Source organism: Muntiacus reevesi, chromosome 1, assembly GCF_963930625.1.
Source record: "Muntiacus reevesi chromosome 1, mMunRee1.1, whole genome shotgun sequence".
In the NCBI taxonomy this organism is placed as follows: Eukaryota; Metazoa; Chordata; class Mammalia; order Artiodactyla; family Cervidae; genus Muntiacus; species Muntiacus reevesi.
In genome coordinates, this window is record NC_089249.1 from 126,448,113 (window position 1) to 126,592,291 (window position 144,179).

At 38.3% G+C, this 144,179-nt stretch overlaps 1 protein-coding gene and 1 pseudogene across 2 annotated transcripts; one reads left to right on the plus strand and one right to left on the minus strand.

The window, feature by feature from the left end:
- Positions 1-3,435: 3,435 nt before the first annotated feature.
- On the plus strand, positions 3,436-6,406 carry LOC136163677 (sentrin-specific protease 8-like; annotated as a pseudogene).
- Positions 6,407-7,175: 769 nt separating this feature from the next.
- PTGFR (prostaglandin F receptor) lies at positions 7,176-63,308 on the minus strand. Of its 2 annotated transcripts, none has more exons than XM_065910414.1 (3): positions 63,177-63,308; positions 60,867-61,734; positions 7,176-11,059 (listed from the first exon to the last, which is right to left on the minus strand). In XM_065910414.1, the coding sequence occupies exons 2-3, from the start codon at positions 61,662-61,664 to the stop codon at positions 10,769-10,771; spliced, it is 1,089 nt and encodes a 362-aa protein (XP_065766486.1). In that variant the 5' UTR covers positions 61,665-61,734; positions 63,177-63,308; the 3' UTR covers positions 7,176-10,768. The 2 variants fall into 2 exon arrangements, with proteins under 2 accessions (XP_065766486.1, XP_065766494.1); XM_065910422.1 differs by lacking the exon at positions 63,177-63,308 and adding an exon at positions 62,611-62,704.
- Between the last annotated feature and the right edge of the window lie 80,871 nt (positions 63,309-144,179).

A 144,179-nucleotide genomic window follows, 5' to 3' on the forward strand; every position in this document is an offset into this window, starting at 1 on the left:
TGGGGAATTCATCTTTCAGTGTCCTATCTTTTTGCCTTTTCATACCATTTATGGGGTTCTCAAGGCAAGAATACTGAAGTGGTTTTCCATTCCCTTTTCCAGTGGACCATGTTTTGTCAGAACTCTCCACCAAGACCCATCCATTGGGTGGCCCTACACAGCATGGCTCATAGCTTCATTGAGTTAGACAAGGCTGTTGTCCATGTGATCAGATTGGTTAGTTTTCTGTGATTGTGGTTTTCATTTTGTCTGCCCTCTGAGAAGGGCAAGAGAAGGATAAGAGGCTTATGGAAGTTTCCTGATGGAAGAGACTGACTGAGGGGGAAACTGGGTCTTGTTCTGATGGGCGGGGCCATGCTCAGTAAATCTTTAATCCAATTTTCTGCTGATGGCTGTGTTCCCTCCCTGTTGTTTGACCTGAGGCCAAACTGTGGTAGAGGTAATGAAGGTAATGGTGACCTCCTTCAAAAGGTCCCATGCAGGCACTGCTACACTCAGTGCCTCCAGCCTGCAGCAGGCCACCACCCACCCACGCCTCCACTGGACACTCCTGGACACTCACGGGCAAGTCTGGGTCAGTCTCTTCTGGGGTCACTGCTCTTTTCTCTTGGGTCCTGGGACATACTAGATTTGTTTGTGCCCCCCAAGAGTCTGTTTCCTCAGTCCTGTGTAAGTTCCGGCAGCTCTCTGGTGGGGTTAATGGCGACCTCCTCCAAGAGGGCTGATGCCATAGCCAGGTCTGCTGCACCCAGAGCCCCTGCCCCTTCAGCAGTGCACTGCTGACCTGCACGTCAACAGGAGACGCTCACACACAGCTCTGGCCCAGACTCTGCGGGGTCTCTGGGTCCTGGGGTGCACAAGGTTCGCTTGAGCCCTCTAAGCATCTGTGGCAAGTGTGGGTTTTGATTCTAAATGTGATTTCACCCCTCCTACCATCTTGCTGGGACTTCTCCTTTGCCCTTGGATGTGGGCTATCTTTCCTTGGTGGGATCCAACATTCTCCTGTCTATGGCTGTCCAGCAGCCAGTTGTAGTTTTGGAGTTCTCACAGGAGAAGATGAGTGCACATCCTTCCGCTCGGCCATCTTGCCACATCTTGTTAGAAATGTAAAATTGGTGGTTCCTCCCAAGACCTACTGAATAAGTCAGTGGAATAGAGTCCAGCAATCTGATTCAGCAAGACGTTCAGGTTAAAAGGGTTTTCCAGGTGGCACAGTGGTAAAGAATCCACCTGCAATGCAGGAGGCCTGAATGCAGCCTCCATCCCTGTGTCAGAAAGATCCCCTGGAAAAGGAAATGGCAGCCCACACTAGTACTCTTGCCTAAGAAATCCCATGGGCAGAGGAGCCTGGCGGGTTATGGGGTCTCAAAAGAGTCAGACATAACATATCAATTAAACAACTGCAAGGTTAAATCAGATCCCCAGGATGGGCCCTAATCCAATATTACAATATTATCCTCATCAGAAGAGGATACTAGACACAGACAGAAGACCATGTGAAGATAAAGGAAACAGACAGGGAGATAGGCTTCATTAGAAATCAACTCTACTGACACCTTGGTCTCAAACTTCCAGCCTCCAGAAATGTGAGGAAATGCATTTCTGTTGTTTAAGCCACCTAGTCTGTGGTGCTTTATTACAGCCCCAGCAAAATAATATACCTCCTAATTAACCCACCTAACCACCTGGAAACTACTCACGGTCATGGAAGACATATGGCAAACAGGAAAAATGGTATTACATAAATATTCTTTACTCAAAAAACAATTCAAATGCTGAGTCCTCCTAGTGATAGTGGCATTGTGTAATACTAAGGGTACTATTGCTTTTATTATTGTGTGGTCTAGACCACTGTTTCCCATTCTGAGTTAATAATAGAGGCCAGGTGAGCTAAGTGCAATATTTCAAAAAGCCTAGTGGAAATCTATCCAAGATAAGACTTCAAAAATATAACTTAGAAAAAAAATTCCAAAATTACTCTCATGATATGGGATCTATTGGTTATATATCTGGAATTTAGAAAGAAAAGTTAGAGGCCCATTTCACATGACATACAAACATACATTCCATGAAAACTACACAGTTTAAAGATTAAAAACAAAACTCAAATTGTAGAAAATGACATAAGGGGATATAGTTATAATCTTTGAGGACAGAAAGTCTTTCTAAACAAGAAACAAAAGAAGGAACCCATTAAAGGTTAGTTCTGCCTAAGTGAAAATGTAAAATTCTTATGTGCTGAAAGACACCTTCAATGCAGAAGAAAGTGACAGCCTGATAGAAAAGTATTTGTAGCAAACATAGAAAAGTATCAATACCTGCTGTGGACACAATCATGTCTCCCTCGCACCAAATTCCTGCCTGTAAGCCCTGTCTCCCAATGTAATGGTATTTAGAGATGGGGCCTTTGGGAGGTAATTTAGTCTTTATTTTTTAATTAACTTTCACTGGAGTACAGTTGCTTTAAAATGTTGTTAGTTTCTACCGTACAGCAAAGTGAGTCACCTATAATATACATGTATCCCCTCTTTTTTAATTTCCTTCCCATTTAGGCCACACAGAGCACTGAGATTCCTGTGCTATGATGACAGGTTATCATCTGATGAGGTCCTGAGGGCGAGGTTTTCATAAGGGAATTAGTACCCTTAGAAAAAGAGAACGGACAATTCGCTTCCTCTCTCTGCCAAGTGAGGACACAGCATATAGGATATAGCAAGAAGGTGCTTAGAAGGAGAGCCCTTGCCAGTTAATTGTCTAACACCTTAATCTTGGTTTTCCTGCCTCCAGAACAGGGAGAAATAAATTTCAATTGTTTAAGCCATCTAGTCTATGGTACTTTGTTAGAGAAGCCCAAGCTGACAAAGATAATATCCTTAATATACACAGTCTTCCTGCAAGTCAAGAAGAAAAAATGAGCATATTAAATATGGATAAAGGTCAGGGACAGGAAATTTACAGAGGAAGCGCAAATGACTCATAAACGTATAAAAAGTTGCTCATCTTCATTAGCAATGGAAAATGCAAGTAACCTCAAGGATGACTTAAATATAATTTATTTTTTGCCAATCAAATTGGTGACAATACAAAGATTGCTGGAATACACAATACCTGATGTCACGAATAGGGCATCTTCTCTTAAAAGAGGATGGGGGTACACATTGCACAATTTAGCAATGCATATGAACATTGAAAATGAGCAGGTCTTAAGTTAGCGATTTCATGAAACACATATACACAAAAACATAAAGGTGTGCATATCAAAATAACATCATTTTTAAAAGGGAAATAACTGAAAACAAAAACAACTTTCCCTCAAATAGGAAAATTGTTAATTTAAATTATAGCACATTTATATTATGTAACACATTTATAAGTGTGTATACACATTTATTTATATTATTTATATTATGTAATGCTATTTAACTGTTAGCAGTATTCTGAATATATTGACATGGACTACAGGAGATCCAACCAGTCAATCCTAAAGGAAGTCAATCCTGAATATTCACTGGAAGGACTGATCCTGAAGCTGAAGCTCCAATACTTTGGCCATTTAATGCAAAGAGCTGACTCATTCAAAATGAACCTGATACTGGCAAAGATTAAGGCAGGAGAAGAGGATGACAGAGAATGAGATGGTTGGATGGCATCACGGACTCAAAGGACATGAGTTTGAGCAAGCTCCAGAAGACAGTGCAGGATAGCGAAGCCTGGCATCCTGCAGTCCGTGGGGTTGCAAAGAGTTGGCCACGACTGAACAACTGAATGACAAATTGAAATTAAAAAGTGCAGAACACAGCAGCATGTCTTATATGATCTCATTTGTTAAAACTAAAATGATGTAGGTGTGTACTAGTGTAAAATTGTCTCCTTTAACATGGGAAAGGTAGCAACATAACAACAGGTGCAATTTGCTAATTTGGAGTTTTACCAATCAGACATTAAAAATAACTCAGATGAAATTAAATATGAAACCCAAGATTGAGTTTACAACCTAAGTAGAAAAGTAAAGTGCACTTCAAATCCAAAATACAGTTCCTTCAGATTTCAGTAATTCTACGTTTCCTTTTTATGACAAATATGCCTATAAAACCAATGCATAATTTTCCTTTTCCAACCAGTACAGAGCTACTTGGAGGCTGGTAGGGGTGGTGAGGCCTGAAGCAGCTTTTGTTTTTCTGAGCAGCCCTGGTCAGTACAAAATGGACCCGATAGTCTTGAGTCACATGGACAGTCTCCTGCAGCAGTCATCTCACTACTGGATCCTCCAAACTGGCTCAATGACCACATTATTGGGTTTCCTTTGAGTACCTTGCCAACAGTCAATTTCATGACTGCTCTGACCATGTCTGCTTCATCAGCCCCGAAGTTACTCAGTTCATCAACTGGCTGTCAACCCAGCAGAGATCACCATGTTCCTTGAACCCTTAGATCTCCCCAACAAGAGAGTTGTATTTTTAGGCATCAATGATAATTCCAACCACACAGTTGGGGGAACCCACTGGAGCTCGTTGGTTTATCTGCAAGGTAAAAATGGCTTTTTTCATTATGATTCTTATGGTAGCAACTCATTCCATGCAAAGCAGGTAGCAGAAAAACTAGAGGCTTTCTTAGGCAGAAAAGGAAACAAACTAGCCTTTGTGGAAGAGAAAGCCCCTGCTCAACAAAAACAGCTGTGACTGTGGGATGTAGGTGATATGTAACACTGAGGCCTTGTGTCAGAACTCCTTTAGACAACAGCCAGAATCACTATTGCAGCTAAATCACTCCTACAAACATCACAAAGAAGAGAGAAGAATGGACATATCTCACTGCCAGACTCTCTAAAAATTAGCTGTTGAAATATATTTGACTTTTGAAGTCTCTTTTGCCTGTCCCCATGTATTGGAGGGCTGCAGTCTCAGTGCCTGAGGGAAGATGCCCGGGAGAGAAAAGTTTAGAATGTTTACCTTCCCCTGAGAGAATGTTGTCCTCTGCACTATCCTAATGGAAAGTTTCACTTTAACCCTAACTTCAGAGCAAAATGTTCTGTGAAGACGTCTTCACAACATGCACCAAAACTGATTAATTCCCTTTTGGGCTCCCTCATTCACACTGGTTTATTACAAAGAAAAAAGACTGATCTGTAAAACAAATTAAGAATACGTTACATCTAGAAGCAAGAAGAAAATCAAAGAGCAACCAAAAACCAAAAACCACAGCCCACATATTTCAAGAGATCAACTGGCTAGAAGCAGATTAAGACCTAAAATAATTCAAACTCAAAGTATATCAGTAACGGTTCTATGACATCTCTTCCACTCAACAAGCAAAGGCTTTCCCAGGCATAACCTTTGCCAATACTTGATAAAGGTGATGTTAGCCCATAGCTGCAAATCTGATTCCTGGAGCACTTTAAGTGTGTTGAAATAAATGTCTGTGGTGGACCTCTTGTTTTGCTTCTGAAACTTACTTTAAGTTGGTTTATTTTTGAGATATAAAAAAGAAAAAGTGACCTTTCTCAACTCTTTCACTTAATTCAAAATGCAGACAATGTAATTTTTGAAATGTGGAACCAAAAGTAAAAAAGAAATGCTATTCCTTCTAAATTTAAAAAAAAAAAAAAAGATGCGTAATTTCACTATTTTTTCCACAATCTAGATGAGTAACTAAAAATTATACTTTAGTAAATATGAAACTTTTGATCATATAAAAATCTTCCAACTGTTAATACTTTTTCATAATTGCATATCATATCTTTATCATATTACTTTCAGTTGATATTTTTGCAGGGTGGGAAGACAATTCTGCCAGAAATTCTTTACAATAACTTCCTACAGAATCTTTGAATAAAACATTCAGTATACATAAACTTATATCTCAAGATTCCTAAGACTTCAATTTTACCAGGTTTCTGATTCATTTCATATACTGTCATGTTTGGGTTCAAAATGAAGCGACTTGGTGAAAAAGAAAAGAAATATAGTTTAATCTTATTCTAGTGCTATTATCCTACTTTGGATTTTCTAACAGTTTGATAAAATTCAACAGCAAAGAGTATATTAAGGTATCAAGATATTCTAAAAGTGAAAGTGAAGTTGCTAAGTCGTGTCCGACTCTTTGCAACCCCATGGACTGTAGCCTAATAGGCTCCTCTGTCCATGGGATTTTCCAGGCAAGAATACTGGAGTGGGTTGCCATTTCTAAAGAGACTGAAAATGCAAAGGTAAAAGTAAATTTCAAACATCTTCATTTATTAGAAAAACAACTATTTCAGACAATGTCGCAACTAGGCTATTCTTGGGCATTGTACAGAATGTTTTACTCCCTGCATTTTTAAAAACCAAGCTTTTCACTTTTTATTCTATGGTGTCATCTAAAATTTCTATTAATTGCAAAATGCTTGTGGAATATATATGGCATTCATTCTGCTTTATCTTTGTAGATTACAAGATTCTTAAATAAATGAGACCTAAATATTAGGGATGTTTCTAAATACATTAAAAAAAAAAATTTTAAACCTGGTTCCAGTTTGAATGCTCCTAGGAAGTCAATAATGAAAAAAAAAAAAAAACCCAATTACCTAATATGGAAATCACTACTGCTATCCACCAATTTTTCTCATCCATCCTTTGTGATATTTCATAGTATTACACTTACCTGCCCTGCTTGAAGTTAGTGGGGCAATTTTACTTGCTTTGGCCAGAGATGCGTGAGCAAAAGTAATATGTGTCACCTAAAGGTGGAAGCTCTTAGAGCCAGTGCCTGATTCATCGGGCTGTTTTTCCCTTTAGCACCACAAACAGCAACATCTGAGATTACTGCTGCTTCATCCCAAGGTCTCTGAGGGCTCACAGTGAGCAGAGCTCCCCTTCTGAGTGGACAGTATCCACGGGTGAGATCCAAAGCTTCCTGGATTTATGGCGCTGAGATTTGGGGGTTGTTTGTTATTACACGTATACTTGTGCCACTGTGTTTTGGAAATGATCAAATTCCCATCGGAATTATAACCTACCTACGTAAGATGAGGCACAGGAAAAAGAAAGAAGGCAGATGTCACAGAGGAGTGGACAGGAAAGGGATAGAAAAAAGAAAATAAGCTGAAATCCTTAGTTTAGGTTTCAGGAACCTAAACCTGAAAGCTCAAGTTCCAGAGTTCCAAACTGTATATGATCTTCCTAAAAATAACCAGTCTTGATAAACACCAAAAGTTTATTTTTTAGAAATCATTTGTTTGAGGTTTTAAACAAGTCAAAGCACTAAAATGACATGAGTTGCATACTGATGGAAGACACAAAATATACATATCACTATTTACTCTCTTATACAATCCAACAAGTATGAAGAGCATAAAATACATTTATTCACATAACACATTTCATCAACTGTTAAAATATGTCAATGACAAGTTGAAGTCCAACAATATTATTTACCAGGCAGTAGAATATTCTGACTCCCAGTGAAGCAGGAAAATGTACACTCCCATCCTTTATAGTCTCACCTTAGAAAATTAGTTTTGAACAATAATGGTAATATATATGTGAAGCTTGCACTAAGTTTCACAAAAAGTTCACTTCATTTACTAAATGATTTTACTTGGACTCTGAACTCAGGTTGGGCACAAAACCAAAGCAGGTTTACCATTTTCATACTGAAAATGATCAAACAAGATCTTTTGTTTTACAAGACAGACATATCTATGTATACGTGCGTATGTGTTAACTTAGTATTTTTCACTTCAGCAACAACAGATAATTAGAAGCAACTTTCTGCTTTTATAAAAAAAAATGTTTAAAGAACATATTTCTATCATCTAGTTAAACCCATCAGTAAAAAGTCTGATATTTTGGGATATACTTAAAGCTCATTATGAAACAGCGCTCTCTCTCTGTACACCTAAACACGTCTGCCGGGGGTTTTTAGTCTCATTTTCTTAAAGTTCACTAACATTAGAAAAAGCCTGCTTTTTTCAAGTAATCTGCCTAGAAAAACATAATCCCCCAGAAATAATGTAATCAAATTATATATGAAGTTGCCTAGATACTATTTTATCCAATGAGAAGGGAAATTCAGTTACTCTGATGGTCTAATGATAAATTTTAAAGTAGACTGTAAAGCTTTAAATGTGGCAAGCTTGCTGAACACTACTTCCAGTCATTTGAACAAATATCTTTCCCCTTTGAACAAATATATGAAAGTTATTGGTAGATGCTCCACTTTATTATTCATTATATAATAAATTGTCAAACCACATGGAAATACATATAATAACAGAAATAAAATTGCAAAGTCAGATATGCATATTGTTGTACTCATTTCATTTCATTTTCTGTGGACAAAAAGCCTAACACAATGTAAGCACACACATTCTTTGACTATTTTTTTTCCCCATTTTTGGTGTTTATTTCTTGAGTTTAACAGCATCATGAAAGCAATCTAGTTGTTCTAAACCTAAGCTCAGATAATAGAGATAACCCTTCCAGGATATGCAGAGAATGACTGCCCTGCCACTCCCCAAAATCTTGCATGCTAAGCTCATGCACTCCCATACACGGCCATGTCACAATATCTCCTCAACACAGACACACATGGCCAGAGCGACATCATAGCAAGAGAGAAACAATTCTGTCATTTGTCTTCTCAAGGAAAAGAGGCCTAAAACTGAGGTTTTCTTCTCCATATATCTCCTAGATTAGGTTCTATGGAACCGTTCACTGCAGCATCCCAACCAGCCTGAGGAGAAAGGATGGAACTCTGATTCCTTCTACCTCAGCTCACAGAACACCAACACTCTCTCAAGGAACTGCAGGAAATACGTATCTCCTCTAAACCATCTATAAATTCTTTTAGTCTTTAAGTGCTCCTAAAACATGTGAGAACATTTATGTAATATAACAGCAATCACAAATTGCAACGGCTTTTTAAAAAGTATATACACTGGAGATAGATAGATACATATATCTTAAAATAACCAACATGCAGTTGTCAGCTTAAACTAAAAGTACACAAAACCTTTGCACTTCCATGCTCATTTGCACCAACATATCCTTTCCAGTAGTTCAATTTGGCAAGTATCAAGCATCTACTATGTGCTCTATATATGTGAATGACCTAACTTGGTGTGATTCATCATTTACTGGTCATAAACTAAGAATACCATATACCAGTGTGTATATGCATGTTGCTCTACTTTAAATTCATTGGGGAAAAAAACAGTTGTCTTTAAAGCTTCACTCAGGCTGTTTGCTTGAACAAACATTCTTCTAGTGTATTCATTACATTAAGCATACATTCTTTTAATGTATTCATTAGAATTTACCAACATTCACCAAAGTAAACAAGAACAAGAACTTTTAAACTACCAGTCAAAAGCAAAAATTTGTAAAAATAGTAATTTAAGTCTAATTTATCTGTACAGATTTCCTAGAGAATCGAGTCAGTTTCACAAAGAAGATTAATATTAAAACAGACCCCAACTAATGAAAAAACTAGTTTTTTATAGAAATGCATTTCCCGACTATAAAGCAGAACTAGCTACCCTATGCTCTGACAGACTCGGGACATTTTGAATGATTACTAAAATTCTTCAAGTTCAATTACACAAACAAGCAAAGAAAAAATTTAAAGTATTATTAGGAAATTTGGAAAGAGATTTTTATCTTTTGGGTAATCATTATAAGGGTCTCAAAATGTCTGGCTAATTGCCAAACTTCCCCTTGACACTGGTAGTACAGGCTTTGGAAGATGCCATCTTACAGATTTAAGGAATTCTTCTCAACTGAAATTTCTGATGTCCTTGGTGTGTGTGAGAGGATGTGTGTGTGTACAAGTGAGAAGAAACTGCAGATGGTCTTGAATATTTTCCTCTAGAGGTTGTGTTTCTTTTGTTCCCTAACACGGAAATGACACTGTGTCAATGGTGCTCAGGTAAAGCACCTTTACCAATGTTCCGTGCACCCATCACTTGGGGTTTAACTTCTGCTTGTTTGCATCATCCATGGCTGAGCTCCTTAGGAACTGCTACAGTGCAAGTCACCTCTACACTTGCTCACACAGACTTTGCTTCTCTACAAATTACTGACTATACATGAGCATTTTCAGAGGAAATGGTGATTACTTGAAAACTGTGCAAATCTATGAGTTAACATTGTTTGAAGAATATCTTCAAACAAAAACTGACCTTCATGTCAATAAATGCAAGCAGTCATATCTGTCAAATATGACAAAGAAAAGTTCATTCTAAACAGGCTCACAAGATCAGGCAACCTGACAGCCAACCACATATGTGGAAGTCATTATAAGAAGCCACAATCAATCCCCTGTGACATGACAACGCATGTATTAACTGAGGCTATGTAATGAGGAGTAAAACAGACCAGATCAAAAGAGGTGCCCCATTTCACTGTGCCTGGTCTACATAAAGCAGTGACCCCCTAATTAGCCATTTCACTGTGCAGATAGTAGACCAAATGCATGCTTCAGGCGTCAAGAGAGTCATTCATTTCAAAGGCAACAATAGCACAGATAAGGCCCAAACTGCTTTCAGTTTGACTCCTATAGCATTATTTTATCACATTTACCTCCAGTTGACAAAAGCATGTTAAAATATGTAATTATACAGCTAATTTAACAAATTTAAAAGCCAAGTCTGACAAAAGTGCCCCCGTACTATCTGGGTAAGGGCTGATTTTTCCAGTTAGACTTTCTCTATTTATACAATTAACTGAAATATTGCCAACACTTTTTTAAATTTGGTCCTAGACCTACACTGATTTACCATCCTATTCAACTAGGTGCTTGTTTGCTGAGTTACTTTCTCTGTAACTGGTAAATCAGAAATAGCAGCAACCTTTAAGGAATTTTTAATGGAGCTAAGCTCCCAAACATGCAAGCTGATGACATGTACTCCACAACAGCGTCTGGTACACACATAGAGATTCCTAAGGACAGCCTTGCGGAGAAGAATATACACCCAAGGATCTAAGATTTGATTCCACGTTGCCATTCGAAGAGTAAAAAGGGTTCTTTCACAGGAATCCTTAAAATCTTGTATATTCATTCCAATGCTGGCCATTGTCACCTGCAAAACAAACAAAATAGAGAAATCAGTTGATAAGACATTTCCTCAGTCCTACAGTTTTTTAACTTAACAAACTGCTACATGGTATTTATTTCACTTTCCACAAAGTGATGTTATTTTGCAAAACACTGAGAAAAAGAAATGATAGTAGAATAGCAGAAACATTGACATAGACATCTAAATCCTTTGAATTCAAACTGATGCCAGAACTACGAAAATGACAACTTATACGGCAAGTCAAATGCACACAAACAGAATGACCAAAGAGCAAACACTGATCCTGGTAACTGACCTTTTCTTACCTCTGGGAATAGAACATTCAAAGCCAACATATTTGCAAATTTCAATGAAAAACTAAAGTTTATGTATGCAAATAGATTAAAGTATAGATAAGCTAAAGTTTATATAAACTATAGATAAGAGTTTTAAATTTTTATTTAGAACAGCTATACATTGTCACTAAGTCATGTCTGACTCTTTGCGACCCCGTGAACTGTAGCCCTCAAGGCTTCTCTATCCATGAGATTTCCCAGGCAAGAAAACTGAAGTGGGTTGCCATTTCCTTCTCCAGGGGATCTTCCCAACCCAGAGATCCTATCCATGTCTCTTGCATTGGCAGGCGAATTCTTTACCACTGAGGCACCAGGGAAGCCCTAGCTATAGATTAGAACTGGTCTAAGCACTGAGCCTAGCTTTAACTTCTCAATGAACATTTGCAGAACAAACAAGATGTCTTTGAAAACACCTTGGATATAAAAACAAATAAATAAATGAACAAAAGGTAAAACTGAAAACTTAAGGGGGATTACACTATTATGTCAGCAGGATTAAGAGACAATGTAAAAGCCTAAAACCCAAATGAAAAAAAAAAAAAAAATCAAGTCTTCTTGGTCTTCTTGATGGGTCATTATCAAGAATAAAATGTTTCAATTTGGCTGGTGATACTCATGGTTGAAGGAGAAATGTCCCTTACCAAAACCCTCATTGTCTACACAACAAAATACAAACTCCTTAATTGCCTTCTTGATGACGCATCTGAAATCCATCTCTATAACCTCATCTCTCCTGCCAACACCCTATGTTCCAATCACAGTAAAGGCCTCAACTGTCCCAGATCCACCATGCCCTTCTGAGCTTTGGCTTGTATGACTCTCATTTTGAACCTCTACTCACCATTTCTCTACCTGACAAACTCCTATCCATCTTTCAAACCCCATGTAATAATGGGCTCACCTCCACGAAACTTTTCCCAACTTCACTGAGATGAATTAGCAAGTTGTGCTGTCCCAGCACCCTGTCCCTACTCAGCTGTGTCACATGCCACACTGCATGATAATGATGCATTATTTACTTGCAAATCTATGATCATCTCTTCTTTTTATTTTTATTTCTAATATCTGGTACAAAGCTGGCACCTAAGATGTTCTCAGTCAATGGTAAAATGAGCAAAATTATATTAGTTTCTATTCATTGAGGCTGTTTCTAGAAGAACAGCATCTAGTCATCAGAGAAACATCTGCTCATCCATCACAATGGTCTGATATTTTGAGGCCTGGAATGTTTCTAAAAGTAAAGGATTCCAAGGCAGTTTGTTGCCACTAAAAGGAACAAGATCTTGCAGTCCATGCAGATCCTTTGGGAAATGATTCTTTCCTTTATGGTTCCTCTTGTAGGGGAAAAAATGGTCAAAGAGCAGGTCTAAAGATTCTCTAGCTAATAAAATCAACCAAGTTTCACTGCACAGATAATTAATCTTCAGACAACAGTATCTGGGTTAGGTCCAGACTCTTCTATCACTTCTCCCCAAGTTAGCTAACAGGATTGAAGAAATAAGCCTATATGATATATCAGCCCTGTTTCTCTTAAAAGAAAGAAGGGCCAAGGCCCAATTGGCAATTGACTTGAGATACTCTCATTTTATGTTTTTTCTTTACTTATCAAATATTTGTTGATTTGCTATGTGCCAGGCAATGTGCTAGGCTCTGAGGACACAGTGGCAAAAGAAGCAGGTATTGCCTGTCCTTATGGAACTTACAATCTATTTGCTTCGCCTTTTTTTTTTTTTTCCTGGACGGGGGTTGGGGAGGAGTGGGTTCAAGAATGAAAGAAGCAATAGTTCTCATGCCTGATAAATATTAAGTGAATGCATTTCCTGTTAATGACTACGTGTGTTCCTAGAGATCTCAAAGCCCAGCAAAGACACTGCTCTCAAAGTAGCTGGGAACAAAGATGCTTGGTGCACTTGGATGAAACAGCGGGCCTAGTTTAGAAACATGCAAGCTTAAAATGTTCAGTTACATGACATGCACTTCTCTGACTCTCCTCCGTCCCTTTCAAACACCAATATGGTCACCAGCCATGAAAAAACATTGAGGGCAGCCGGTACCCAGGGTTTTTTCCAGAATACCAGGGTAGTGGCCAGACACTCCTCACTCTCCCCTTCCCATGACCCCAGCCCCAGCCTGGAAACAAGGTGTTTGGGAGAACCACCAACCAGTTACCCACCAATAAAGATGTGGGTGGAGTATTTATGTAAAAGAAAGATCATTAGTATATTGTTGACAATAGTATATTATTGAAAATTCAGGACAACCCACGTATGCAACAAATCATAAATTATGGTAATTTCATGTAGTAGAAGATATGTAAGCATTTATGTTTGTGATTCAGTCTTATTTTAATATTTATTTTTATTTATTTATTTGGCTGGACTGCGTCTTAGTTGCAGCATACAGGACCTTTTCTTTTTAGTTGTGCTATGCAGGATCCCTTTAGTTGCTAACTCTTAGCTGTGGCATGTAGGATCTAGTTTCCCAATCAAGGATCGAACCCAGGACCCCTGTATTAGGAGCTCATAGTCTTAGTCACTGAGCCACCAGGTAAGTTCTCAATTTTAATTTTTTAAGGCAAGTTACCACACTATATTGACTGTCTGATCCCGATTTTGAAAAACTTTATGTAATTTTGTGCTCACATAGAAAAAAAGCTAGTGTATTTCAATGGGTTTTCTCAGTTAACTCTAGATAGTAGAATTGCAGAGGACTTTGATTTTCTCCTATGCTTTGTCTCTAATTCACTACTTTGTTCGATTATGAATTGCTTCATAATCTGTAATTTTTTCCTCAAGTAATCTGTTGAAATATACAAGCATATCTTGTTGTATTGTGCATACCTTTATTGTGCTTTGCAGATGCTGTATTTTCTTTTTTTTTTTTCCTACAAATTGAAGGTTTATGGAACCTCGTGTTGTCAGATGATGGTCAGCATTTTTAGCAATAAAGTACTTTTAATTAAGGTATGTATATACATTGTTTTTTTAAAACATAATGCTATTGCAAAGTTAAGAGCTTCCAATATAGTGTAAAACATAATTGTGTTTGCCCTGGGAATCTAAAATTTCATGACTTACTCTATTGTGATATTCACTTTACTGTGGTGGTCTAAAACCAAACTCATGATATCTCCAAGGTTGTTGTTGTGGTGGTTTTAGTCGCTAAGTCATGTCCAACTCTTGGCAACCCATGGACTGTAGACCACCAAGGTACTAAGTCCATGAGATTTCAGGCAAGAATACTAGAGTGGGTTGCCATTTCCTTCTCCAGGGGATCTTCCCAACCCAAGGACTGAATCTGCATCTTTTGCACTGGCAGGCAGATTCTATACTGAGCCATCAGGGAAGCCCTTGATCCCCAAAGTAGGCCTGTACTATTGCACTAAAGTCTCAGAACTAATGTTGATCATTTACGAATGTTTATGTTTATGTGAGTGGGGTACTAGAGAATTGCTGGGGAATTTCAGCCCTGATAAGCCTGATAGAAGGTTGGGAGTTGGGGTAAGAGCAGGAATGTCTACAATTTTCCCCAGGCTCCATCAACAGTCACCTCACAAACCTTGAAAGCATTCTCCTCTGGCTGGCTCACTGGAACTTGGATTCCAGAGAGTTGTGCATAGATTCTCATCACTCACGCAGTCTTTCATCTAGTTTCTAAGAGCTACTTGACACGTAACTATGCTGTGTTATTTTCTAAAATATATTCCTTTAGAGCTTGGCAGGTTAGTCAGTCATCTTTGTTAATGATTATAACTCTAACTGAGAACTGAAAAGGCCAAGTGTTTAGATACTCTTTGGAAAAACAAATGAATTAACTTGATACTTCTCAAGACACTCAACATTAAGACAATAGAGAAAAAATGAAATCAAAGAAGCATGTGGGCCAGAATGTTTGTGTTCATTGCTAGTTGCAAAGAGCAAAACAGACAGATGATACAATAAGATCTCCACTTATTTGGGCCACATAATACAATTAACTGTTAAGGTGACTTCATATTTCCTAGAATTAACATCTAAAAAGATGACCTTTTCATCTTAGGGGATGGGAATGCAAGGGTAGGAAGAGACACCTGGAGTAACAGGCAAGTTCCGACTTTGAATACAAAAGGAAGCAGGGCAAGGGTTAACAGAGCTTTGCCAAGAGCAAACACTGGTCATAGCAAACTCCCTCTTCCAACAACACAAGAGATGAATCTAGATATGGACATCACCAAATGGTCAATACCAAAATCAGACTGATTATATTCTTTGCAGTCAAAGATGGAAAAGCTCTATACAGTCAGCAAAAACAAGACCAGGACCTAACTGTGGCTTAGATCATCAGCTCTTTATTGCAAAATTCAGACTCAAATTGAAGAAAGTAGTAAAAACCCTAGACCATTCAGGTACGACCTAAATCAAATCTCATGATTATACAGTAGTGACAAATAGATTAAAGGGATTAGATCGAATAGAGTGCCTGAAGAACTATGGATAATTATTCATAACATTGTACAGGAGGTGATGACCAAAACCATTCCCAAGAAAAAGAAATGCAAAAAGGCAAAATGGTTGTCTGAGGAGGCCTTACAAATAGCTAAGAAAAGAATAGCAGCAAAAGGCAATGCAGAAATGGAAAGATACACCCATCTGGATGCAGAGTTCTAAAAAATAGCAAGGAAAGATAAGAAAGCCATCTTAAGAGAACAATGCAAAGAAACAGAGGAAAGCAATACAATGGGAAAAACTAGAGATACTTCAAGGAAATTAGAGATAACAAGGGACCATTTCATGCACAGATGGGCACAACAAAGGACAGAAATGGCAGAGATCTAACAGAAGCAGAAGAGATAAAGAAGAGGTGACAAGAATACACAGCAGAACTGTACAAAAAAATAAAGGTCTTAATGACCCAGATAACCATCATGGTGTGGTCACTCACCTAGAGCCATACATCCTGGAGTGTGAAGTCAAGTGGGCCTTAGGAAGCATCACTACAAACAAAGCTAGTGGAGGTGATGGAATTCCAGCTGAGCTATTTCAAATCTTAAAAGATCATGCTGTTAAAGTCTTGTACTCGATATGCCAACAGATTTGGAAAACTCAGCAGTGGCCACAGGACTGGAAAAGGTCAATTTTCAATATAATCCCAAAGAAGGGCAATGCCACAGAATGTTCAAACTACCATACTATTGCACGCATTTCACATGCTAGCAAGGTAATGCTCAATATCCTTCAAGTTAGGCTTGAAGTACATGAACTGAGAACTTTCAGATGTTCAAGCTGGATTTAGAAAAGGCAGAGGAACCAGAGATCAAATTGCCAACATCCGTTGGATCATAGAAAAAGAAAGAGATTTCCAGAAAAACATCTACTTCTGCTTCATTGACTACACTAAAGCCTTTGACTGTACGGATCACAACAAACTGTGGAAAATTCTTAAGGAGATGAGAATACCAGATCACCTGACCTGCCTCCTGAGAAACCTGTATGCAGGTCAAGAAGCAACAATTAAAATCAGACCAGGAACAATGGACTGGTTAAAAACTGGGAGAGGAGTATGTCAAGGCTGTATATTATCACCATGACTATTTAACCTATAAGAACAGTACATCACGCAAGTTATTGTCCCTTATAACATTGTTACCCAAAGACTGATCTTTACATTTGGCACTTAAATAACCACAGAGATGAGGGCTAACTCTGTTATGCAATTACAATCCAGTCTTACCATATGATGACAAAGGTCCATTTGGAAGTTTTACCAAAGAACCACTTCCTTATACCTCCATGTTTAAGAAGTTCAATCATTGTTTTAATTTAGATAACTAGTGATAAAGAGTGATGCATAGATGAGGGATTTTTAAATGTCATAGTACCTACAAAAATTCAAAAATTAAAAATTTAATTTTCATTTAATTTCATTTATATTGCCATAATGGCAATTTTTAAAAGGTACATAATCACTGAGTATAATCACTGAATCTGTCTCACTAGAACAGGTAACTTTTAAAGTTAAATATACTTATGGTGATTTAACTATAGCATTTATGCTTAAAATAGAATATTTTATCTCTACAGCAGTGACTACAAGAACCTTGAGAAAAAAAACTTAACTCTAGTTAAAAAAAAACTTAACTCCTACATAATATTTTTAAAAAGTAACAAATTGAAATGTAGAAGCTCTAGCAGGATATATCTTTCAACTATGAACTTTTTCCATATCTAAATTTTATAAATTCTACATTGTTGAATATAGAAGATAATATTTCAATAATTTCCTATTTATTGATTACTCATTAAAATTAAGACAATATTTGTACTTGGTGAATGATGCAGAGATAAGTAAAAGAGAAATATTACAGTGTTGGGAGAAACAGACAAAAACATATATTATTTCTTACAACACAACTCTACAACATCTGTGAAATGTTGCCTACCTCCAAAGTATACATTTATGCTGCATGATACAAACACTTGTACAAATAATCTTTTTTCTGTTTGATTTGTTGATAGATTAATCAATGGTCCAATCAACAGTGCATTTTTGTCTCTGTCTACAGACTCTGACAGTTACAAAGAAATGAGAAAAATGTGCATACTGCATTAAGACAGCTCCCCCCTAGAATGGGACTGTCCTAAATTATACTATTTTACATGCATCTTTGCTCCTTCCTGACAGCTGAGGAAATGAGGTACAAAGCAAAGAGCAGGAAAAATTTTCAGCTGAACAGTATGTAGAGAAGAAAAAAGTGTAACACTTGAAAAACAAAACTATTAATCTTTCCAGACAAGGGTAATTTATAGAACACATGTATTATCATTTTGTATTCCAGTATCTTCTGCCAGACCTGTACTTTTTTTGAGTCTGCTTAGAAGGAAAATTTATGACAGAATTTCTAGGAATAATTGTCCACATAGGCCCCTGCTGCTAGTCTTTACCCCTGCAAAAGTTGTAATTTTCTGACACTTTTCAAAGGAATAAAATATAGTCATCCAAGAATACCAAACATAAAAAAATTTCTCAATAAAATGTTTACTTTTATATATATACATATACGTGCATGCTAAATTGCTTTAGTCATGTCCAATTCTTTGCAACCCCATGGGCCCATAGCTTGCCAGGCTCCTCTTCCATGGGATTTTCCAGGCAAGACTACTGGAGTGGGTTGCCAAGCCCTCCTCCAGAGGATCTTCCCAACCCAGGGATCAAACCTGTGTCTCCGGCACCTCCTGCATTGGCAGGTGGGTTCTTTACCACGAGTGCCACCTGGGAAGCCCATATATATATATACATAGATATATATCACATGTGATCATTTCTCTAAGGAAGGCTATTGTTGTTTAGTTGCTCAGTCATGTCTGACTATATGATCCCAGGGACTGCAGCACACCAGGCTTCCCTGTCCATCACCCTCTCCTGGAGCTCGCTCAAATTCACGTCTATTGAGTCGGTGATGCCATCCAACCATCTCATCATCCAATCAACCTCTGTCATCCCCTTCTCCTCTTGCCTTCATTCTTTCCCAGCATCAGGGTCTTTTCTAATGAACTGACTCTTCACATCAGATGCCCAAAGTAATGAAGCTTCAGCATCAGTCCTTTCAATGACTATTCAGGGATGATTTCCTTTAGGATGAACTGGTTGGATCTCCTTGCAGTCCAAGGGACTCTCAAGAGTCACATGGACATTTTTCATAAAGTAATGTCTCTGCTTTTTAATACACTGTCTAGGCTTGTTATAGCTTTTCTTCCAAGGAGCAAGAATATTTTAATTTCATGGCTGCAGTCACCATCTGCAGTGATTTTGGAGCCCCCCAAAAAACTAGAGTCTGTCACTGTTTCCATTGTTTCCCCATCTTTATGCCATGAAGTGATGAGCTTCCCTGGTAGTTCAGCTGGTAAAGAATCCGCCTGCAATGCAGGAGACCCCAGTTCAATTCCTGGGTCAGAAAGAACCCCTGGAGGAGGGCATAGCAATCCACTCCAGTATTCTTGCCTGGAGAATCCTCATGGACAGAGGAGCCTGGCGGGCTACAGGCGGTGGGGTCCCAAGAGTCTGACATGACTGAGCGACTAAGCACAGTACATCTTAGGAGAAGGAAGGCTATGGATATGTGCTATGCTTAGTTGCTCAGTCGTGTCTGACTCTGCGACCCCATAGACTGTAGCCTGCCAGGTTCCTCTGTCCATGGGCTTTTTCAGACAAGAATACTGGCGTGGGCTGCCCTTTCCTTCTCCAGGGGATCTTCCCAACCCAGGAATCAAACCCGGGTCTCCTGCACTACAAGCAGATTCTTCACCCACTGAGCCATCCAGGAAAAAAAAACATAAGAAATGTGAAACAAAATAAATCAAAAGATATGTTCCATGAACCAAACAGAGATTGTACTGAGTTACAATGAGAGCAACTTACTCACAACTGAATAACACACTCTACAGTTAAAATAAAATGTATTACCAACTGCAGACTCTACCATAGAACTGGACCAGCATCAAAACACATGCCAGGACCCAGTCATAGGAACAGGTCATACTGGTAGTTATGGGATACTAATTCTCAGGAAAGACAGACAGCCTGCTGTAAGCTAGAGCAACATGCTATAGAACCTAAAGCAAGAGATATGGCCATGAATAATAACAACAAAAATCAGAACTGAGGATTGCCCTGGACTAGGAAAGCTCTTTTACATAGTAGGTCAAATAATCTTCATAATGACCCTATGACTGTGTACTAATGTCATCTACACTTTGCAGATAAGAGAACTGTGGTTCAATAAGATACGGGACCAGTCCATGTGAAGTGCTGGGCTTGAATGAAAGCATACTCAGGGCCTGTCCTTCTAATTACTACACTAGACTGCCTGGGGGCCCTGCAATTTACTTGCTCAATATTCTTGCCAAACTTCAGGAGAGTAAAGAAAGCTTCTTAGGGAGAGGGAGACACTGGGAGAGACTCTCACCTGAGGGAACAGAGCTCTCACCACACCCAGGCCTAGGGAAGGAGGCCCCTGGAATCTATCGCTCCAGCCAATGTTTCCACCCACCTTGAGGAAGTGGTGGGGATGGAAGGAGAAACAGGTTCAGGATTGAAGTCCTGCTCCAGCTGTAAACATACCTGAAAAAGCCCTTCTCTTTTTTCATTTCAGAGTAACACAGATATATCCAACTTGCCACTGAAAGAGGTCAAGAATGAGCTCCTCTGTCCATGGGATTTTCCAGGCAAGAGTACTGGAGTGGGTTGCCATTTCCTTCTCCAGGGGATCTTCCTGACCCAGGGATCGAACCCGGGTCTCCCACGTTGTAGACAGACGCTTTACCATCTAAGCCACCAGGAAAGTCCTCAAGAATAAGGCAGAAGCTACAAAACAAGGTTTAGGATTGATGTCTCTGAGTCAGAGGGGTCTGAAGAGCTATGTTAATGTTTTTGTGACCCAAATTCAGTCATGAGTAAATGATTATGTGCTTCTGCGATCTCTACAGCTAAGATCCATGTTCATGTTTCAGATAGAATTTAACTGATCCTGAGAGTGGGAAAAAACAAAATGTGTTCCACTTATTATATACACATGGAACTGTCTCCATCACTTCACCTGAAAAGAAAAAAATCACAAAATCTTAGACAACACAGGAAAGTCTCCTTTATCTAGTCCAGTCTTCTCCACAGAGCAGAAATTCCTTAATTAACCTAAACTCCTTCTCTATACGATACACAGGAGAACAGGGAAAAGTCTCCCATAGCTTAGGTAAGAAAGACAAGAAACAGGCAATTTCAAGAACAGAAGTTCAGAGATTTAAGCAGAAAGCAGGCCTGGCAACCCCAGATCCAAGTCAAGGATACAAGGTGAAAATCAACAGATGCAAAAGAAAGCTGATGTGGACGTGTGTTTCAAGGATTACCTCAGATCTTTGAGGAGAAGGCAGTGGCAACCCACTCCAATACTCTTGCCTGGAAAATCCCATGGACAGAGGGGCCTGGTGGGCTGCAGTCCATGGGGTTGGGAAGAGTCGGACACAACTGAGCGACTTCACTTTCACTTTTCACTTGCATGCATTGGAGAAGGAAATGGCAACCCACTCCAGTGTTCTTGCCTGGAGAATCCCAGGGATGGGGGAGCCTGGTGGGCTGCCGTCTATGGGGTCGCACAGAGTCAGACACGACTGAAGCGACTTAGCAGCAGCAGCAGATCTTTGAGACCATTAATTTCTAGTCTGCCCAGAAGTGTCTATTTACTTAAAGAGACCTAGTTAAAGTGAGTTCTAAATACTTAAAATTTTTAAGGTTAGAAATCAAACATCTTCTCAGAAACCTTTCCTGTCCTTAGGGAAGGGTCATAATCTCAGGTCAAAACTGAGAATGATTTGGGAGGGTGAAGAGGAGAGATATAGATCAGAGATTTCTGACTGGCCAGATTCCAGAAGGACTAAGGAGCTTGGGAGGAGGGGAAATGGGCGCATCAAGGTGCTAGAACACAGACCTCTCTGTCTTACAGGTTAAAAAGCTTGTGTTGATTATCATAGTAAGTGAAATAAGTCAGACAGAGAAAGAGAAATCTCATATGATGTCACATGTGGAGTCTAAAATAATGATACAAATGAACTTATTTATAAAACAGAAATAGAATCAGACATAGAAAACAAACTTAGTTACTAAAGGGGAAAGGGGGAGAGTTAAATTGGGAATTTGGGATTAACAGATACATACCACTATACATAAAATAGACAAACAACAGGGACCTACTGTATAGCACAGAGAACTAAATTCAAAACCTCATAATAACCTTTAATGGAAAAGAATTTGAAGGAGAACATATATATATGTTATATACATATATATATATACACACACATATATAATTATATGTGTTATACATGTGATATATATGTGTTATACACACACATATATATACACACATATACTTTTCTGTACCCTTAAAATACTGTAAATCACTATACATCAATTTAAATAAAAGCCAACAAACAAGCAACAAAAAAGAAACACTGCATATCTATAAAAGTACTGTAAAAAAAAAGGTGTAGGACACTCGACATATCCTAATGGGGCAGTCTCCATGGTACATTGCTAAGGATAAGGAAAGCAAGGTGCAGGCCAAGGAGTTCAGCTTGGTGCTCTGTGATGACCTAGAGGAGTGGGATGGGGTGGTGGGAGGGAGGCTCAAGAGGAAGGGGATATATGTATACATAGAGCTGTTCACACTATGTACAGCAGAAATTAACACAGCATTGTAAAGCAATTACACTCCAGTTTAAAAAAAATTAAGAATCAAGGTTGCAGAAAAGTATTACATTTTGTATGAAGGAGAAAAAAGTTTATACATATAAATTTATGTTTGCATGCATATTCATAATATGTCTTTGGAAGAACAAATAAACCAATATCAGTGGTTGCCTGTCAGGGATAGGACAAGAGTGAAACAGACTTACCTTTTTAAAGCTTTTGAATTTTGAACCAAATCAAAACATAATGTAAACAGTACTTCAAATGGAGACAAATAAAACTGAAACCCCCCCAAAAAAAAACTTTTCTAAAACCCTGATAAAATAATTATCTTACTTAAGATAAAAAAATTGCATAATCTTTAAAAATTGGGAATCACTATACTGTACACCTGTAACATATAATATTGAACATCAACAACTTTGAAAAGATTTTTAAATTATATCATTCCTTGAATAAGACTGTAGTGTTTGCTACCATTAAAAAAAAAAAAAAAAACAGCTTGTGCTATGCACCTTCTACATAATACATTGTTAGATTCAACCACTGTTAAATCAAACTCACTGGTAATCACTTAGGTTGATTTAATTTCAGAGAAGCCACCTAGCACCACTGGAGTGGTACTAAGCCATGGGATATTCCCTTCTTTCACTGTCTGACACTTCCAGTCACAGCAGTGGAGCAGGAAGACGAGATCTGCTGGGGCAGCTTGGGCATAGTAGGAATAATGGAATTCTTTTACTCCACTCTGTCTTCAATGAAGGGCAGAAAGGAAAAGGAAAATTCATATTGGCACTTGATATATATTGACAAAACTCCCAAGGAGTTTTGAGACTATTCTTATAGTCTCAAATAGTCAATAGGGACTATTTTTCTGATACTACAGATAAGAAAACCAAATCACGAAAACATTAATTTGCCTAAGTTTACTCTGCTGGTAAATAGCAGAGGCAGGATTTAAATCCAAGTCTACCTGGCTTCAAAGCCCATGACCTTTCACTGTACCCTTCCCAGTAATGAGACCAGTAGTAGTATATTATGTTCACAAACAAGATGATAAAAAGAAAATAAATAACATTTAGTGAATACTTATTATGTTCCAGGCAGTGTTTTAATACTTTATTATCATCTTTAAGCCTGTTAACAATCCTTTGAGGAAAGAAGTATTATTCCTATATCAAGATAAAGAGACTGAGGCACGGAGAAGTTAGGTAACTTGCCTCAGGTCATGCAACTAAAACATGGTTGAGTCAGGATTTGGGAAACTGGAGATGACGAGGAACGATTCATGTACTAGTCTCCCTGGCATTGGTATGTCTCATTTTTAAATCTCTAGGTTTCTATTTCTGTCTGCCTATGTCTAGTTGTCTTTCTAGTTGATTCTAGCACTCTCTCATCCAGTATTCCTATTAATAGACTTTTACTAGTACCATTTATTTAAATCAGGAACATATGCTTATAAATGCATTGCTCCAAATCTCTTGTGCCCAAAATAACACACGCAATGGACAGGTAAGTCATGTGAGTTGAGTACCACACAATTGAGGTGCTCTTCAGAAGGATGGTTGTCCAAAAGATGCAAGAGCAGAGGAGAGCTATGCACTCAGAAAGGAAAGGTATTTTTTAGCATTAACTGAGAGATGTAAAGTGATACAATAGACAAAGCTCTGCTGTGCGCTGTGCTTGGTCGCTGTCGTGTCTGACTCCTTGTGACCCCGTGGACTGTAGCCCACTAGGCTCCTCTGTCCATGGGGATTCTCCAGGCACCAGTACTGGGGGGGGGGTTGCCATGCCCTCCTCCAGGGGATCTTTCCAACCCAGGAATCAAAGCTCAGAATCTTTTTATTTTCCTTTTTCATATCTATCCCATGATGAATAGCATGATTATTATTTCATTAGTCTCTTTCTTCTCATCCTTTTGACTGGTCTTCAAATACCCTTTTGGATCTTTTTTTTTTTCAATTTACTTTTTTAAAATCCACACTTCTAAATTGTCATCCTTAGTCGATTATTTCCATTCTTTGGCAATAATGAAAATTAAAAAATAGTAGGCAAAAATTTCAGGCCTTAGAAAAAGAAAACATCTGTATGAAAATACATGTTTCTTTATATGTCCTACCTGCTATAAAAGTGATAGGAAGTATTTTACTTTGAACTATGCTATAGCAATACTGTAAACTCTGGCTTTTTCTAGCTATGACTATCTATCTCAAACCCATAATTAGACTTAAAAAAAAAATGGTTATGCTCTAAACATTAGCAGTGATAGATACATAAGGTATTTTCATCCTAAGAAATGTTTACCTTAAATGTCATGATTAAAGTAATTATTAGCAAGCCACCTATGACTTAAATTAGGGAAAACAACTAGTCTGAAATCAATTGTAGTATTGGAGGAACAAAAGACTACTTTGTTTGACTGCTGGCAACATTGTTTTAATAGCAAAAGCAGACTGTAGCAGTAAGGTGTTTCAGAGTGGATGTTAGGGTGTTTCAGTAAAACATCCACTCTGAAACACAATGTTTTTCCAAAGGGAAATTTACAACAAGCAAAGTTGGTTTGTTACCACAGAAGTTTGGAAAGATTTTCTGAAGCCTCTTTTAGGCTCTAGCACAATAATTTATTATGTAGCAGGAATTTTTAATGAAATGAATGTACCTTCAAAGAGAAAATATATCCACCATTTTTAAGAGAAAACTGGTCATTGAAAAACCCACAAACCAACTGCAAAGGCTCTCAACAACTTTATGGGTATGTTTGTCACATACTCTTTATAGATGAACAAATTGGGACACATAACACATAACTAGGTAGTCTGGGTCAGGATTATAACAAATGTCTATTTAACTAGAAAACATAAGTATAGTTCAAAATGAAATCAACATATGTCTCTGCTCAAGAGAAAGAAAACAGATCTTGCAGATTTTATCCAGTCAATTTAGTTAAAAATAATTCTGTTTCATGACAGCACTTGAGTCACGTGCCTGTCTTGAGTCTGGTTGTTTAGTCACAAAGATAAGTTAAAAATGAATTATCAATAATTTACTGATAAATGATTAACAATAATATTAATCATTGAGGTTATTTTTTACTTTCTGATCTTAATTATCTAGAGTTACATAATCACACTTTTAATTTTTCTTCAGGATATCTAAGTAGCAAACTGAAATTCATCTTCCTTAGTTGTAAGTCAGTGTATACACTAGCATTCTTTTGACAACAGGCTACTGGCCTAAATCCAATAAAATTCACTCTCTTCCATGTGATTTTCAACACTTAGCCACAAAGCTCTGTTCCAAATCCATTTCCTCTATGAAACAATCCAGTGCAATCCTTATACCCCACATGGTTCTTTCCCTTGATACTTTGTTCTGTATTACCCAATCATCAACCATTTCACAAGCATGGCCCCACTAAACCATAAACTCTGCAAAGAAAAAGACTGTCTGGCTTGTAAATCTTCATCCTTAGTGCCCTGCTCGGTGTGCAATACATAATAGTGAAAGAAGCTCAGTCGTGTCCGACTCTTTGCGACCTCATAGGCTATACAGTTCATGGAATTCTCCAGGCCAGAATGCTGGAGTGAGTAGCCTTTCCCTTCTCCAGGGGATCTTCCCAACCCAGGGATCAAACCCAGGTCTCCCACATTGCAGATGGATTCTTTACCAGCTGAGTCACAAGGGAAGCTCAATAAACACCAAATGGAGGAATGAATGAGAAGAAATTTCATGGTCCATGGAAGCCACACAAACCACGACTCCTACTTTACACTGCACTGGGCACATAGCGCTGCCTAGTTGTTAACTGGCATACAACCTTCACAGTAATGCCGAAAACCATCCCAGTTGGCTTCAATGGTTGCATCAGCGTCATAAATAAATGAGTAGCCAACATTCATCAACTTTATGATACTGTTATGTTCAACATCCAATAGAAGGCAAAGTTAATGAGTTGTAGCATTTGAGAAGAGGGGATCTTTTAAAATTTATTTTATTTTATTTATTTTTGTCAAGAGACTAAGTGAAGTGGTAAACTTGGATCTTGAAAGTCTAGCATAAATATGTCACTGATGTGTCTCTTTGGCATGATTTTAGGAAATGCAATTACAATGACATTTTGCATTCCATTAATCATTATTTCCCTAAGACTTTAGAAAAGCTGTCATTTACTGGTGTATTAGCATCATCATCATCAAAATTTTACAATAAAACTTTTGTTAGTTTAAAATACAGTTAAGACTCAGAGGCCAGCAATCATTGTCTAAAAATTAAACCATTTTACTACAATATGAAAAATTATTGCTATTCACTGGTAAAAAGATTTAACCTTTTATCCCACAGCTTTCTCAAAAGTCATAAAAAATCTAACTTATAAATAAAAATATTTATTTTTTGTGCAGTATATACAGTTTTTAGGTTGAGTTGATAATCTTTCTGAAAATAAAATAAATAAAGTACTGACTGCAAGATCTCTGTCTTTTATAAGCATTTTATCTTACCTAAAAATTCATAGCTGATACGAATTGTATGGCTTGTGGGAACGTATAAGAAGACTTTGAGAATTTGCCAAAGCAGTCTACTAGAAAGGAAACATCAATCATGCTATCTGCTATTTGATGAACTTTTGTTCATCCTTAACAAGGGTTACACAGCCTTGGGAAATTTGCCTTTTATGAAGCAGATTGAATCCTCTACCTATTTTGTGGATAAGTAATGGTTGTCTCCACAAGTCACACAAATGCATTCTCTTCCTTTTAATGAGTGACTGAAACCCACCCATTAAAAACCTCCTTGACTCACTACTGACCATACTTTTGCTCTACCAGACTCTTCACTCCTATTACTATCACAAATCAGTGTCTGTCATGGCTATTTCTTGCCACGCAGTAACAAAGGTGGTGATCTCATTCTTTTCATTTGTCCCAAATGAGAATCTATGTTTTAAGGGTATGCAGAAATGCCAGTGACCCAGCTTCAATCTGATAAAATTACTGGTGTTCTTGTCCTGCCCCTCTATGTTCAGGAGGACCTATAGTTGAAACTGTTTGGGACCGTGGATGTCCGTGGCAAACTGGGTATTAGCGCGATTCACTAACAACACACATTTCGATCATTCCTCACGACAAATGATGTCAAACAAAGCAAAAGGCAAGAGCACTAGGACACATCTAGCAGGATTCAGTCCTCTCACTTAAAATGTGTGGACATGTGTCATGCCTATAATGGAGGTGCAGGAAAGTTCCTGCCTTATCTACTCTCGGTGTGGACTTACACTTGCTACATCAACCCTGCACTTCAGCAGTCTCTCAGGGAAATGCATTGGTTGTCTTCAATTTTTTATCACCACATAGGACACCACTTTGAAATAAAGATCTAGCAGTAAATTTTTAGTTTCAGGGAATAACATATTCTGTATAGTTCTTGCAGTATTGGGCAGGACCTGGAATTTTTGTTTGTTTTTTGCTCTTAAAGGCATATTGCAAATCTAATAAAAATAAGCATCAGTAATAGATTTAAATCAACTAGAGTACTCCTTGGTGCAAGCATTATATAAACATTCATTGATATTATACAAGTCTATCACTAATTTTTTGGTTTTAGAAAAGGCAGAGGAACCAGAGATCAAATTGCCAACATCTGCTGGATCATCGAAAAAACAAGAGAGTTGCCAGGAGAAATATCAATAACCTCTGATATGCAGATGACACCACCCTTATGGCAGAAAGTGAAGAGGAACTAAAAAGCCTCTTGATGAAGGTGAAAGAGGAGAGTGAAAAAGTTGGCTTAAAGCTCAACATTCAGAAAACTAAGATCATAGCATCTGGTCCCATCACCTCATGGCAAATAGATGGGGAGACAGTGGAAACAGTGTCCGATTTTATTTTGGGGGGCTCCAAAATCACTGCAGATGGTGATTGCAACCATGAAATTAAAAGACTCTTACTCCTTGGAAGGAAAGTCATGACCAACCTAGATAGCATATTAAAAAGCAGAGATATTACTTTGCCAACAAAGGTCTGTCTAGTCAAGGCTATGGTTTTTCCAGTGGTCATGTATGGATGTGAGAGTTGGACTGTGAAGAAAGCTGAGTGCTGAAAAACTGATGCTTTTGAACTGTGGTGTTGGAGAAGTCGCTTGAGAGTCCCTTGAACTGCAAGGAGATCCAACCAGTCCATCCTAAAGGAGATCAGTCCTGGGTGTTCATTGGAAGGACTGATGTTGAAGTTGAAACTCTAATACTTTTGCCACCTCATTCGAAGAGTTGACTCATTTGAAAAGACCCTGACGCTGGGAGGGATTGGGGGCAGGAAGAGACGGGGACGACACAAGATGAGATGGCTGGATGGCATCACCGACTCGATGGACATGAATTTGAGTAAACTCCAGGGGTTGATGATGGACAGAGAGGCCTGGCGTGCTGCAATTCAAGGGGTCGCAAACAGTCGGACATGACTGAGAGACTTAACTGAACTGGTCACTAATTTTAGAAGATTGCTTATAATTTATAACTAGTGAATTGAAACAGCTTCAAAGATTTCCAAGCAGCAAACAAAATATTGTGATACCACCCTTGGTCCTGTAGTATAATAAAGAATTTGGGTGGCCATTGTCCCCTGGTTCCTGGGCAGTAGCCTCTAAGCCCTTGAAATTTCCCAAATGATAAATGTGTCTATTATTCATGGTGGGCCCCTGGAATCAGGCCTGAGTTTATGCTAATGAGGTGACTCATGGTGGTCCCTTAAATAATTTCAGGATGGGGACAGGCCATGCTGGAAAGACCATTCACGTAATTAGTGGTTTGGAGCTTTGAACCACATGAGATCACCCTGATCTCCTGGAGGCCGAGAGTAATTCAGTAATTCAATCAATCATGACTAGGCAATGAAACCTAATTAAAAACTCTGGACACTGAAAGCTTGGGTGAGCTTTTCTGGTTGATGCTGCACATTGATGTTTTGGGAGGTCAAAACATCTTGAAGACATGTAAACTTGATATTGTGGGACCCTCCCAGATCTTGCCCAAGGGTCTTGGGTCTCTTCCTTTGGCTAGACTGATTTGTATACCTACTCTACAACAAAACACTGAAGATAATGCTTTCCTGAGTTCTATGAGTCACTCTAGAGAATTATCAAACCTGAGGAGGTAGGAGGAATGTCTGAATTTATTTCCAGTTGGTCAGAAATGCAGGTGGCCTGAGAATCTCCAAGCTTGCAGTTAGTGTTTAAAGTGAGGGCAGTCCTATAGGAGACTGTGCCCTTAATCCATAAAATCTGAAATAACTGTGACCAGTTAGCATCAGAATTGTATTACAGGTCCCTTGTTAGATCTTTGCAGATATACATGTGAAAAGGTTAAGAAAGACTGGAAATATTATAAAAGTCCTGAACTGCTTTAGTTTCGGCATCCTGATATTGATCTTACACATGATGGAATTTGTGATCAAGATACCATTTTCATACCTTTAAAAGGCAGTCAGAGGATATATGTGAACTAAGTCATGGTGGATACCATAGGCATTATGCTCGTTCGGGTTGAGGCACTCAGTCATGTCCAACTCTGTAGCCCCATGGACTGTAGCCTGCCAGACTCCTCTATCCATGGGATTTTTCAGGCAAGAATACTGGAGGGGGTTGCCATTTCCTACTCCAGGGGACCTTCCTGTCCTGGGATCGAACCAGCATCTCCTGCATCATCAGGTGGATTCTTTAGCACTGACCACCTGGGAATCCCACCCTAGGCATAATCACTAGCAAAAAAATTCTTGCATTTGTTCAAAGTATAGAGTTTTAGATAAAGTTATTATGATTCCTTTCTGATTGGCATAAGATAAATACTTTATTAGAAAAGTATAAAGGATGGAATCAGAAAAAACCTTAAAAATCATATACCTTGGCTGTTTGTTTCACAGGGAATAAAATAACTAAGGAAAAGGACATTAAGTGATTTGCTCAATAGCTATTTAACATCGGAGCTGGGACTAGATCTGTAACATCTCAAATCACACTGTGATGTCCAAACTCCTTGTGGTGAAACATGTTCAGTTACCAAGGCAGATAAATTGTAGTCTAGTTGTTTTGCCAGTGAGAGAGAGCGAAAAATAGCTATGTGGGATACAATCACATGCTTTGTCTTTCTTCTGTTGATCATTAAAGTAGCACTTTTCATATTTTCTTTACATTTCAGCTGACTTACCAAACAAAAGAGGTAGCCAATGCAGAAAACCACTCATTTTATAAGCATTTATAAAGCATCCATTATAAATCATATATTATAAATCTGTACTAGGTACTTAGAGATGTCAAGATTAATTATTAAGCCCCTCTTTTCTAGTGAGGAGAACTTGATCCTTCATTAAAAAATAAACACAGTTGTATAAGTCCCATGGTGACAGCCATGAGAAAGCACAGAGAAGAAGGCTGGGGATATCACGGGTGGGTCTTCTCTGACCAACTAAGGAATTCGGCCATTATTCTGTAAGCCTGACAAGCCATTAAATGGTTTTAAGCAAAACAAAACAAACAACAACAACAAAAAAAAACGGAGGATAAAAACAAAATCTTCCCTATTGCATATTTCCCTAATGCACACACGGGATATGACTGCCAACTTGCTTGACGCTCTCAATAGAAATGTTTTCTCATCTTGCTGCTTTTCTTTCCACATAGCTCAACAACCTCAGTGGTTTTGCTAAAACTATGAAGAAAGCCAGGTACACTCTAATTTAGTATTTGTTCAATCTCTATCATGCTGCTGCTGTTGCTGCTAAATCAGTTCAGTCACTGATCCCATAGACGGCAGCCCACCAGGCTCCCCCGTGCCTGGGATTCTCCAGGCAAGAACACTGGAGCGGGTTGCCATTTCCTTCTCCAACACATGAAAGTGAAAAGTGAAAGTGAAGTCGCTCAGTCGTGTCCGACTCAGCAACCCCATGGACTGCAGCCCACCAGGCTCCTCTGTCCATGGGATTTTCCAGGCAAGAGTACTGGGGTGGGGTGCCATCGCCTTCTCCGAATCTCTATCATAGAAGTCTTATAATAAAGAAGGTAGAACCAGTTCCTTGTCTGAACAGTTAAAACTCAGTTCTGCAATTCCTGGCTCAAGTGAGAATCATGATGGAATCTGAACCAGGCAGGCAGGAAAGGAATCAGGTACGCGCCTGAGTGTGCCTTCCAGAGCCCCTGCACGCCTGTGGCCCACCGCGTCTCCAAGGCACCGCCCAGGGAGAAACCACGTCAGAGATTTCTGGTCGCAGAACACCTTCCAACACACAGCTCTCCGTTCCATAAGGAACGTGGGAGGCGTGCTGCTGTTCGCAGAATCCTTGGGTAGCTCCTCAGGATTCCAGGGACGAAGAATAATACAGTCCATCAAAACAAACACACAAGTATAAATTATTTACACAAAAAATTAATTCAGTCTTGGTTTAGAGGCCTAGCAGTTAAGGCTATCAGTTTATGATCCAGAGCTAAAGCCAAACTGAGGGACATCCTAAAACTAATGAGAAAAACTCTTCAAAAGTGTCAAATCCATAAAAGACAAGGAAAGACCATGAAATTGTCACAGAGACAAAGGAGACATGACCAAGGAGTCACATCAGTGTAATACTGGATCTCAGATTGGACCTGGAACAGAAAATGGTCTTAAGTAGACTCCAAATAGAGTTTATATTTAAGTTAATTATATCATACCAATGTGATTTTCTTAGTTTTGATAATTATTCTATGGTAAAGCAAGATGTTAACATTAGGGGAAGCAAGGTGAAGGATTTATTTGCAACTATTAGTAAATCTATATATATTTTTTAAAACAAAAGCTTATATGGTTTTTGGGGTTTTGGGGGGGTCTTTTTGCAGTTGTTCTGTTTGGGGAGGTTTTAGCTCCTTGTTGTTGTTGTTGTTTAGTTTTTAAAGGAATATACGTTTATGGAAAAAACCACTACAATATTGTAAAGTAATTAGCCTCCAACTAATATGAATAAATGGGGGAAAAACAGGAATATAGGTTTTAGAGTCAAAGTCTTGGGTTTAAAACTTAGTTCTATTTCTTACTAGCAATGTAGCCTTGGGCAACATCCTTAATCTCCTTTAATCTCTACACTTTACTTTCATTATCAGTAAAATGGGAATGAGCTTCCCCAATGGTTCAGAAGGTAAAGAATCTGACTGTTATGCAGGAGACCAGGAGAGGTGAGTTTCGTGGTAGGGTTGGGAAGATCTGCTGGGGAAGAAAATGGCAACCCACTCCAGTATTCTTGCCTGGGAACTCCCATGGACAGAGGAACCTGGTGGGCTACAATACATAGGGTTGCAAAGGGTCAGATATAACCAAGAATGCAATCTGACATTTGAAAATGGGAATAATAAAAACATATTTCTAAGTGAATAAGGTTAAATAAGGTATTTAAACACAGTATTGTGTCAGGTACATAAATTCCTACAAAGTTATATCTAGTATTTACTAATGAACATTACCATAATTATTAAATTTACCATTATCATTGTTGTTATATTATTAAGATTTTCTGGTTCTGGAGTCACTTCAAGAACTAATAAATAAATGGGCAGTGGTATTATAGATAGCATATATTTACTCTCTTGCTCATTCCACAGGAGTCAGAAGGAGTAAACGGGTTCCAGTATCTTCCGGGCTAAATTAATTAATCAAGCCTAGGGTATATAACATTGCTGAGTGTGGTGTGAGAGGTGTGGAGGCTGAAGTGGACAAGTACATGGATGGAGGCAACTTCACCAGCCTATAACAAATGCCCTCATCAATTTATATAATTCTCTTTCAATGAACAGATGATTATCCTCAATAAGCTACTACACCGGCTGCCTGAAAGGTACCATCAAGATTAAGAAATCCATGAATTGTTGTAAACTGTCAGTTACAACCATATCTTTCTGTTCCAAAGAGCTGATGAGATTTTGTCTTCAGAAATCTGGTATTGATATTTTTGCTGAATTGGAGGCCACTTTTAGAAATACTAGGAGTACAGTTCCCAAGAGTTAAGAGTGTATCAGGACAGCATTTGAATAAATGAGTGACTGAGTACTTTAAAAACCTTCTGGACCCATTCTTTAAACAATGAAACATAGACAGTCCCTGATTTACAAACTTTTGAAATATCACTCATTTATCAGTTACTTTTTAGAGTACAGAATACAGCTCACATAACAATGCAGAATCAAATTTAAAATATTTTGCACTGACACAAAATATTAACTAAAATAAAATTCTGTTGCAATATTAGTAATCCTTACACACACACAAAGTTATTTTGTAAATTGAACTTTATATCATAACAAAGGGCTTCCCTGATTGCTCAGTTAGTAAAGAATCCACCTACAAGGCAGGAGACCCCGGTTCAATTCCTGGGTCGGGAAGATTCGCTGGAGAAGGGACAGACTACCCACTCCTGTGTTCTTGGGCTTCCCTTGTGGCTCAGCTGGTAGAGATTCCACCTGCAATATGGGAGACCTGGGTTCCATCCCTGGGTTCTGACCCTTAGAGTCCCGATATTCTAGTTAATCCTAACACACTTATATTGTCCTTCACATTCTCCTTTTCCCCAGATGCTATTCTCCAAAGTAGAATTTTTATTCCTGACCACCTCCCCATGAGCTCTGAATTGAACTGTTTCTCCTCTTTCGACTGCTTCAGGGTACTGGCCACCTTGGATTCAGGCTCTAAAGATATAACTCCCTAATTTTACAACTTTTTAAAGATGTAAGTGAGACTTCTGGTAGAAAGGAGAGGGAAGTCTACAAACCAGTTTAATCTGTCTGTAGGACAATTTGGCAAAATATATCATATGTCTTTATAAGATATTTTCCCTTGAAACTATCAATTTTATGTCTACAAATTTATTCTAAGGGAGTAAATAGGAAGAGTGTGCAAAAATCCACAGGAGTCTCACCTCAGTGTTGTTTGTAAACAGAAAGCAACCTCTAGAAAAACAGAAGCAACCTCTAATAAGCAGTAATTTGTAAAATAGGTTATAGAATAGCTACAAAATGGGACAGTGTGCAGCCATTAAAATGATGTTGCCTAAGAATGCTTACAGAAAAGACAAAATATTTACATTGTAGTTAAAATAAAGAAAATTACAAAATAGTAGCATTTTAGTTTGATTACAATAGTAATGACAATAGCTGAAATTTACCGCATAATTACTACATGCCTTCTGAAATAGGTACTACTAATAATCCCATTTTAATTACAAGGAAAAAGAGACAAAATAAAATTAATCAACTTGCCCAAGGTCAAACGGTTAGCAAAGACAATCTGACTCCCAAAATCACACATATAATACAGCCTCTCTAATACATGTGTATATGCTTTGAGAAAAGCATGGAAGAATTTAACAGAAAGATAACAGTACTTAACAGAGGTTGGGTATGTACCTGCCATAAGCAGAATTTCTAGACTGACCCCTAAAGATATTCCAACCCAATCCAATGTAATGAGATGTGCCTCCCATGATTATGCTATATTATAATAAGGTACATGGACCTTAACACAGTGAGATTGTCCAGGTGGACCTAATCTAATCACAAGAGCTCCGCTAAAAGCATAGAACTTTCTTCAGCAGGTAGGAAGGAGTCAGCGAGATCCCAAGGATTCAGTGTACAATTTCTGCTTTATTGATGGAGGGGACCACATGAGAAGAGAGGTCAGCTGCCTCTAAGACCAGAGAGCAGCCCCCAGCTGACAGCCAGGAAATAGGAACCTCAAATCTATGGCTGTAAGGAACTGGGCTCTGACAACAACCAGAATCAGTTTGGCAGAGGATTCTTTCCCCAGGCCTCTAGGCTGGAGCCCAACCTCACTCTTACTTTGATGTCATTCTCAGGGCAGAAAACCCAGGTGAATTCACCCAGACTTCTGATCTCCAGAACTGCGACGTAACAATGTTGGCAATTTCACACTGCTAGGAAGGACTTATGTTGAAGCTGAAACTCCAATACTTTGGCCACCTGATGTGAAGACCTGACTCATTTGAAAAGATCCTGATGCTGGGAAAGACTGAAGGCAGGAGGAGAAGGGGACGACAGAGGATGAGATGGTTGGATGGCATCACTGACTCGATGGACATGAGATTGAGTAAACTCCGGGAGTTGGTGATAGACAGGGCAGCCTGGCGTGCTGTTGTCCATGGGGTCGCAAAGAGTCGGACACGACTGAAGTGACTGAACTGAGCTGAATTCATTTCAGTTCAGTCACTCAGTCGTATCTGATTCAGTCCATGGACTGCAGCAAATGAATCAGTTCTTCTTTTTAAGCCACTCGGCTAAGTTTGTGTGAAATTGTTATCTAGTAATAGAAAACTAGAGTACTCACAAGGGACTTAGAATTAGGAAACAATAAAATTTATATATTAAAAACCTACAACAGCATTATACTTGAAGGAGAAAATCAAGTACAGACACTTTTTAAGATCTGGAACAAGGTAAGGGCATCTGTTTTTACTACCATTGCCTGAGTATTGTAATTCCTGGCCAATGCTAGGAATTATAGCCAAAGCTCATTTTTTAAATGAGGTATATAAGAATTAGAAAAGAAGAGCTCAAACTTTGTCATCTTGAAATGATTAGAATCAATAAGTGATTGGAAGCAATAAGTTTATCAAAGTTGCTGAATACATGACCAAGTCAGAAAGATAGAAAACTTTTCTCTACACTGACATTACCAACCAAAAAATATAAGAGAAAACTCATTCAAAAGAGCATAGAAATTATAAACTATCTAGGAATTTACTTAAACAAGAAATAAACATGCCCAATAAATGCCCTTACATTTTTTACCTCTCCTTTTCCATATTTTCCAAAATTTATTTAATGGACACATATGGCTTTGCTAATAAAAATATACCATATCAATGGCGATACTCAAAATATTTAGAACATTGGTACCAATCAGAATGGCATGGGCAATAAAGAAGTCGCTCAGAAAAAAAAAAAAAAAGAAGAAGAAGAAGTCGCTCAGCCATTCAGGTATTTGACAGGTAAAGAAGAGCCTCACAACCTCTAATTGTTAATTATTGTATTTCTGTCCCTGAATTGGCTGGGAAGAACAAACTTCAGCCTTACACTTTATTTGAAAATTTTCTCTCAATTAATTATTTTTTCCTGTACTCACAAAGAAAGAGAGGACAATTAAATCAATAAGGCAAGCTGGCTTACTTTAAAAACACATGAAAGAAACAAACAAAAAAAACACAACTGGCATAGAAGGGAAAAGGCTATGTTTACATGGTTTCACATGGGATGGAGAATGAAAGAGTAATAAAGCAAAACTAGGGAATTCCCTGGCGGTCCAGTGATCAGAACTCAGTGCTTTCACTGTAGTGACCTGGGTTCAACCCCTGGTCAGGGAATTAAGATCCCACAGGTTTCATGGCTCAACAAAAAAAAAAAAAGTAAAATCAGCCCATGTGGCCTGCACATGATGGGCAGGCTGAGCATCTTATCCTGCCTGAGGGAACAGAGTAGAAAACGTATGGCTCAGATTACATGTCCCCCAGGAACTCAGTCATTCAGAAATGCAAACAGGAGGGCCTTGCCGTTACTTGCCTTCAAATTATGAAATGACCAGATTTAAAAATCCTTGGAGCTTGATTTTCAGACTTCGGAGAAAGCAAAAAGACAGTAATTAAAGCATGTGAGCATATTAAGTAAGTACTTTTATGAAATCCACCAGAGTGGTAAGTGTAACAAAAAGTAACTTAAGAGGTCAAATTGGTTTTTTTCTTTTAATCACAATGCTGGTATCCCCAACAGATAGCTTGTTTCTCTTAATTCAGAATTGTTTTAGAATGTCAACACATGACTTCTAAAAACATGCCATCTCAGAATTTTGCACTTACTCCTTTCCATCTTTGGAGAGTTTTCAAAATATTATTCGTGCAACTAGTTCACTATCAAACATCAATGGTGCCTAACAATAGTTGGCCTTGCACAAAGTCATAAAATATTTAAAACTGAGAAAATGCACATATCCACTTTACAAAACAGAAACAGACTCACAAACTTAGAGAATGAATTTATGGTTACCAGAGGGGAAGGGATAGATTGGGAGTTTGGGGTTAACATGTACACACTGCTATATTTAAAACAGATAATCAATGAGGTCAAATTGTTTTCATTTTACAAAAACATTCAAGGAGCATCAGAGAGAAACACCTTCTGTTTACTTTAACCACAATTGATCCCAAACAGAAGGCAGTTAGTTTGCTGTCAAATTGCACTAATTCATTATCACTCAGAAAGGTCTAGTAAGTCTGAAAATGATCACCAAATGTATCAAGACTGTTCTTCCCTTAGGAGACTGTCATCAAATGCTCCGGAAATTTCGTCCTTGCACTACCATAAAATTGTGGTTCCATGCCACTCCCTTCTTTCCAGTATATAAATTCCCTGTTATTTTTTCCATCAAGCTGCCAGTTTTCTGGTATTATTTGTGAAACCAGAAAGCCAAGACCTCCCTCTGTGGTTATATAGAAGATATTGTATTCCTAAGAGGTTTTGCAAATAGTACCACAAAAATTGTCTTGCTTAAAAGAAAATATTTCCCAGAAATAAACAAGAGGAGATAAACATATGTAATCAACAAGAAATCAGGCTTTGCATTCAGGTAAGTGTTTTGATAAAGGACTGAACTACCCTTCAGATTCCTCTGCTTGGGTTAACCAGTGAAAGATACAAGATCCAAAACCCTGACTTGCACAGGTCCAAAATCCCAAAAGGTAAAACGGTGTCAGGTTGGCACCTTCGAGAAGAACTGACCTTATTAAATGCATTCATATTAAGAAGCACATCATGAAAAGAAAGGACGTAGTACAAACTGAAAATGACATTTACAACAAGTTTATGGAAAAGAAATCAGTGTGGGGAAAAGATGAGATCATTTAACCCAAGGAAGAAAAGAAAACAAAAAGTTTATAAATCAGTGATTGAATCATAAAACAAGATTTGCAATTCTAGACGAGAACTCAATCTCATGGTTGGTAGTTAAGAGCCTGCTTCACTAAACCTAAAGACCACCAGAGACCACATAAGCCTGAACTCAAGGGAGCTTTAGTCAAGAACTCTCTACCCTCCACTGCTAAGTGTAGACTAAATACAGATGAAGGTTCCAGCAAAGTTGCTCCCCGGAAGGTCATGGGCACTTGTTCACAGGGTACTTCTATAATACAGTCAGTTCTGCTCATGCCTCCCCAAAGAAACCACAAATTCCTTTGAAGTTAGGATCCCATTTTATTCATGTTTATATACCCACGAAGCACATGTGCAAATGCCCATGGTACACACTTAGTGACAGTTCTTCAAATTACTATTTAGCTTTACTAGAGTATATGGAATAATGGTCCTAATAATAAACAAAACAACCACACGGCGCCTCTCACTGGATGCTTACCAGGTATCACGTGAGGATTCACAGGATACTTAATCAGTGATATAGTCAGTACTGTCATCCATATTTTACAGAAACTAAAACTGAAGCCCACAAAGATCCTCAATAATTTGCCAAAGGAGATGTGGCTAGTCATAGGTGGGGAATGAATGCTGATCCTTTGTTCCTAGCAACTGAAGCTGAAGAATAGTTAAGCACTTTGACTTAGAAGGCACAGTCTCTATACAAGTCAGAATTTGCTGAGGCTTTTTACGGGAGGGCTTGTTCTTTTCCTCTGCCCTTAAATACTTTAAGCCCCTGTAGAAAAAGTCTATAAAATAAAATGCCCCGTGATGCTTCACACAATTTAAACAGTGGGAACTATAGTAATAAAATAAATAGTTAAATTTTTTAAAAGTGTTTCTTATTCCAGAATCAAAGCCTGAAAACCCCAAACAAGGGATCTGTAAATGCTTGGCTCATGGTCCATCTGACATGGAATATACACTCTCCTAGAAATACATGTACATACTCATTCTTCACACTGTAGTCACAGACACAGTAATGGTTGAATGTTTCTCTTTTGTAGTCAAATAATTAGTAGGGCATTTCAAAACTGATGTCTCTAGAGTAAAGAAACAGAAAATCACTTGTAATGAAAGCATGGAGTTATGTAATTTGTGTGTATGTGTGTAGCTGTGTCAAAAAAAAAAAAAACTCATAATAAAGGGAATCAAAAAAGAGTCAAACAACCTCATCTCAAAAGCAATACAAGATGGATAATTGCATATTTTCAACCAAACAAATGATCATCAAAATGCCCTTTGGTAAGTCAGTAGAGAACACATACTGAGATTATTGACCAAGTAGAACAGATAAGATATAACTAACTGTTTTTCTTTAAAATTTTTGCCACACAATATAATTGCACATTAAGCCTTAAGAATTGTTTTCAAAGTATTTCCTTTGTTACTCACAAGCTAAATCGTGATTTATTATTTGCCTTATCTCCCAACATAAGTTCTAGAAAAGCATTGTATTCATTACACATATTTCAAGTGAAATTTTTCAAACAACTTTCTGCTCTGTTGTAATCCATCCTGCTCTGTTGTAATCCATCCTCTATGTTGTAGCCAAAGTTATCTTTTATTTTTTTTTTTTTAATATTATTTTATTAGTTGGAGGCCAATCACTTTACAACATTTCAGTGGGTTTTGTCATACATTGACATGAATCAGCCATATAGTTACACGTATTCCCCATCCCGATCCCCCCTCCCACCTCCCTCCCCACCCGACTCCTCAGGGTCCTCCCAGTGCACCAGGCCCGAGCACCTGACTCATGCATCCCACCTGGGCTGGTGGTCCGTTTCACCATAGATAATATACATGCTGTTCTTTCAAAACATCCCACGCTCACGTTCTCCCCCAGAGTTCAAAAGTCTGTTCTGTACTTCTGTGTCTCTTTTTCTGTTTTGCATATAGGGTTATCGCCACCATCTATCTAAATTCCGTATATATGTGTTAGTACACTGTAATGTTCTTTATCTTTCTGGCTTACTTCACTCTGTATAATGGGCTCCAGTTTCATCCATCTCATTAGAACTGATTCAAAGGAATTCTTTTTAACATCTGAGTAATATTCCATGGTGTATATGTACCACAGCTTCCTTATCCATTCATCTGCTGATGGGCATCTAGGTTGCTTCCATGTCCTGGCTATTATAAACAGTGCTGCGATGAACATTGGGGTGCACGTGTCTCTTTCAGATCTGGATTCCTCAGTGTGTATGCCCAGAAGTGGTATTGCTGGGTCATATGGCAGTTCTATTTCCAGTTTTTTAAGAAATCTCCACACTGTTTTCCATAACAGCTGTACTAGTTTGCATTCCCACCAACAGTGTAAGAGGGTTCCCTTTTCTCCACACCCTCTCCAGCATTTATTGCTTGTAGACTTTTGGATAGCAGCCATCCTGACTGGCGTGTAATACTAAACAGACATTTCTCCAAAGAAGACATACAGATGGCTAACAAACACATGAAAAGATGCTCCACATCACTCATCATCAGAGAAATGCAAAGTTATCTTTTAAAATCATACATCAGATCATATCTTTATCTTGTTAAGAAAGCATTTCAACCAAATTTAATCCCAACTCAGTGACCAAAAACATCCTCGACAATCAAAGGTCCTGACAATCTGACCCTCGCCTTCCTCTCCATCCTCAAATCCTACCACCCTACCTGTGCACCCCTTGTTTCAGTTAGTGGTCTTTGCCCTGTTTCTCATTACAAGGAGCTCATCCTCAATGCTAACTTTTTGCGCCGTTTGTTCCCACTACCCGACCACCCTGCCAGTATATCTTCCTGTGGTGGGCTCCTTTCTGTCATCCAGAGTTAGCCTCATCATGAGGCCTTCCCTGACCACCCAACATAAAAGGGCCCCAGACCCACCCTGAGTAACAGCACTTAACATGTATACAAAGTTATTCTGTTAATTTCCTTGGTTACTTCTCTCTCTCTCTGTCTCTCTCTCTCTCTGTCTCTCTCTCTCCAATCAGTGCCTACCCCTGGCAACCACCACCGTTAGACAAATGGAACCTCCATGAAAGAGGAAATATTGCTGTCTTGTCTAGCATCATGGGCTTCCCTGGTAGCTCAGCTGGTAAAGAATCCTCCTTCAATGCGGGAGATCTGAGTTCAGTCCCTGGGTTGAGAAGATCCCCTGGAGAAGGGGAAGTCTATTCACTCCAGTATCCTAGCCTGGAGAATTCCATGGACTGTATGTATAGTTCATGGAGTCATAAAGAGTAGGACACTCACCATCTAGCACCATAGTCCTAGAATACAGAACAATGCCTGACACATGGAAGGTCCTAAGAAAAATATTTATTGAATAAATGAACATTTCTAAACATATTATATTTATGGATGCATTTTAGTTGTTTTTAATAGTGAATTTTCACTAAGGCCCTATCTTCAACTGCCTAAAAATCAAAGATGATGGCTTCCTCCAACTGCAAATATGACTGACTATGACTGACTGCAAAACATTTGGAATAAACAGGCTGTTCAGTGAGAGATGAACACATTTTCAACATAAAAGTTTGTTTTGTAGTAATCAAAATTCTGAAACTGGCTCCTCATGGCACCCTCTGGTTTTAATCAAGCCTCACTGGTCCCTCCAAACATTCAGCAAGGACAGTCTCCTCTGGTTTCAACTTTCAATGGTGGAAGAGCAGAGAAAAACACTTCTCAATGGGTAAAAAAAAAAAAAAATATGTACCTTATCTAGGCTACTTTTGATATTTAACACCAACTAACAGAGCTGTCATTATTATTTTAAATTTACCCAGATAAATGAGGACCCATTTAGGTTAAGGATAGCAGAAAAAGCTAGAAGACTAAGGACATAGTCAGTGCTCTGGAAGGGAGAAGAGAAGCAAATTCTTTTTTCCAATTACTGAAGGCAGACTTGTTAGCATACTTGTTCAAAGACTTACTCCCAGTCAGGCCTATGTCAGGATAAGAGTGGAGTACAAAAATAATCCTCCTTTTAGTCCTGTTCACCTTTTTCTACAAATCACAACCTGCTCAGTGTCTTTCAGCTGTCTTCATGTCAGAGCTCTCATCTGTGAATCTTGACTTAAATCTGAAGATATTTTAACTAAAATTTGCATTGTAACATATAGCCAGTGATGCTGCTCATGATGCTAAATGCAAATAACATCCAGTCTTATATGATTGGATTCTTTGGGGAAACCTTCTGAACATAGAGAATTATAGTTTCCTTGTATGAGGAAATATATAACTGAAAAGGCAATAGGGATTCAGTGCACTAACATCTGTAATGGCTGCTGCCATGAAATTAAAAGACACTTGCTCCTTGGAAGGAAAGAGATGACAAAACTAGATAGCATATTAAACAGTAAAGACACCACTTTGCCAACAAAGGTCCATATAGTCAAAGCTATGGTTTTTTCTCAATGGTCATGTACGGATGTGAGAGTTGGACCATAAAGAAGGCTGAGCGCTGAAGAATTGATGCTTTCGAATTGTGATGCTGGAGAAAACTCTTGAGAGTCCTTTGGCCTACAGGAAGATCACACTAGTCAATCCTAAAAGAAATTAACCCTGAATATTCATTGGAAGGACTGAAGCTGAAGCTCCAATACTTTGGCCACCTGATGCAAAGAACCGACTACTGGAAAAGACTCTGATTCTCGGAAACATTGAAAGCAAAATGAGACGGGGGTGGCAGAGGATGGGATGGTTAGAAAGACTCAATGATCACAAATCTGAGCAAACTCTAGGAGATACTGGAGGACAGAGGAGCCTGGCGTGCTGCAGTCCACGGGGTTGCAAAGAGTCAGACACGACTTACTGGCTGAACAACAGCAACAAACATTTGTAAAGTGCTAAGAGTGTTGTCTGGCATATGTCAGGAGCTATATATGAAGAGTTTTAATTAATTAATTTTTACATTACAAAACAAAATTTCTAGGCAAAAGCTTTACATTTAAAATGATCACAACAATTACAGTTTCTAGTTATATTTCATGGAGAAGGAAATGGCAACCCACTCCAGTATTCTTGCCTAGAAAATCACAGACAGGGGAGCCTGGCTGGCTATAGTCCATAGGGTCACAAAGAGTCTAACATGACTGAGCGACTAACACTTTCACTTCAAAACTAACATTTAAAAATAAAATCCTGATGTGACATCATATGAATTTAATAACCACCATTATAAGGATGCTGTTTCATTCACTAATTTCATTTGTGATGAAAAGATTCTAAGAGATGAGCTTCATTTTCCTTGAACCTCTGTAAGTAGTATACCATGCACAGCAGGATAAATAAAGTAGAAAAATATGGCCTTGACTATGTCATCAGGGGTTCCTTGTTTGTTTGCGAGATTAGACAGTTATAAGACAAGTAGTGCAAATTTACAACTATATAGAAATTTGATGCTATACTTTCCCCATAGGAAGAGAGATAAATATGGGCTATAATAATCAGAATAGGTCATGAAGAAAATTATTACAGATATGAAAAACAAATCAAGACTTCCAGAACTGTAATTCTCTAATAAAAAGAAAATCAGATTTGCATCAGTGTAACATGTTATAACAACATATTCTCCTACAGAGATGATCTTTAGCCAACAGCTGCATATACATTTGATTATACTTCATGCTAAACCACGCAATTTGGAAGTTTTAGTTATGAAATTCAGATTTTCTTTAACAAATTTTGGAAGGAAAATTACATTACTTAATCAACATTTGTATATGAGCATTCTGATTTTGGGCTTCCCTGATAGCTCAGTTGGTATACAACCCGCTTGCAATGTAGGAGACCCGGTTCGATTCCTGGGTCAGGAAGATCCGCTGGAGAAGGGATAGGCTACCCACTCCTGTATTGCTGGGCTTCCCTTGTGGCTCAGCTGGTAAAGAATCCGCCTACAATGTGGGAGACCTAGGTTTAATCCCTGGGTAGGGAAGATCCCCTGGAGAAAGGTTGATTTTAATTATAAAAACATACTCACCTGTTCTTAAAGTCATGCTAGCACATTAATTTCTCCCTCCCCTCCTCAAGCTGGGGGATAGGTCTGTCTCTGAACAGGGAGGCCTAAGACCGAACTTCTCCCTCTACCCACCTCAAAGAAGGCTCTTGTTTCCCACAGATCCCAATGGCCTTCGTGGACAGGAAAAATGAGGCTAATTCCAAAATACAGACCTTCATCCTTCAAACTGAAACATTTCCGTTTTGGCTGTGGGGGAGGGTGATGGGGCATTGGACCAAGAGGCCCCTCAGGACTCATTAGGTTCTATTACTTTGCTGAGGACATGAATAAACAGGGCATCCTTCAGAAATCACTTTGATGCATGAATCTCAATTGCTTGTTTGCTTGTCTCATTATCCTGTTTAGCATATAAATAATCTCTGGGCGATTTGAACTGATGTGTATTTGAGTTTTCAGCGGCTATGTAAAACAAAGCAAGAAGTCCAAGAGAAAGGTGACACCAATGCCATGGTTAAGCTTAAATCAATTCATACTCGAAGCAGATATTCAAGACAAGGGCACTGATACAGGTAAACCAGGTTATTCATTCATCTTAACAGTCAAATATAAAATGGCTTGCTAAATCAACCATGAAATCCACATCAATATAAAACCATAGAAATAAGCAGAGTAGCTTTTGCATTCCTACCATTTATCTTAGACAGACCTAAAGCGGGCAATCAGGAGAAGGTCAATAGCACACAATGGAAATTACACCTCGACAGACAGACTACTGTCTTCTCTACCATTCAGGAGAGATTTTAGCAAGTAGTTCTGGCATCCATAACCACACATCAGCCTGCTACGAGCTGAGAGAGATGTACCAAAAACGCGAAGATCTCCTCTAAATGTCATGCGTTTTAAACTGCCTAGTTTTTTGGTTTGTTTGTTTTTGACTGAAAACTGCAATTCTTTACGTTGTTCAGTTGCTAAGTCATGTCCAGCTCTTTGCAACCATATGGACTGTAGCTCACTAGGCTCCTCTGTCCATGGAATTCTCCAGGCGAGAATACTGGAGTGGGTAGCTATTCCGTTCTCCAGCAGACCTTCCCAACCCAGGGATCAAATCTGGGTGTCCCACTTGACAGGTTGATTGTTTACCATCTGAGCCTCCAAGAAAGACCCAAGGTCCACTGTGGTCTGCAGCAAATTCGTGGGATCAGGCAGAACTGACCTACTTTCTACACTGGAAATTAGCCATGCTTTTCCCTTCACTGACCTGCTCCCCTTCTGATTTAAATTCATACTCCCCAAATTAGCAGAACTAAAGTATCCACCAGACTACAGACCACAGAAAACATGAAAATTTACTCCCCATGTTGTATTATTTTCAAGATCAGAATTCTAGCACCCAACCAAGAGTTATTGGAGGCATGACAGAAAGAGAAAGAAAACTTCTTATTCTGCTTGAATGTTATGATGATGCTATATTCCATTAATAAGAATGGCAAGAAAAGATTCTTAGACTATTCCAGTAATAGTAAATGCACAAACAAAATCCAAAAGAGTCAAAAAGTCTATTGCTGTCATTGCACTCACAAAGCTCACCTTCAGTATAAGATAAAGAATTTAAAGCAAAACGATTTTAAAGGGAGAGGGAAGATTGCTTTATATTTATAAAAGGAATAATTTAAACAAAGATATAACAGACATGAATTAACCCCTGATGACATTACATTGAAATCTAAATCTTTGAAATAAAGTGAAAACCATTAGAAATACACACTAACAAAACACAAATATAATGAAATCTAAGTTCTCATACATATTATTTGACAGAGCAATTAGAAAGAGACATAAGAAAATAAGATTCTATAATGATTTAATAGCTGTATATTGAACTTTGTAACTTAAATAATAGTATAAATTCTTTTCAAATGCCCATGGATATTTATAAAACCTGATAATAAGAGCTTAACTAACTTGAAAACAGTAAGATTTATAAGTTGATATAAGACATTTTTAAACTATTAAACAATCCTCTGCGAAGACTAACTTAAAAAGAAAAATTTCAAATTTCATACAAAGTATTCATAAAATAAACACATATATAAATGTATATATCCATATTCATATATATAATATATATATTAGTAGAGAAGAATCTTAATAAGCAAATTCTCAAAACAAAAATTTGCTACTAAATTTATACTCTCAAAAAATTGATTAAATTATACTAAAATGCACCAATATTGAATCAAAAAAAGTATGAACCTCAAACCAATAGACAGAAAAAAACTAAAACTTTAAGAAAATAAAACTGAAATGATTCCATATCATCACAAAACAGCTGATATCCAAGTTATTTCAATTATTCCAGAACACAGAAAAAAATTTTCCTACTCTTGCTCAAAACTAACATAATTCTAGTATTAAAAGCAAAAGAATAAAACAAATGAAAATTATGGACCAATAAAACTTTTATAAACATAAAAACATGCATGAAAGAACTTTCCAAAAATATATGCAAATACCAACATGCACATGAAAAAAGTGCTCAACATCATTAGTCGTTGTGTGTGTTAGTCGCTCTGACGTGTCCAACTCTTTGTGACCCCATGGACTCTCGCCCACCAGACTCCTCTGTCCATGGAATTCTCCAGCAAGAATGCTGAGGTGGGTAGCCATTCCCTTCTCCAGGGGATCTTCCCAACCCAGGGACTGAACCCAGGCCTCCCGCATTGTGCTACCCAGGAAGCCCTTCATTAGCCTTTAAGGAAATGCAAATCAAAACTAGAAATGATTTACCACATCAACTAGACATAATACATAATACAAAATGTTTTAATAAAATAAGTGTTGGCAAAAATGTGGAGGTACTAGAACCCTCATACATTGTTGACAGGAAAGTAAAATGGTCCACCATGTGGAAAAGAGTTTAGTGGGTCCTCAAAAACTTAAACATAGAATTACCATATGACCTAGCAATTCCACTCCTAAGTATAAACTCTAATGAACTGAAAATAAACGTTTAAACAAAAATTTGTACACAAATGTTCATAGCAGCTCTATTCCCAACAACCATAAGATGGAAACAATCCAAATGTCCATCAGCTAATGAACTGATAAACAAAATGTGGTCCATTTACCTGAATGAATATTATTCAACCAAAAAATGGAATAATGCATTGATACATACCATTACATGGAAGAACTGTGAAAAAGTTATGGTAAGTGAAAGAAGCCAGATCCTAAAGGTATAAGCTTCCATTCACATAAAGTACCAAGAAGAGGCAGATTCATAAAGACAGAAGAGAGTGGTGGTTGCCAGGCATCACAGAGCGTGGGGAAGGGGAAAATGACTGCTTAGTGGGCACTGGGGTGTTTTTTGGAGGGAAATTAAAATTCTCTGGACAAGACACGGATAATGGTTGCAGAACACTGTGAATGTACTAAATGTCACTGAATTGCATCTTTTAAAGTCAAAATAGTGAATTTTATACTATATGAATACTGTCACAGTAAAAACAAAAAATAAATGTATCAAGATTGGTGCTTTCTTATATAATGATATGAAAAATAAAATAAAATAATAAAAAGATTTTATTATGATGATAGGAAAACATTTTAAAATCTTAGGATAAAAATGATGTGAAGCACTGTTATGAAGAAACTACAAAATTATTATTCAAAACATGACTATGATCGTGAAAGGAAATATTCTCATACTGCAATTGATAAACTGAACACAAGTGTAAATAAAATGTGAAGAAAAGTTAAAGTTAGGTCAATAAGATGAAATAAAGGGTACTGAAAGATTCAAACACATTTAAGAATTTCATATATAATAAAGGTAAAAATTTAAAACAGTTGCAGAAAGATGATTTAATAAATGATTTGGGATAACAAGCTAACCATTTAAAATGAAAAAAATGTCAGGCTATTAACCTGCAAATTAAATCAACGTAAATTTTAAATGTATTTTTAAAAAAGGACAAAAAAATGAAAAAGCAAAAGTGATAGGAGAAATAAATACCAATATCATCTTAGCCAGAGAAAGTATTTAACATGAAACAGAAAGCAGTAACTACAAAAAAATTATTGACTCATTCACTACTTATAATGAAAATACTAAATTAAAAAGCTAACAATGAACATGGAAAAACAACGACTTTTGTAACAACTGATTTTATAATTATTTTTTACATATTAGCATTATCTAATATTTGTCATCCAAAGACTTCCTGAAAATCATTTACAGATAACCATACCTTCACAAAAGAAAGGAGATAATGTCCAACAACATAAGAAAAAAGCTCACTCTGTTAAACAAGGCACTTAGCTAGTATGTAGTCTGTTTCTGATGAGTAAAAGGATGCACCCAGTATACTGACAGTGTTTATCTCTGGGTAATGAGATTTAAACGATGTTTTTAAATTTTAATTTGTACTTTACTTTCTTACAATAAAATTTTATGGTTGAGGAAAACCTTGCCTTTTTCAGAGTAGCTTGAGGGAATATGACACACAAAAGTCAATATTCCTCAATAAGAAGGAAATAAAGGGAGGTCTTTTCTTTTCAGTGGAGTTCCTACGACAGGAGAGCATCTCTCCACCCTCACACCCAATGAGCCAGTTTTCTGCTGCCTTCACTGCCTCTTCCCTGCTCCTCTCCCCATCCCGTATTCTGTCTCTCTGTCATTCATATGGTTTTTATTTTCCTTGTTTTCTGGTCCTCCGTCATGAACATAAATGCAGGAAGCAAAATAAGGAAAGATGCAACCACAGTAATAACAAAAACAGTTACTGGTGCTGCTGCTGGAAGTGAAAGTCACTCAGTCATGTCTGACTCTTTGTGACCCCATGGACTATACAGTCCATGGAATTCTCCAGGCCAGAATATTCGAGTGGGTAACCTTTCCCTTCTCCAGAGGATCTTCCCAACCCGGGATCAAACCCAGGTCTCCCGCATTGCAGGAGGATTCTTTACCAGCTGCTGCTATTTAATACTAATGCACCTTTGGTCCTAGAGGTTCCTCCACTATTGCTAAAGCAATTAACCCTCTGCTGTGCTCCCAGGCAGGGCCAGAGAAATACATATAGTTACATTTATGTCATATTAAACAAAGAAAGAGAAGGAAAAGTAGGATGTACATAAGAGAGATTGGAGGAGCAAGTACAAAGCTCACAGGTAAACTGAAGGAGAAAGAAAGCATGATTTCTAGAATTTAGCTCAGGAGTATTTTCCCAGGTCATGTCTTTATCTCCATGCTTTACTCTTCACCTAGAGAGATACCCAGCCTTTTGCTCAACAAAAAGCTGCTGAAAGAATAAATCAGTGAATAAGTTAACAAGTAGATTGAAGTATAAATGATTTAATTTCCTTCATTTATATTTATTAATATTCACAGCAACTTGCTTTTAAGTCCTTGCTAACATTTTCTTAACCTAACTTCTTGGAAAGAGTTAATGGCTTTTGTAATGCTTTCACCAACATTTATTTCTCTTCTATATCCTGAGTCACTTTCCTTCTCAAAAGATAATCTAAAAATACTAATTTGAATCATTAAATTTTTATTATCTGATTCAATTTTTCTGCTAGTCATATTTTACTTAAAAAATCACCTAGCTTTTAATATTAATTTATTACAAACTGATGTACCCTAATCTTGTTCAAGCCTGTTCCAAATACTAGAGAGTCTATTTGTACACTTTTATATCTCTAGTAAGTATATACATTATTATCTCTTTTCTCCTGGTTTTACATTACAATTTACATCACTTGACTTTGGATCACAGTTTTTCCAGTAATTTTTCTTTGTAAATGATATGCTATAGATATTTATAAGTTACCAAAACAGTCTCATCCACTACATTCATAACAGAATACCTGCTATTCTTTTTTGCCATCGTTTTTTTTTTTTTTTCTTCATGCAAAAGCATTTATTTGGTTATCCATTTTAAATACAGCAGAGGGATAGTTAGGGAGTCCAAACTTGACTGCACCTGCTATTGTATCTGCTATTTTATTCTAACATAAAGTATAATCAAATATCTTCTCATCTCAATTTTCTATATATGTCCTCCATTTTCCTTTTCTATAAATACTATTAATTAAGGCAATAGATATCACTACCAATGAGATCACAGAGATTTTTATTCTGCATTTAGAATACTGCCTGGCACCTGGTAGTGCTCAATAGACATTTGTCAAATAAATAAACAAATAATTCCTTGTGGACCACCAATTTGGGGGTAACAGCTTACTGCTATAGCACCCTTATTCATTTAACAACTAATTAAAACGTGCCTTTGATCATCTTGTTGACAAATGATCTTTTGTTGGCTTTTACTGGTCGGCAGCATTAATATTTAACAGTAACAGCAACGATAATGATAACACCATAGTAATTAAAGCATATGGTATTTACTCTGTCAGGCACTATATTAACTCGGTGGTGGTTTAGTTGATAAGTCGTGTCCAACTCTTGCAACCCCATGGACTGCAGGCTCTTCTGTCCATGGTATTTGCCAGGGAAGCATAGTGGAGTGGGTTGCCATTTCCTTCCCCAGAGGATCTTCCAGACCCAGGTTCTGAACCGATGGACCCATGTCACTTGCTTTGCAGGAGGATTATTTTACCGTGGAGTCACCAGAGAAGCCCAATTATTTTAACTCACATCTATTAATTTACTTAGTCCTCAAAAACAACTCAATGAAGTGATACTATTACTCTAACTATTTTACATATGAAGAAACTGAGGCACAGAGTGGTTAAGGACACATAGAAAGTGGAAGAAATAGGACTTGAACCCAGACTCTTAACCACTACATGATAATGACTCTCCAAGACCTAGCATTTTAATTCTTAGGGTGTATCTTTTACTCCAACTAAGTTATAAGCTCTTCAAGGAATGAGCTTAATCTTCTACCTCCTGAAATCAGTCACCGCCCCAAGAGTAGTGCCTTATATGTAACAGGCTCAATAATTTTTTGCTAATTTTAGCACTGACCAATAATGCATAAGTCAATATCTAATAAATTATACTATAATAATAAAAATTTGAATTCATATAAGATGGGAAAGATTAGCATGAAACATCTTTACTTCTGGTAAGGCAGTGAAATGAGGCACAAGAATCTGAACCGTTGGATGAAACTGTCCAGGAACATTATCTGTAGCTATGAGCTCCCTCTGTTCCTTTCTAATGTAACCAAACCTTCTCAACAGAGGAAACATGGAAAACATCTGAACTAAACACAGATGATTATTTCTAATTGAGATGGTGTGTGGTAATGACAGCAAATGATTTTTGAGGATTTGGGGATTGTGTTGAGCGTACTATGTGCCAATCACCATGTTATGCGACTGTAAGCAGGGCCGATCATACCTACTGACAGTACTTGTCAGTAACTACTATTATCATAATCAGTTCACAGAGGTACAAAATTGGCTTAGAGTAACTACAGGTCAGCGCTAAGAGGTGGTGGGGTTGGGACCTGGCCTGTGCTTAAGTAACCAGAGTATTCTAAAAGGAAGGTTTGACTGGGGATTATGCACCAAAATCTAAAATCATGGAACAACAGATTGGTTCCCAACTGGGAAAGGAGTACGTCAAAGCTGTATATTGTCACCTTGATCATTTAACTTATACGCAGAGTACATCATGCGAAATGCCAGGCTGGACAAAGCACAAGCTGGAATCAAGGTTGCCGAGAAAAATATCAATAATCTCAGCTATGCAGATGGCACCACCCTTATGGCAGAAAGTGAAGAAGAACTAAAGAGCCACTTGATGAAAGTGAAAGAGGAGAGTGAAAAAGTTGGCTTAAAACTCAACATTCAGAAAACTAAGATCATGGCATCTGGTCCCATCACTTCATGGCAAAAAATGGGGAAATAATGGAAACAATGAGAGACTTTATGACTTTTTTGGGGGCTCCAAAATCACTGCAGATGGTGATTGCGGCCATGAAATTAAAAGATGCTTGTTCCTTAGAAGAAAAGCTACGACCAACCTAGACAGCATATTAAAAAGCAGAGACAATTACTTTGCCAACAAAAGTCCATCTGGTCAAAGCTATGGTATTTCCAATAGTCATGTATGGATGTGAGAGTTGGACTATAAAGAAAGCTGAGTGCTGAAGAATTGATGCTTTTGAACTGCAGTGTTGGAGAAGACTCTTGAGAGTCCCTTGAACTGCAAAGAGATCCAACCATTCAATCCTAAAGGAAATCAGACCTGAATAATCATTGGAAGGACTGATGCTGAAGCTGAAATTCCAATACTTTGGCCACCTTATGGGAAGAACTTACGCATTGGAAAAGACCCTGATGTTGGGAAAGATTGAGGGCAGGAGGAGAAGGGGATGACAGAAGATGAGATGGTTGGATGGCATCACCGACGTGATGGACAGGAGTTTGCGCAAGCTCTGGGAGATGGGGATGGACAGGGAAGCCTGGAATGCTGCAGTCCATGGGGTCACAAAGAGTCAGACACAACTGAGTAACTGAACTGAACTGACTAAAATCTAAAATGATTCCTTTTACATAATCCAGTTGTCTCTGTCTCCTCTGCCATCACACCTAGCCACATTTCACTTTGGCATTTCACTGTCTGAATTTAATTTGGGGGTTCAATAGCTTAGCAGGAGTGAGAAAAACCACCACCTCCCCACCTCTGAATAAAACCACAATTGTACCAACTCCTCTGGGGCATCACCATCCTGATACCCAGCACTGACAAATTTACCCAAACTTTGAAAGGTAATATTTGCAAATATCAAAAGGCAAATTTCTCCTATTGAATGAAATTCTCTCTGAACACAGTTAAATGACATTGATAGACCTGGTAAAATCTGGTGCGGCTACAAATGCCTTCCAAAGCAAATATAAATGAAATGCCTTTTATACACCTCCTGTAAGGATAAGACTAGGCAAATAAAATTAAAACTGGCAACCCAAAGAGATTCAGGGCACATCAACATCTTGAATTGTGCTTCAAATGTTGGGGCTTAACTTAAAACTCCAAAGCAGATTGAGGCAGAAGACTTTCAGATCCATGATGGTATAAATTTAATCCACATGTGTCTGATTCATTTACACTTGAAGCAGTCAAGTAATGTTTTGTAAGTGCCGTCTCAATGTCTATGACATCTCTGGGCATTTTTATGTCTTTCTCCTTAAAAAACAGGAAATCATGCTTTGGCAAGAGTAAATAAACTTAAAATACCAAAGTATTACAGACCACCAAGCACAACGAAATCAACAGACTTTTGTGTAAATTCTCAATCCAGCAGTGTCTTTTTTTTAATTAGCTTGACTTTTGCTGGTCCAATTTTACACCATTCATTTCCATGAAGGGAGATGTTATACTCAAATATGAGTTCAATTCCAAGAGCCTATAGACAGCTCAATAGATTTACCAAATCACACTGTAAAGCTATGTGTAATATACTTTATATTGAGATAACGTGTGAATAAATGGACTTCTAGAAGAGGGCCCTAAGCCAGATTCTGTGGGAAACAGACTTTGAGACAGTGATCTACATGCAGAAATTTTTCTGAAGGGTGGGAGGCAATGAGGAAAGCAGGATTTGGCAGAAGGAGGCGCAGAGCTGGAATGCAGTTACAAGCTCTGAAGTGCACAGAAATGTCCCACAGGAGGCAAGGGTGTGCTTTAGGTCCCCACACCCACCCATCACTGTACACAGAATGTACACAGAATGTACACAGAATGACCAAAGAGAAGGGCCACAGCCATAGACAAGGCGGCACCCTTTGGCTGAGGGTAATTTCCCTGAGGGGAAAACTCACCCCATAGGGGATCCAAGTGGAATACCAGTGTCTACTAAACAAGGCCTTTGGGATTTTCTGAGAATTAATCCTCTGTGAATATAAGACCTACTCAGTCTTTTAGTCTGATTAGCAATACAAATTGAGCCATATATTCACTCAATGAGCTAGCAAAGGCTTGAGGTAAGCAAACTCATTTTATAGGGAAATTTCAACATTTACTATGGAGTTTTAATTTATGACAATGTATGACCAGTGTCTGTAGGTCTTACTCAAAGAAATTTTCTCCTCCTGTGTCCTGAGATAATCCCCTCAAAGATAAAACACCAATAAAAAACACATCTTGGAGAAAAAAATTCTGCACGTAGAGAAGAAGGCAGTGCTAAAGATAATAATGGGGCAAAAGTAACTTGAAGAAGTTGTATCACCTAGCTTTCTCCCTTTGCCGTCGATAATTCACATTTGATACCTGGTTCCTTTTCATTCATTCATTCAATAAACATTGGTTATGACCTACTTCTTGTAGAAACTAAAACATAAGCCAGCAAATAGCTCTTAAACGCCAAGAACCACTAAGACTAACAGAGGAAACTGACACGTAAACAACATAACAAAATAATATCAATCCCAGTTTATCTATGAACTTCTTTCAGATTGCTGATGAAATTCCTAAATTCTAGCACCAGATTCAAATTGTAGAATGTTCAGGATTCTCCAGGATGCAATTCTAATACTCCTGGAAAACCTCTGAACACACTTTCACCTCTCAGATCTCTCCAATCCAAATCCCAATCCACAGTTTTGAAGTATACCCAAGGCCAACCAGTCAAGTCCTGACCTCATGAACAGACTGAGTCCAAAGTGGAAATGAGAACCACTACCCACTGAGCCCTCATTTACATTAGATTCATTTAGAAAATACTTATTGGGCCCAACTCTGTGCCAGCCATTGGTCTTAGAATTGAGGACACAGCAATAAACAAGGTTCCTTCCTTCAAGGAGCTTACATGCTAGAGTCAGAAGCCAACAACCACCAAGTAAGCAGATAAGTGTATCCCATATTATCTGATACTGCTAAATGCTATGAGAGAAAATAAAGCAGAGGCATGGAATAGAGAAGAGAAGGGTTACTTTCTAAGACAGCCTGGTTAGACAATATGATATTTAAGAGAGGAGTCAGGGAAGAGCCACACGGAAGTCAGGAGGAGAGTACTCCAGGCAAGAGAACACCAAGGCTTCAGGCTCGGGATGTGTTCCCAAATGTCCTGTCCAATGGAACTGTTCCTCTGCCAGCTCCTGTCACTGACTTCACACCACATACTTCATGTCCACCCAAACACAAGAGCAGCCTGAATACCCATCATAGAAACTACATTTAACTATCTCTAAAATGTGCCTTATCTTCTGGATATGAATTTTGAGTTGTGTCTGAGTTGTTAAAAAATTTCATAAAAGTGGGGTTTCCCCAGTGGTCCAGCGGTCAAGAATCCACCTGCCAGTGCAGGGTATGTGGGTTAGATCCCCAGTCCTGGAAGATTCCACATGCTGAGAGGCAACTAAGCCTGTGAGCCACAAGTACTGAGCCTGTGTTCTGGAGCCCACGCTCTGCAACAAGAGAAGCCACCACAACAAGAAGCCCACACACCGCAACTAGAGAGTAGCTCCTGCTCTCCACCACTAGAGAAAGCTTGCATGTAGCAACAAAGATCTAGTGCAGTCAAAAATAATACACAAATAATTTTTAAAAGAATTTCATAAAAGTGGAACCCCAAGTATTTTCAGTCCTTTCTCCAAACATCATCATTGCAGCTTCCACAATCTAAACCAGGGAGCACTCCCACTTCACAAGGGAAACCAGCTAAAACAATTATCAACAATATCACCTCTAAATTAGTAGCAATGCAAGAAAGCCAAAAAGATCTGACATAAAGCTATAAAACAATCCAGTTTGTTTTTAATTTTAAAATGAAGCTCATTCAAAGTCCTTTATTTGGTACAGTGAGATCCAATGATGGATTGGTTAATTAATTTTTTTTAGTTTGGGAAATAATTCAAGCAGGTACACATTATGTATGCATATATTTATACATTTCCACATTTTCACTTGAAATATGTAAACGTACATCCATTCACCATCTTTTTGCTGTAGAGCCAGGTAGAGAGGACACATACACAGATTGTCATTATACAGTTTTTACACATGATAATGAGGGCCAGCCTCTCAAAGAAAGCAATCTTTACTAATAGTCAAAATGTTCTATTCTGTTGTGTTGTTCCACTATTTGCCACTAGCCCTGTAAGATCTGGTCTTTATGACGCCAATACCTTTAGCAATTCAGTAGAATTCAATTAGCCATTCAGTTATTTGATTTATATCTGACAAACATCTTAGTGACCAAATGTTTAACTACATGACTAGAAATACTAGCAGAAGAGTAAAAACCTTAGAAAAATTAAATCAAACTCTATGTATGAAACAAAACACATTTCTTGGGAAAATTCACCTATATAAGTTATCATTTTGCTCTTCATATACTTTCCAATTCAAATTGATCCTCCCAGTAAAAGACTGCTAAAGTTGAACTTTAGCAGTGTGTCATAACTCGACAGTTGCTCACTTACGGAACAGATTAAAAATTACCATTTGGTTTCAATATCTGCTTAATTAATTTACCTACAGAACTCAGAACCCACATTCTGGTAAATCATTTCCCATCTCTTGACATTCATACTACTTAAGTTACAGTCAACCAGTCAACAAGTATTTATTGCTCTGCCAAACTAGTGAAATAAGTATAGGAATAATAAGTTCTTTTTAGGATTACATAGTCTAGAAATGGAATGTTAAAAGACTCACTACCTGAAGAAAGACAAAAGTAAAGAATATTAAGGAAATGTTACTTAGAAGTGCTGGTAAGTGTCTTCATTTTCCACATCACTCTAGAAACATCAGAAAAAATATCTTCAAGGTCTATTTATTAGGAAAAAGTGGTTCACCTAAGATGCATGCAAGACAATTTTATAATGGCCATTTGACTCTCAAAGATTTTTGTATTAACTTGTTGCTAAATGGAATTATAAGTTAGTCAGTACCTATTGCATTTCCCTGTGTTTTTCAGTTGGGATTGTAATTAAATGAATTTATGTGAATTAACAATGTTTAAAACTATAAAATTCAGATATTGAAAATTTTTAGACATTAACAAGTTATACTTTAAGCTAACATTATGATTATGTTTCTAAGTATCAATTCCTGAAAATAAACATATACAGACACACACATACACATATAATCCTCCTTTTGTGGGGAAAAAAATAGGGAATTTTTAGGGCAGTGAAACTATTCTGTATGATACTGTGATGGTGGATACATATTAACATACATTTGTTAAAACCCACAGGCTGGACAGCACAAGGAGAACCCTAATATAAACTGCAGACTTTATAATGTACTCATATTGGCTCATCAATTGTAACAAATGAACTACATCAATGCAAGATGTTTATAATAAGGATTACTGGGTGTGAATGGATGGAGACATGAAGGAGATATTTTCTGTAAACCTACAACTACTCAAGAAAAAAAAAATCTATTAAAAGAGATTTCTAACAAACATCATGATCATCTTACCTTTGTATTAAACTCAATCATCAAAATTAATAAAGTATCCCCTTTTTCATCAGCCACAAGTTTTAAAAGTTTTAGACATCATGCCAGAACTATTGATAAGTTTTGATGCAGTAAATCCTGCCAATCCCAGACACCAGCACCTGCATTACTCACTTCTTCCTTTCAGTTTATGCATGCACCGGTACCCTTATTCCAGTTTGAGGCTTGAAAAATGACAGTGAGCACAGGTCAAAGACTGTCTGCAGATGCTCGTTCAAATAACAAATTCAACATTTCATTCTTATCAGGATGAGAGAAGGCACAGTGTAGAGTAGGGCATTGACCTGGAAGATGTCACAATTACAGTGCATCTGTGGGAATTTAGAAGTTCAGTTTCAGAGATATGTTTTAAACATTTAGAAGCCTCTAAAATGTAGGGTGCAGAATGATGGCTCAGTCATTAACACCTATGCAGTTCCTCCTGGGCATTCAGAGGATAAAGGAAAAATGGTTCTACAGGGAAATCAGTGTTGGGTGTTATTTTGGCATTCCCAAGCCTGGGTTTTTCATTCAGGTTCCATTTAGAACTGTCTGAGGGCCTTAACAAAACAAGTGAGGCACTTGTTATAAGTCACAAGTTATAAATCCTTTAGCCAGAACTTGCCATGAAGACCCAAGACTTCACAAGAGAAAGAAACTAGGAATGCAAAGAATGCTTGAAACAACTTAAAACATCAATTCAGCATGGGCTCTCTGTGGTAGACCTACTACCCATCTGATGCAGAAACAATTTTCCACACTAAAAAGCACTTTAGAAGTAATGATGCATTGGGGTCATAAGTGTAGCAATAATTCACAGTTAAATAGAACACAGACCTCAGAAAATGCTTCATAAAAATAAAATTATATTTCCACTAGGATATATATTAAGATATTAACTAAATTGTAATATCTATTTTAGCAGTAAAGAAAACCAAAACTTCAGGAAAAGAAATTAGAGAAAAACATAAATTCAAAATATTCCTGGTGAGGATGAAGCTTTGTTACCTTCTATTGCCTGACAGTAGTTAACCTAAAACTCCTATTTCTCAAAGTCAAAAGCCAAAACTAAGTAGAATTTTAAGGGTGACTTGAAAAAAAAAAAAAAAGCAAAAACCAAAACACCAGTGATTAGCCCAGGGTTACCTGTGTCTCATTAAGTTCACTACTTCATGGTTTTCAGGAAGTTTCATTTTTACATTTTCTTTAAATATTTTCAGCTACCTCTTTTCTCCCTTTCTTAGCATTCATTCCCTTTCCAACCCTCAAATCAGTCATTTTTACTCAGACTCACTTTTTATTTTAAAAAGCTACTCTAGTTCAAGTTTAAAAGAAAAGGAGAATTATTCTAAGGGAATTCCCCTTGTCAAGTAGCATAAATTAAACTCTCCAAGAATGAACACTGAAGGGATTCCAAGTGTTGACAGAACTTTTTCAGCTATTCACATTCAAACAACTAAACTATGAGCTCAGATGAGACCCCAGGTGGGGTTCACCTAAGACCTCCTAAATTAACAATAAGCAAGCTTCGACATGTTGACTTGCCATTGACAGATGTAGCCTATCCTCCGCTAGACTGGGCACCTCAGACCAATTCCAGAATACTGTGTAAAAAATACTTAAATGATACAATTCCAGTAGCTAAATTCAAATTGTAAGGAAGTAAGAGGTATAGAAATAAAGAAATATTTTAAAAGCAAGAAATCCTTTTGCAGAATAAAATTGACTACCATGGGATCTATCTGCAGCAGCAACTCTCAAGACTTCTGTTCACCAGGACCATCAGGATTGTTTATTAAAGCTCTCCTGGCCACAATTCTTAGACAATGAACCCACAGGGGCCTAGAAAAACAGCATTAAAACAAGCAAGAACAAGCATTTGCATATCACTATGCAAGGTACAACCGACCATGACCTTTGTGTTAAGGCTACCTTTGTCTTAACACTTTTGCCTCACCTCTACCTGAGTATCAGCTGTATTACTAGCTTTGAATACCAATCTCTTTCCCCCTTGGTAAACAGAAAAAGGAATGGAAATAATCTTTACTGCCATCAGGAGCTACATACACAAGGATGTTTTCTCTTTCATTGTGTGTTATCACCTTTTCCATCATAAACTGTTGCACAGAGTTATGGCCATACTTATCAATCACAAGTATTTTTTGTCTTCTATTTAGAAAGTCATATAAATGATTTATGTTTGTTGCTAATTCTTTAACCTTAGCATTCATTTCCAAATAAAGATACCAAGATGTTAAATATAGCTGCTGGAAAAAGAGGCAATGAAATGATAAGAGAAGATTCCTTGGCTCTCATATCCCTCCCTGCATTACTATCATTCTCGGTTAATGAACTAGAGATTTCTTTACCTGATCTACCCATTCTTTACCTGATCTACCCCTTGAGGTCACCTGCACTATCCAACTATCTCAACTCATCACTTCCCTTTGCAAACTGAGATCTGGTCATTGTGTGTTGGAAGAAGCCAATCTATAAATCACAAGCCCATGTGATTTTCTATCAAGACTTACTGGAGTCCATTCCAATATTGTTTTATAGTCATTTTTTCACATTTTAGAAACTAATCATATTCAGTATATTAAAACTGTCATTTCTGCAAAAATTACTTTATACCACACTGCAGTAGGTAACACTATGGTTAGAATTGTTCAGTGAGAATATTTCTTTTATTTCCAGGCTTGTGGGAAAATAACCATGTGTCATAGTTAGCTTAATTCTAAGCCAGAGATGAGAACTAAAATAAGTTCTGAATAGGAGTAAATTCCAGCACTCAAAAGATGAAACAGCATTGCCCATCAAGACTAACATCTTTGAAAAAGACAACAAACCATGTATTGAATATGGATTAACTGAAAAAAGCAAAACATTGTCAAAACCATAGATCCTTACCAGAAAGGGACTCCAACAAACGCAGGAAACACACATTATACCCAGAAGCTGGATGACCATTTCAAAGTGATGAGACCTGCCTTGTCTGTGCTGCTGACTTCTAAACTTAACTTTCAAAAGTGAAATTCCCGTGATGGCATTGCAAACAAATGAAACACCCAGGGCTAGGAGCCCCAGAAAAGCAAAAAGTAAAAGATAAAACCTATCTTCCCAGTCTTTGATTTGATCTGTTTTGTAGAAACACCAGGTCCTCGAAGCTTGAATTTTATAGTCACGATGCCCAAGGATGGGCAGCAAAGCTACAAAAATAGCAAAAAAGCACACCCCACTCAACATCATTTTAACATGTTTGGTTGTAATTTTTGTAGAGTGAAATATTGGTTTGGTGACTCCAATACATCGCTCAATGGCCATCAGACTGCCTAGAAAAAGTGGGCACAGACCAGAGAACACCATGCAGATACCAAAAATACTGCAAAGGATATTTGACTTGTCAAAGTAGATCCAGTCTTTATCAGAAGCATACACAAAGACCGCTATAGTTCCATTGATGAGGTGCCCAAAGAAATCTGTGATCACTAGAGCACTAGCCAAAAGCAAAAACGATGACTTGTACTTCTGTCTAAATCTCTGGTATGCCTTCATGAGAATAGCAATGGCAAGGCTGTTCGATAAGATTCCCACTGTCATGAAGATGATTGAAAAAGATATTGAAAGGTCTTCTTCCAGCTGGCAAGTTGTATTTGAAAGGAGCTCAGATGCAGGAGACACTGACTCTATGGAACTGTTTGTGGACATTGTTGTGGAGATAAGAGCCGGCCACTCAAGTCATCTCCCTCTCAAGAGTTTAGGCTTGCAGTCCAGAGATCTGTAGCATAAAGACAGAGAAATCATGAGCCCTGGAAAACTGCTCATCTGGCATCCCATCACCCTATGGTGGGAATCAGATTTATCCAGCCTATCAGGAGCCAGGCTGCATCATGCTGAAAACAACACACATCTGCCTGGGGTTCCACATCTCATTTTCAAGGCAAAGAAGCTACCAGAACTAAGACCTCTTGGTTAACTTCTGTGTCTACTCTGCCAATGAGCACCTCCAAAATCTCCTCCTGACACTTCACTGACACCCTAAAACTTCAGATTTACCAAGTCACTTAACAAGACTAGATTTAAACCCAACCGAGTTTTTAAAAGTATGATAGTCTATTCTAATAACTAAGTGACGGTCTATACTTTTTGCTTTTTCCTCTGATGAGCTTTGCCCCAAAAGTGTAGATTATTCCTTTGGGAACTATGTCTGTTTGCCAGGCAGACAAAAATCATCATCCCCAAATTTTGGAAGGGTGCAGGGTGGAGCCGCAAGCACACTGACTCTGCATGGGCTTCTCTGAATAAGTTCTGAATTCGAGCTAAAACTATGTGATTTAGCTCAAATAACAGCAAACCACACACATCAGTGACCCAGGGAAGGCTACCACCTGTGCAGAAATGCAGGTGGGTGACAGCAAGGGAGACGGACCACCCTCACTGTGGGCACTTCTGCCTAGATGCTGCTGATCTTAAGTTACAGCTTCAGAGCAGCAATATCCAAGGCGAGTTATTCATTTGTAGCTCTTTCCCTAAGGCTTCCTTGGTAGCTCAGACGGTAAAGAGTCCGCGGCAATGCAGGAGATCCGGGTTTGAACCCTGGGGTGGGGGAAGCTCCCCTGGAGAAGGACATGGCAACCCACTCCAGTATTCTTGCCTGGAAAATCACATGGACGGAGGAGCCTGGCGGGCAACACCCCATAGGGTCGCAGAGTCGGACACGACTGAGCGGCTAATACACACACAGCTCTTTCCCTAGTGAGCTGAGACCTGAGTCACAGACCCTCTAAGCCCACCCCCGCCGCCGCCCCGCCCCGAGCTCTTTCGGCCGGCGTTTCCCCAACAGCTTTCCCGGAGGCTAGGAATTCCGAAGCCAGCCTTTCCTGGGACCGGCCCAAGCGGGGCCGCCCCGGTCTGCCCGCAGGGCGGCCGCCTCCTCCGAGTCTTACTCACAGCGCTACTTTCGCCCGCAGCTACCCCAACGCCCCCAAGGCCTCTGCTTGCAACATCCTTCCCAAACCTCTTAACTGGCTGAAACTTTCTGCGATTGCTCAAACGCCAGAGTGCCGGTCTCCCTCCCACCCCCGGGGCGCCGAAGACCTGCGCTGATCCGGACGTGGGGGTCGAAGGGTCGCGGGCAGGGAAGCGAGGGGTGAAAGGGGATATTTTCCTTCACCCGATTCCCTCCTCTTAGACCCGTTCTCCCGGGTCCCAGTCGCGCACCTCAGAATCCGGACGGGTCGGTCTTTTCTCTGCGACTGTATCCCCAGCTGGGGGCATCTGTTCCAAACTTGTTGGCCAGCGCAGGCTCAGGTACCCTCGGGTGCGGCCGAGAGTGGGGTGGCTAAACCTCAGCCGGCTTGAGCATCCAGAGACCAACGCGTGGGAATCTAGCCGCTAGAGGGGTGGTGACCTTGGCATCCCCGGCTGCGGGCAGGGCTCTAGGCGGAGCAGAAGGGCGCCCCGGCCCGTGGGCCATGCCGCGCCCCGCTCTGCTTCGCCGCCGCCGCCGATGCCGCCTGAGCGCAGCGCCGCGCCCGCGCCACGGCTCCGGCCCGGACTCGCTCTCCCCGCGCGTCCGCCCGCACGCTCGGCCAGCGCGGAACCTGCCCGCTGCGCGCGGCTCGCTGGATCCTTTAGCACCTAGCGGCGCTCGCCGCCTGGGCGGGGAGGAGGGCGCGGTTGACCTCCGCCCCTTCCTCCCCGCCCCTTTCGCCTTGAGCCGGACCCAGAGAAACTTCAGCACCGTGCTCAGATGCTACAGCCCCCCTCCTCAGCATCACTACGGCCCTCTTAGCTGCCCGACCACTTAGGGAAAAGTTTTGTTTTAAACTCATTCTCCAGCTAAAGGCGCCATCTCTACGACTGTAAAATAGGAATCGGGAGAGCCGAGGAAAGCGTGAAGACAGCAGTCGTGACAGCGTATTGAAACTGTCAGATTGTAGTTTGCCGACTGTTCATCCCAAATCCAGCTTAAAAAGAATAAACCAGGTACAAAGAAAGAGATGGTGCATTTGAGATGGTGGGCTTAGGGGCCGATATCCCCAAGATGTGAAAAACATTCGGGCCACGTGTTGTCAATGGGAAGTCACTGCCTTAGGATTCGTGGTCACTTAGAGGACTGGACTGTTTCTAGCTTTCTAAAGGTGAGAAGGGAAAGGGTGAGGCGTATTCTCGAAGGACACAGGCAGATAAAGCAATAACATTTTAGTGATTTTAAAAGCCCAATGGTGAGAGAATTTCTAGTGGTGTGTTTACTCAAAGAAGCTCTAATAAATTTTGCTGAAATCGTTTTATAATCAAGTAAAGAAATATCCACTATTTCATTAGGCATTGGAATTCGATTCATTTTAATGTTGTAACCGCTTTTTGCTTATATTGTTTTGATCTGTACCTATTAGCTTTATGTCATCTTCATAGTTTATGGAAATGTATTACTGATCTTTGCTCTTTTTGTCAGTAAAATATTGCCACAACTTATGTGAAAAACCAATGCCACGTGGAAATAAACCCTCTTTTCTCTGTTCTAAAATCAGAAGGGGCTTCTAAACTCCTGGAAATTAAAAAGAACCATAAAATGCTACAGTGAGATAAATAAATTAGCCATTAACTACAGAGAAGAATTATTGCAGTTTTTCTCTATGGTAGACACTGAGATTTTTTTTTTAATGATATGATCATAACTTGTAAAATAAACTATTACTCAGGTAGAGTCACTTGAAAATTCTGGTTAATCAAATATTCTAGTTAGTAGAGAATAGTATGTCTGAATGACCAGTGTCCAAAAAACAACTATGTAATAAACCACATGGAAAATGTGAATCACACAGAGCACTATTCTATCCTTTAGTGATTAATATCACTTGATCACATTGGATACAATTATCTATTTACTTACGCCTCTCCCACTGAACTGCATTTCTGCAAAGGTCTTATTCATCTCTCCATCCTCACCTAGGACTATCCTCCTGGTCACTTACTAACATTGTTTGAATTCATCAGTGGTACAACCAACATTTCTAGGATCACACTTCAAGACCTTAAAAAGTCCCCATCTCTCACTGGCACATCTCACTAACAACAGCTACTTAATCTGCTGAGTAAAAAAGAGAAAATTCTCATGAATGCCATTTCAAGTCATAATGTTTATTACATATATTCAAAACATTATTAATTTATTTTTCAAAGTGCTAGATAAATCCTATTTTTTTTAAGTATCTACTTTGAAAAAAAAGTGTCTACTTTGCATGTATTCTTGGAGTTCCATTTTTAGAATCCACTCCTTAATCAAGATACATTTCACCTGAATCTTAATAAAAGATTCTAAAGAACCTTCATCTCTTCTCAAGATAGAATATATTAGTATCAGTAGAGAAGGTACTAACTAATATGGAAGAGTAAATAATTAACTAACTACTTTTAAAAGAAAAAAATACATATCTGGCCTTATTGCACCCAAATCTGATCCCTGTTCAAAGTTCCCAATGGCAGCCTCTGACTGCTTATATAAGGAAGTGCTAAGTCACTTTAGTCGTGTCCGACTCTTTGTGACTCTATGGTCTAATAGCCCACCAGGCTCCTCTGTCCGTGGGATTCTCCAGGCAAGAATACTGGAGTGGGTTGCCATACCCTCCTCCAGGGCATCTTCCAGACCAAGGGATGGAACCCAAGTCTCCTGCGGCGCCTGCATGGCAGGCGGATTTTTTACTGCTGAGCTACCGGGGAAGCCCCATTGTAAGGAAGAAGCGCTGGCAAATCAGCAGATGATAGAAACAAACAGATCAAAAATTAGTTGGTGGGTGAAGGGGATGAGAGATGGTGAGGGGGCAGGTGAGAAGGGGGTTGGTTGATAAAATTCTTCTGAAAAACAGTAGTTGGGTATCATTACTGCTGAGAAGCAGACGCACATAAAACTCAACTTACACATTCATTCAACAAATTTCTTGAGTGTCTATTTTGCATCACACAGTTTCTAAGAGGCAGAAATACAGCTGTGTGGACAAAGCATCCAAGCCCCTGCTCTGGTGTGGCTTTGAAGTGAGGGAGGGCGCTTACTTTTGTGGTGCCTATGTCTAAAACCTTGATGTGATTTGATGGTTTCCCTTTAATGGAGCCAAAGCTGACGTCAGCCTGTCGACAGGAGATAACATGACAGGTGTGGGCTTGGCAGTCACCTTCGTTCAGGATTAGATGCAGAACACTGTGCTCAGAGAAGTGTGCACATTCTAATTAAAGTCAGAGAAACCGGGACTCAATGACACTGAGGACGGAGTAAAAACTCCATAAAAATTAAAAGGCGTGTTGGAAGTTGATTTTTATAGTTTTAATAAAACTGTCTAGGAAAACTTTTCTGGAATTTACCATTGACATTCATGCTAGAAACTATGTCCCAGTTTGGCAGTAATTAAAATAACAACTTCTTTTTTAAAAAAAATTATTATGTAACTCTTTGAAGCACCAAAAGTAACATATGTAATGCATTTGTAAGTTGTGAATTATTATATAAAATAAACACCCATGTACCTACTATCTAATTTAAGGACTATGTGGATTTCCTAGGGCTGCTGTTACAAAGTACTACAGACTGGGTGGCTTAAAAAACAGAAACGTATCTTGCAGTCTGGAGTTTAGAAATCCAAAATCAAGGTGTTGGCAGGGTTAGTTCCTCCTAGGGGCTGTGAGGGAGAATCTGTTTCATATCCCTGGCATGGCTTCTGATGATTTGCTGGCAGTCTTTATCATTCCTGGATTTTAGATGCATCCCTCCAATCCGCACTTTCATCTTCACATGCCATTCTCTCTCTTTGTCCTCACATGGTCATCTTCTTATAAGGAGACCAGTCATATTGGATTTGGGATCCACCCTACTCCAGTACGACCTGATCTTAATTGATTACATCTGCAACAACCCCATTTCCTAATACAGTCACACTCTAAGACACTGGGGGTTTGGATTTCAATTTATTTGGGGGGGGCGGAGTGTAGGGGGAAAGAGTCATTCAATCCTTTGCAAAGGCTATACAAGAACATTACTAACATTGTTACATCTATCTTCATGTTTCTGTCTCCATTTCATTCTTCTGTATCCCTCCCCCAGAGATAACGGAGATAACCACTATCCTGAATTGTATGTTTGTCATCATTCTCTTGCACTGTATTGTTTTATTACATAAATATGCATATGAACCAATGTATTATTTAATTTTCCTTGTTTTGTAACTTAACCTCCTGTAACTTATTTTTTTAACACAAGATTTATAAGATTCACAGATATTGTTGTATGCAGTAGGAGTTATTCATTTACAAAATTCTACAGTCACAAAAACTTGGATATCCAAATTTTTAAAATATCATCCTGTTAACGGTTACTAGGATTATTTCCAGTTTTCTGTTCTTAGAAAATAATCTACTATGAATAATCTTGTATTTATCACTTTGTGTAGGAGTTTCTCTAGGACATATACCTAGAGTGAAATCACTGGGTCACAGAGTTTGAGAATGTCCAACTTTCCAAGATAAGGTTGTGCCTAGGAGTTTTCTTTCATATTTGTGACAACACTTGGAATTGTCTATCTCTTTAATTATTACCAACCAGATGGTTGTAAAATAATATCACATTGGGACCTAAATTATATTTCTCTTTGCATTCCTATCTCTTTTTCTGTGAAATATCTGTTTGTCTCTTTTGTCCAAGTTTTTATTGGATTTGTTGTCTTTTTATTAATTCTTTATGTGTTCTAGATACTAATTCTCTATCAGTTGTAGAGAAAACATCTTTTTCTAAATCACAGCTTGCCTCTTCATTTTCCCTACTCTCCTTTCTTTGCTAGCATTGATTTACACAGTGCTTAATTTAATGTGATCAAATTTCGAGATCTTAAATCTCATCTTTTATGCTGTACTTTAGCATCTTTTCTGTCACATTTTAAAAGTCTTTCCAGAACCTGGATTATAAGATATTCTACTATATATTTTCTAAACATTTTAACATTTGTGCCATCCACATTTAAGTCTTTAATCCTACAGATAATTATTTTTGAGTATTTGTGAAGTAGGAATCCAGGGAGTTCCTCTATACAGATAACCAATATTTGTGGTGCCATTGGTAAATAATCTCACTATTATGGGTTGCATTATGACCTTTAAAATACATATATTGGAGTCTTAACCCCAGCACCTCAGAAAGTGACCTTATTTGGGGATAAGGCCTTTACAGAGGTAACCAGGTTAAAAAAGGGGCCATCAGGATGAGTCCCATTCAATCTGAGTGGTGTCCTTATAAAAGAGGGAGATTCGGAGACAGAGACACATACAAAGAGAACACCACGTGAACGTGAAGATGGCCCAGTTACAATACCTGCCATGGAAAGAGGCCTGGAACAGGGTCTTCCCTCACAGCCCTCAGAACAAGTCAATGCTGCCAACAGCTTCATGTTGGACTTCCAGCCTCCAGAGCTATGAGACATTTCAGTTAAGTCACCCCATTTGTGATACTTTGTAATGGCAGCCCTTACAGATTTGTACATCCTGCCTTCCTCATGAATCTAACATATATATCTCTCATAGACCAAGTTTCCACATATGCATGGGAAAATAATTATTCCTTGACAGAACTACCATACTCATTGGGTTCCACTGGACTCCGGTTCCCCTGGAAAGTACTATTTGGGGAGTTCTATTGTTACCCTTAGGATAAACTGAATTCTTTAAGGTGGTTTTCAAGACTCTTCTTAATCTATGTTCCTACTTCTGCCATGAGGCTTACCTCTCCTTCCTCAGCCCTGCCCAGTCAGGCTGACATCCTCAGCTCCTGCAACCTGTCCCTTGGCCTTCTGCCACCACTCTCTTAGGTAACCTTCCTTCAGTCCTTCACACACTGCCTGATCCCTACTCAGACTCCAGTGTTCAAAAATTAGTGTGCTTCTGTACATCATGCTAACTGCACGTCTGTCGTTGCCATTGCATGTCCAGCACTTTGCACATGCTGTGGAAAGAATGAATGAATGAAGGGGACATACTTCGGAAGTGGAAATCCAAGCACAAAGAAGTAACTTGCCTGATTAGAGTGGCAAATACATGTGACAAAACCACATCTATCTGACAAAAACCCATACTCTCACCAACTCTTCGTATGGCCTCTGGGTTTAATAGGACACAAAGTGCTGTCCTTTATGCACAGTTTGTTGCTGCTAATCCTACCACCAGAAGGGCAGATGCCTGTATTGTTTTTCTTTTGGTACAAGAAGTTTTGCAATAATCCATCTACATTCTTTCACAAGATCCAAGACCCACAATGCCACTGTTCCAGCACTTATGCTTTTGTTAAGTCTTCAAGACAGGCAAAATGGAAAATCTATGTGGTGAAAAGAAGGGAAAACTTGGAAGGAAGCAGAAGAGAAATGTATTGATTTTCTGCCCTTTGCCCAGCACTGTGATGGGTTCTTTAAGTGTACACATACACCATTCACTATTTATTCTACACATGTATTAGACTCAAAGTGAGCAATGTGTTATGCTAACATTTTGAAATGCAGGGATCAGGTAGCCCCTGTTTCTGCCCTCAAGGAGCTTAAAAATCTAGACTGGCATGCTAGTTCTTGTTCATGACCCCCTGTTTTTTTCCCTCTTTGTTCCATTTCATCTTCATCCTTTTCCAGGATTCCATTAGCCCTCTTCACATTTTTCTTCCTGTCTTATCTGACTTCAATATTTCATATAGATATTTAGGATCCAACTAAGAAGCAAATTTAATCCACCCAGTACCCTATTATCTTTAAGTGGCCCCTGAGCAGGTGAGACACAAGACATACAGTGTTTGACAAAAGTGAAGTGACATGGACAAGTTTGCACCAGGAAGAGAATGGACCAGACACAGCATCACAGAAACTCCTGAAGGCACTGGGGACCACAGACAGGGGCCACAAAGGAAGACTGTATTGCAAAGAAACTGCCACCTTCACTTTTTTCTGCATGCTTGCATATGAAAAGATATAGGATTTACATCTATGGAGGACTGACTGTGTCTCAATGCTAAGTGCTTTACATATATATTAAATTAATTTTTCCAAGAACTCTATTTAGAAAAGGCAAAACCATGACCTTCACTTTGCAGAGAGGTAATTGAGGTACAGAAAGATTAAGGAGTTAAACTGCTTAACATAGAGTGAATTCAGCACCTGGTCTGCCCAACTTCTTGATCCTAACTCCTGGCCAACTGCCTCACTGGCAGCTAAGACACCCTTGCATGCTGTGGTCTAACACGCAAGGTTTCCCAGTATTGGCAGCTGTCACAGAATGTCCTTTTGTGGCTAGGTGGTTATCAGGGGTCATCTTGATTCTTTATCTGCATTCAATACTTGTCTACAATTTTCTCATGGATTTTACTTCAGTGAAGTTTCAAAACACCCACATCCAAACCCAGAGCAAATCTGAAACCACATCAAAAGATCATGAGACCATCCTTGCCAAAGTAAAGAAAATCCCCCTTGAAAAGAAACATTAAAAATGAGTCCCTTGCTAGAAGAAGAAAATATTGATAGATTCACTTTTCCCCCAACTTGGCACAAAGGAGAAATTGCTTTCTCTAAAAGATGGAGCCGTCTCAGGGGTGTAAAAAAAATATCCAAAAGCTGAACTCAAGTAGGACTGCCTGCTTCATCATGCAGCCAGTGCCATCTTGAAATTTCTCAATCACTTTAGCTTTGTAAAGTCCAATGAGACAATGGAGCCTGCACCCCCAGCTGAGACCTCCAAATCTGGTACACACCCACATCCCCAGGATGGGCTTCCCTGAGATGGGTTCTTGGCCACCCAGTCCTCTGTCCCAGACCTCAGCCAGCCTCCATCGACACCCTCACATGGTAACTGCTGCCATTCTTCACCGAGGAAGGGGCCTGGCCATGAGATTGGGTACGGTGGGCATAAGGGTCACTCTTCACCAAGGAAGGGGCCTGGCCATGAGCTTGGGTAGCGTGCAGATAAGGCATCTCGGGGCCAAGCATGGCTGCTACACTCCCACTCCAGGTGAGCTTATCTGGGCCCGGGCAGGGCAGGCGTCTCACCCCCTCATCCAGCTACTGAGCACATCTGGACACAGAGGTTTAAGATCTTCACATGCTCAATGGCTCAATCGTGTCCAACCCTTGTGACCCCATGGACTGCAGCCCATCAGGCTCCTCTGTCCATGACATTTTCCAGGCAAGAATACTGGAGTGGGTTGCCATTTCCTTAGGGGTCTCCCATCTACTATGAACTAAGGCCGTAGGCCCATGGAAATAGGGAACCACCTGGTTCGACCACCCTGGCTCAAGCCAGGGTCACTGCACATGGGTCACTAGTTTGATGGGAGGAGGAACCCAGTAGCCACCAGGCTCAAGCAAATTCACACACATATTAAAGACGCTTGGGTACCTGTGAGGGTTTTGTATTGGCCCCTGTGCCCCCAAGGGCCCCTCTAAAAGCTCCATTCTGGGGAATTTTCTCTTCTTCCTTCCAAGTCTTTCTCATTCTGTCTTGAGTTTGTCTCTGACCAGCTCGAGGCAGCCTTGAAGGACAAGCCACAAAATAGAAATTGTGTAATTTTGGTGACTCCACACCCAAGTGAAATGTAATATTTGCATTTGAATTGGCATTGCACAATATAGAAAGGAACAAGAAAATTCATCTAGTAGTCTAACATTTTAATTTCTATTTCTTTAGAACATGAAGTAGCAAATAAACAACACCACGACAAGTCCAGAGAGAGACCAAAAACGGGAAAAAATTTATGTTGTAGTACTTTCCCCCTACTTTTTACATTTCTTTCTCAGCTTCCACACATCAAACACTGGATCCCAGTTTTCTGGGTTCCTCTAGGCTACAACATACAATCAATAAACATTTGGTAAGTGAATGAATAAATTTCTATAACAGTTTTCCCTTATGGCACTAAAAACTCTCTACCTGGTAAACTGACAGTGAGGCTGTGTCCTTTGTATTTTTGTATTTCCCTAAAACTCAGCATAATTCCTTTGTTGATGATCATTATAGTGTATTGAATCACCACATACACTTATATTTTCCCTTGTCTCAGTAACTGTATCTCTCTAGACATTGTAAAGTGGAGATCAAAATTATAGGCTGAATAAATAAAAACAAAAAATACTCTCAAATTATACAACACACAAGACAGAAAAAAATTGAGAGGAAAAAGTCGTTCTCAGATGGAATTGTGCAACTCATTAGCCATCTTCTCCACAACTTGCTTCCTACCCAGGCAAAGCTGAGGCATCAAGTCTCATTTTTCTAAAAGCCAGTTAGAACTTAGGGTAATATGGTTGATGTTGTTTCCCCTCCTATCATAAAATTTTTTTAAATCAAATTGAAAGTTGAAAGCTCCACATGGTCATAAACTTTTTTTTAGTTCAAAAAAATCTTGGCTCTCAGATGTGACTTCTCCAACAGTAAGAGGCTCTCATCTTGTGAAAGTGTCTGCCAGAACCAGTTATCACTAACCAGAGGGAAAACACTGCTGTCAGAACGCTGTGTCCTTGACAAACAGAAACTTAGCTTTTCCACACATGTTGGGAGTTTGTCTTTGCACATCATCATAATTGAGAATAAATCTTTATTCTCAACAGGACAATCGTCAGACAGAAATGTCTCCCTTTCCAGAACATTTCTCCTACACAATGAACACCTTCAGCATCTCCGCCACAGCTGATGGTCTAAGCACAGATGAATGAGGCTGGAACTCTGACTCAAAATGTGAACATTCTCCTGATATTTCTGTTCTTTGTAACAACCCAAGTATCCAGTGGGTCAACACACTAGCCACTTGTGATGCCCCCTCTCTCCCTACTCCAACAATGGTTCAACATGCCAACCTAGCCATCAATTCGCTGATTATCTTGGACAAGTCCCTGGGCCCTTCTGACCTTCAGATGCCTCATCTACACACTGGGGAACAAGAGGCAAGGGGGAGAGAAAAAGAGAAATGGCAGCGCTAGAATAGTCTTTAGGATTCTACGTTGTTGTTTAGTCACTCAGTCACGTTCAACTCTTTTGCGACCCCATGGACTGTAGCCTGCCAGGCTCCTCTGTCCATGGGATTTCCCAGGCAAAAATCCTGGAGTGAGTTGCCATTTCCTTCTCAAGGGGATTTTCCTGACCCAGGGATCAAACCCATATCTTCTGCATTACCAGTGAATTCTTCACCATTTAGCCACCTGGGAAGCCCTGATTCTAGATTAGTTCTCCAGAAAAACAGAATAAATAAGGTATGTGTGTGCTTGTGTGCACATGTGTGTATGTGAACATATACATTACAAATATATACAACACTCATATTCAAATATACATCATATATAAAATATATATTACATATGTATAATTAATATACTACATGAGTATTCAGCCCACAGGCAGAGACTCAGCAGAACCATGCTCCAGTTTGAGTCCAAAAGTAGATGGCTGGAGAATTCCCTCTCACTCGGGGGGGCCTGCCTTTTTGTTCTATTCAGGTGTTCAATGTATACACACACACACATACAGCCTAGTGGCTCTCTTTCTCTGCAGAACCTAATACAAAATCCTAATCCTACTCTTTGACCTCTACATGAGAACAACCATTCCATATACCAGGTGGGAGGTCAGGGCACCAGCATCTGGATAGCACTCCATACAGAATATGAGTCACACAGGGAACTAGAGGACAGAATTAAGAAACTAAGGGGAAAGCCATTTGTAAAGACTAGGTGAATGTAGTGGGATTGGTGGAAATCAGCTCACTGGACATGCAAGTGCCTAGGACTCATCCCACATACTCCATGGGAAAATCTACTCCAGTTCCCCCTGGCTTGTGATCTGAGTCCACTGATAGCTCCATCAGAACAGGCCCAGGAATCTGCTAAAGAAGATCCTAGCAAGGACAGACACACCCTGCTAATTCTACCACTGGCTTACACATTTATTCAACAAACGTTTATTTGTTTAGCTTAAACAAATTTCTGGATGCAATGATTTTAGGCTTTCTGGAGTGAGTTTGCCATCAAGTTAAAGAGCTAAAACTTAAGTGGGCAAGAAACCTTTGATAAAACTGGCATGATAGTCACCACCCAACTATAACTTGAAGAAGAAAGAGAAGTTGAGTTCATAATCCACACCACATCTGCATGTTATCTTAGAATTTAACCACACCAGGGTGTGGTATAGAAAACACACTGGGTAAGCCATGCTGCCACTGAAAGCCTGAAGGTGCTTGGAATATGAAATGAACCACTGGTCCAGGATTAGACTGACCATCACTGTGTCACTGTGACTTCAACTTGCCAAGAAATCTCCTCAAGTGGTCAGTCTAGGCTGTTTGGTCAGGAAGGCCTGAGGTTGACCCATCTAACTAAAATTTAATTACCTCTGCCTCATATATAGATTCTACCAGTTTCAGATACATTAAATTCAGACATCAGTTCAGTTCAGTACAGTCAACCCTATGAACTGCAGCACGCCAGGCCTCCCTGTCCCTCACCAACTCCCAGAGTTTACTCAAACTCACGTCCATTGAGTTGGTGATGCCATCCAAACATCTCATCCTCTGTCGTCCCCTTCTCCCACCTTCAGTCTTTCCCAGCATCAGGGTCTTTTCAAAAGAGTCAGTTCTTCGCATCAGGTGGCCAAAGTATTGGAGTTTTGCCTTCAACATCAGTCCTTCCAAAGAATATTCAGGACTGATTTCCTTTAGGATGGACTGTTTGGATCTTGCTGTCCAAGGGACTCTCAAGAGTCTTCTCCAACACGACAGTTCAAAAGCATCAATTCTTTAGCACTCAGTTTTCTTTATAGTCCAACTCTCACATCCATACTGGAAAAACCATAGCTTTGACAAGATGGACATTTGTTGGCAAAGTAATGTCTCTGCTTTTAAATATGCTATTGTACTTTGCACTTTATAAAAATAACAAAATAACATAACAAATGAAATAAAGTAAATACTGTGTGCTGTACTAACGAAAAAAAAATTCTGTCTAGGTTGGTCATAACTTTACTTCCAAGGAGCAAGCGTCTTTTAATTTCATGGCTGCAGTCACCATCTGCAGTGATTTGGGAGCCCCCAAAAATAAAGTCTCTCACTGTTTTCATTGTTTCCCCATCTATTTTCCATGAGGTGATGGGACCAGATGCCATGATCTTAGTTTTCTGAATGTTGAGCTTTAAGCCAACTTTTTCACTCTCCTCCTTCACTTTTCATCAAGAGACTCTTTAGCTCTTGTTCGCTTTCTGCCATGAGTGTGGCGTCATCTGCAAATCTGAGGTTATTGACATTTCTCCTGCAATCTTGATTCCAGCTTGTGCTTCATTCAGTCCAATATTTCTCATGCAAATAAGTTAAATAAGCAGGGTGACAATATACAGCTTTGACAATATAAATCCAGACATAGACTATATCAAAAGTGCATAATATAATTCAAGACTATATGCCAGAGGAAGAAAAAATTTGAGAAGAAATTACTTCATCAGAATTAAAAGCTTGACCTTAAAATAAGCAAATATTTATAAAATTAAAAGAGGCAGTGATATCTGCTAAACTTAGTTGTTTCAAGTACAGTCATTATATATTTACACTCAAAAGCAATGGAAAACTTTTGTCTCACCTACATCATCGGCTGATTGATTTCACTCTCCCAAACTGGTATTTTGAAACTAATTTAGAAGATGTCTGTATGTCTACAGTTATCCCCTATTTAACTTAACAGACCAGATAGTAATGGTTTCCTCTTCCTAACAGTAGACTCTACAAAGACTTACATAAATAGCCTGAAAACTACTTTTCTAATCGTCCTCTGCCTCTCACCTTAATCACCTTGGCTATTTTTCCTGCCTTAGGGTGTGTGTACGGTTGTTCTCTCCATCTGGAATAATTTTCCCACATATATCCACTTAGCCAACTCCTTTACCATCGTCATGTCTTTGTTCAGATCTCACCTTCCCAATGAGGTCTGTCCCCTAGTTACACCGTAAAGTATACGCACCCCCCCATCCCTCACCAGCGCGCTGCACGGATCAGGCCCTCTCCCTCCCTCCTACTCCCTGCTCCTTTTTCTCTTTTCCATAGTGCTTTCTACCTGCTAACAAAATATGTGATTTCCTCATTTATTATAACTTTTTTGCTATCTCCCCTTCTAGAATGACATCTCCATGAATGCTTTAGTGTCCCATGGCTGCAATAACAAACTACCACAGACTTGGTGGGTTAAGCAACATAAATGTGCTCTCTTATGGTTCTGGAGGTCAGACGTTCAAACTCAGCATCCATGGGCTTCCGTCAAGGTATCAGCAGGGAGGCTCTGATGGAAGGATCCGTCTCTTTCTCTTTCTCAACTTTTAGAAGCCATCCTCATTTCTTGACTTGTGGGCCTTTCTTATAATTTCAAAGTACACCACTCCAATCTCTACCTTCTCCTTTACTGAAGGAAAATCTCTGTCTCCCTCTTGTAAAGACACTTCTAATCACACTTAGAGGTGCACCAGGATAATTCAGGATAACGTCACATCTCAAGGTCCTTAACTTAATCCTACCAGCAAAGACCCTTTGCCACAAAAAGTAACATATTCACAGGCTCCTGGGACCATGATGTCAACTATTTTGGTGGGCATTTCTCAGCCTACCTCAATGAGAATAGGAATCTTGTCTGTTTTGTTCCCTCAGGTTATCTCAACCAAAACCTGGGACACAGTAAGGACTCAATAAATGTCAATTAGCGAAGTTAAACTGTATAAGGTAAATTCATACAAACAGTTTAAAACATTTAGTTGAGAATCCGAATGTATAATATCTGATCTTGAGAAACATCCACAGATGACTGCACAATGTGCCTTTCATTGTTGTTGTGCTCAGTCGTGTTCAACTCTCTGTGACTCCATAGACTCTAGTCCACCAGGCTCAGTAGGGTCCCTTTCGCCATGAGATTTCCCAGGCATGAATACGGGAGTGGGTTGCCATTTCCTTCTCCAGGGGATCTTCCCAACCCAGGGATGGAAGCGCCATCTCTTGCATCGCCTGCATTTACAGGTGGATTCCTTACCCCTGCACCACCTGGTAAGCACCTCATAATGTGCACCTCGTATCATCTTTAACCTCCTTCACATCTTGGGACATTTCTTTTTGTGAAATAAATCAATTCTCTATTGCATTGAATTGCCCCTGAATGATTAGACTAAAATACGACCCCTTTTTTGTTTCTTTTTAAAAAATTCTTCCACCTTTTTGCATTGTCTATATGCTGTACAATTCTCTGTGAAGGACTGTTTCTCAGGGTGCATACATTCAGAATCACTAAATCATAATGCTTAACTAACCATTAGTCAACAGTTATCACATGACATATTCCTCTTGGCATGCTCTTAAAATGTTTATTACCTCACAGAAAGGAATTACAGCTCCAGATAACAACCCACAATTTTGACACTCAAAAATGTATATTTTATCACTTATTAGAGATTCATAAGACTTGTGGAAACAACCAGAAGCAGTGGTCACTCTCAATCAATAACTATCTTATCTTTAATCTACCCCATGAAGCAATGAATCAAGCTACAGATATAGGCTTTATTTATTTATTCATTTGTCTTGCTCCACAAAAGATCTGACTTTAGCTTAATGAGCGCTGTTTGAATAAAACAGATGGTTAATTATTTTTTATCTTTTAATTTATTTTTATTGAAGTACAGTTGATGTACAATATTAAATAAGTTACAGGTGTACAATATAGTGACTCACAACTTTTACAGATTATATTCCATTTAAAGTTGTTATAAAACATTAGCTATACTCCCTGTGTAGGACAATATATCTTTGTAGCTCATTTTATATCTAATAGTTAAATTAAAAATCCAAATTCAGAATTAAAAATTATGACTGGGCAAAATACCAATAAGAGAGTAGACATCAATACCAGGAAAACTTAAATATGCAGTTTATCAGCATTATAGAATTACTGCATTTGAGTCTGCATTGGATCCAAGCTTCTTAGTAAGTACCACTTAGCAAGTAGAGGAAGTCATGTAGTTGTTTCAGACAAAGAAAGAAGGGAGAAATGTCGGTTCTCTGGGGTGGGGGTGGGGAGGATTCTCTTGGCATGTGAATGAGAGATATCATGATGGAAGATGCATAATATGATGTCACATGCAATGTGCAAATGTGACTAAGAACACTAGAATCATAAAGATCTGGCTTTGAAAACTGGTCCCACTACTTAATCTCTGTAACCTCAGTTTTCTCATCGGTTAATAGATATTTTTTAAGTACCCACCTAACAGCATTATTGTAAAGAGCAAATTATGCTTAGATGCAAAGCAGTTTAACATGGATAGCAATATCTACTTGAAAGTACTGCTGTAGAGAATAAGTGATGCAAGTGATGCAAAGTAATGCATCATTGTCAGACACAGCAACAGATGCTATGCCAAAGGTTTAAGCAATGTAGGCTATTATTAACATCCACTAGCATTTTACATCTAAGATAAATGTCCTACCTGGAATCTAACTGGAAGCTTAAAGTTAAATGTGAGGCTCTAGTGTACTGTACTCTGGGCTGGAGGAAGCACAAGCTGGAATCAAGATTTCCAGGAGAAATATCAATAATCTCAGATATGCAGATGATACCACCCTTAAGGCAGAAAGTGAAGAAGAACTAAAGAGCCTCTTGATGAAAGTGAAAGAGGAGAGTGAAAAAGTTGGCTTAAAGCTCAACATTCAAAAAACTAAGATCATGGCATCCGGTCCCATCACTTCATGGCAAATAGATGGGGAAACAGTGGAAACAACAGCTGGCTTTATTTTGGGGGCTCCAAAATCACTGCAGATGGTGACTGCAGCCATGAAATTAAAAGATGTTTACTCCTTGGAAGAAAAGTTATGACCAACCTAGACAGCATATTAAAAAGCAGAGACATTACTTTGTCAACAAAGGTCCATCTAGTCAAGGCTATGGTTTTTCCAGTAGTCATGTATGGATATGACAGCTGGACTATAAAGAAAGCTGAGCACTGAAGAATTGATGCTTTTGAACTGTGGTGTTGGAGAAGACTCTTGAGAGTCCCTTGGACTGCACGGAGATACAACCAGTCCAACCTAAAGGAGATCAATCCTGGGTGTTCATTGGAAGGACTGATGCTGAAGCTGAAACTCCAATACTTTGGCCACCTGATGCAAAGAGCTGACTCACTGGAAAAGACCCTGATGCTGGGAGGGATTGGGGGCAGGAGGTGAAGGGGACGACAGAGGATGAGATGGTTGGATGGCATCTCCGACTCAATGGACATAGGTTTGGGTAGACTCTGGGAGCTGGTGATGGACAGGGAGGCCTGGCATGCTGCGATTCATGGGGTTGCAGAATCGAACACGACTGAGTGACTGAACTGAACTAAGCTGAAGTGTACTGTTTTATATAAATAACAATAGCATGGAATTAATTTGATGATTTCTAAATGTATTGCCAACTTTGCTCTTCAGCTCAGTTCAGCCACTCAGTTGTGTCCGACTCTTTGCAACCCGATGGACTGCAGCATGCCAAGCTTCCCTGTCCATCACCAACTCCTGGAGCTTGCTCAAACTCATGTCCATTGAGTCAGTGATACTATCCAGCCATCTCATCCTCTGTCATCCCCTTCTCCTCCTGCCTTCAATCTTTCCCAGCATTAGGGTCTTTTCCGATGAGTCAGTCCTTCGCACTCGGTGGCCAAGTATTGGAGTTTCAGCCTCAGCATCAGTCCTTTCAATGAATATTCAGGACTGATTTCCTTTAGGATGGACCGGTGGGATCTCCTTGCAGTCCAAGGGACTCTCAAGAGTCTTCTCCAATACTATAGTTCAAAAGCATCAATTCTTTGGTGCTCAGCTTTCTATATAGTCCAACTCTCACATTCATACATGACTATGGGAGAAACTGTAGCTTTGACTAGATGGACCTTTGTTGGCAAAGTAATGTCTCTGCTTTTTAATATGCTGTCTAGGTTAGTCATAGCTTTTCTTTCAAGAGCAAGCATCTTTTAATTTCATGGTTTCAGTACCATCTGCAGTGATTTTGGAGCCAAAAAAAAATAGTCTCTTATACTGTTTCCATTGATTTCCCTATCTATTTTCCATGAACTGATGGGACTGGATGCCATGATGTTAGTTTTTTGAATGTTGAGCTTTAAGCCAACTTTTTCACTCTCCTCTTTCACTTTCATCATCTTCGCTTTCTGCCATAAGGGTGGTGTCATACAGGTATCTGGGGTTATTGATATTTCTTCTGGCGATCTTGATTCCAGCTTGTGCTCCATCCAGTCCAGCATATTCACATGATGTACTTTGCATATATGTTAAATAAGCAGGGTGGCAATATACAGGCTTTATGTACTCCTTTCCCAATTTGGAACCAGTCTGTTATTCCATGTCCAGTTCTAACTGTTGCTTCTTGACCTGCCCCCTCATAGTCAATAAAAGAGTCTGAACTTTGCTGTAAATAATGGCAATATCTGATACTATTGAGTGCCTGCCATTCAGCCAGACATTGTTCCCAGTAATTCACACAGACTATATCACTGAATCCTCACTACAAATACTATCCTGTTCCTCATTGCACAGATAAAGAAACTAAAGTTCCAGGAGTCTAGGTAGCTTGCCTAACTGCCCAGCAAGGAAGTAACTGATAACTCTAGTTCTCTCCAAATTTGATTGAATAACTATTCCCATCTTATAATAACAGTAGACTGGAAAGTTCAATTAGAGAAGCTTGAATGTAACTCCTCATTTTAAAGACAGAGAAACAAGTCCCGCAAGACACTGCAGACTTGTCCAAAATTCTCAGGTAATTATGGCAAAACTAACATAAGAAGCTCTTCACTCTGTGGGGGAGAGAGGGAAAGGTGTAACAGATAACTCTGTCAGGGAGAGGTGTGGTTGGTGAGTGCATGCAAATGTCTGATGACGAGAATGGCTCTAATACCGCTCTGTTGCAACATACACTTGACACTCAAAAAAAAAAAAAAAAAAAATCAGTGAAAAAAACTCATTAAAATTAAGTAATGTTTGACTAAGTCTGAAGACTGTGTCCTAGTGGCTCATTCGATCGCCTCATTAGGCAGGTCCACTGTCTTATTCTCCCTACAAAATGAGTAATGAAGCACAGTGCTGATCATCAAGAGCACAGTAAACCAGGCCCCCATTTTGCAACTTTGTTTTGACTTTCTGCTCTGCAATTAACAAGATGACTAGGTCTCATTCAATGGGAGCAGTCTCTTTTATTTCTCTCAGTCTCTCACCAGACATCCAGTAACAGTTCTCATAAAGTATCACACGCTTTGCAGATTCTTACTATTGTCTGTTTTCATGCTGATTTTCATAAGTAAACTTTAGGTGGTCACCAGAATGCTTTGACTTTCGGAAGTAATCAACATTTTTGAGCACTTTCTATGCTTCCAAGAATTTGCTTAAGTACTTTATTTGTATTAACCTCACTAACACATTTTATTCTCAAGACAGTGCTATGAGGCAGGTACTCTTATTATCCCAATTTTGGAGATGAGGTAACATACAAAGAGGATAAAGAATGTGTCCAGGATAAGGATAAGGAATGTGTCCAGGGTTTAAAGTTAGTAGGTGGTAGACTGAGAGACAAACTCAGGCAGTAATGATCCAGAGTCCACACTCTGAATCAAACTTTGCAGACTAACCCCACAGCAAAGATGCTAAAAAGAAACTGGAATATATTATTACAGTCATTTTGTTCTACAGAAACTGAAGTGATCAAAAGAGGAAAAGGCAATATGTAAGAATGGAGCTCTTCTCACTGAAGAATTTGTACATTGCCTGTGCCCTGAAAGGTAGACTCATCTGCCCAGAGTACCCACCAACTAAATGCTGTGCTAGACATGGGACACGATCTTGCCCTCTTATAACTGATGAGTCCACAGTTAGAACACTGCTTCATGCTCACTCAGATTTTAACCCCACACACACAGCCATGCTCTCATCCTCCCTAATAAAACCAACAAGGGATCAAGGCTAAAACTATATACGGTGAGGAGGAGTAAGAATTAAAGGATCTAGCGAAACTTAGAGCACAATTACTGCATGTTTTTATCCATTTTAAGGTGTGCAGCACCTTATGAGTTCATAATATTTTCTCACATTACAATTTTCATGATTTAGTATATAAAATGTATATTTATAATATATTTATACTTCATATACTTTATATATTTGCAACATTTCTCACATCACAATTTAATTGAACACTTTAATAAATTCTTTTCATTTCTTTTTAAATCAACCTATTTCCAAGTTAAACTGGACTTACATAGTTTTCCATACTTTTGAAAACTAAAAAAATATATACCAGACACATTCTATTGCAGTTTTCTCCTTCATGGTTTCTGAAGTTCATTTCACAACCGAATTTCTTATAGATATCATTTGTGATAGAGGATCAAGCAGCTTGATATTCATTTTAGAGTTCATTTGTCTCCCTTCCACTCAACCCCTATACCGTTCATTGAGGCTTAAGATAAGCAGAATGCTAATTATTAGAGAAATGCAAACCAAAACTACAATGAGGTATCACCTCATACCAGTCAGAATGACCATCAACAAAAAGTCTACAAATAATAAATGCTGGCAAGTGTGCGGAAAAAAGGGAACCCTCTTACACTGTTGGTGGTAATATAAATTGGTGCAGCCACTATGGAACACAGTATGGAAGTTCCTTAAAAAACTGAAAATAGAGTTACCATACGATCTAGCAATTCCACTCCTGGGCAAACATCTGGAAAAGAGTCAATGTCTAATTCAAAAAGATACATATTCATAGTAAGCACTATTTATATTAGCCAAGACACGGAAGCAACCTAAATGTTCATCAACAGTTGAACAGATAAAGATGTGGTATATACATACAATAAAATATTACTCAACCATAACAAAGAATGAAATAATGCCATCTGCAGCAAAATGGATGGATTTAGAGATTAGCATATTAAGTAAGACAGAGGAAGACAAATATCATATGATATCACTTATATGTAGAATCTAAAAAATGATACAAATGAACTTACTTACAAAACAGAAACAGACTCACAGACTTAGAAAACTTATGGTTACCAATTAGGGAAGGAGGTGGGGAAGGGACAAATTAGGAGTCTGAAATGAGCAGATAGAAACTGGTATATATAAGATAAACAAGGTCCTACTCTATAGCACAGGGAACTACATTCTATACACATAAAATAGCCCATAATGGAAAAAAAAACTGAAAAAGAAAACATATACATGCGTGTGTGTGTGTGTGTGTGCATGTGTGTGTGTGTACATGCATATGTGTGTGTGTGTGTGTGTGTGTGTAACTGAATCACTTGGTGTACACCTGAAACTAATACAACACTGTAAATCAACTATACTTCAATTTTAAAGATAAATAAATAAAATAAAATTTTAAACTTAAAACAAGACAAGCAGCACACATCTCTCTGAAGCTGTATCACACACTAAGAGCACAGATCCTGGTGCCAACATCCCTGTTTCCACTCCATCTTCATCTTGCATTAGTTAGGACCTTCAGTGAGGTACTTGATCCCTCTGTGCCTTGATTTCCTGCAAACCGGGGCTAATAACAGTGCCACTACTAGTACTAATATTCCTCACCATGCACCAGGAGGGGAGATCTGGCTCCTTAAAACACTGAAATGCTTCCATGCCAGTAGATAACCTGCTGCCATCTCAAGCATCACAGTGCCTACTCACACAGCCTCCACCCAGGCCTCACCCCCTGTGTGACCTCTATATTGTAAACATTAAACATTGGAAATCTAATGCTCTGAATAGCAGAAATCTGACAACCCTGATCCAGCTGTGTACCCCAAATTCATTCCAGTGGGCCAGAAACCAAGCCTTATAGGTTGCTAAATGCTTTCTATCACTTCTAACTACCTTATAGGGTTGTTACAAGGAGCAAATAAATTTCACACATTATAGGAAATGCTCAAGAAAACTTTATTATTACTCCGATCAAAACTATTGATGAATAATATGCAGTGACAACTATATGAACCACTTGAAAAATGTTACCGGTAGTATTTCCTTATCACATAGCCTCAATTCTTAAGGCTATTTCAAAGACAAAGCAAGTGCTTCTCAGACTCATGAAATTCAAGCAGTGAGAAGAATCCCTCTGAGAAAAGCTCAGTTGTCAATGCATGTGCTTATTAATATTAATAATACAAAACAAAGAGCTTTTCTTAAAAATACAGATATGAAGGGGTTAAGAGGATATCCAATAACAAGTGATGCTGCTATCTTTCTAACATAATATGATCTTTTCTAATATAATGAATGCTTATTTAAAGTGTCTTTCCTTTAGAGTCCAATAAAAACTTAATTAAAAAGTAAGAACTCTTAAACACCATTAGAAGGTAAAAATAAAGTTTTAAAATAGTTCAGAGAGGGTTTTTTAAGTAATTAGAATGAATATTTGAGCTAAAAATAAAAGTTTAATTGTATAGATCAATTCTTAAAATCATGTCATTATAAAATTACACAAAAAGCTGTATTTATAACGACACCATTTTCTCTCTCCTAATGGTTCCCGGTATTTAAATGCAAAAATAGAATTTGCATATGTATATGTATGTAGCAGGGTAGAGGTAGGCTGAAGCTGGTACAAGCTAAAATAACCAGCTACAAAGAAGAAGTAAGAACCAACTGCCTAAATGAATGCACTTTTTTAAAACTAAATAACAATTTAGGAACAGACTTACAATTACTGGAGCAATAACAATCTTAACTGTGAAACTACCACTGTGCCCAATAACATTTTCTCTCGATAAGAACTGAAGACAGATTTTATGATTCCTAGCTCTCAAAATTCATCCTTGGTATTTTTATGAGGTCCAAGATGATTTTGTAAAAACTAAGACCTAGATTCTCTGAACATTTTCCAGAAAAGAAAGGTTTAGGGTTACTACGAAAAATAATGTCTACCATTCACCAGCATTTCTAGAAAACTCAGAAAAGTAGATGGAGTGATTCAAGGGGGCAGAAAGTAGAGGTCCAAAGACTATTTGGGAAGATCCTATTTCAGGCTGTTTGCAGCAGTTGCTGTAAACTGAGCCATGCCATGCAGGGCCACCCAAGATGGGCGGGTCATGGTGGAGAGTTCTGACAAAATGTGGTCCACTGGAGGAGGGAATAGTAAACCACTTCAGCATTCCTGCCTTGAGAACCCCATGAACAGTATGAAAGGGCACAAAGATATGACACAGAAAGACCAACTCCCCAGGTCAGTAGGGGTCCAAAATTCTACTGGAGAAGAGCAAACAAACAGTTCCAAAAGGAACAAAACGGCTAAGCCAAAGTAGACACAATGCCCAGTTGTGGTGAAAGTAAAGTCTGATGCTGTAAAGAGCAATATTGGAACCTGAAATGTTAGGTCAATGAATCAAGGCAAATTGGAAGTGGTCAAACAGGAGGTGGCAAGAGTGAACATCGACAATTTAGGAATCAGTGAACTAAAATGGACTGGAATGGGAGAATTTAATTCAGATGACCATTATATCTACTATGGTGGCCAAGAACCTCTTAGAAGAAATGGAGTAGCCCTCATAGTCAACCAAAGAGTCCGAAATGCAGTACTTGGCTTCAATCTCAAAAACGACAGAATGATCTCTGTTCGTTTCCAAGGCAAACCATTCAATGCCACAGTAATCCAAGTCTATGCCCCAAACAGTGATGCTAAAGAAGTTGAAGTTGAACGGTTCTATAAAGACCTACAAGATCTTCTAGAACTAACACCCAAAAAAAGATGCCCTTTTCAGCAAAAGGAACTGGAAAGCAAAATTAGGAAGTTAAGAGCTATCTGGAGTAACATGCAAGTTTGGCCTTGAAATAAAAAATGAAACAGGGCAAAGGCTAACAGAGCTTTGCCAAAAGAATGCACTGGTCATAGCAAACAGCATTTTCCAGCAACACAAGAGATCACTCTACACATGAACATCACCAGACTTCAATACCAAAATCAAACTGATTATATTCTTTGCAGCTGAAGATGGAGAAACTCTACACAGTCAGTAAAAACAAGACTAGGAGCTGACTGTGGCTCAGATCGTGAACTCCTTATTGCCAAATTCAGACTCAAATTGAAGAAAGTAGGGAAAACCACTAGGCCTTAGGTATGACCTAAGTCAAATCCCTTACAATTATACAGTGGAAGTGAGAAATAGATTCAAGGGACTAGATCTGATAGACAGGATGCCTGAAGAATGATGGGCAGAGGTTCATAACATTGTACAGGAGGCAGTGATCAAAATCACCCCCAAGGAAAGGAATGAAATAAGGCAAAATGGTTGTCTGAGAAGGCCTTACAAATAGCTGAGAAAAGAAAAGGAGCAAAAGGCAAAGCCGAAAAGCAAAGATATACCCAACTGAATGCAGCGTTCCATAGGATAGAGATGAGAGATAAGAAAGCCTTCCTCAGCGATCAATGCAAACAAATAGAGGAAAACAATAGAACGGGAAAGACTAGAGAAATCTTCAAGAAAATTAGAGATACCAAGGGAACATTTTATGCAAAGATGGGCACAATAAAGGACAGAAATGGTTTGAACCTAACAGAAGCAGAAGATATTAAGAAAAGGTGGCAAGAATACACAGAAGAACAATATTAAAAAAATCTTAATGACCCGGATAACCATGATGTTGTGATCACTCACCTAGAGCCAGACATCCTGGAATGTGAAGTCAAATGGGCCTTAGGAAGCATCACTACGAACAAGATGGAATTCCAGCTGAGCTATTTCAAGTCCTAAAAGATGATGCTGTGAAAGTGCTGTACTCAGTACGCCAGCAAATTTGGAAAACTCAGCAGTGGCCACAGGACTGGAAAATGTCAGTTTTCATTCAAATCCCAAAGAAAGGCAATTCCAAAGAACATTCAAACTACAGCACAATTGCACTCATTTCACATGCTAGCGAGGTCATGTTCAAAATCCTCCTTCTTCAATAGTACATTAACCAAGAATTTCCAGATGTTCAAGTTGGATTCAGAAAATGCAGAGGAACTAGAGATCAAATTGCCAACATCCGTTAGATCATAGAAAAAGGCTAGAGAATTCCAGAAAAACATCTTTTGCATCACTGACTATGCTAAAGGCTTTGACTTTGTGGATCACAATAAACTTTGGAAAATTCTTCAAGAGGTGGAAATTTTAGACCACCTTACCTGCCGTCTGAGAAACTCGTATACAGATTAAGAAGCAACAGTTAGAACTAAACATAGAAAAACAGACAGGTTCAAAATTGCGAAAGGAGTATGTCAAGGCTGTATACTGTCACCCTATTTATTAAACTTATATGTAGCGTACATCATGTGAAATGCAGGGTTGGATGAAGCACAAGCTGGAATCAAGATTGTCAGAAATATCAATAGTCTCATATATGCAGATGACACCACCCTTATGGCAGAAAGTGAAGAAGAACTAAAGCACCTCTTGATGAAAGTGAAAGAGGAGAGTGAAATAGCTGGCTTAAAACTCAACATTCAAAAAACTAAGATCATGGCATCTGGTCCCATCACTCCATGGCCAATAGATGGGGAAACAATGGAAGAAGCAGTGACAGATTTTATTTTTTTGGTCTCCAAAATCACTGCAAGATGGTGATCACAACCATGAAATTAAAAGACACTTGCTCCTTGGAGGAAAAGCTATGATCAACCTAGACAGCATATTAAAAAGCAGAGATATCATTTTCCCAACAATGGTCTATCTAGTCAAAGTTTTAGTTGTTCCAGTAGTCATGGATGGATGTGAAAGTTGAATCATAAAGAGGACTGAGCACCGAAGAATTGATGCTTTTGAACTGTCATGTTGGAGAAGACTCTTCAGAGTCCCTTGGAGTACAGGGAGATCAAACCAGTCAATCCAAAAGGAAACCAGTCCTGAATATTCATTGGAAGAACTGATGCTGAAGCTGAAACTCCAATATTTTGGCCACCTGATGTGAAGAGCTGACTCATTTGAAAAGACCCTGATGCTGGAAAATATTGAGGGCAGGAGGAGAAGGGGATGACAGAGGATGAGATGGCTGGAAGGCATCACAGACTCAATGGACATTAGTTTGAGCAAGCTCCAGGAGATGGTGAAGGACAGGAAAGCCTGGAGTGCTGCAGTCCATGGGGTTGCAGAGTCAGACACTACTGAGCAACTGGACAACAGCATCTGAGGCCTGGCAGGGCAAAAGTCTGGCACTGAATGATCCTGTTCTCCCCACTTGCAGTGCCTTTAGAGAAAAAGTGAAAATGTTAGTCGCATAGTCAAGTCTGACTTTTTGTAACCCACTGGACTGAAGCCTGCCAGTCTCCTCTGTCCATGTGGTTCTCCAGACAATACTGGAATGGGTTATCATGCCCTCCTCCAGGGGATCTTCCCAACCCAGGGATCAGACCCTCATCTTATGTCTCCAGCATTGGCAGCCAAGTTCTTTACCTCTAGTGCCACCTGGCAAGTCCTTTAAGGGAGAAGTGAGTGTTAAGCTTCTCTGAACTGACTGCAAAGAAGCCTCCAAATAAATGCTTGGGTCTTAGTATCACTTCCTTCATTAAAGAAGGGAAGAGTCAAAAATTTCCATTTGAAAAATAGACATTTTTCATTGTTTATCAGAGGAAAATTTGAAAATATGAAAAACTAGATTTTCATTTTTGCTATTTAAAAAACACAGTTTATCAATGGCTAATGGAATTTTGGGCTTCCCAGGTGGCACTAGAGGTAAAGAACCCTCCTGCCAATGCTGGAGACATAAGATGCAGATTCGTTCCCTGGGTTGGGAAGATCGCCTGGAGGAGGGCACGACAACCCATTCCAGCAGTCTTGCCTGGAGAACCACATGGATAGAGGATCCTGGTGGGCTGCAGTCCAGTGGGTCCCAAAGAGTCAGACATGACTGAAGTAACTTAGCATGCACACACTCAATGCAGTCTTAGACTTTCAGTTAATCGCAGTATATTTCTCTTATTATTTCTTAAGTAGAAGTTCAAAAAATTTCAAAGTAAGAATGCATATTCAGGATTAGATAATATTTCCCAAGAAATGGCAAGATTAATGTTCATGAAGAAAAAGGATGTTCGTAGAAATAAATTTTTGTAATTTTTTCTATTATGTTTTAATGAATATTACAAATGTTAATATGCACACTTAAGAATAAAATATCAAATTGCAAAAATAATTGAATCACAAAATATCACTCTGCTACTTCCCTCTCCTTCACTTTTTGAAGTGAGTAACCATAGTTGTGGAAAGATCTTAAAAATATAAAGCACAACTAGAAGGTAGAATAAAAAAGAATAAGATTGTCAAGGCAGAGAGGAGTAACGGTGGACAAAAACAATTATTACTTGCAAAATTTTCATAATTTTGGAAGTAAAAATTTTAAAATTTCATAATTTTTATATGAGAAGTTATATGACAGAAATCCATAGGTTCCCTGTTATGAGATATCATTAACAGTAAAAAGTTATTAACTTAACAAATAATTTTGAAGGCATTTCATGACACTTTGAGGATGTGTGTGTGTGTGCACGCATGTGTGTGTGTTAGTCAGTCAGTCGTGCCTGACTCTTTGCGACCCCATGGACTGTAGGCTGCCAGGCTCCTCTGTCCATGGGATTCTCCAGACAAGAATAGTGGAGTCAGGTCCCATGCCCTCCTCCAAGGGATATTCCTGACCCAGGGATAGAACCCACGTCTCCTGCATCTCCTGTACTACAGGCAGATTCTTTACTGCTGAGCCACCGGGGAAGTCCTTTGAGGACATAGCAGTGATCAAAACACCAAAATTCCTTCCCTTGGAAACCTTTCATTCTAATGGGAAGAGACCTGGGTCCTGGCACTAGTTGTTCCCACTGGCATGGCTGCTCTTACTGTGATTCTGTCAAGTTCCTCTCATACTTCAGGCCCCCAGTTTGGAGGTAACCAGACTAACCCACAAAGGATATGATGGTAGCTTGGACCAGGTTGTGGAAATGCGAGCAGAGCTTGAATATATTTTGAGGGTAAAGTCAATAAGATTCATTGATGGACTGGACATGGAGTGTAAAGAAGAGTCAAGATGCCTCCCAGATCTTGGCCAAAGCAACAAAAAGGATGAGGTTCCTAATAGTTGAGAAGAGTGTAGAGATGGTTTGATAAGGTAGATAGGAATTCAGTTGCAGATGTGGTAAGTTTTAGATGCCTGTTAGAACTACAAGTAGATATGCTGAGCAGGCAATTGTATACATAAGCTTGGAGATCAAGCGGAAGATGTAAATTTGGGGATTATCAATATTTACCTATAGATGATTTTTTAAAATAGGAGACTGAATGAGATCGCTAAAGGAGCAACTGTAGATAGAAGAAAGAAGAGGAGGACTCTCAGTTGAGTTCAGGCTGATGACAAAGGAACAGCAAAAAATAAGAAGTAGCAGGTAGGTAGAAGGCAGATCAGATAGGTGTGATATTCTGTGGGGCAAAAGTAAAGAAAACAAGTAAAGGTAAAGGACAGAAAAATAATCAACTATGACAAATGCTACCAGGAGGTCAAATAAATTCCTAAGAAGTGATGCTTAAGAAAGTGGAAATACATGGTGACTTTGACAACAAAACCAACTAAGTGCTATATTAAATACTACACATGTATGCAAGATAAGTTGCTTCAGTCATGTCCGACTCTGCAATCCTATGGACTGTAGCCCACCTGACTTCTCTGTCCATGGGATTTCCCAGGCAAGAGTAATGGAATGGGTTGCCATTTCCTTCTCCAGGAGATCTTCCAACTGAGGGATCAAACCCACATCTCCTGCAGGTGCAGATTCCTTACCAAGAAATCCCTGGGAAGCCCAATATATAGTATATGTGAAAATAAAAGAAAGTGAAAGTCGCTCAGTCATGTCCAACTCTGTGCGACTCCTTGGACTATAGAGTCCATGGAATTCTCCAGGCAAGAATACTGGAGTGGGTAGTCTTTCCCTTTTCCAGGGGATCTTCCCAACTCAGGGATCAAACCCAGGTCTCCTGCATTGCAGGCAGATTCTTTACCAAGTGAGCTGTCAGGGAAGCTCAATATAGTATACAGTATACAGTTTAGAGTACATAGCTTAAGGCTCAGTGGTAAAAAAAAAAACCTGCCTGCCAATGAAAGACATGCGGGTCCAATCCCTGGGTTGGGAAGATCCCCTGGAGAAGGAAATGGCAACCCACTCCAGTATTCTTGCCTGGGAAATCTCATGGACAGAGAAACCTGGTGGGCTACAGTCCATGGTATTGCAAAAGAGTCAAACATGACTTAGAAATTAAACAACAAATATACTATATATTTAATAAACATATATCAAATACCAAATTCTATATTTGGATTTGTACTATATTATAAGAACATTTGGAAAGTGAGTTATAAAGTCAGGTCTCCAAAAAAGGTCATCAGACCTCACTTTTATGTTTATATAATTTATAAATCTTAGTGTGTAGAGATACATCTCAGTAATATTGTGATCTGCAGGGAGTCCCTATATGACTCTTGGGTTACTTTCTGCTCAAAGGTGTCTAGCAAAGGGAGCGAGTGGGGCCCAAAGCGTGTGAATCTGCAAAGCTGGGAACACACTGTGCACTGTCCTATAAGTTACTTTTCTCTTGTACCACATTGCAAGCATTTCTCCTGTGGTCACACTTGGACATTCTTGGCATGTAGACAGTGTTTAAAACATAGGTAAGAGTGAAATAATCTTGGGAGAAATAAAAATAAATAAAAGAGGAAGGCTACTAGGATGTTGAGCATAAGAGAAACAAAGAAAAAGCAACATGAATACAACATAGAGATCATTAACGAATTTAACAAAAGAAGTTTCAGTGGGGTGATGGGGTTTATAGAAGCCAGATTAGAGTTGGTTTCAGAGTGAATGGAGTGAGAAGGAAGAACAACATGTGTAAGATGACTTTCAAAGAGTGTTGTTTTACATGCATTAACTCATTTTATTCTCTCAACAGCCTTATGGAATAGGTACTCTTATTATTCTCATTTTACACATGAAGTAATTTGCCCAAGGTCACACAGCTACTAAGTGCTCGAGTTGGGATTTGAACCCAGGTCACTGTAATTCTTAAGCCCATGCTCTTAACTGCTATTCAATATGGCAACGTACATAGCACAAGATAAAGTACAGATTTTTATATTCATTGATTCATTCATTTAATGTATAAGAGTTAAATCACACAATAAATTCTTAGATGTTTACCTAACCCAGAAGCAATTTTTGAATATGTGAAAAACTAGATTTTGTGTTCAAAATCTGGTATTTATAATAGAGGAATGAAATGCTAATAAACTCCTCAAATATTCGCTCATCACTTCTTATGTACTTAAGACAATGGTGAGGTAACACCAAGTATGAGACTTGTCTGCTCTCAACTAGCTGAGCCCACTTGGCTGCTACCTTGATAAAGTGATGAACCAAACCATCAGCACTGTGTGTAATCTAGATAGAATTTGCTGATATTTGCATGTGGGACAGTGGAAAGAGATATTTGCAAGGCTATTATAAACTCATTTTGAAATACTCAAGTCTAGTTTATTTTCCAGGCACTTTTAAAACTGTGAAAAGTTAAGGTTTCAATACTCTTTATCCATTTTTCTCTTTTATCATCTGACTACTTGAAAATCCCATATATTAGGTATATATGTCTGGCAGGTCTGGCATATGACTTTACAGGTCATATGGTTATAAAATATGTAGTAACACATTGTTAAGAGTAAATGATTCTTATGTCTTGACTTTCCAACGTGGATTTTATGTGGTGTATAACTGAGTGTTTTATATCCATTCTATGTTCTTGAGAAGAATTTCCTTCAGTATTAAGTTGTTCCAGCAATTATCACACTATAATGTATCCTTTCTTCTACACCAATCAAAATCATAAAGTTCTTTTATTAAATAAACCTATAAATTTTTATACTTTTCCTTGCATTGCTCTAGTGTTCTTCCAGATGATTTAATTTTATCATAAGATTTTCCATGGGTAAACTTCAGCCAAATTCTTAAGATTCATGCTTGGTTTTTATACTGCATTGCTTCCCAAATTCTCTACAAGTGATTTACGACAGGACTGACAAACTAGAAAATTCTCTATGTGTACTTATAAATAGTATCTGCAATATACAGTACATGTGTATTCAATTCCACTTAACAGTTAGGAATTTTATATATATATATATATATATATATACATATATTTACATATATATCAGTATTTATGTTAATAAGAATATTATTATCATTATGAATAGCACATGTTCTCTGACACATATTTGAAAATAAATATTTTCAGAAAAAAATTCAATATAAAATTGATAAGAATCTAAACTCTAAATCAAAGTAGAGCAATCCACTTATATATATATTTAAAATATATAAATGGAATATGCTATACTCCTGTTATATATAACTATATTTATCTATTTTAAAATTAGTTAAATTATATTCATTAAACTACATGAATATATACTAATTTACTATATAATTATGTATTTATGTAAATATTGTTAGTGAACTAGAGCAACTCTATTGTTCTATCTTGATTTAGATCTCAGACTTATCAATTCAATATGTTGGATTATTTTCCAAGAATATTTGTTATTCCCAAATAGGTCAGAGAATATGGTTCCTATATATGAAAAGAATGTTGTTGAACAGCCAAAACTTATCATCTTCCTTGACTGGGAGATGCTGCCAGACTTTATCAATCAGTTGAACAGCAACTGAGCTTCTCCTGATGCTGGAGAGCCACTCACAATAAAAACTCTAGCACAGCTCTATTGTCATGCTCACATCATTTCATGAACAGCATGCCCATGAGATTATGCTCACCAGATCAAGGGTAATTCTGAGACTCAGCTGAGAACTGGCAAGGGATCTCAGTCATCTTTAGAACCCCAGTTCTTGGTACACAAGGTTTTCTGCAAATGTTTGCAGAATGAAACAAGGATAAAGAAAAAGAAGGGTGGGTTAACTTAAGGGTCTCTAAAACTCCACTGTAACTCTGTACCTCCTTTCCACTAACTGAATAATTTGAAAGTCTGTTTCCCTAATTCCTCTAACTCCCCAACCCCTTTTACCTAATCTGTTGGTAAATTTAATTGGTCCTACTTCCACTATAAATCCTGACTCCATCTATTCTTCTCCTCTCCTCCCCACAACCTAGCCCAAGCCACACTCTAAACCTCACCTGAAATACTACAACAGCCTTCTTCCTAGGCTCCTGATTCCACTTTGTCTACCTCCAATGTTCCATACATACCACTTCCAGAATAGTTTTTTTTTTAATATAAACCTAATTAATGCCACCAACTTGCCTAACGTGCACCAACAACTTTCAAATATGCTTAAACGCAAGCCAACCTCTGTCCTCTAAAAACTCTGCATAATCCAAGCTCTGTCTACTTCCCAACTGGCATCTTCCATCATTCTTCCCCAAGCACACACATTTCCAAGCACACAAGCCCAGTTGCAGTTTCCCAAACACACAAAGGTCTTCAAGATTTGCACATACACTCTTTCAAATGCCAGTTTGAAAACATAAGAGAAAAATCCTTCCCCAACAAGGGCTTGATTCTTTTATGTCAGGGAGTATACCTAGATATCTTCTGGTGAGATTTTTTAATTCCACAGATACAAAGAAAGTGCTACATGCTTAAAAAATAATTTTTACAAAATTATCCCCAAATGAAAGAGAATCAAAAGGTTTTAGATTTCTATCTTATATTATTGAGTATAGAATTTAAAAAGTAAATCTCTTAGCCACTACTAGAAAAAAAATAGAATTCTGAACAAAAGAACTGTGACCTTAGAAATATTTATTAGATCGAGGAGAGAAAAACTAAATAAAATAACAGAAAATTAGAATAAATTGACAAGCTTGATTTATTAACATGTAGAATTTTGTACCCAATAAAATACTCATTCTTTTCAGATATTGTGGAATTATCTTTAAAATTAACAATACAGTAAACCATAAAAGAAATCATAATAAATACCAAAAAGTAAGAGTATTACAGTGTGCCTCACTAACCACACTGCTATAAAAGCAGTTATTACTAGCAGGTATCCTCCATCCTCCCACCATCCAGCTAATCATCTGTGACTTTAAAAATCTTCCTCCAAATAACTTGGACTAAATAGAAATTGATTCTGAAATTATAGAACTTTTAAAGGGAAAGGCAAAGATAACACATTGAAACTTTAAGATGAAATCAAGGAGTATGGAATAAAAATAATATAACTCCAAATACAAACGTTAGAAAATAAGAAATATCAAACAGGTTATTTCAGTATTCTTCTAAAGGAGCTAGTGAAAGAATAAGGAAGTAAGCCAAAAGGGAGTCAAAAGAAGGACTCTGTTGAGATAGAAGCAGGAATCAACAAACTAGAAATGTAATATTTCCAGAAATTGTGAAATGGCATTAAAAACCTTTTCTAGCCCAAATAAGACAGACAAAGATTTAGCAAGTCTGAATAAAAATTAAAAAGGGAAAGAACAAAAGATATGCAAAATTAGCAAAAAGAAAACCAATACAGTCACAGATACAGGTGAAATTGGAAAATCTAGGTAAAATAGGTGATACTCTTAAAAAAAAATAATAAAATTATCAAAATCATCCCAAGAGGAGACAGATGACCTAAGAGAGCCAATTCTAAAAAATAAAATAAAAATCTGTCAAATTTGTACCATCCTAAAAGTCACCAGGCCTTCGCCAGCTACCATTATTAATATTCAACATAAGCAAGAGGGATCGTTAGCAGTTAGCACTTTCCAGGCACTGTATTGAGCACTTTGTTAGGTGACTGACTACAATCTTACTTCTTTCTATAATCAAAGAAGCAGAGACAGACAAAGTAATTTGTCAGCTTTCACAGAGCTATTAGGGGGACTGGAACACAGACATAAACATATACACTGCATGGTATGTAGTGACCACAAACCTAACATCTTGACCTCTAAATCATGTGCAAGAGTGATTTCACGTGAAAACAAGGTATTATTTTTAAGAGATACAGAAAAAACATTGATCATTTCAATAAAAGTAGAAAAGGTTTTGATAAAATGTAAAAGCTATTCCTGAGTTTAAATAGAAACGTTCAACATTCTATACCGGATAAGAAAATATTTCTCAGAAACCACCAGCAGACACAAGACTCAAAAGTGAAATAAGAGAGCAGAGATCCTTAAACTGTTATTAAGGGAGGAGATGTGCCCAGGTGTGTTTAGAAAAAACATCTTTTGCAGAACAAATAAGTTGGTTTGTCTAGCTATGAAGCAAATTAAACAGGTTTCTTTCATACTGGGGCATTTCTCAGGGTTTTAATATGTTAACATGTTTGTTCCGTGACTCCTCTGGAATGGAATTTGCTGTGATGTTTCCCAAGATTCTTAGACTACTGAACCCTTTGTTCTCCCCACTGGGAACTAGGGTACACACCTACACAGTTTAGAAAATGTGGCTCTGAAGCCTGATAGTGCTAAAGGTATTGGCACTAAAATACTAATAAAATAAGGATTCTCACTCTGATGCCTACTATTTGCCATTACTCCAGTAACCTAGCCAATGCATAAGAGAAGATAAATAGAGGTAGATATTGGGAAAGGAAGAAAAAACAATATTTGTAAATGACATGATGGCCTACATAAAAAATTCAAGAGCAAAATAGCCTATCAAATTATTGTCTTAAAATGACAATACCTTAGATATATTTTTAAGTACAAAATAAGTATATGTAGAAACTGGCCTCCACACCCAATAAACTCACAAGGCAGAATTTATATGTAGTCAGAAAGGGGTGAAAATAAGGATAAGAAAGGGGAAAAAAAATCACTGAACATAAAATACATCAGTTAATAATTTTCCCATTTTATCTCAAGACTAGCAACAAGATTAGAGGAAAAACACATTTCCTTTGTTTTGAATTCTGTATTCAAAGAAAATTAAAACAAGCCACATGATAGTGGATAATACAATTAAAAGTAAATCTGCTTATAATTAGCTGTGTAAACTTTTGACAAGTTAACTTTCCTAGCAGAATCTCAGGATTTAGAAGAATATTACAGATCACCTAATATGGATCAAAAGCCTTATAAATATTTACCTTGATATATCATAGTCATTTCAGAGAATTTATCATTAGAAAGAAGTAAAAAATATGCACAATGCCCAGATCACGTTTTAAGAGTGCAACATCACAAACCTCAGTGCATGCAAAAGGCTATTTTCTTAAAGAAATTACAGTACATTCACACTGTGTACTGAAACTCTGTTTACTACACTGACCTTAAAAATCCCATGACCACATGAGAAATGTTTGCAAAGTGGCACAAGAGAAAAGTAACCTACAAAACAGTACACAGTCGTTACCGCAACTTTGCAAATTCACACACTTAGGGCCTCACTCGTTCTCTTTTTCTGGCCCCTTTTAAGCAGGAAGTAACCTGAACAGCCACATAGGGATGCCCTACAGATCAAAACATTACTGGTTCTTGTCTTCATGTACAAAGATTATATTAAGATGATTTGTATTTTCCCCTTAGGGTTCTCATATCTGCAAAGCCTACACAATTCTTTGTAACCAAAAAAGTTAACAAATAGCATTTTAAATTTTCTAGGTTAATCACAAAGCCTGTTCTTAGTCCTCTTGAATTATACTCCTCCCGGTGCCTTCTACCATTCCATATTCCAAGGTCTCCAATGACATGACCTAAAGATTCCCAGGAAGATTTTGAACACTTCTCAATTGTGAGAGAATCTGTTCTTGTGTTCAGCTGTAATCTGATTCCCTGTAACTTCCACTCAGTGACCATGCAAAATAAGTTTATTCCTGTTATAAGCAAGAGCTCTTCCAACGTTTTTAAGATATCAAGCATGTAGCATTTATTCTTCTTTTCTCCAGATAAAATAGCTCCCAGTTTTTTACAACTTTCCTCTTAGTGGCATAGATTTCTGTCAATGTGTGAAAAGATCTTTTAACATATATAGAGTGTGAAAGAAGTTAACACAGCCTTGGCCAGTTCCCCCAACCAGAATAGGCATTGTAAAAAAACATAGCTGAAGTGTCACTTAATGATGTAGCATTCTTGCTACACTGCCTTTGCTCATTTAAAACAGCAAATGTTTTTTTTAAACATGTTGTTCAAATTATTAATCTATTTTTTAAAGAATAAATGCCTGCCTATCAAGTATGTAAGTGGGGGTTAGGGTATGTCACAGTCTGAAAGTTGTTCAAGTAGTGAAGACTAAGACCTTTCTCATTCTGTTCTCTTGTTCAAGAACTCTCATAATGATTCCTTCTCTTGGGTAAAGAGTCACCAGAAAGAACTCTCCTACCCATTTCTATATGAGAGATGAGAGACAAAAAGAATGAGACACATTATTAATGAGAAATTTCCTAGCCCCCAAGGATTTATAAAGATTCCTAATAACAGAATATCTTAACAGAAAAGTTCCAATAAAAGCAAACAAAAGTATATAAATCACCCATGCAAGCTTGTAAAACCTACTTAGTCATACAAACAGATTTACAGTATAAAGAAAGTAGACAGGAGAAAACAGAAGTATGGAATTGAAATATGGGGTTGAGGGAAATGTGGTAACATTCAAGTATGAGAAAGACTAAAGGCATTAGCACAGTCACATATCTGGACCGAGGGATGCGTGAGCGCCATTGGAGGAGGAAGGAGGAAAAAGCATGGCTGTCCTCTCTCAGCTCACCTCAAAGCCCTCGCCTCTCCATCACTGAAACACTGTGGCACATAGGGAAGATGATCCCGCCAAGCAAGGTCTGGAATTGCCTTCAGTTTCCTTAATCTCCAACTAGGAGGTTAAGACACAGGCACCTTCCCCAAACCTTATTCCGCAGTTATCCCCATTCTGCGTTTTCAACCTCACCATCTCTATTCAATCATCCTGAAGCATTTGGACATGCTCTAAGTTCTTCCTTCCTGGACCTCACCCATCCCCAGCTACGGTCCCACATCCTTGCTCTGCTTCACAACAACGCTTAGCAAAAAGTCTGAGTACCCAGTCACCACTTTGTTATCCCCCATCCCCTTTTCTTTCCAACACTTTTATTAATTTTTAATTAAATAAATATGTTTATTCACTGTTCCTTGTAAAGAAACACAATGGTCTAAGGATGTCTTATGTGAGGTCACAAATGTTAATAACATGGTTTATGTTGACCCACATCCCCTTCCATCTAGGCAAACATATATGCTTTTATGAAGAAACTTTATTATCGTTTAACAAACTGAAACTGCACAGCATAAAGTATTTGCCATTTGCTTTACTGATTTGAGAATTCATGATAGAATCCACTTGAGTCTGGCTTCCGTCCTCCCACAACCCTGAAATTGCTTGTCAGTCTCATTGTATTACCCCTGTGTTGAGGCCTCTCAGGTGGCTCAGTGGTAAAGAATTTGCCTGCCAAGCAGGAGACCCACATTCAATCCCTGGGTTGGGAAGATCCCCTGGAGAAGGAAATAGCTACCCACTCCAGTATTCTTGCCTGGAAAATCCCATGGACAGAGAAACCTATCAGGCTACAGTCCGTGGGACTGCAAAGACCCAGACACAACTTGTCAACCAAACCACCACCACCACCACCCCTGTCAAGTGCAACCATGTAAGTACTTCCATGCTGTCAAGTACAAGGATCACTTCTCTAGTTTTCACCTTGCCCTGGCTCCTGGCAGAGTATGAAAGGTGACTACTTTCTTAAAGCACAGTCTTCACTTGGTTTTGTGATGCTCCAATTCCTGGTGTTCTTCCTATCTCTCTGGATGTCTCTGCAGTCTCCTTTGTTGGCCCCTCCACTATTGACCATCAAACGTTGGACGTCTTGGACTTTTTTTCACTTTTCTACCTCTGCAAACTTTATTTGACATCTAATAGAAATATTATATTTCTCATGTTCAAATTTTAATTGATCTCCATCTCCAACTACCCATTCACTCCAACACACATCCAAGTGGGTCATTAGGAGGGTAGGGAGTGGACTTACAAGTTTGGAGATCAAGGAAGAGTGATGAGTCATAGTACAGAAGATTTTAAAGCCATGGGCATGAATGAAATAAACTAAGAAGAGATTAGAGTCAGAGGCTTCCCCCAGTCCTTTGAAGAAATCGAAGAAAGGAGTTTTTTATTAAAGTTTGAGTGTTTTTTAAAATAATATGCAGCATGGTGACAGTAACCGATTATTTCATAACAATGGGTCAGCTCTTCAGTCCTAAATTTGAAAGGCTCAGACAAGACAGCCAGGAGTTGTAGAGGCCTACAGGACCCACACTGAACTTGGCTGCCTCCAGCAAGGGTGACACAGGCAGGCCAGGGGCTCCTTTTCCTAATCGGCTTTCACACATAAACTTTACTCCAGTTGCACTTCTTTGTCAAAAGCCAAGGAGTAACTATCCAACCATTATTTCTTCATTATCCATATAAAGAAGTTCATTCCTTGAATTTTCTGTTGTTTTGAGAAATGCAAAAAATTGTAGGGGGATTCTCTGGGCTTCTTATCTGAACATGAGTCCCAATGCTAGAGCCAACTGAGCCAGATGAAATGTTGAAATCAAATTGCTGGCCTAGAGAACATATGGGCTGAAAAACAGTCACATAAAATCAATGAAATAACCATTAATTCTTGTCTTCCATGTCAAATGAACTCAAGTCTTTAAAAAAATTTTCATTATCCTGATCAGACTGCTCATGATAGTGATCAGCCTCTTTGAAGAAGATAATGTGATTGTGTAGTTTGAGATCTGTGTCTCTCCCTGAGTTACAGAAAATTCATTGATTTTGAAGCTGAGCCTATATAACAATACTTAACCAATAATGTGTCCAAACAAATGTTTAATGTCATACATTCCGAGCATCAGGAGAATGAATTACTGTTTTGAGGAAATCAAGAATATCACCTATGAGTAGTCACAGAATAAAACTATTCATAGTCTACCTCAGCAATTCATTCCAATTCATTGTCATATTGGATATCAAGTAAGTTCTGAGATAGAAGATCTGCAATCTAGATGGGGACCCAAAGAAGTTACACCTCCAAAAGCAGCACTCATTCTTCCATTCGATAACCAAACACTGGTTGTCACCCACTATTTATTAGACACTCATCCCTGGAGAGACATCAGCATGACATCCACTCCTTCAAGGCACTCACGGTCTAATGGAAACACAGTTATGAACTCAGAATATTATATATACAATGGTGGAATGTGTATGTACTATGAGGATGTGTTTTTTTTAACTTCAACCCTTAGAAAGGAGCTTACAAAGGACCAAGGAACTTTAAAACACTAGTAAATTGATGATGGTGAAGAAAGGGTTCACCATCAGCAATTGAAAACATTTCAAGAAGGTCAAAATTTTAAAAGGCAATAAAAAGAGATGAACATAAAGAAAATTGCACCATGTCAGTGTTGAGAAATTTGACTTATCCTTAAGAAAACAATGCTGACAAAAAAAAAAAAGAAAGAAAAGAAAACAATGCTGAGTATACGAGAAAATATCCTCCCTTTTAGAAGAAAGTTCAGCAACCTAGAAATAGTGCTGAACAAAGAGGGTCTAAACATCAGAAATACAAACACCAGAAAAGCAACTCATGAAATAGGGTTGAAGAGCATGAGATCTAAGGGTGGGGCCCCAGGCAGAGATCGCAGGTTTTAATTCTGAGTCCACTGTCTATTACGTTGTGTGACTTTTGGGCAAGTTATCAGACCTCTCAGTACCTTATCCTCCCTAGTTGTACATTAAAACTGACTCAATGGAAAAGAGCCTGATGCTGGGAAAAACTGAAGGCAGGAGGAGAAGGGGGCAACAGAGGACGAGATGGTTGGATGGCATCACCAACTCAATAAACCTTAGTTGGAACAAGCTTCGGGAGTTGGTGATGGACAGGGAAGCCTGGCGTGCTGCAGTCCAAGGTTGCAGAGTTGGACACGACCGAGCAACCGAACTGACCGGAATAGATTGTGTTAAAGATTTATTTTGAAGCTGAAAGTAAGTGATCTACTTAAAATACTTAGCTCAGCTCCTGGCACATAGGTAAGATCCACACAAACATTTTCTATTATTACTAGGTTTTCTGGAGAATTCGTATTTTTATTTCTCTTATATTTATAGAGTGCAGCAAGTAGATGATACACCGCCCGAGGTGTCACTGAGAAAACATTGGGCAAACAGTATTGACAAGAATCGTGTCCAAGAAGGGCTCATAACTGGCAACAGAGGGAGAAGTAACAGGTAATCACAGTGTAATGTGAACTCAGAAAAGGGAAGTAGGAATGTTTATAATTCCCATAAAAATAATAAAAACTAAAAAATTTAGTTAACCACTGCATTGACCAACCTCTATTTATTAAATGCCCTGAATGGTTAGGCAAATTGAATTTACCATCTATTTTAGCCTCCTAACAAAGCGCACCAGTTCCCTAAGTTAACACAGAAACGGTGGGGAGAAGGCAAGTAGAATACCCTGCAACAGGAATTAGGCTGTCCAGAAGAGTTGGTAGAGAGAAGGCCCCATCCTTCCTCCAAAGAAAAACAGCAAATGTGAGTTCTCTTCTCTATATTTGCTCCTCCTCTGACCTCATCTAGAATAAAAATCTGCAAATTAAAAAGCTGGTAATGTGTTATGGGGAAATCAGCCCAAACAATGAACATCTGAATTAAAGAATTTTCCATTGCAGTTTTACTACTTTTAAGCATATAATATAATTAAGCTATTTCACACACACAAGGGAGGAATATATCTTGAAAGTAGGAAGGACATATATCTTGAAATATGCATGTATGATGTATGTGTGTGTGTGCATGTATATATATATATATATATATATATATATATATACATATATATACATGTATGTACATATAAAATCATAGTCCCTGCTTTCAAGATGCCCAAAATTTAGAGAAAAGAACTCAGGCTACTGTAATTGTGTCTAACAACTCTTTGCCTCTGTTCTTGCTGCCTTCCAATTCATCCAGGAGCCTGGGTAATCTTTCTAAAATCAATTTGATTGAGACTCCCCTGCTTAAATGGCACCCCTAGTGGACCAGACAGTAAAGAATCCACCTGCAATGAAGGAGACCTGGGTTTGATTCCTGGGTTGGGAAGATCCCCTGGAGAAGGGCATGGCAATGCACTCCAGTATTCTTGCCTGGAGAATCTCCATGAACAGAGGAGCCTGGTGGGCTACAGCCATGGGGTCACAAAGAGTCAGACACAACTGTGACTAACACAACTTCATGAGACACAACAACTTCTCTGTTTAAAAGCCTGCATTGCTGTTAGAATAAAATGCAAACTGCTGAGCATACCACAGCCAACCCTAATCTAGTTGCCACTACTTCTGCAGCTTCATCCTCTGTCATACCTCACCATCCTCCTCCTCTCTTCCTCCTAAAACCTATACTCCCAACCACATGAGTGACAGACATTTCCTTAAAAGTGCCTGTCTTTGTTTATGTGTCTGTATATGCCTAGAATGCCATTGCTTCTATCCCACCTGATAAACCCCGATCTTGGAAGGCATTCCCCGCATCATCTCTTCTATGAAAACTTTCACTGACAGACACATGTACATACATACACATGCACACATGTGCCTTTTCACTCTTCATGGTACCCTAACCCAGTTCCATCACTGAGTCATAATACTGTGTACCCCACTGTAGTGTGTGGTGTGCGGATCCCCACTTTAGAACTGAGATGCTGAGTCTCAGCTGAATGCCCCAGCGAAATTTGCCTAGGCCAGCTCAAATCCAGGATGAGTCAATAAAAATAGGATACAAAGCACCTCTTGCTTCAACATGAGATGATTCTGAAGTCCATTCCTGCTCCTGAGCTCCTGGGAGGACATAACAGTTCAACTCCTTTCACTGCTCAATTCTCTTCCCCCACTTCCCCACAGAGACCGACCAGTGCACTCACTCCCCAGCTAACTCCACCTTGCAGTGTACTTCCCAGGAGCCCTAACTTAAGACACTGTTTTACACTGACTTTTTTACAGCTATTTTCACATACCAACTGTAAGTACTTTAAGGCATGGGCTCTATGTATTTGTGTCCCTCAGCGCAGCCTGTCAATAAAGTCTTACCAAAATAATGAATAAACATTAATATGAACCAAGTTGTACAAAGATTGCTCTTGGTCAAAAGTAACTAAGACTGCATAGTGTCTCCAATAACAATTTCCCCTCTTCTCTACTCAAAACATCTTTGCATTTAACTGGACCCATGGCCACCCAGAAAGGAAACTACATTTCTCAGCTTCCCATGGACCTAGCTGTGGCCATATGACCAAGTACTGGTCAGGGGGATGTTAGAGCAGAAGTGATACATGCAACTATTACTCCATGTCCCTATAATAGATAAATGTGCTCCCCTTTATCCCAGCTTTGTCCTCCCCACTGTGATATGAATATCATGATTATAATTTGACCCTTCTATGACCATTTACACTAGGCCAAAACCTTGGGATGGCAAAGCCTGGCTTCTAAATATCAAGGAGCTATTCTATCAACATTGGGCTCAGAGAGCTAAATGAAAGAAATATCCATTTCAATCTTATTAATCTCCTGTATCTTGGAGTCTATTTATAGTATCCTGCACCCTAATTAATATCAACAATTGCAAATGGGTACTCCACCTGAGGATCAATCTGCTAAATGCTAATTTGTCAAATTAACTAAATGCATCTATTAATCAAATGCATCTATTAACCAAGAAGTTTTTCTTTTACATTTTTTATAAAGTTGACAGAAATATACGGTCCTCCAATGAGAGGCTGTGGAAAGCCAGGCTCTAACCTCCTTAGACCTCCAAACTCTCCCTGTCCCCGTCCCCTCCCTGGCCCTCTGCTCCGTAGTCTCCTCACTCTCAAGAATAGACAGCTGAAATAGAGCTCAGACTGACTCTCCTTCTTTTTTCTAGTAGAGGATCCCTACGTCTGCCTTGGCTCTTTTCATCATGGAGTTCAGGGAGAGACAAACTCAACATTCCTTTAAAAACTGTTATGAAAAAAAGAATGAAAACTCATCAACATCTAACATTGTCCAAAGCTTCTAATGATAACTAAAAGCATTAATATTATCTTATTCAATATAAAGTTTTATAAATATTTTAAAGAAACACAGGCATTTTGTAAAAGATAAATTAGGAAACTGGTCATTTGGTTGATTTTTTGGTGAAGAAGTATACAAATAATTGACTTCAGGGACTTAGATGGAGTTTCTCCTTCTGGAAAACATAGACTGGCTTGTTTAAGGTCTATCCTCTTGTTGAGAACATAAAAAAGAAATCTGAACATATTATTTTGTTTTTGCTTTTTTGAAATTTGTTTCTTTTTAACTGAAGGATAATTGTTTTACAATATTGTAAATATTGTACAATATGTACAATATTGGTTTCTGCCATAGATCAACAGGAATCAGCATGTTCTTTCCCTCTGGAACCGCCCTCCCACCTCCCACCCCATCCCATCCCTCTAGGTTGTTACAGACCCCTGTTTGCTTTCCCTGAGTCATAAGGCAAATTCCCATTGGCTATCTATCTTACGTAAGGTAATGTGTATGTTTCCATGTTACTTATTATTATTTTTTAAAAGTCTGCTTAAGGGTATCAGTAAGTTACCAGTAGTAGAAGTTCAAGAGAAGGAAAACACAGAGGAATTAGTCTGAAATCTGTTCTTACTATTCCTCATGAGTCATTTACTGATTCAAAACCTGCAGCTAAAGGTCAGAAGGGACAAAAATGGAAACTCAGAACCCGTTAAGAAGGAGGGGGTCTTGGGAAACAAAGTTTTCAAGTGGGTCCTTGGAAGCATGTGCCTTAGAACTGGAAGTAAAGTGGAACTACTTACAGCTGAAGAGCAGCTCCTACTCAGCTCAACCCTTGACTGAATTAAAGAGGTCTGCCTGTGTTCTAACTGCTTCCCTGAAGTGAAAGTAAATTCACTGAAGGAAGACAACATATCCAGAGGCTCAAATTATCTCTGTAATTCTTCACAAACACTGTTGTTACGACTGAATTATATCCCTGAAAATATATATGCTTAAAGCCTAAATTCAGTACCTCAGACTGTGATGCTATTGGGAAGTAGGGCCTTTAAAAAGCTAATTAAATTAAAACAAAGCCATGAGGGTGGACCCTAATCCAATCTGACAGGCATCCTTATAAGAAAACAAGATTAAGGCACAGACGGACATCACAGATGCACAAAAGAAAGCCCACACGAGGACACTGTGAGAAGGGAGCCGTCTTCATGCTGAGGAAACAAGTCTCAAGAAAAACCCAAACCTGCTGACGCCTTGATCTTGGACTTCTAGCCTCCGGAATTGTGAGGAAATAAATTTCCATTATTTAAGCCACCCAGTCTGTGGTATTTTTTTATGACAAACTTAGCAAACTAGTACACATGTCCAGAAGTTAATTTTTTAAAAAAGAACAACAAAAAAAAAGAAGAAGAAGAAGAAGAATGAGAATGAATACTCGTAAGCTACTTCTATCTCTTTTGAGTCAGGATCTTGTCTGGGGTCTCTTCACAGACTTTATTGTCTCACATATATATGCCTATGATCATATTTCTTTTGCCTTAAAGTACCCTTTCTTCTCTCAGTTTCCTGGCAGAACTCTTTTCCATTCTCTGTGGCTTCCCCTGATCCACAGAAAATCACTGTATTTTTCCATCCTTTATGCACTATGTCCCTGGTACAGGGACAGAATGACTTAGAAAAAATAGAGTAGCCATCATAGTCAACAAAAGAGTCCAAAATGCAGTACTTGGATGCAGTCTCAAAAACAACAGAATGATCTCTGTCTGTTTCCAAGGCAAATCATTCAATATCACAGTAATCCAAGTCCAGTACTCACATATGGATGTGAGAGTTGGACAGTGAAGAAAGCTGAGTGCCGAAGAATTGATGCTTTGGAACTTTGGTGTTGGAGAAGACTCTTGAGAGTCCCTTGGACTGCAAGCAGATCCAACCAGTCCATCTTAAAGAAGATCAGTCCCCGGTGTTCATTGGAAGGAATGATGCTGAAGCTGAAACTCCAATTCTTTGGCCACCTCATGCAAAGAGTTGACTCATTGGAAAAGACCCTGATGCTGGAAAGGATTGGAGGCAGGAGGAGAAGGGGACGATAGAGGATGAGATGGCTGGATGGCATCACCGACTCGATGGACATGGGTTTGGGTAGACTCCGGGAGTTGGTGATGGACAGGGAGGCCTGGCATGCTGCAATTCATGGGTCACAAAGAGTCGGACACGACTGAGTGACTGAACTGGAACTGGAACTGGAATCCAAGTCAATGCCCCAACCAGTAATGCTGAAGAAGCTGAAGTTGAATTATTCTATGAAGACCTACAAGACCTTCTAGAACTAGCACTGAAAAAAGATGTCCTTTTCATTATAGGGGACTGGAATGCAAAAGTAGGAAGTCAAGAAATATCTGGAGTAACAGGCAAATTTGGCCTTGAAGTTCAGAATGAAGCAGGCAAACGCTAATAGAATTTTGCCAATGATCATAGCAAACACCTTCTTCCAAAAACACAAGAGAAGAGTCTACACATGCACATCACCATATGGTCAATACCAAAATTAGATTGATTATATTCTTTGCAGTCAAAGATGGAGAAGCGCTGTACAGTCAGCAAAAACAAGAAGGGGAGCTGACCGTGGCTCAGCATGAACTCCTTATTGCCAAATTCAGACTTAGATTGAAGAAAGTAGGGAAAACCACAAACCATTCAGGTATGACCTAAATCAAATCCCTTACAATTATATAGTGGAAGTGACAAATAGATTCAAGGGACTGGATGTGATACACAGACTGCCTAAAGAACTATGGACAGAGGTTTGTGACATTGTACAGGAGGCAGGGATCAAGACCATCCCCAAGAAAAAGGAATGCAAAAAGGCAAAATGGATGACTGAGGAGGCCTTACAAGTAGCTGTGAAAAGAAGAGAAGCAAAAAGCAAAGGAGAAAAGGAAAGATATTCCCATTTGAATGCAGAGTTCCAAAGAATAGCAAAGAGAGATAAGAAAGCCTTCCTCAGGGATCAATGCAAAGAAACAGAGGAAAACAACTGAATGGGAAAAACTAGAGATCCCTTCAAGAAAATTAGAGATACCAAGGGAAAATTTCATGCAAAGATGGGCACAAAAAAGGACAGAAATGGTATGGACCTAACAGAAACAAAAGGTATTAAGAAGAGGTGGCAAGAATACACAAAAGAACTATACAAAAAAAGATCATGACCCAGACAATCATGATGGTGTGATCACTCACCTAGAGCCAGACATCCTGGAATGCGAAGTCAAGTGGACTTTAGGAAGCATCACTATGAACAAAGCTAGTGGAGGTAATGGAATTCCAGTTGAGCTATTTCAAATTCTAAAAGATAATGCTATGAAAGTGCTACACTCAATATGCCAGCAAATTTGGAAAACTCAGCAGTGGCCACAGGACTGGAAAAGTTCAGTTTTCATTCCAATCCCTAAGAAAGGCAATACCAAAGAATGCTCAAACTACCGCACAATTGCACTCATCTCACACGCTAGTAAAGTAATGCTCAAAATTCTCCAGGCCAGGCTTCAGCAATACGTGAACCGTGAACTTCCAGAGGTTCAAGCTGGTTTTAGAAAAGGCATAGGAACCAGAGATCAAAATGCCAACATTCACTGGATCATCAAAAAAGCAAGAGAGTTCAAAAAAAACATCTACTTCTGCTTTATTGACTATGACAAAGCCTTTGACTTTGTGGATCACAATAAAGTGTGAAAATCCTGGAAGAGATGGAAATACCAGACCACCTGACCTGCCTCTTGAGAAATTTGTATACAGATTTATGTCCAGTTAAAACTGTACATGGAACAACAGACTGGTTCCAAATCAGGAAAGGAGTATGTCAAGGCTGTATATTGTCACCCCACTTATTTAACTTATATGCATAGTACATCATGAGAAACCCTGGGCTGGATGAAGCACAAGCTGGAATCAAGATTGCTGGAAGAAATATCAATAACCTCAGATATGCAGATGACACACCCTTATGGCAGAAAGTGAAGAACAACTATAGAACCTCTTGATGAAAGTGAAAGAGGAGAGTGAAAAAGCTGGCTTAAAACTCAACATTCAGAAAACTAAGATCATGGCATCTGGTCCCAACACTTCATGGCAAATAGATGGGAAAGCAATGGAAACAGTGAGAGACTTTATTTTTTGGGTTCCAAAATCACTGCAGATGATGACTGCAGCCATGAAATTAAAAGATGCTTGCTCCTTGGAAGGAAAGTTATGACCAACCTAGACAGCATATTTATCTTTTTTTAAAATAATATTTATTGACATGAATAGACAGCATATTTAAAAGCAGAGACTTTACTTTGCCAACAAAGGTCCATCTGATCAAGGCTATGGTTTTTCCAGTAGTCATGTATGATGTGAGAGTGTGACTATAAAGAAAGCTGAAGGCCAAAGAACTGATACTTTTGAACTGTGGTATTGGAAAAGACTCAGAGAGTCCCTTAGACTGCAAGGGGATCCAACCAGTCAATTCTAAAGGAAATCAGCCTTGAATATTCATTGGTTGGACTGATGCTGAAGCTAAAATTCCAATACTTTCACCACCTGATGTGAAGAACTGACTTATTTGAAAAGACCCTGATGCTGAAATGATTGAAGACAGGAGAAGTGGATGACAGAGGATTAGATGGTTGGATGGCATCACTGACTCAATGGACATGAGTTTGAGTAAACTCCAGAAGGTGGTGATGGACAAGGAGGCCTAGTGCGCTGCAGTCTAGGTGGTGCAAAATTCAGACACAACTGAGCGAATGAACTGAACCGAACTGTCCCTGATACATACTTCTATTATTATACTTAGCATGATATGGTGTGATATTTTTAATATTAGACTTCCTAATAAACTATGGGCAACTTCAGAGTAAACACTATCTTAATCACATTTGTGTTCTTACCTAACACACTGTCTGAGGTAATCATTAAACATTTATACAAGGAACTGAATGGATAATGTCCTACTTTTAATGAGAGTATCAGAACATTTATGAATCTTTCCTCCAACAAGGAAAATTAAAACTTGAACAAGTTTTTAATGAAAGATTTTTTACATGGACTGTGTCATTATCTTCATGTATGATATGAAGAGCAGTATTACACATCCCCTTTTTTCTTTATTCAACTCTACCAGCTTGTAATGCCTAATAAAATCTATATTAGAAATCCATTGTTTCAAGTAAATAATATATAAATAAGAAATACCCTAATTTTCTTTATTAAGAATATTAATACTTAAATGTGAGCAAACTTTACAGTGTGTATCTTTGGCATTGTCCCCCAGCCCTCCTTTTTCCAAGCAACATGACCTTCACATCCACCTAGCCTCATCTGCATGGTAAAAAGAATAGCTCCCAGGAGTCACAGTTATGCATATGATTCCCAGGCCCTAAAATTGACTAGCGAGAGTAAGTACCTTAACCAAGCTTGACCAATAAAAGTTCTGCCTCTAAAGTTTAGAATTTAGAACAAAACAAAAATTTAGTCTTTCTTTTGGTGGTCGAAATTGTTACAAGTAAATTAGCAACTGTATGAGTGATGTTCTTCCCTGTAGCCCAAAGAAGTAAAAACCTGTCTGTAGGAGAGAAAAATGATACAAACTCATCCAAAGTTAATGACAGACACAGGAAAGGCCAGATAGCATTACATCCCCTGGTTCCAGTTGTAACTACTATGCAATCCGTGGGTACCATAAGTTATGCACATATCCTCTTTGTGCTTTATCCTAGCTCAGATGGAATTCTGCTGCTTGCACCAACAGTCATAAGAGAAATTTATAAGAAACTCTCCAACTAAAGTCTAATGCCATTTTTCTTCAACAAAGTAATGTTGTTTTTGTTGTTCAATCACTAAGTCATGTCCAATTCTGAGACCCCAGGCCTCCAATTCTGACCCCAATTCTGTAGCCCACCAGGCCTCCCTGTTCCTCACTATCTCCTAGAGTTCACCCAAGTCCATGTCCATTGAATCAGTGATGCCATCCAACCATCTCATTACCAAAGTAATCTGAACAACTGTAATTAAATAATGCAATACATTTCCAACACCTTTCTCCCCAGTGTGGTGCTGGCTATCCATAAGGTATATTTTGATGAGAGGATTATTTGGGAACTCCACAGTGGAGGATTTAAGTAAGATAGTGCAGGTTATGCAGTTACAGAACACTGAACATCTGGAGAGATGCTATGGATTACAGAAGAGCAATACATTTACTGGGATGGAAGGGGATTAAGATTGACATTTGTCTACTTTGCAATTGCCAACATGGAACCAAGGATATGATTACTGAGATATACCCAAGGAAAACAATGAAATACCAAAGGAAGAGCAAGAGGAGCAGAAGGAGAAGATGAGAAGGAAGAGGAGCAGGAATCGGGAATGACCCAAGACAGATGAGGTGACCTTCAAGTTCTCTTCAAATGTTAAGAGCAAATATAAGCTATGAATGGAAGAAGCTAATTCTTGAGTGTTATAGCTCAACTGCAATAATAGTGCTGCTGCAGATTTTTTAACAATAAACAGCATGCCTGTTAAATTATTGGGCTTTCGAATTCTAGCAATTCACTGGGAAAGGAAAATTTGAACTTCCTTAAAGTTCTTATATTTGAATCTTTTTTCTTTAGTAAAAGAGATAAATGATCAATCATCAGGCATCATCACAGTAAAAAATTTCTAAACAATGGGCTAACTTAGGAACACTTTGGGTTTGGTGATTATTTCAAGATATTTTTCAAATATCTGTGATTTTACCAAAACCAAAACACATTTTGTGTCTTACCAAACCCAAAATAAACGTTGCCAAGAATTTTTTTAACATTTAACTTTATTTGAAGTCATGTGCATTTTATGTGAAATTTAGTTCATACGTTTCTGATTTATTTATATACAAATAATCAAAATTTTGTTTTGTAAGAACCATTTGATGTCCACAGAAGCATTTTATAAATGATCTAAAGTGTTTAATAATTTTTAAAGCCTTTTTCCCTATAAATAGGCAACCTTTTTCTTTGAATTTACTTAAAGCTTCTCCTTATTCCCCTAACTTATCCCTCCAAAGTTAAAATATTAAAGTTAGCAAATTTTTGGCTTTAATTACAAAATAAGGAAGCGCCATGCTTTCCCTAGTAACCTAAAGATAGAAACCTGGGAAGATTTTCTTGCTTATCCCTTATTCTACTTTTTCACAGTCTTTTTATTTCCTTTGTTCCACACGTTATTAGTGGAAAAAACTATGTATGCTTAAAGTTTAAAGAGTTTGATCTCTCATTTGACTCAGTTCTAATAAGGTGGATGAACTTAGAGCTTATTATAAAGAGTGAAGTGAGTCAGAAAGAGAAAAACAAATATTGCATCTTAATGCATATATATGAAACCTAAAAAGATGGTACTGGTTAATATTTGCAGAGCAGCAGTGGAGACTCAGATATAAAGAACAGACATGTGGACACAGTGGGGGAAGGAAAGGGTGGGACAAATTGAGAGAATACCATTGAAACATATACATTAAAATATGTAAAATTAGATAGCCAGTGGAAAATTGCCATATGACACAGGGAGCTCAAATCCGGAGCTCTGTGACAACCTAGAGGGATGGGATGGGATGGGTTGGGCAGTGGGAAGGTTTAAGATGGAGGGGACATACATGTACCTATGACTGATTCATGTTGAAATATAGCAGAAACCAACACAATATTGTAAAGCAATTATCTTCCAATTAAAAATAAATACGTTTTAAAAGAAAGAATTTGATCTCTGAGGAAAAATGACAACTTTGGCAAAGTTTATGGAGCATAAACAAAGATAAACAATAATTAAATGAAGAAATAACAGTGCAGCACCATATTTTCACTGATAATGCTAAAACCGAAGAGACACTAGGCCAAATTGACAAGCAGCCATTATTGATAGCTAGTTCCCTGAAATAAGATGCAATCAAGGGAGCAAATTAACATATTTTTATGTATTCTTTTGCCCCTCCATTCTCTTCAACTGCCTTATCATACACAAGCACACATATTTAAGATGAGACATTAAAATGTAACATTTGACATTGTAGTATGATCCTTTTTATCTTTTCTTCTGAATAACCTAGAATTAAACCAACTACCCTTGATCATTTGGAAAGACTGCCTCTTTAGAGCAGTTGTTGTTCTTCAGTCTCTAGGTCATGTCCAACTCTTTGCGACCCCAAGGACTGCAACACGCCAGGCTGCCCTGTCTTTCACCATCTCCCGGAGTTTGCTCATATTAATGTCCATTCAGTCAGTGATGCTGTCTAACCATCTCCTCCTCTGCCACCCCGTACTCCTTTTGTCTTCAATCTTTCCCAGCACCAAGGTCTTTTCTAAGGAGTTGGATTTTCACATCAGACGGTCAAAGTATTGGAGCTTCAGCTTCAGCATCAGTCCTTCCAATGAATATTCAGGACTGATTCCCTTGAGGATTGACTGGTTTGATCTCCTTTCAATCCAAGGAACTCTCAAGAGTCTTCTCTAAAAGCACAATTTGAAAGCATCAGTTCTTGGGTATTCAGCCTTCTTTATGGTCCAACTCTCATATCCGTACATGACTACTGGAAAAACCATAGCTTTGACTACACAGACCTTTATCAACAAAGTGATGTCTCTGCTTTTTAAGTCATAGCTTTTTATTTTTCCAAGAAGCAAGTGTCTTTTAATATCATGCTGCAGTCATCACCTGCAGTGATTTGGGAGCCCAAAAAAATAAAATCTGTCACTGATTCTACTTTTTTCCCTTCTATTTGCCATAAAGTGATAGCAAATAGAATGGGTAAAAGTAGAAGCAGTGACAGATTCTGCAGAAGGGGCCTGTTTAACTCAGTGAAGCTCTGAGCCATGCTATACAGGGCCACCCAAGACAGACAGGTCACAGTGAAGGGTTCTGACAAAATGTGGTCCCCTGGAGAAGGAAACGGCAACCCACTACAGTATTCTTGCCGTAAGAACCCCATGAGCAGTATTAAAAGGCAAAGAGTTATGACAATGGAAGATGAGCCCCCCAGGTCAGAGGGTATCCAATATGCTACTGAGGAAGAGTGGAGAGCAATCACAAAGAGCTCTATAACATAAATACCAATAATATTAAAATTTGTACATTTAATTTGAAGACTTAAGTCTATAAAATTATTTCTATTTACATTAATAGTTTATCCCTTTAGATGTACAAACTCATACAACTCACGCTCAACATCACTAATTATTAGAGAAATGCAAATCAAAACTTCAATGTGGTATTACCTCGTAACAGTCAGAATGGCCATCATGAACAAATCTACAAACAATAAATGCTTGGAGAGGATGTTGAGAAAAGGGAAACCTCCTACACTGTTGGTGGGAATATAAACTGGTGCAGCTACTCTGGAAAACAGTAGGGATGTTCCTTAAAAAACTAAAAATGGAGTTACTATACAATTCAGTGATCCCACTCATTCATGGACATATACGTGGAAAAGACAAAAACTCTAATTCAAAAAGATACATGCACCCCAGTGTTCATTGCAGTACTATTTACAATAGCCAGACATGAAAGCAACCTAAATATCCATGAACAGATGAATGGATAAAGATGTGGTACGTATTTACAATGGAATATTACTCAGCCCTAAAAATGAAATAATGCCATTTGCAGCAACATGATGGACCTAGATAATATCATACTAAGTGAAGTCAGACAAAGACAACTACCATATGATATCATTTATTTGAGGAATCTAAAAATAATACAAATGAACTTATTTACACAATAAAAATAGACTCACAGACATTAAAAAAAACTTATGGTTACCAAAAGGAAAGGGTGGAAGGGAGGGAAATATTAGGAGTTTGGTATTAATAGATACACACTACTAATGGGCTTCCTAGGTGTCTCAGTGGTAAAGAAATCCACCTGTCAAGCAGGAGGTGCAGGCTCAATTCCTGGGTCAAGAAGATTACCAAGAGAAAGAAATGGCAACCCACTCTAGTATTCTTGCCTGGGAAATCACATGGATAGAGGAGCCTGGTGGGCTACAGTCCATGGGGTCATAAGAGTCAGACTTGACTTAGCGACTAAACACACACACACATGCATACAAAAAACAACAAGGACCCATTGTGTAGCACGGGTAATTATATGCAATATCTTGTAACAACCTATCATGGAAAATAATCTGAAAAATAATATATGTATAAAACCAAATCACTTTGCTATATACCTGAAACTAACATGTTGTACTCTGCAGATGGTGACTGCAGCCATGAAACTAAAAGTTGCCTACTCCTTGGAAAGAAAGGTATGACCAACCTAGATAACATATTAAAAAGCAGAGACATTATTTTGCCAACAAAGGTCCATCTGGTCAAGGCTATGGTTTTTCCAGTGGTCATGTATGGATGTGAGAGTTGGACTGTGAAGAAAGTTGAGCACTGAAAAATTGGTGCTTTTGAACTGTGGTGTTGGAGAAGACTCTTGAGCGTCCCTTGGCCTGCAAGGAGATCCAACCAGTCCATCCTAAAGGAGATCAGTCCTGGGTATTCATTGGAAGGACTGATACTGAAGCTGAAACTCCAGTACTTTGGCTACCTCATGTGAAGAACTGACTCATTGGAAAAGACCCTGATGCTGGGAGGGATTGGGGGCAGGAGGAGAAGGGAACGACAGAAGATGAGATGGCTGGATAGCATCACTGACTCAATGGGCATGAGTTTGAGTAAACTCCGGGAGTTGGTGATAGACAGGGAGGCCTGGCGTGCTGCAATTCATGGGGTCGCAAAGAGTCGGACACAACTGAGCAACTGAACTGAACTGAACTGACTGAACACGTTGTAAATCAACTATGCTTCAATAGAATTAATTAAATTTTAAAAATAGTTTATCCTTTTAATATTTTGTTCCTCCGAGCACAATTCCTTCTATTCCTACAATACTAGAGTTCAACTTCTTAACCTTCTATCCCTTTGCTAAATATTTCATTCTTTTTTTAAATATTATTTACTGGACACTTCCTATCAACCAGGCACTCTTCTAAGTTCTAAGGTTACATATGTGGCTAAAACTGACAAAAATCTCTGTCTATATGGAATTTTTCTTCCAGAATATGTTAGTATCATAAAATTAATTAGAAAGGATAGATAGCAGTCAGATAACTTAAAATTAAATGTTATAACTGAGGATATACTTCAGTGCATTAACAATCGCCTAACCATCTCTCGTGCCATTATAAGGATTTCATCCTTTAGCTCGTTACAATTGCACCTGATATTTGTGCACCTACCTTAATGTCTGCACCAAAAAATATCACAAATAGATATTAGGACTAAAAGCCACAGCTCTGACAGTTCTATGAATAGCAAATTCTATTTACATTTCTGTCTGTGGTGCATACCAGTCTTTCAGATCAAGAAACTACTATTTTAAGGATTCTACCTTTGAAGATTTGGAGACATTATATTATCATCATAAGATCACAAAGTTCTCAAACAGGTGTCATATTCACTACCCAAAGTTTGGGATGTTAAATTTCCTCAAATTTCATCTCCATGGATACAGATTGGGAAATACCCTGCCAGTGGGAAAACAAAGCCTGCCTGCAGCTCTCAGCTTACAGAGGAAATTAAGCAATTTGCTAACTGTTGTACTTCAAGAGCATAAGCAGCAGAAAAATACACTTCTCCCAGTAGCTACAAATTATTCCTCAGGATATATTTTGTTCAGCAGTAATACGATTTTGCTTGAAATTTCTGGCCCAAGATCCCTGTTATCACATGAGTCATAGGCAATCACCCCAGCAAATGCACTATTTTATAGTCATACAGTGCAACAGCAGGGAGGAGAGCTAAGGGGTCGGTTCTGGATTAGAACACTATCTTGACCACTTTCTAGCAGTGTGACATCGACTGGGTCACTTTAACCTTCTTGAGATTTATAGGGTTGTTGTGAGAATCAAATGCACCAGATACTACCAGTTATGCCTCATTGAATCTTCACAACAATCCTGAAACAATTCAATAAGCTGTCATAATCGAACAGGTATTTTCGAGTAGAAGAAATAGTTTAGATAAAACGTCTTCCATAGAACCAGGCCACAAACAAACACTCATAAGTTAGTTCCATTCTCCCAATGCATTCAAGTGTGTGAAGCCCCTTGTATGCGTAAGGAAAATAAAATGTGTATACATACAGCTGATAAGTCACTTAATATTTGTCTCGGTCTTAGTAAACTCCATTCATCCTGTTTACACTCAATTCTTGGATCACTAAGAGACAGCTGTGAAGTGTAGGTCCCTCACTTTCTACTGCTTCAGACAAGATTTTTCTATCCTTTCACAAGTCAAAAGCAGCAAGGCTTATTGTAAAAACTAAAGATAAGTGAGTTTAGTTACGTCACCTTCCAGTACTTGCCTTTCTTTTGGTATCACTTTAGGGAGAAAGAAGGGCCAGCATTTAAGAATACTAGTCCTCATAAAGATGTGAATGGGCTTGTCTTCCCCATTTTCTCCTACCCTTTCAGTAACTGTTGTTCATTCTGTTGAACGCATTAAGGGGAACAGTTGACTATCTACATTTTTTTTCTTTTATGTGAAAGGGAAATGCACACAGTAGTTTGGTTGGTTAGGAACTGAAGAAAAAGCCCCAAAGAGGAGATAAAAGAATTCTCCCCTGGACACCAGACTGCAGCCTTCCTGAAAGGAGCTGGGACAACACCATGAAAATGCCTTGAGTTATTTAACTGTTGCTGTTCTTACTGTTTTCTTTTGCATACATCACTGAATTCTGAGTCATTGATTCACAACATAAGTGTGTCCACAGGAGAACCCTGAAGAATCAGAGTGTTAGTAATGACAACAACTCTTCACCTATCACTGCTCTGAAGTTTCAGTCCATGGTACTATTTCCATTCTGAGCTCTGCAACCCATGAGAATCATCTAGTAGCTTTTCTTTTCCTTTTTCTGTAGACTTTTCTTCCTATAACTACCATATTCAAACATTAGGTTAGATGGATTTTCTGGCTATACAATTGGATTTGTACTCCTGTTTGGCAACATATTTGTGTACTTACAAAACTTTTCTTAATGTTTATATGAGGAAAAAGAGTTTTCTCAATATTTATAAAATATTTTTTATTTCTTAAGACCCATATTAACTTCTAATTCATTAAAATAATGTGAGTCCTCTACCTTTCTATTTAAAAATACTTGATTTCAGACTTGGTAACATTTTTAAAGTGAATTCTCATTGACAGTGAGCAAGCTTCTGGCATACATTTTCAAGTTAACCTTCATTCACATGTCTAAATAGTAACTGGATATATATGTACACTGAAACTCAAGAAATGTTAAACCTCTACACATGCACAGAACTGTGCCATGAATTAAATATGATAGCATGTGTGAGATTTAAACCAAAGTAATAGCAACAATATCAATCCGTGTATTATTAATATCAATAACAGTAGAACCTCTTAATTCACTTAAGAATGTAATTCATATAATATAATAATTATTTCTTCCCTATATTAATCATTTTAAACCCTTTAATAATCTAAAATTCTATTCCTGCAATAGTTTAGTTCAACTCCTTAATAATCTATCTTTGTGTCTAGGATACAAAATAATTTGCTAAATAAAAAAGCAAAATATGAAAAAAAAAAAGCAAAATATGAACATAATTTTATTTTTTCTAACTGGTGGCCCTATCTCCCACTTCTCTAGAATATATTATAATTACTTAAAAAGAACCTTTTTTCACCATGCAGTCATACTATTTTCTTCAAGCAGCTGAATAACCTATTTTTATGTTTAACACTAAACAGTCCAACAGTTTATAACCAATATGAAGCTCAGTCATAAAATTCACCCCATCTTCATAGCAGGGTTCAGTCCTCTGGCTAAAGAAATAACCACATTAGAACCATATAATTTACAGAAAACTTAATAGAGTCTTACAAATAAATAGCCTTCGCTTGTTTTACTAGATAAATAGTTTAACTTTCTAACTTTGGAGAAATAAAGCAGCTAATTGCTCAATTCTCCACACCCCTTTATACAAACAAGGCCCAGTTCCTCTAGCTGCACAAGGTGGGCAGTGCTGTTTATTGCTCACCTACCCTGGCATAGAGTGAAAATTAATGAGTTGGTGTTGAAAAGCAAAAAGTGCCTCATATAAAAAGAAAACGTAAATACTAAGTGCCATTACATCATTAGAAATAAAGATCACTTGAGTGAACACGGCAAATAAAAAGGAACACTGAGAAGCTGCCACTAGCTTTTATTCCCTCTTCCTGGAGCCAAAGTCATGCTGACTGCCCTCTCCTATGTTTCCTGGCTCAAGGATTCTATAAGACCATATATAGAGAAGGGAATGGCTACTCACTCCAGTATTCTTGCCTGGAGAATTCCATGGAATTCAGAGGAGCCTGGTGGGCTACAGTCCACGGGATCACAGCGACTAACACTTATAGATATATAAAGGAAACTATAAAACCCAACCTCTATTCTATTTATTATAGGATGATTAAAGCATGCCAATTGAATGATTGCAACAACTGATAACCGACATCAGAGAACAGCAAGATTCAGGAAACCAAAGGATGCGCTCCCCATTGTGATGCTGATGACCAAAGAGCAGTCACGGAGTCTGTGATATTATGTGACATACTTTATTCTAGCTTCAATGCAGAAACAGATAAATCACTGACAAAATGGCAGTTTCTTGATGCCCCAAGAGATATCACCTAACTGTGCCTAACCTAGACATAAATACTTGTTGAAATTGTCATGATCTCACTTGTCTCCTGTCCAGTAGAAGTTAAAAGGGGGAAGGGTTCTTTGGAATGGAGATAAGGCAATGATACAAATATTTATTAGCTCTTCCTTTTTACAGAAGGATACATGTTGAGGACAAATGTCCTTCACATGCAGATCGATTGTTCTAAGAAACCAATCTAAATAAAGCTTCATTTCCTGGGCCCCACTCCTCCCTGCTGTGTTTCTGGGTCATTATCCCCTAAGAGGTGATATGCAACCTTCTCGCCCTCCCGTGACAGAACAGGTAGAGTCAAGTCTAGGAAGTTTCCCAGCAACTCCTGAATCTACTTTTCCAGAATGACTTGGTTGAAAGAGTTATGAGCCTCAGATACACCTGTACACAAATCCATGTCAAAGTTAAATAATTTTTTAAATTATCTTCCTCACTTCTCCTAAATTAACACACTCAATCATGTTCAATAAAATAAAGAATGATTATAGAAGTCTGTCAGCTTTAGAGTCCTGGCTCAGACCCTTGTTGATCATTAGCAAGTTGATGAATCTTTACAAACCTATTTCCTGTTTGTAAAATGGGTGCGACAAGGCCCATCTATCAGGAAAATTGCTAAATAATAAACTTGAGCTCCCAACACATAATAAATACACAATAAATATGAATCATTACTCTTTTGAACTTGCTATGAAATTATCCACAGAATCCTAATTCCTGAGCCATCTTCCTGAGAACTTGCTTGGTCAAGCCACCCACATTGTTTTCCCCCTTCATCTAATAAAAAAGAGTCAGGGTGGTCCATAGTCAGAATGCCCCTTGGCCACTTTTTATGTTCATTCTGGCAGGCCTTTGCCTAACTACTAACCAGTGCTCATCCCACACCATTACTAAACCTATTCCTTAAGATCATCTAACAATGTCTTTCTCATTTCACAGTTTCTGCCCCACTGCATTGTCTGTAACGCAAACTTCATAAACCAACTTTTCCTCTTACTCTTCTTTTTTCCTTTCCATTTCCTTCCTAAACAATTCAACCTAAAAGCTTTTAGGTGGGCTGAGCAAGGTAAGCATCAGACCAGGGACTATGGGTGCACGGTGGCATCCTGGCTAGAAAACTGGATGGAGCCCAAGCAGAAAGAGCAGCATGTTCACACACTGAGAGTGGCATCAAGTTAGGGGTGGGGGAGCCCTAAAACGAGTGAAGAGAACAGCCTTGTCAAGAGACATCTCAGAGTGGATTGTCAAAGTCTGAGCGGGGTGAGGAAGGTTATTGATGCAGAGGGATGGCCAGGTGCAGGCTGTTCAAATGGAGTGAGAAAGGTCTCTATGCAAATGACAGCACGGGGTGTCACAACCCAAGCAGGCTGAGGTGTTTGGTTTCCAAGTCTAAGGAAGGTACATAGAGTATCAACGCAAGGGGTGTTCACAGTGGGAGATGGGCGATACACAGGAGAACTGAGCAAAAAAGAAATATATTGAGGATACTGGGAGCTAGATTTTTCACAGTTGGTGAAGGGAGCTACAAATGTGGAAAGGAAAAAAAACTAGACTGAATCTTGTGGTATTAGGCTGGAACTGGAGATATCTCTGTGACCTCACAGATTCAACATTTAGATAGACACAGAAAAATACAGATGTAAAAAATATATATTACTCTTTCTATTGCTACTCCTGGGTGGGTGCTTGAGTAGACAAAGCAGAGGAATATATAATTATACATACATATATATATATAATAACAAATAAAGAATATATAATGTTATAACTACATATTTTACATAATATACATACATATATATAATAACAAATAAAGAATATATAATGTTATAACTACATATTTTACATAATATACATACATATATAATAACAAATAAAGAATATATAATGTTATAACTACACATTTTACATAATATACATACATATATATAATAACAAATAAAGAATATATAATGTTATAACTACACATTTTACATAATATACATACATATATAATAACAAAGAATATATAATGTTATAACTACACATTTTACATAATATATATACATATATATAATAACAAATAAAGAATATATAATGTTATAACTACACATCTTACATAATATACATACATATATATATAATAACAAATAAAGAATATATAATGTTATAACTACACATCTTACATAATATACATACATATATATATAATGACAAATAAAGAATATATAATGTTATAACTATACATTTTACATAATATACATACATATACATTTAATAACAAATAAAGAATATATAATGTTATAACTACACATTTTACATAATATATATACATATATATAATAACAAATAAAGAATATATAATGCTATAACTACACATTTTACATAATATATAAATAATATATAATTACAATAACACATATTCCCCAGCTTTGTGCATTCAAGGGACCTGGAAGCAATAACACTACAATAGCAACAATGAGTTTATACAGCACCAAGATCTTGGTTTCTAAATATCATTCTCTAATGAAAGGACTCAGAGATCCTTGGAGAAATAGATGATTCCAGGACTGAGGCAAGGAAAATAAAAAATGATCCCAGAACCTATTCTTGTGCCGGAAAGTACAGATGTGTTCAAAGGCTGAGTTATGTCAAAAGGACATAGGAGCCACCTTGAAGAAGATTTCCCTGATCAAATGAGTATATAATTTAATTTCAAAATAAATAGTGATAGAAATAGATTATAAGTGTTGAATAAACTAGGAATTCATAAGTAATGAGTGAGAAAGTGCAAAATGACAGATAAGTAGGTAGATAGATAGATAGGAGGGGGGATAGAGGAAGGGAGGGAAGTAGGGAAGTGGGAGGAAGAAGAAAGCAAGGAAGAAAGAGAAAGAAAAAGAAGGAAAGGAAAAGAAAGGAAGAAAGGGAAAATGTTTGTTTAAGAATGGAATGTCTAGCTATCCTCAAAAGACTGCTTTACAAAACATTTGTTAATAACAAAGAGCAATTACAATGATAAACTTGTATACACCAGTTTATAATTATTTTAATCAAACGATCACAAATCATTAAATGATTGATGAACAAACTATCAGTAATGAAGCAAATAGAAATCCCGATGCATTACAATGAGATGAACCCAGCACCACTTTTGTAATATTTCTGCCAAAGACACATAAATTGACTCTAATCAATAGAAAACAAAAGTATACATTGAGAAATTTGCACAAAATAACCACCCTATAATTTTCAAGGTCATGAAAGTCAAAATAAGAGTGGAAAGGGATTGGAGGAAACTAAAGAGGCACATTTGACAGCTGAAGGCAACATGTGATCTTGACATGGATCATTCTGCTACAAAGGGTATTTTCAAGGTAATTCACAAAACTCAAATGGTGTTTGAGGGTTAGATGGTAGTAATGCGTCAATATTGATTTCTGAATCTAATGGCTTTACTGTGATTCATTAGGAGAATGTTGGCAGTAGAAGGAAATAGACTAAGTATCCAAAGGTTATGGACAACTTGCTCTCAAATAGTTTAGGAAAAAATTTCTTTGTACTCTTCCTGCAATTTTTCTGTAAATTTGAGATTGCTTCAATGTAAAATATCTTTTTCTAAATAAACACACTGACATAAATGCAGTGAAGTACAAGAACCTTCAATACGTCATAAAAAGATAAAAGCAGAGATGTCAGAACAAGGCAATCATCTCTGCAAGCTACCTGACAAGTTTTATGTGAAGGTTTGTAAAATAAAATCTATCTTACTGTTCACTGCAGGCCATTTCACTTCTGGGTGTCTGGCTTGCAGTGCTGATTCTGCCACTGTTTTTCAAGTGATGCACACAGAGTAGGCACTGGGAACAGAAAAGTGACTCTTTAGTAAGAACACAGTCCGTTTCCATGTCAATTTGAAATGCTGAAATTGATCAGGGCCGCTCATTTCTTTGTTTACCTACTGGCATGGAAAACCCTTCATGCCATCATGATTTAATATCGAAGCTAATTTTTAAAAACCAGAATTGGCACTTCATAGGTCAGTTCCAGACAGCCTGTCACATGTGTGGTTTTAAGAATGTGCCCTTAAAGAGATGGCAGGTACCCTAACCAAAGTGGCTGACAAATTGATGGCCAGAAGCAGTAAATACACAGCCTAAGTTTGTATATAATGGTCAGCACTGTTGACATTATTTATAGAAAGGAAAAGCCCACAATGTAAACATACAACACACACATTTCTTGGACTTAATGACTCTAGTGCTTAATCATTTGAGAGTTTTCATTAGAAGTGTTCTAAATTAATCTAATTTATAATCTGATACAAAACATTTCTCAAACTAGGTTTGGACCACTCCAAATGCGAATCTACAGGTAGTCACCACACAGAAGTACACACACCTTTAAGTCAACTCAGAAGTTCTGCTTTCAACACAGGCTCACAACTCCAGCAGGAAGCTGATAACCCATCCCAGGTAAGGGCAATCTCTTCAGTCATTTTCAAAATTAATCATATTCCTGTTTGCATCCTGTTGTGGTTTGCATCCTATCAAGCTCCCCCATACCAGGGGATATATTCATTTTATTTTTATTTAAGTGGTGTCTTTGGTCTGTTTCTTCTGCCCTTAGCAGTATATTACAATATTATAATTATTTCTCATGTCAAGAAATTTTTTTCAGAACCAGGCTGCATAGAATTCTGCTAAACTGATGAACCTATTTTTTTGACCTTGTTAGTTGACACGGAGTTGACAAAAGCTGATGTTTTGTATATGAACCTCTGACTGTTTCCTTTGCATAATTCCCTAAAAGTGAAATCACTGAACCAAAATGTGTAAAACATATTAAGGCTTTGATAGTATTAACAAGAGCTTCCCAGGTGGTGCTAGAGGTAAAAAAAAAAAAAACAACCCACCTGCCAATGCAGGAAACCTAAGAGACGCAGGTTTGATCCCTGGCTCAGAAAGATCCCCTGGAGGAGGGCATGGTAACCCACTCCAGTATTCTTACTGGAGAATCGCATGGACAGAGGAGCCTGACAGGCTACAGTCCATAGGGTCGCAAAGAAGCGGACATGACTGAAGCGGCTCATACACACAAACATACACACACACACACACACACACACACACACACAGTACTAACAAATTGCACTCCTGGAACCCTACTCAATACTCTATAATGACCTATATGGAAAAAGAATCTAAAAAAGAGCAGATATATGTATATGTATAACTGGTTCATTTGGCTGTACACTTGAAACTAACACAATATTATAAATCAACTATATTCCAATAAAAAACATTTCTTAAATATAAAAGAATATAAAAGCAAATTGTCTTCCCAAATTCTTACAAGTTCTCCTCCCATGAGTTTCTTCCCTTTCCCCTTGCTAGGATTGTTGTTATTATTCAGTCACTCAGTCATGTCCAACTCTGTGCGACCCCATAGACTGCAGCACGCCGGGCTTCCCTGTCCTTCACCAACTCCTGGAATGTGCTCAAACTCATGTCCATCAAGTAAGTGATGCCATTCAACCATCTCATCCTCTATCATCCCCTTCTTCTCCTGCCTTCAATCTTTCCCAGCATCAGGGTCTTTTCCAATGAGTCAGTTCTTCACATCAGGTAGCCAAATTGGAGTTTCAGCTTCAGCATCAGTCCTTCCAATGAATATTCAGGACTGATTTCCTTTAGGATGGACTGCTTGAATCTCCTTGCAGTCCAAGGGACTCTCAAGAGTCTCCTCCAACACCACAGTTCAAAGGCATCAGTCCTTTGAGGCTCAGCTTTCTTTATAGTCCAACTCTCACATACATACATGACTACTGGAAAAACTATAACTTCAACTATACAAACCTTTGTCAATAAAGCAATGTCCCTGTTTTTTAATATGCTGTCTAGGTTGGTCATAGCTTTTCTGCCAAGAAGCAATCATCTTTTAATTTCATGGCTGCAGTCAACATCTGCAGTGATTTTGGAGCCCAAGAAAATAAAGTCTCTCACTCTTTCTGTTGTTTCACCATCTATTTGCCATGAAGGGATGGGACTGGATGCCATGATCTTAGTTTTTTGAAAGTTGAGTTTTAAGCCAGCTTTTTCACTCTCCTCTTTCACTTTCATCAAGAGGCTATTTAATTCCTCTTGACTAGTATTGAGTGTCATAATATTCAGTTCCAGTACTGAAGTGTGGTAATATCCCACTTCAGTACCTAATTGGGTAGACCACTCCTTGAAAAAAAAATTTTGCTTACAGTCAATATCTTTTGAGCTCCAGGGGGTTTTGTTTGTTTGTTTGTTTGTTTTTCCAGAGAATACTATTGCCCTAAAAGGCTGGTTATCTCCTTATCTCAAAGAGAACAACCTTCTGGATACTACCATCCTTCAGTGTTATCTGGTTAAAGTAAATTGCCCAAAAAGCAAAGAAATGTTTACTTTCCTGGACTTCTGAGTTCTACACCAGTCACTTCAACTGTTGCAACTCAATTCTTTTTGCCAAAATCAGCTCATTCACCAACTGTTTTTAATTAGCTATTGTTGCAATAGTATTTGCATTTTGCCCCCCTCCTCTTTTTAGAAACATAAATTTCCAAATTAATTACCTATTAGACTTGAAATCTCATGTGTTTGCTAATCCTGAGGGTAAAGTTTTTTTGTTTTGGATTGGTTTGCCATTTATGTGTGTGTGTGTGTTTGTTTTGGAAAGTTTGTAAATCCATTTAGTTCTCTCTGAAGATCACATAGCCAAATAAACATGATACCATTTTTGACAGCAGTTATTACAATACTGTATATTCTTTTGGTTATTCTACTTAGTTTTGACTTTTTAAAGTAGTACTAAAAAGCCGTTGACTCCATTCACATTATTATAAAAATAAAGGTGCAAAGACACAAGACAGGCAATCAGGTTTAGCTAATTGAATACATTTCGAAAAAAGTGTACTTAAATAAGCAGACATTTACTTAGCCTTTTCAAAATTAACGTTTCTCACATTGGCAAAAAGAAGAATTTCCTCTCCTCACTATCCCATTATTGTTTTTTATTTGAAATATATTATAGAGGGTAAAGTAGTATAAAGAAAGATTATAAATTTAGTGAGGGAGAAATTCATATATTACTATTACTATACAGTCCTTTTAATTTTAATGTTTGCTTTGGTATAATAAAAATCTCATCCTAATATTGCATAAAAAATCATTTTTGCATTTGAATTTCCTTGCTCTTAACACAAGATTAATTTGGGATAAGACAAACAGAATCAAAATTCTGCATTAATTAACCTGGAAGAATGTATCTTCCTGAATGGTTTCCGGGTGCAGGTTCCAAACCACATCACATCATAGTTTGGTCTAGTTATACAAAGGGAAAATAACCAAACAGTCATATTTCTTGAGAACTTCTGGACTGAGCGATAATGTTAATTCAGGAAATGAATTCCAGAGTTTATGAGGCTCCTCAGGATTCAGCTTGACTCTGTAACATTTTAAAAAAATTTTTTTAAATTTCAGTTTTAAAATGGAGCTTTTGTTTTCTGCACACATCTTTCTTTTAAGCCCAGAGTTCCCTCATCTGATTCTCTTGATAAGGAATGTGGATAATCGTTTGGCCAGAGCAAATAATTTTGATACTTTAGGGGGATCAAGCTATTTGCTAGTTGGGCTCAATGACCTCAGCTCTGCTCTGTGGGGACCACTTTTTACAGATGTGTCCACCAAGCTCAGGCCGAGCTCTGAGCACAACAGACAAGCAGAATTGTAGGATGTAGAGCCAAAGAGATGTACCATAAATCTGCTTCTGCCATTTGCTGGGTATGTGGGCAAGTCATTTGACTTTCATGCCTCAGTTTTCTCATCTGTAAAATGAGAAGGATAGCAATATTTGCTTGACAGGGTTGCTATGAAGATTAAGAAATGTAATGCATACAGAGCACTTTGCAAGGTTTAGAACGTTATATACAGTAATATTAGCTATTTTATTATCCTTTTTATTTTACTTTCCAGAAAACACTAATAGAAAATATAAAACTGGATCTTTTTCAATTTAAAATTTTAGCTCATTGAAATGTTTTAAATTCACTATTTCTATTCATTTGGCTATTCATAATAGTTTTAGAAATTATAGCATTTCCTATATTTAAGATTTAAATATGAGATTTTCTTACATATGCATTTTCTCACACATTAAACATTTTTCAAATTTTAAAAAAATGACAGAATCAATATCTAGAGGGAGAGAAGATGGGAGGGGGGGTTCAAGAGGGAGGGGACATTTGTATTCTTATGGCTGATTCATGTTGTATGGCAGAAACCAACACAACACTGTAAAGCAATTATCCTCCCATTTAAAAAGCTATATTCCCTATACCTACTTCACAATTGTACATGTGAATATTTTCCTTATTTGCTATATTTTGTTTTCCTCATGTTAAATAAATAAATCATTAGGGGGAAAAAATGACAAAATAGAATGTTTCATGTGGGAAGACTCAAAATTGCTGTAAAATATAAGTACGTAAAAAGGTTTTTTTTAAACAAAATAATATGTTTGCCCTCAAAAAAAAAAAAAAAAGTTTTTGAAAACTTTAAAATTACTCATATGGAGAAAAAATTATCTTAAGGAGGTATACTTTTCCATACTAAAGATTAATTTGTTTATTTTAAAAATTTCATTTAATAAGCATTGTAGGTGCCTGCTATGTTGTTGCTGCTGTTGAGTCACTAAGTCATGGCTGACTCTTGCAATCCCGTGGACTATAGCCCTCCAGGCTCCTCCGTCCATGGGATTTCCTAGGCAAAGAATACTAGAGTGGGTTGTTATTTCCTTCTCCAGGGGATCTTCCCGATCCAGGGATCGAATCTGTGTCTCCTGCATTGTGAGTGGATTCTTTACCACTGAACCACAAGGGAAGCCCACCTACTATGGGAAATACCTACTAAGTAGGCATTAAGCACCTAGTTCAAGCATCTATGCTCTGTACCAAGCAGATGGAAGCAGCTTTCAGCTTCCTCACAGAGCTCACTGACACCGTTCAGCTCATACAGTTCATAGTCCCAACAAAGTTGATGGGTAGGTTCTAGGATTTATCTTTTCAAACAAATCTCTGCTTTAAAAATGAATAAATAAAACATTTGGGTTCTATTTACAATTCAGTTTTTCCTGGAGCTTTTCCCACTGGACTAGAATCACAATTTCTAAAGTCTATGAAGAGTAGTGATTTAGCCTAACTTATACTGATAAAAAGCCAGTGGCCCTGTCTGTATAATAACAAAGTAAATTACATTTTTAATTTTTATTTCAGCTAAGCTTTTTGTTTGGAATCACATAAACTACCACATAGTTCTGAAAATTAAATGATATAATGTTTATACAATAGCTAGTACAGAGATAGAATGCAATAAATGACAGCCATTAACATCCTTATTTACAGTTATAGCAACAAGGAGGAAGAGTCAAATTCACATTTTAGGCTGTGGCACAGTAATCTTTTGCCTTGTGTGAATAGTATGCTTCGTAGCACAAATTAAACCTGTATGATAACAATTTTCATATTCTATTTTAAAATATTTCTAAGTTATTAGGAGACCCTCTCTGATCTATATTTGCATACATCTCTTCCTCATGATAATTCTGAAAGGTATGTATTCATTTCGATGTTTTACAAACAAGGAAATTAAGGTTCCGGAAGTGAAATCGTCTGGCCCAGTTTACAAGGTTAGTAAGTGGCAGAACCAGGATTCAGACATAGACTTGTCTGACTCCAAAGTCTTTCCATTTGCCTCTGCTGGAAGACTTTTGTTAATAAAATTGAATTCATAAACTTGTTTTTCAAACTGTTCTTTCTTCTTGAGTCCAGAATTCCTAGAGACTCCAAAAAGATGTCTGGGATTTTGCTAACCACTATTCCAACAAAACCATATACCAAAACTTCTTCTGCAGTTTGATTTTGTCACACAGAATAATTTCTCAATATAAAAAAATTAATAAATAAAGGTAACTTTGGAATAACAAAAGCTCCACCTTGACGGTTTAAGGTTTGGACCAATCACACACAGTGCTCCGTCCTCTCTCCCACTCTGTCTCTTGTATAACAGAAACCGAAGAACAAAATGCAGGAATCTCACGTAGAAATTCCCTCTCTGGGCATCAACCAAACACATCCACAACACTTTGTGACACCTGCTCTCCTATCTCATGGTTGAAAAACTAAGGCAACCTTGGAAACCAGATCAAAGTTGTGTGACAAATGAAAAGTACAAAACACCTTTTACTTAAAACTGGGGATATAGTCATGGTCAAAATTGTCACCAGGTTCACTGATATGTGTCAGCTGCTAGACCGACAAGGTAACTCTTCAGGGCAAACACAGATGGTTCAAAAGTTAGTTCCCATCAGGAGAGAGACGGAAAGGCAAGCTGAGCAGTTACTCCTGAAATAAAGAGAAGCCTTTTCTTAGGACAGACAAGGAATAAGGATTCTCCATGAAGTACAAAAATGAACAAGACCTGAAGTACTTTTTTAAGGCAGAAGATAAAATTAAATGACTTCATAGTGAATCTATGATTTTTTTAAATCACACAGTGATAATTTTAGAGACAAACCATTTAAATACTCTGAATTTCCTCCCAATCTGATTTTTCATTTACTTTCTGATTTAAGCCATTTCTTAAGATACTTAACATGATTCACCAATGGTATATATTTTGTTCAATCTCTTACCTAACTGCAGAATGTTACTATCTTTAATCTGCTTAGGACTTGGGAATCATAATGGAATGGGGAGGGACACCCCCAGAGCTCTTTTGTCTGGTCATTCCAATCAGCCTCAGAACTTCAAGCCAAGCTGACAGAGCCAAACACGTATCAATACAAATAAAACATCGCAAGAGTCTTGGCAGATCTTCGAGTGTTGTCTGAACATTTTCCACTAAGCAACGCCAACTCTGCCACCACTTAGCTACTCATATTCTACTTGCAATCAAAACTCCAACATCTGGAAAGAATAATCTTAATTTTTAACATGTTAGTCCTTAGAGGACTCATGAGAGTAGAGAAAATAAGAAGCCCCCCAAGAACGTCTAAGTCATTTAGAAAGTTAAGTTGTAAAAAATAGTCTTTCTTCCTCTTACATTTGCAGTGAAAGAGGGATAACAAAATTAAATACACACAGGGAGCTGTCTTCTGTTGGCATTTATCCTGCCTTATAAATCTTATATATTCTACTAGTACTTACAGTGGTAGCCAGAGTATACCCCAGTAGAAAGAAAGAAGTCACTCAGTTGTGTCTGACTCTTTGTGACCCCATGGACTGTCATGATCCTCCGTCCATTGTATTTTCCAGGCAAGAATACTGGAGTGGGTTGCCATTTCCTTCTGCAGGAGATCTTCCTGATCCAGGGATCGAACCCAGGTCTCCCACATTGCAGGCAGACTCTTTACCATCTAAGCCACCAGGAAAGTCCATTCCCCAGTAATTTCTTCAAATGGTAGCTTCAGCATAATGTCATTCTTGCTAGTTAAGTCCACTAAAATCTGAAGTGACAATGGATCCTGGTAGCAATCATACCAAGAAGCAAAAGACAGTGGCATCAGACAGACCTGAGTTTCTATCCCAACTCTGTTTTGTTCCCTTGGACCAATTACTGAGCTTTCCAATCCTAGGTTCCCTCATTTGTAACAGAGGGCCAGTGGGGATAACCCTGCAATTTCAAGAAAATTAAATGGAACACTCTGCAATCTAGTATAGTGCCTGAGACATATTGGTGCTCAATAAATGATGGTTAAAATAAATTTAAAAGAAAAATCTACATGTATCAGACCCCTAAAGTTCCTTTAAAAATAATGAAGAGGTCTGTGGTATGATGTTCAAGATTAATACCCTAAGCATAACAAAGAGTTTCCCCAATCTCGGTAGGAAACACCAAAATATAGGAAACTCACTCTAAAGTAAAAGGATGCCAAAAGATTCAGATGCGGCCCTACAGTGATCACTACTAGAGAATGATGGCTGAGCTCCACAGGCGTGAGGTCCATCCATGTCCTTGGCTACCTTCTGTGGGCCCCAAATCTCCTTCCCTGGCAAAGAATATCCCCCAGTTTTGAGAACTGGGGCCATCAATACTGCTCCAAGAGCCATGGTAGAAGAGGAGACCCTGACAGACAACAGTCCTGGGGTTAAGGCAAGAAAAACAGAGCCACAGCAACAGCAGAAGCTGCAGTTCATGGCCAGGAGTGCTCAGGACCCCTCAGCTACAGTCAAAGACAGACCAAGAATACCACCTGATAGGATCAGCACAACCCACCACTATGATTGTCCATGCTTTTGGTTTACTTGCAAATACGGACTCCAGAGAGGAATCCTATTTTGTTCAGTCAGTATTTCTTCAGTCCAGTATAGAAACCATGGCTTGGGTTCCACTTCTGATATGGCTACAATTTTATAAACAGGGAAGTAACTCTATGAAATTTTTGGTGTAAACTGGTAGCAAATTGAATGTGAATGGATAGGGCTAAGACTGTAAACAGTCCTAATTCCAGCACTTTATTTTGAAACAAGCACTTCACAGATCCTAGCTTCAGATCCCTTGACTGTCAATTGAGTACAATTCTACTTGCCCTAAATGCTCCACAAGGTAGTTCTAAGTTTATAATGAGATTGTGTACTTAGAAGTTCTTGAAAAGGGGGCGTATGGTTTTGTTGTTATTTTGAGAAACAAAAGCAATAGACTAGGAAGTAGGATGGAGGATGCTTTAGCATTAAAACACACATCCAGCCTAGAACCCTCAAAGACCTTATCATCTAGTCCAGGACACTGACATGAAAATAACTATAATAAATTATGTAGTTTAGATGGGAAGACAAATTGCTACAGAAACACAGAGTTATGCTTGGGAGGTCACTGAAGATGTGATGTATGAGCAGGAGTTTGCCAAGAGAACGAGTGTGGAGGATGTATATGAGCAGGTGGTTGGTGGCGGGGGAGGGGGTACAACCCTCTAGGCAAAAGGGACCATGTGAGCAAAGGCAGAGACACATGAAAGCACATGACATGTTTCAGAATCTGCAGTATTCTTGTTTGGCCACAGCCTAAGACACATGAGAAGGAGCAGAAACTGGAAAATTAATCTAGGATCAGCATGAAAAGCCATACTAAGGAATTTGACCTTTTTCCATTAGGCAACAAGAACGTCACTCAGGGTTGTTAAGCAAGGAGAATGACATAATCGGATTTCTGTTTCAGAGCACTCACTCTAGCAGCAGTGAGCAAAACAAATTGGAGACGATTGCAAAGGGTCTTCTATGTACTGCCAAATAAGTATCTCTTAAGTGCTTTGCTCCAGGAGGCCAGGAAGAGTGTGTCTTGTTTATCTCATTGTATACACAGCGCCTAACATGGTGCCTGGCTTATGGCTGGCCATCATAAATATTTGTTGAATTAATTCATTTCTATTGAAATGACCATGGAGATTTTTCACAGATGTACTTTAACCTTATTTAACCCTCAATGCTGCAATTCATGACAGTATTTTCACATATTTATATCCTAGTCATCTTTGTATTCCTAACACCTGACTCACTCTCCAGCATACAATAGGAACTTAATAGGTCCTCATGAACTGGACTGAACACAAGATCATTCATAAGACCTGCCCAAAGGACACAGGGAATGTGAGTACTATCAATCTTTAGCAAAATTAGGGTGTTCAAATCATTACTGGCACATTTCATTCTGACCTGAATTTGCAAAACAGGTAGATCCATTCTTGAAAAGTAAAATAGCCACCCTCCAAAAGCTATAAATATGTTTTTACCAATATATATACTATGAATACAAAAATGTGAAAAATCAATTAATCAGATAATGGCAGAAGCCCATTACTGACTCCAAGGACTTCAAAAAATGAGTGAGCACGGTGCTTTAATTTCCAAATTGTGATGAAAGCATTAAATTCAGAGAGAGAAAATCAGTGAGCCTATGAAAATAATTATTAGTAATATTTGTTGCCATTTTTATAAGTAAAAAATAACCTAATAGTAATTTCACATAAATCAAGCTAAGGGTTGTCCAGTACAAGTTTATCATTTTTTTAATAACTTCATGGCAATGTGTCCAAATAAGTGCAAAGACAAAAAAACAGACAATGGTCTTTTTTTGCTCTATGTATGAAACAAAACTGACTATGTTAAGAAGTTTACTACAGATAAAATTCTAAAATTTATTGGCAATATTAGGTAAAATAAGATGCCAAGGCAAATTTTATTTGTAATAAAGTTTTTTTAAAACTTTTAAAAACTTTCAATAAAATATTTACATAAACTAATGACTCTGATAGGTTACTTCTACAAGGACAAAATCCAACAACCAAAAATTTGAACATGCCGTCAAATCAGTGATTCACCTTTACATAGAAAAATGAAACCCAATTTGCTGAATTCAAATTTATTTGCATGTGTGGACACAACCATTTTGTGGCAGAGACTTGCAAATTATATTAATCAAGACTTACTGAATACTAAAATGGGTTGCCCCAGAAGGCAATTGCCTTGGGAAAAAAAGATAATTTATAAACAAATAGAGCTTAGAAGTCCAAGAGTTGCTGCTGGAACAAAGAACAACCCATCAGTCAAAAAATATAAACACAAGCCAGGGAAAGAGGACTTTGGTAGGTTACAAGAAGTAGTTCCAACATTCAGGAAGAGACATGTTAAACAAAAGAAAATAAGAGCAAATAAATAGCATACACATCCCCAAGAAACAAAAGGAATGCAAAAATGACCATAGCCGAAATGCATCTTCCCTTCTGTCTTAGTCTGTCAGGCTGCTACAACAAAATACCTTAGATTCAGTGTCTAGTGAGGTCCTTCTTCCTGGCTTGGAGATGGCAGCCTTCTAGTTATGTCTTTACATGGTTTTTTCTGAGTGCCTACACACAAAGGGAGAAAGATCACTTTCTTCTTCTTCTTAAGGCCACCGATCACATTATGACAATCCTAATCTAAACTTAATCACTTCTCAGAGGTCCCACCTTCAAATACCATCCCACTGGGGATTAGAGCTTCAACATTTAAATTCTGGAAGGACACAAACATTCACTCCATTAACACCCATAAATCCCTAAATTTCATCAGTAGCAATTCTTTCTGTCATGTTAAGTTCCAATGCCTTCTGTCTAGAGGTCCTCTAAGAAATACTATCCCTGGGAAGGATAATACCCTACCTGGAAGAGGCTGGAGGCTATATATGAGAACACAAAGTGTCTACATCAGGGTCACAGGAGTGAAATGCTAGCAGGCTCAGAAAGAGAACTTGGGGTCCCTGAGAACAATGAACTGACTTCCCATCATCTACACTGATAAATCATAAACATAACATCTACCCAAACTATTCCAACCAACTCCTAAACAACGCATTATGTAACTCAGGAATTTGAGGAATCTGCAATATGGTCCATCTTCTGACTAAGCACACACCCTTAGGAATTGCTTCTTTGTTTACTTTGGTCTTATAGGTCCCAAGGACACAAGCCCTACTGGCTTTCAGAGTGAGGTGTTTGGAGAGTTTGCCTTTCTGGCAGGAATTTTTAAAACTGGAGCTCTGAATGTGAAGTCCAATCTCAGAAAGCAGCCTGGAGGTGAGGGTTCCCTCGCAATTGCATGGTGCCGCACTGGCAGTGGGCGTATGGCAAGAGTGTGCCTCAGCCTTGTCTATATGTTTCTCTGCGAGTATTTTCTCAGTTGTCAGACATGTAGCAGTTGCCCAGCTAGTTTCTGGCTCCCCTTCAGAAGGAATCGCTCCATGCCTAGCTGTACATTCCCTGTGTGAACAGGAAAACGAAGCTCAGAAGCCTCCTGTGTTGCCATCTTGGATGACTCTCTTTGTGAACTCCAGAATGAGATATGAATAAATCAGATACTTTACCATTAAAAAAGTGAAAATTAGTTCCTCAACAAACCATTTTTCATACACTTGAATTTCTCTGATAATATAGCATGATGTATTTTTTTCCTTTTTTAAGAGAACTGAAAATTGAAAAATATAAAACTTTTAAAATGGTACAAATGAACTTATACACAGAACAGAAATAGAATCACAGACATAGAAAAGAAACGTATGGTTACCAAAGAGGAAAGGGAAAGAGGGACAAATTAGGAGCTTGGGATTAACATATAAATACTATGTATAAAATAGATAGCCACCAAGGACCTACTGTGAAGCACAGAAACTATACTCGATATTTTATAATAACCTATAAAGGAAAACAATCTGGAAAAGAATACATATGTGAGTATATATTAATACATATGTATGAATAACTGACTTTGCTATATACCTGAAACTAATGCAACACTATAAATCAACTATACTTCAATTAAAAATAAATAAAATATAGAAAGAATATTCATCCAAAGTATCCTATCAAAGATAACTAGAGCTAACATTTCAATGTATTTCCATTGGATTTTTCCCTATTTATAATTGTAAATATAAATGATCCAGATTTTTTGAATCTGAAGTCAAACAACACTGCAGTAAACATGCATAAAACTTTATTTTTCTCTACTGTTTGTTCTTTAAATATTTTTTCCTTAGGATATATTTCCAAGAGAGGGAGAACATGAAGCCAGAAGTGGGCCAACGAAAAAGAACTGGTCCAAACATGATGCATATAACTAAGTTGTCTTTCAAAAGAAAGAAGTTAGTTGCTCAGTCCTCTCCAACTTTTTGTAACCCATGGACTGTCGCCTGCCAGACTCCTCTGTCCATAGAATTTTCCAGGCAAGAATACTAGAGTGGGCTGCATTCCCTTCTCCAGGGGGTCTTCCTGACACAGAGATCTAACCTGGATCTCCTGTATTGCAGGCAGATTCCATACCATCTGAGCCACCAGGGAAGTTGTCTTTCAAAAATATAGGCAATTGCCTCTTCTGATCTCTCCATAAATATTAGAATATTATCACTTTTTTAACATTTGTGTATTTAATACGTGAAAATGAAGCCTCATTCTTGTCTTAGTTTTTATTTATTTGATTATTAGCTGTACCAAAGATTATTTCATATGTCTATTGGTCATTCATGCTTCTTCTTTTAAGTTTTTTTCTATTCATTCCCTTTAACTATGTTGAGCTGTCAGAACTTTCATCATTAATTTCTATATACAATTTCTATTTCTGTATATATTAAAAATACTACTACTTTATCATATTTGTTATAACTTCTTATTTTTAAATTTTATTATGTTCTTTAAGTACATAAAGATATTTTAAATATTTGTGTATTCAAATATTTGTGAATTCAAGTATTTGTATAAAACTTCCCATTTTCTGGCACAATATATTTCAAAAAAGAAACTACCTTTCCCCCAGCTCCTTTGGGGTAAAAAAAAAATTAAAGGCATGGTCTTGACATATGTTATGCGAGATCTTGTTTTTTTTTTTTTTTTACTACAAAAGGATAACAAACCCTAAGATATGATCTCTGCAGGATCAGGCTCAAATAGAAGAGTCCGAAGCATGGAATAGAATAACAACCATCTTCCCAGATCAATCAGTTAACAAAAAGGAATCACTCAAAACCGGAGAAAAATGCAAGGCTAGTACTTTCCAAATCTAAGAATCTCACCACTATTTTTTCTGGGAAATCTTGCCATACCCAAAGACCACAAACCACTTCTAGGCCTTCATAGTAGTAGAGAAATTATGCCAACCAAGCTTCGAAATTCACAATATATAAATACAAGATAATAATAACAGTGGGGCAACCACATACCACTGTCAATACGCTTACTCAGTTGATTACCAGGAAGAAGATAAAGCTATTCTAGACATAATGCCATTGTATTTTTCCATCTGAAATATCTTTCTGCCTTCTCCCCTGTTGTTGCTGTTGTTACTAAGTCATGTCCAACTCTTCGTGACCCCATGAAGCACACGAGGATCCCCTGTCCTTCACTAACTCCCAGAGTTGGCTCTAATTCATGTCCATTGAGTCAGTGATGGAATAGTTAAATTAGTCAGTCTAACCATCTCATTCTCTGTCACCCTCTTCTTTTGCCTTCAATCTTTCCCTATTACCTCCACCAATTAAAATCATTCAATATTCAGATAATTGCCCCTTCCTCCATCAAATTGTTCATGATCGCTCTGTTAAATACAATCTCTCCTTCTTGGGAATGCCTTACTGTGTATCCTACCTATATGGGCATATCATAGAACTTTATTTTACAGTTTTTTTCTACACTTGGTTTAATCCCTCCTTCTTATCACACACACCAACACCACCATCACCACCTTCATCAATATTAGACTGCAGCACTGACATCCCATAAGCTTTTATGATATTTTTAAAGCTTTTATAGTCCTTGGACATAGTAAATACTGACAAAATACATTTTTATGTAAACAGATGAAGTATTTTAATGCACACATTCTTTTGCTATTTAACAAATAATAAAACAAACTCCTTTAGGACAAATAGTTCTCATAGTAATTTTTTGTGATCGTAGTCACTTTTAAGTTACTATTAATCACGAAGGGATTCAGGGACTGGTTTCTCCAGTAATCCTACACCTGCCTTAGGGGTGTACTTCACTTTACTATGGTGAATGGACACAGAGGGCAAGTTTTCTGTAGAGAGGAGCCATGGAACAGATGCACACATGAAAACAACTCACTCAGCTTAGTAAATGTTTGAAACGAGTGTGCTCGTCTTTCATCCTTTCCCTGATCTTCAGTCTTGCCTGTGGTTAACCTCCTTTAACCTCAAAGCTGAGCTATTCTTTTGCCCCATATATAGATCACACTTTATTTCAGCTTTCCAGGTCTGTGGAGAAGCAGAGTTGTCTTATTCTGGCCAGGTCCTGAGGTCCTTCTTTGTTACTTTAGGTTCTAAACTTCTAGAAGTCAATAGAACTTTAATTCTCCTTAATACTTCCTAAGAAGATTCTTTATTTTATGACCTTATAACCCCAAAGTCCTCCTCTCAGGTGGCACAGTGGTAAAGAATCTGCCTACCAAATCAGGAGACACAAAGATGCAGGTTCAAATCCCGAGTCAGAAAGATGCTCTGAAGCAGGCTTACCCGATTATTCTTCTTTAAACAAATATTTATTGAGGCATATGCTCAGTACTAGACAGACATGGTATGCTTGGGAGACACAGCTGCTATCTTAGCAGGCCTAAGAGTAATAGGAAAGGTGTACAATTAACAAATTTTAAAAAATGAGTTAGTGAGAAATTGATGCTGTAATTTTTTTAATTTATATATATATATGTATATATATATATATACATATATATTTTATTTCTGTGGATTCATCAACAAAACTTACATTGATCTTCCTTTTACAGGAGCAAGTCTCTCTGTTCCAGAGCTTGTAGCTCTTTGTCTAAGGAGCTTAACTGATGTTTATTTGAATGTGTAGGCCAAATACACAAAAAAACCAGGTCAAGTGAGCTGACAGGGTGATAGACACTGAAAGTGATGCTTGGAAGAGAAGGGGTAATGGTCCAAACCCACAGTTCAGAGTGGGGGTTGGCCATGGAGGGAATAAGGGAGATGATTACAGCCGTTTATACCCAACACCCTGGATGTGGCAAAACTAGATGGAAGAAGATACAAGAATGCCTAAGATGTCAGCAATAATATCTTGGCTTCAAAGACAGCATAGCACAAAGTAAGTGGGTAAGCAGGGGAGTCTCTGCCTTTGAAAGGACCAGAGCCTCTCGGGGTGACCTTAACAAGCCCCCGATCCCTCCCCATATGTCCTGTACTGCATAACACTAGGGCCCTGATTCTACCCAAAGGAGGAGGATAGACCTCAAAAAATGTCTGAAACTGTATCTCTTGCCAACCTTGGAAAAGGAACTGAAAACTAGACTTTTAACAAAGAATAATATGATATTTCTTACACTCTGTCATAAACATTCAGTTATTTATTACACAACTAATTACAACAAATTGTGAGAAGTTATCTGAATGCCTGGTCTTTACTAGTCTATCCCAGACTCTCTCCAAGTTTCTCTCTCTCCCTTTGAGTCCTATTTCTTTACAACTCCACCCTCCTCACCAGTCTCAACAGTCCATAGAGCTGTCAGAATTCATTCCTGCCAGTCCCAGTATAGTTCCTTCTTTCTGCCTTAGCAAAATGTCCCCTTGTCCATTAATAGAATTAATAAACAACTCTTATTTGTTTTCATATTTGGTTGTTCATTAATTCTAACAAGGGAACACAGCTTTTCATACACAAGGCCAAAGAAAGGTGTTTTTCTTATTTGAAAGGTCATTCCCTTTAGGGTTGAGTACCTAGTATGTTGAACACAGACTCTATAACATGTACAAATAAAGAAATGAAGGAGGAGAAGGATACGAACACAGTTGGCCAGATCAGACAAATTACCCTGGTGAGCCATGCAGTAGCAAATATTGCAGCCAAATTACCTTAAATTCTGTTGCTAAGCTAAAACCTCATATTTGTATGCATACAAATGACCATTTGTAATGGTGACTGACCATTAGAATATACCCTCCAAGGATATTTGCATTTTAAAAGAAGAATTTGATATAAACAAGTGACATTCAAATCAGTAGGTGTTGATGTGGCATCAGAAATTCAGAAACCCCACAACTTCCTCCAGGAGCAATGGAGTCATGCTTGTCACCCCATCTGAGACACCTCAGCTGCTGTGCTATTCCAGCTGGCTTTCACTGCTCTGTCACTTGAGTACCATCTCTTGAATATCCCTGCATGGAAATGAACTGGTGTTTCCTGGTACAGTGGGCATGCTGAATGGGGATAAGGATATAGGGCCTGCACAAAGATGGGCCCAGCTGTTAAATCTCAGCTCTGCAATTCAGGATGGGGAAGTAGAAGGAAGATGCCTCCTCCAGCAGGATTAGTGCCAGGATCCAAACTGGTGAAAATCAAGGAAAGTCAAACTGACCAAAAGAAGGCAGCCACTGAAGCCAGTAACACTGCCCACTTCTTTGGGACCCACCACTCCACAAGTTATCTATTGGCCTGTAAATTCTTTCTCTAACAAGATACTCGACAATAAGTATACCAAATAGACACCATTTACCCTTTCAACATCCAGCCAGCGACCTTATCTGTGCACACTCTATGGGGGATATGATATAAGATGATAAAAGGACATTTCTATTGCACATTAGGATTTTGGAGGTGCTCACCCATGCATTAACTAACTGAATTCTTAAAAAAAACCTGTGCAGAACACAGCCTAATGCCCGTTTAGAGGAAACTAAGTTGGTGATGGACAGGGAATTCTGGTGTGCTGCCATCCATGGGGTCACAAAGAGTCACGCACAACTGAGTGACTGAACTGAACTGAAACTAAGGCTCAGGAAGGGAGGGTGTTCTAGGTCATGATAAATGACAGAGCTCAGACTAAATACCATTTGTTCATTTTATTCATTCATGGAGTACTTGGAATTTTTCAGAATTGATTTTGGTATAAATCTGCCATCTTTTAGAAAACATGAGGGCGGAGAATTCAGGGGCCTTTGAGAGGAAAGAACATGCATTTCATTGGCATGGTCTCCTAGGACAGCAGCTGCTCTCTTAGACACAGAAAGAGGCACTGAAAGTAGCAAAGAGGACTTTGCCTCCTTCAAATTGTACTTTCCCTTTTTCCTCAGCTCCCAGCGGTCTACAGACTGATCACACTGGAAAACCAGGCAGCCAGCAGCTAGCCATCACACTGGCACTGAGCTTCCACTCCACACTCTGGTTTCATCTCCACAACATCTCCATGAGTAGGCGTTAAAATCCTCACTTTACAAATGAGAAAACAGAGAGGAATAGGAAGCCACTGACCTGCTGCTGGGTCTGCCCACCACCCTGCTTTCCCTCCACCCATCCTCTCACTGTCATGGTTCTAGTTCATCCAGACCCTGATTTTCTCTTTCCTGTACTTCTGCAACAGTTCCATTTGACATTCTTTTTAAAAATGTATGTGTACATTCAGTGAACACCAAAAGTGTGCCAGGTTCCATACTGGACACTGGGGAGAGAATGATGAGCGTGAGTTAGTACCTGCCATTCTAGCAAGGGAAAGGACAGAACAGGTGACCCTACATGAGGATCAGCACTGTAGCAGGGGGAGGTGGGGGGATGGGGTGCTCATGGGTCAAGTAAGGCTGGGGTCCTCCATGATGAGTCTAACTCAATCAACTTACCAACAACCCCTTTTGAGCATCCTTGTGAAAATGAAAACCCAAGCAAACCTCAAAACCTTTCAGTGGCTCCCTGAAACTCAGAGAACAAAGGACAGGCTCCTCAGTGAGGAGGGGAAAGAAGAAATGCATTGTAAGCAAGAAAGTTGGGGGTCTGGAAAGCTTTCCAGACAGAAGATTCCTTTTTTTTTTAAACCATTTGACCTCCTTTACCTTTTCTATTGCTATTTCTTTGTGAGACAGCAGAGATTATAAGAGAAGAAAAAGAGGAGGAGCAGAGGAAGCACTGAGTCAATGAGTACTACAAACAGGCACTGTTCTGGGCTTTCCCCCATTTAATACCCATCGGGATCAGTCTTCGTGGAAGGGAACATCATTCTCTTTTACAACTGAGGAAATTCAGACTTAGGGCCTTAAGTAGATTGATTGTCCAAGGTCAAAGTGAGAAGGCCAGTGTCATTAATTTGACTGCTTCCTTCTCACTTAGTCATCTAGTAAGTGACTAGAACAAGAATTTGAACCCAGGCTTATCTGACTTCAAAGCTTAAATATTTTGCTATTCTGATGAGTCACAGTGGGCTGTCTTGGGAAATAATCATTCAATTCTAGAAACTTCCATAATTCATCAGATATTTGACTTTAAAAGAGACTTCATCACTTTCCTATCTAGACTTACTCAAATCCTCCAGTATTACCTGCACAATGTTTCTTGTCCCGTACAAAATTGCATACCAAAAGGACCAATTCTTTAGCAAAAGTTTTGAAAATCCCATGACTATCAAAAAAAAAGAGCCATTATCCTAAAAATGCCTTTTAGAGTGTGTTGGCAAAGTCTAGTGTTTGAGCTGACATCAGAAAGCAGACAGATGTGTGTGATGAACAGTATCTTGGCACTATTCATCGCTGATAACAGAGGCTTCATAATAAATGGCTGGAAAGCACTTTTCCATTATAAAGCATTACATAAATACGGACTGACAGTAACACAAAACTATGCCAAGCTGCAATAGGATGGCTCTCATGAATTATATAAGCAAAAGTCGGATCAAGTAGAGTCAGCTACACTTTTCTACATCCTTTACAAACTTCGCGTGGACTAACAAAGACTATTAGAAAAGAGAAATTTAAAAATGCATGCCCCTCTAGGAGCCTTTAAATAAGGATCCTTAGTTCTTATAAAGGGCTTTCCTAGTGGCTCAGATGGTAAAGAATCTGCCTGTGATGCAGAAGACCTGGGTTTGATCCCTGAGTTGGAAAGATCCCTGGGGAAGGGAATGACTACCCATTCCAGTATTCAAGCCTGGACAATTCCAAGGACAGAGGATCCTGGTGGACTTCAGTCCATGGTGTCGCAAAGAGTTGGACACGGCTGAGTGACTAAAACTTTTTCACTTTGGGTCTTATAATAAGTGAGATTAGAGGATGTTTGGGGTATAGATTTTACTAGCTAGAAAGGGGAGCCCCTTCGTGGTACATAAGGCAGTTGCAGCTTGAGAAGGGTGTTGAGGGAAAAAGTCAAACACACCATTTGACCCAAGTGTTTAAAATTTTCCAGAGCTTCTCACATCTGTTAAGCCACTTGGATTCTTTATAAGATCCTAAAGACCAAGGACTTAGATTTTTCAAGTTCTTTTAATAGCAGTGGAAAGAGAAACAAAGAGTTCTTTGCCTTTTTTATGACACCTCACCATAGGTCAAAACAAAACCAGACAGCTGGTCAGACAAACCACCCATTTCCCATTATGGCTGCTTAAGGCTGAGAAAGGAAGGCACTGAGTTTGCTGTATTTGAAGATAAAACATAAACCCAACTGCTCTCCTCAACATGCTTCCCAGATAGATTTGTTCATTTAAGGACTATTTATTAAGCATCTCGACCACGCACCAAATATCATGTCAATTGCTGGAGATTCAGCAGAAGACAGCTTTTATCTTCATGACTGGGCATTCTGTTATCACCTCTATCTTCTGAAGAGAAGGCTGAGGTTCATAGAGTAGGCACCAGCCCAAAGTCCTGTTGGGAGTGAGCCCAGCCCTCACCTGCCTCCTCACAAGCTGTGCTCCCACTAGGTAGGGCATAAAGACACCACATGGTTCAGTTCTCCTCTGTGACTGATCTCCAAGGCAAAGAGAACAC

Coding starts and splice junctions, on each gene's coding strand:
- PTGFR (XM_065910414.1), bottom strand. CDS start 61,664: ATGTCCACAAACAGTTCCATAGAGTCAGTGTCTCCTGCATCTGAGCTC. Junction 11,060..60,866: donor TTTGTTGGAGTCCCTTTCTG/GTAAGGATCTAT, acceptor TTTGTTTTGCAG/GTGACAATGGCCAGCATTGG.